General features: G+C 37.8%; 8 protein-coding genes across 18 annotated transcripts; 5 read left to right on the top strand and 3 right to left on the bottom strand.

The window, feature by feature from the left end:
• Window positions 1-11916: 11916 nt before the first annotated feature.
• LOC111608948 lies at window positions 11917-18117 on the top strand. Its single transcript, XM_023335635.1, has 4 exons — window positions 11917-12211; window positions 12304-12397; window positions 15337-15742; window positions 15870-18117. Exons 1-4 carry the CDS (start codon window positions 12013-12015, stop codon window positions 16884-16886), a joined length of 1716 nt encoding a protein of 571 aa, XP_023191403.1. The 5' UTR covers window positions 11917-12012; the 3' UTR covers window positions 16887-18117.
• Window positions 18118-19847: 1730 nt separating this feature from the next.
• porcn (porcupine O-acyltransferase) lies at window positions 19848-33673 on the top strand. 4 transcript variants are annotated; one of them, XM_023341472.1, is made up of 16 exons: window positions 19848-19989; window positions 21701-21843; window positions 22787-22979; window positions 23772-23815; window positions 23884-24065; window positions 25411-25541; window positions 25628-25648; window positions 25839-25853; window positions 25948-26073; window positions 26812-26912; window positions 27705-27781; window positions 27858-27921; window positions 28088-28173; window positions 29075-29185; window positions 31035-31180; window positions 32883-33673. In XM_023341472.1, exons 2-15 carry the CDS (start codon window positions 21708-21710, stop codon window positions 31134-31136), a joined length of 1389 nt encoding a protein of 462 aa, XP_023197240.1. In that variant the 5' UTR covers window positions 19848-19989; window positions 21701-21707; the 3' UTR covers window positions 31137-31180; window positions 32883-33673. The 4 variants fall into 4 exon arrangements, with proteins under 4 accessions (XP_023197240.1, XP_023197244.1, XP_023197228.1 ...); XM_023341476.1 differs by lacking the exon at window positions 32883-33673 and having other exon boundaries at window positions 29078-29185; window positions 31035-32068; XM_023341460.1 differs by lacking the exon at window positions 32883-33673 and having other exon boundaries at window positions 31035-32068.
• A 5869-nt stretch (window positions 33674-39542) lies between these two features.
• On the top strand, window positions 39543-49041 carry wdr13 (WD repeat domain 13). The gene is made up of 10 exons (XM_005810680.2): window positions 39543-39626; window positions 41100-41187; window positions 41285-41516; window positions 42920-43029; window positions 44009-44139; window positions 44226-44533; window positions 45574-45754; window positions 45885-46026; window positions 46415-46533; window positions 48344-49041. Exons 2-10 carry the CDS (start codon window positions 41147-41149, stop codon window positions 48526-48528), a joined length of 1449 nt encoding a protein of 482 aa, XP_005810737.1. The 5' UTR covers window positions 39543-39626; window positions 41100-41146; the 3' UTR covers window positions 48529-49041.
• Window positions 49042-55635: 6594 nt separating this feature from the next.
• Window positions 55636-61110, bottom strand: gpr173 (G protein-coupled receptor 173). 2 transcript variants are annotated; one of them, XM_023342966.1, is made up of 2 exons: window positions 59741-61110; window positions 55636-58777 (listed from the first exon to the last, which is right to left on the bottom strand). In XM_023342966.1, the coding sequence occupies exon 2, from the start codon at window positions 58606-58608 to the stop codon at window positions 57394-57396; it is 1215 nt and encodes a 404-aa protein (XP_023198734.1). In that variant the 5' UTR covers window positions 58609-58777; window positions 59741-61110; the 3' UTR covers window positions 55636-57393. The 2 variants fall into 2 exon arrangements, with proteins under 2 accessions (XP_023198734.1, XP_023199256.1); XM_023343488.1 differs by lacking the exon at window positions 59741-61110 and adding an exon at window positions 59583-59698.
• A 5126-nt stretch (window positions 61111-66236) lies between these two features.
• On the bottom strand, window positions 66237-79464 carry ppp1r3f (protein phosphatase 1 regulatory subunit 3F). 2 transcript variants are annotated; one of them, XM_023331421.1, is made up of 5 exons: window positions 77985-79464; window positions 72932-72966; window positions 70114-70196; window positions 69889-69915; window positions 67410-67497 (listed from the first exon to the last, which is right to left on the bottom strand). In XM_023331421.1, the coding sequence occupies exons 1-4, from the start codon at window positions 78869-78871 to the stop codon at window positions 69889-69891; spliced, it is 1032 nt and encodes a 343-aa protein (XP_023187189.1). In that variant the 5' UTR covers window positions 78872-79464; the 3' UTR covers window positions 67410-67497. The 2 variants fall into 2 exon arrangements, with proteins under 2 accessions (XP_023187181.1, XP_023187189.1); XM_023331413.1 differs by lacking the exon at window positions 69889-69915 and having other exon boundaries at window positions 66237-67497.
• Window positions 79465-79682: 218 nt separating this feature from the next.
• Window positions 79683-87752, top strand: LOC102228074 (testis-specific Y-encoded-like protein 1). 2 transcript variants are annotated; one of them, XM_023331434.1, is made up of 8 exons: window positions 79683-81279; window positions 81610-81687; window positions 81774-81885; window positions 82093-82247; window positions 82368-82444; window positions 82652-82851; window positions 85955-86005; window positions 86115-87752. In XM_023331434.1, the coding sequence occupies exons 1-8, from the start codon at window positions 80323-80325 to the stop codon at window positions 86153-86155; spliced, it is 1671 nt and encodes a 556-aa protein (XP_023187202.1). In that variant the 5' UTR covers window positions 79683-80322; the 3' UTR covers window positions 86156-87752. The 2 variants fall into 2 exon arrangements, with proteins under 2 accessions (XP_023187202.1, XP_005810739.1); XM_005810682.2 differs by having other exon boundaries at window positions 79690-81279; window positions 82649-82851.
• Window positions 87753-100024: 12272 nt separating this feature from the next.
• Window positions 100025-121400, top strand: LOC102228325 (semaphorin-3F-like). Of its 4 annotated transcripts, none has more exons than XM_023338552.1 (19): window positions 100025-100518; window positions 102530-102623; window positions 102711-102847; window positions 111731-111891; window positions 111998-112060; window positions 112152-112271; window positions 112452-112545; window positions 113241-113360; window positions 113475-113620; window positions 114797-114911; window positions 115002-115071; window positions 115218-115362; window positions 116588-116810; window positions 116893-116981; window positions 117059-117100; window positions 117604-117761; window positions 118826-118893; window positions 118976-119103; window positions 120195-121400. In XM_023338552.1, the coding sequence occupies exons 3-19, from the start codon at window positions 102736-102738 to the stop codon at window positions 120567-120569; spliced, it is 2229 nt and encodes a 742-aa protein (XP_023194320.1). In that variant the 5' UTR covers window positions 100025-100518; window positions 102530-102623; window positions 102711-102735; the 3' UTR covers window positions 120570-121400. The 4 variants fall into 4 exon arrangements, with proteins under 4 accessions (XP_023194320.1, XP_023194300.1, XP_023194314.1 ...); XM_023338532.1 differs by having other exon boundaries at window positions 102525-102623; XM_023338546.1 differs by having other exon boundaries at window positions 102507-102623.
• A 1352-nt stretch (window positions 121401-122752) lies between these two features.
• was (Wiskott-Aldrich syndrome) lies at window positions 122753-129999 on the bottom strand. 2 transcript variants are annotated; one of them, XM_005810684.3, is made up of 11 exons: window positions 129728-129999; window positions 128910-129050; window positions 128183-128269; window positions 127988-128084; window positions 127659-127688; window positions 127532-127561; window positions 126054-126252; window positions 125776-125951; window positions 123881-124443; window positions 123060-123171; window positions 122753-122971 (listed from the first exon to the last, which is right to left on the bottom strand). In XM_005810684.3, exons 1-11 carry the CDS (start codon window positions 129824-129826, stop codon window positions 122913-122915), a joined length of 1593 nt encoding a protein of 530 aa, XP_005810741.1. In that variant the 5' UTR covers window positions 129827-129999; the 3' UTR covers window positions 122753-122912. The 2 variants fall into 2 exon arrangements, with proteins under 2 accessions (XP_005810741.1, XP_023193727.1); XM_023337959.1 differs by having other exon boundaries at window positions 126054-126249.
• Window positions 130000-130589: the final 590 nt, after the last annotated feature.

Raw genomic sequence — 130589 nt, 5'->3', positions numbered from 1 at the left:
ATTACTGCAATCATAAAATTATTATTCTACAGAGGACATAGGAGGATTTGTTCAAGGTTTAGTTTCTTATTTTTAACAATTGTAGTGATTTACAAAGGTTCTGGCATTTACTGAGCTCTTTACTGTGAATTATTATAGAAGAATAAAAGTAATGCGTTTTGAGCATCAGGTGCCTCTGGTTTACATTCAAAGTCTACGTGGAGGCACGTTAAGGGCCGTTGCAGTGCATTTCGAGCGTCTAAAGTGGAGTGATTTGAACCGTTTGGAGCGTTTGACGCATCAAGAGCGTCAAACACGTCCAACGGAAAACAACGGGTAGAGGTGAGGTGTCCTCGACGCGCCTCCGCATAGACTTCAATGTAAATCAAACACGCGAAACGCTAGATGTACAGCAAAATGTCAGGCGTCTGCATTCAGTCATCGAACTAGAAGTGTCATACGTGTTTGGTGTGAACGCAACATTACTGCTACAGCCATCTGGGAGAGATTTATTTGCATCTGCAAATGAGTTCGACAAAAACAACACATCTACAAAATATCCAAAATCTCTCAGTTTTTGCTGGACACATCACTTTTTATAGGATTTCATCTCTGTTGGTGTTTTTGAACATTTCTACCAATGGCATTGCTTTCCTTCATTTGCGCAGTCATCCTGGCACAATTCATACTGTGCGTTTATCACATATTACGGGAATCGAAAACATCTGGCTCCATCTCAAGGAGGTTGACTGACACTTAGTTAAGTTGTTTCCTTATCTGACCAAACAGAAACTCCCTTCTGACTCCAGCCGGCTTTCCCTAAGCACTAAAGGATTGTTTCCCAGTCAACCTGTATCTGTGCCATAACTTTTTCCTTGCACAACAGTATTACAAAAACATTTCTCTCTGACATTATCAATATGTAGCATTTGGATATCGGCTAGAAAAAGGCTTACAACTTTTGTCTATTGTTGTCCTGGCGTATCTCTGTAGTTAAGTTGTGATACATTAAGATGCAGAAGAACAGACTGAGCACTTCTTTTTGCTCAATATTTTAAATATTTCTGCTGTCTTTCATCGTTTGTTTTTTCCCATAGAAAGTACCATCTCTGTTTGTCTGTCGTCAGCTTCCAGCCAGTCGCAGCAGATGGTCGCTCATCCATAAGTCTGGCTCTTCTGGAGGTTTTTTCCTGGAGAAAGAGAAACGTTTCCCTCCGCTTTGCTCGCCCAGGTTGACAGACTCCCTCACCATTCCTGGTGTTGTTTTATAACTGAATAGAATTTAATTTTGTTTTGAAAACTAGATTGCACACATCTTTAAATTAGCTTATGTTTAGGTTTGAGGCATGTGCTGGTAATATTTAGGTGCAGGATAATGAACCTGGAGCCTAATCTAGGGTTATTATTACTCTTTATGTAAAAGCAAGTTTAGATGGCCATTTTATGACACATCAAGATCATCATGTTTTCTTGTCTTTTCCATTTTAAAGATTGATTATAGAAACATAAATATTTGTTTCACTACATTTGTAGTTTTAGGGATAAAATGAACTTGTTATTTACTTCCATGAGACAAATTAAAATAATGTTTCACTGGTTTTGGTTTCACTTTTAGGGGTTAAAATAGGCATTTTCATGCTTTTAACTCCCTGAATAAATTTATTTAAAGTTTGAACTGCATTTTTGCATATATTACATCAATATTTGCTACAAAAGCCTGATATACTTAATGCTTTTTACACATCTTTGTCAGAGTGCAGCCAATGGTGGCACACACCTTATAATCGCCGTCTATGGAGAGTCTCTTTTTTCCGAAATCTGAAATCGAAAGTCTTCCAAAAAGACACAAATCAACGTTCTTTCATGGTCGTCTCAGACCTAACTCCCACAGAAAACCTGTAGGATGACCCAGAACCCAGCATGATCCAGAACCAGGAGTAATCAAATATGAAACCTGAAGGTCAAAGATCCATTTATCGTAAACAATCAACCCACAAGCTGGAAACTCTCATATTTAAAGTTTATTTTCACTTTTAGCAATAAATATGTAAAAAAAAAACCAAAAAAACTAATGGTATTTTAAACTATATATAAACAAGAATCTCCTGCAAAAAATATAAACAAATGAAGGGGTTTAAAAATGGTTTAAAAGTCCAGAAGGTCACAGAAGAACCCAAATGTGTAACACACCTGCAATAAATAACACAAAGTGAATAGAAACAGAAGCCTTTCATCGTGGTTGTGTTGCCTGAAATTCATGTGTTTATATATATACATGGCGACTAAATCAAGATTATTAATGAATATATGTGACAAACTGAGGAGTGTAGCTGCTGCACAGCAATAATAGGAAGTGTGTTTTTCTGTTTGTGAAAGTGATAAGCGTGAAGCAGACACACTTAAGAGATGTAGAGCAGAATTGAGTCTGCCAGTCACAAACAGGAGGACAATCTTGAGGGGCATGTAAGCCCTCTTAAACAAATTAATGGCTTTTGGTGGTGATCAGCGCGATGGCAGCTGATTCCCTGATGCCAGCCCATCAAATCCTCACTCATCCATGCTATTCCCAGTTCTCCAAGGCTCTTTGCTGCTCTGTCTCTTCAGACAAAGGAGGAGATGTAAATGTAGAGGAGAGACTGAGGAGGGAAAGAATTAAAACAATGTCTTTCTGTTGTTGCCACTTTAAAAATGCATTGAATCTTTTCCTCAATAGGATCCAGCAGCTTGAATATATTTGCCATGAAACAGAAGGAACAAAATGTAACTGGAAAGCTGGAAGTGGATTGAGAGAAAGTTTGGCACAGGCACAGAGGATGTGAAGTAGCCTTAATTAATTCAGCTTAAGAGTCTGTAATGCTTGAATGACTTCCTGTTCCAGCCGCTGCTTCTGCCTGGATCACAGATGAACTCACATTTAATAACAGGGCGGAAACTTATCTCATCAGCTCAGGAGAAACGACGGGATTGTCACGGTCTTTTGGTTTTCTACATTTATATATTTACATTACCTCTGATTTAACAGTGCAGGATTTTATCACATTATAGAGAGAAACATCATGCTTTTATTAGGGGTAGACCAACACAAAGTGGGGCATCAGTGTGAAGTGGAAGGAAAATGACACATTGTTTTTACTTTCTTACAGAAAAAGTGGGAATAGTGTGGTTTGCATTTCACTTTCGGTCTTTTGCCTTTTGTATGTAGACATTCTAATATTAACATATTTCCCAATAAATTATTCCTTTGTAGCACTTGCTGTGATGTATTATGCTTCCTTTAACAGGTTACGATAAAGAACGTTGTGGCAGCTGTCCCGACTGTCACACGCAGACACTGTTGGTAATGGTTTTTTGTTTTCCCTTAACTTTATATATTGATTAGTGAGTAGTTTAGATTTTTATCTTTAAATTTGTTTTCATTAGTCTGACTGTTTAGTTAACTATTTGTTGTGCACCCATTTAGTTAACTTTATGTGTCCGTTCTTTGTATATTTTGTTAAATATAACAAATTAATTTCTTTCTTTTGAGTTACCAGTTTCCTCTGGACCTGTTCATGAAAATCATACAGATGAGCTCCAGCTGATCGGTGTCCATATATGGGTGTCAAACTTCCTCAGCGGGCCGTTCCATTTGTTCACCAGGGGAGGGGGAAATTTGGTCTTTAGTTTAATTTGACCATTTATTTAATGTTAATTCTTTTGGAAAGTTAGTTAAATTCTGATATTTATTTCATTTATAGATTTAGTAATATTCTGACCAATATTTGTTAGGTTTTTGTGTGTTTAATTACCCCCTAGTGTGTGTTAATGGTCTGATCAGCCACTATTTAAGTTCCCCTCATGTCTTGTTTGTTAGGTCAGTTTGTGCTTGAGTTTGTTCTGTTACCACTTGAGTTGTTCTTTGTTATGTTGACCTCAGTTTGGGCCCAATTTATCATTTTTGGATTCTTTTTTTAAATAAATTAAGATTATATTTTGAATTTTCTCCAACGTCTCTCTGGTTTATGCAAAACCTTCACAAACGTGTTCATTAATTTTTTTTGCACAAAATGATTCTTAGATAAACAGATTTCAGTCTGGTCACTTCTGCCTATTTTGAGCTGCTTCAGGGCGTCTTGTCACTTTCAATCCAAATAAGCTGCTGCTGGCCACGCCCCCAAATCAATGTTTACACTCACATGAAAATTATTGATAACAGATGAGAAATTCTAAAACTACATCTTTGAAAAGCAGAAGTGGAGCCTCCTGCAAAACCAGTAAAATTCAGAAAGTGGTTTTTAAATAGTAAGTCAACAAACAAACAAAAAACAGTTAACTTTTCTAGTAACCACTGTAGTGACCTGTATGTAGTAAAACCAGCTGACCAAATGTACTAGAGATCTGCTTGGGTTGCTAGGTAGCGGCGCAGTGTGACTTAATAATTGGGAGATTTTTGAAACGTCTCATTTTCCAGACACCAAAAACATGAACGTATTGCTAAAATAAAATGTCTGGATATTTTTTTAAGTGATTGGGTTGTTTGTAAAAGCAGTTGAGATTCAAATGGAAATATAAAAATGTAAAAAATGTGGATTTTGCATAATAGATCCCATTTAAGAGTCGCTGTCCTCCCTTAAGACCAGTAAGGGTTAATGGTTTCTGGAAGAAAACCATTAACAGGTTTTCTTTCAGGATTACTTTTCATTTAGCTCCACCCAAATTAAATACCTTCTAAGCACAACTGGATTTTATTCAGGAGTATCAGAATAAAATGGTCTAAACACATATGCAATCCACACTTTTCAGATTTTTTGTAGCCCTGCTGGCTGTATAATAAACCGTAGCTGGAGCATTTTCTATTGTTCCACTCCCCCTCACTCCTTTAGCATCATTAATTCACCCAGTCAATAAAGATTGTATGATTCACCCAGAAATGTATTCAACAGCCCACATCCCTCACCTGTTTGCCCCTGGGGACACTGGAGCATGGACACATTCAGTCCATGATGCATTATTAAGAGAAAACACATAAAATCCAATTAATTCCACTTTATCCCTCCATCTCTCCCCCTTAGCAAGCCTCCATCCCCAGAGGATCTCACCTAATGTGATCCCCAATGCCCATCTACTTCTAAATGTGAGCTTTTACAGCCACAAGCTGGGGCATTTTTTCTTTTATAAAAGAGCTGAGCTTTTATTTACCAGATTAATGAAATAAATGTAGCTTCTTCTTGAAATTGCAGGAGCTGCAGGGAGCGTGAGCAGAGTTTCTGCGTGCACACATGAAGGTTTTCACAAACCGTGCTGCTTCTTCTTCTTCTCCTGTCAGCACAGGCGTATAATAAACAACATCTTTCCCACCCAGGTGTTTTCAGACATCTGCGAGCTGTGACTCCTCTCCTCCCACACACTCCCACTGTTTCGCTGCAGGCAAAGCCGAATCAATACGTCATTAGCCAGTCTCTCTGCTCGCCCCGTGGTCTACATCCCTCTCCACTCTTACTCCATTCTACCTCGCAGTTCACACTATTTCACGCTGCTTTTCCCCTCCCTTCACCGCTCCTCTCATCGTCCGCCGACCCCCTCTTTTTCACTCTCCAGCCTTGCTTCTGGCCTATTGTGTGTTTCTGTGCAATGCTGATGTGGAAGGGAGAGGGAGGAAAGAGGGATAAGGATGATAGAAGGGGGTTAAAGGTGTAAGAGAGGGATTTGAGCCAGAAGTATGAAGGAGGGGGAGGCGGTTGAGGGCGAGATGTGAGGGTGAAATGATTGTTGTAGTGGCTGGATTCCTGAAGGAGTGAGTGGTGGCAGGAACGACAGCCCCATTACTTCCTGGTAGCAGTGGCAGCTCCTTGGGGCTGCTGGGTAAACAGAGAGGCTGTAAAGGTGTCAACACGGCCAGGTAGCGACATCACTCACGGGGAGCAGTCAAACGAGTTAATGAGCATCGGCGAGTCAGGCCGGCCGCAGGCCAGCTACAATAATATCGAATGTGTTAATAATGGAGGGCTGAAGGAAACATAAGCCAGTAAATAAAGAATTTAAGAATATATATGCATGCGTTAATGTCAATAAAACTGGAAATGAATGCAATTATTTCCATAAAAGGCTCAATGATTGCCTTCAATTTGAAACAAAATGATAAATGTGGAAATCATGAATTTAAATTTGCATTCGTCAAATGTATAAAAACACCAAATCCTACCAAGTATTTTTGGTCTAGTTTCTAGTTCAAATATATTAGTGCACATGAAATAAGACAAATTAACTTAAAACTAAATTTCATCAAGAATTAGGAGGCTTGTTTTAAGTAAATAATTCCTTCATATTGATGAAAAAGAACTTGTTCTGTTGGCAGATAAATTAACTGATAACATGGAAAAAATGTCTTATCAGTGAAATAAACTAGATCTTTTTCATCAATATTAATAAGTTATTTACTTAAAACAAGACTCCTATTAATTGCTAAAAAATTTAACTGAAAGTTAGTTTATCTTATTTCAAGTTTACTAAGATATTTGCACTAGAAACTAGACCAAAATTACTTGGTAAGATTTTGTTTTTGCAGTGAATGCCATTTAGGAAGCATAAATCGAGCCTTCACAACCCCTAAGACTTCTTCTGCTCTCTGTAGTTCACCAGTTAATATTTAATATTTAGTCTCACATTGAAGCATTGAGCTAGTCTCTCAAAAATATGTAGGTTTTTCTCACGTTTAAAGCTGTCGTTGTGTAATTTTGTTTCATGAAAGCCGTGTGAAGCTGCAGTCCTTTGTCAGCGTTACGAATCAAGAAAGTACTTACTGACAACATGAAAGGCTTCAGAAAATAACAATATGCCACAGTTTAAAGACATTTAACAACGTTTTACAGCCTGGAAAGAGTAACGAAGATATTTTTAAGGCGTTTCAATTAGTTCACACTGGTGAACCTTTCAGGGGGTGATCTTCCAAAATTACTCCAGGAGTGCTTCACAAACTCACCCAGAAGAACCAAAAACAGATAAAAACCTTCAGGCTTCTCCTGCTTCAGTTAAAGTCCGAGTTCGTGATTCAATAATAAGGAAGATGTTGTGTAAAAATGACATCGAGGAGAGTTTTAAGGCCAAAATCACAGCTGACTAAAAGTAACACATTCACCAAAGAATGGATCAATAATCCCAGAGATTTATAATCTATGCCAACATCATTCACACATCCTTTTTTACTGTTGTATCCATGAAGTTCTGGTCCAGTTTGTTGGCTGTCCAGGCAGTTTCTCTAACCTTTAGTCTCTTCTTTTTCCATTACCAAACTTTTCTCAAAATGACCAATTGCCACCAAAATAATCTTCCTCCTGACATCTGAGAATAACTTGAATTACTTGTCCTTCCTGTTCTCTTGCATCTATCCAGAAATAACCTAAATTGTCACTATGACTCATCAAATTCACTTAAATTGGTTGTTTCAACTTAACAGTTTCTGTCCTTTGTTGTGCTACAGCGAAGAAAATACTGAAATGATTGACCTGAAAGCATAATAAAGAAAGAAATCAATATTAAACATTCAGATGTTTATGATTGACACATTTAAATTATTTGAGATAGATTTATTCATCTTTGTGTGCTGATTTTTTAAATCTATTTGAAGTTATAAAAAAGAATTCATCGTTATCTATTAATTGAATTGTGTCTCCAAAAACAATTTGTTGAAGCCCTATGAAGTCTTACATCTTAATCTCTTCATCTTTTCTATTTTCTTTCCTCTATATTCATCCGTTCACAACCCGCCCCACCCATTTAGATATAAATGTAAATGTTTACTTCAGATTCCTCTTTCTCTGTCTTCAGAGAGGGGAGGACTGAAGGAGAAAGTGATTAAAACACGGATGCTGTGCAGCGATTTGAAACCAGTTCAGAGACGCACCTCAGCCACAACGGGAACGGAAAACAGAAAAAGAAATGTGAGTGAAATAAAAACAATGCATGAGGACCACTGTTAAATTCAGACTTCTTTCTCAATCACCTCCTGATTGGTGCATCTCTGAGGCTCCAAGAGGAATAATGAAACATGTGAGGCTGCAGCAGGTCTCCAAAAACAAGAAGGGAACCAGGTTTTAGCTACGGTGCCATGCTTGCTGCATAGAGAGGCGTTGGCAACACCAGGGAGGGTGCAGATGGAGGAGTCACCTTGAGGCAGAAGAGGGGAAGGCGGAGGAACGGCGCGTAATGCCAATATATTAGTTTTCAGGTCATGATCCTGCAGATACACTGAGCAACACTCTAACTGATCAGCATTTTCAAATGGAAAAAAACTTAGTTTGTGGCAAAATTTCATGAAATGAAGTGGTATTATTAAAGAAATCAACCAAAAAGGAAAAGAAATGGAAAGAACAATCACCTGCTGCTTCCGTTTATGGTTGAACATAAACCATAAATGTTTTTAAATTTGAGCCAGAAGACATTTGTTTTCTTCCAGCGCAACTGGAAATTAAATCACATTGATTGTATTGATTTGCCTCTTTGTCACAGATTTATGCTTCATGATATGTCGTGTTTCATAACAAATGGAGAAGCAGCTTTCAGCTTCTATGCACCGCAAATCTGGAACGAACTTCCAGAAAACTACAAAACAGCCGAAACACTGAGTTACTTTAAATCAAAGCTAAAAACCCTCATGTTTTGCATTGACTTTGACTCATAATAAGTGCAACATTAATCAATATATTTGATGTATTGATGATTTTGATTATTGCATTTGACAAAATGCAAAGTTTCTTACTGATTTCACAATTAATGACTGTTTGTTGTTTGTATGTTTTCATGATGTAAAGCACTTTGAACTGTTGTGCTGCTGAAATGTTCTACATAAAAAAACATGATTGATTGATTGAACAAGTTAAACAGATTTTAAACTATCTTTATGCTAATGCTGGGTTGGATTTTTTAAAAAGAGCATCAAAGAAAAAGAAACCAGATTTAAATGTAATTTCATTTCTTTTAAATGTTGACAACTATAATTTTATTTCCACTTCCAAATTATGCACTATAAAATCTCAATACAACTGTGAAAATGTTTGTTTTAGTCTCTCAAGTGCTGAATAAGTTGGTATGTGAACATTTTTACACGGTGCTGTGACATGGGGGATAATGTTTGTTTGAAGGAAAATTCAAAATTGGTTTAAAAGAAAAAAAGAAAACAAAAAAAAGTTTAAAAATTCTTTTTAAAAATTGTTTTATCATGGTTTAAAATCCATAAAATTGATTTGGACATTGTTTCCAATTATTTAACCACAGTGACATCTGCTGGTGAAATACAGCCACTGATTTAAAGTAAACCTGTTAAATTCTTCATTATATTTTCCATATAGTTAAACAAAGAAACATCCTGTGGGGCAGTAAATGTGAAAGTATTATTACTCATTAATGACACAAAAACGTAATATTTTACCAAAACTTTAAAGGTTAAATATTTCTCTGATATCACGAGTTTAAAGGTGGATTCTTCATTCATTTTGTTAAATTAAAAAGCGTCCAACCTCAAACAGTTGTTTTAGAGATATGCAACACCAGACTCGTGATTCCCCAGCCATGGTTCGGTTTAACCTTAATTCATAAAAGCATGAATAAAGATGACAGTTCTTGTAACTGCATAACCTTGTGCCCATTTTAATTATTTCTGTAAAACTAGCCTGAACTTGTCTAATTAAGAGAAACGATCCCTCAGTTCTGTCAGCGTACCCCTGAGAGCATCGCTAATTTTATTCTTCACACTCTGTTCTATTAAAAGCATTTTTAATGAAGAAAGTGAGCAGGCAGAGAACAAGGCAGGAAATCATAACAATGAATGACTACATGTCTGTGCACACATAATAAAACAAGAAGCTTTAACGCTTCAAACCACGGCTGGTTCTTCAATCTGAGGAAATCTGGAGCTGGAGGCTTGCTCAACATGTTAACCTCTTTAAAAAATTTAAAAATCTCAATGTACAGCTTTTAAACATAATAAATTAAAAGAAAATGGAAATGCACAATGATTTTGAATGGTAATTCTTAACAGCTGTAAAGTCAGGCTGAATGTGTGAGGATGACGCAAAGGAAAAGTGAGGCATTTAGTCTGACATAAATCAACAGTTTGTGCATAAGGCTAGAGTAAATTAAACAAATAAAGTAGTCAGGCTCTTTGCAGGGCGGGAATGTGTAATTTATAGATCAAAAGTGTAAAAAAGAATTTTGCAAGTATACCTCATTAATAGAAAAGCACTCAATTTGCAAATTTTCTTGAACTCAAATTAATTAAGAATATATATATATATATATATATATATATATATATATATATATATATACAGTACAGACCAAAAGTTTGGACACACCTTTTAATTCAATGAGTTTCCTTTATTTTCATGACTATTGACATTGTAGATTCACACTGAAGGCATCAAAACTATGAATAACATGTGGAAATATGCACTAAACAAAAAAGTGTAAAACAACTGAAAATACCCCTTATATTCTAGTTTCTTCAAAGTAGCAACCTTTTGCTGTGATTACTGCTTTGCACACACTCTGCATTTTCTTGATGAGCTTCAAGAGGTCGTCACCTGAAATGGTTTTCACTTCATAGGTCAACCTGCCCTGTCAGGTTAATAAGTGGGATTTCTTGCCTTATAAATAGTCATGAAAATAAAGAAAACCCATTTTAATTAGAAGGGTACTGTATATATATATATATATACATATATATACATACATCCTCAGCAAACTGAGTAGGATTTGGGTCACTGTTTCTGTGAAAACCTTTGCAGTATTTAGCCCAATGTAATACATTACCTGAAAGCAAATTTATTTCCAAATTTTATATAAAATTAAAGAGAAAGTAGAAAATAATAGTACTTTAATACTTTACATCAAATTTTCCATTTCCATTGTAATAATTTTATATTAAGCAAAAACGAAAAGGATCTGTTCTTGCAAGCCACAAAACAAGAACATTAATCCAGTTTTTCAATTTAAAAAGAGAGCAAAAAAAAGCTGGAGAATAAATTTTGTGAAGAAATTGAAAATGTTTCGGTTAAATCTGTAACCACAACCAGCAGGGGGCCTCATTGAACTGTGTTTTAACATTATTAATATGATTTAATATTGTACAAATTAGTACAAAATTCTCTTTCAATGAATGATTAAACGTAGGTGGGACAATAAAACAAGATATTTATTGTATAATAGTAAGACATGATTTTCCATTTTGTTTACTCATACTGAACGTTTCAGTGATCTAAAACTCAGTTTTTCCTTTTCCAACGTCAACATTTCACAAATGAGTCTGAACAAAAAAATGAAATAAAGTGTTGTTTACCATTCATTTCAACTTGGCTCTCACCATGAAGAATGGTCTAGTACATGTAACTTTTAGAAGAAAAAATTCAGTGCACTTTAGATTGTAAAAATCTTCCTATTTCAAGTGATGGACAAAAATATTTTAAACATGGTATAAAAGATCAACGAACAGTCGATCGGTTTGGTCGTAATGCTGCGTTCCAGCTGTTTCCGGAACTGGGAAATTCCGATTTCTCAATCTGAAAAATTACTGGTAGGCCCTCTTACTTCCCACTGGGAAAGTGGGAGCAACTCTGACTACCTCCAGTTAGGATGTATACTCACATTAATATTAATAAGATGTGGTGGAAATGTTTATTTTACAAGACACATGTTAAAGTGCGTCAAATATCAATGTTATATAGCGCCTGAAACACTAAACTAACAAATTAAAAGTGAGGTTTGTTTATGGAAGATATAGTTTAAAATTATGTTTGGCGACGCCATGTTGAAGTCCAGGCTTCTTAACAGCTAGAATGCTGTCACCAAAGTCAGGACGTCAAACCCAGCTCAGAGTTCCAACTTCCGAGGTAACTAAACGCAGCATTGAACCCCTGGATGTCTATCCAACCGCTCTGTGTGACGTCATCAGAGGGATGCGCGCGCTTCTTAGCAACGGAAGCTGTGTGTTTGGCTTCTGCCGTTGACTTCCCCAACACACCTCCATGCTAACGCTGGCTACGGCTTTCTTTCAGCGCAATAATGCCGAATTGTTGCGTGACCGGCTGTCAGAACCGCTATTACCCCGGTTCCACCATAAGGTTCTACAGAGTTCCCAGCGGGAACCGGCAGTTCCAGGTCCAGAGGAGGCGTTTATGGATGGAGGCGATCCAACAAGCCAACGGGAGCCGCAGTGAAATCCGTGCAGACGCTCGCATTTGTGGCGTTCATTTCATCTCAGGTAGCGTAAGGAGCTGCTTAGCAGTGAGCAGAAAGTATTTAATAATATGGGTTTGCTCAATATTCTCTTCTTGGACTTCTTTTTGTTCCCAGGAGAGGCTTCCACGGACCCAGACAGGCCTAATTTTGTCCCCACGTTGTTTACATGCAGTAAACTACGCCAGGGTCCAACTAGAAGGGCAAAATGGTAACATATATTGACTATTATTTTTAATTAGATTAAAGTATCCAGTCTAAATACTAAATGCATTGCTACATTTTGGCTGGGACCTACATTTAGACAAAATACTAATTCTAAAGACCAGCATAAAGTGCTTAAACACTGCAGTATTCCAGTTATTGCCGTATTTTGCTGTTAACTTAAATATGATGGTGTTTTCCAATTTGGATACATTGAAAGGCATTATCATAACAAAATTGGGCATACATTAGGAATTATATTTGAAAACACAATGTTTGTACCCCCATTTGACTTAACTAAATGTTTTTACCCCATCCATTCCTACAACAAACATTCATATCACCGTACCAGCAATAATTGTGTAAAACAGTTAAGAGCTCAGATGAAGCCAAATTAACTTGGTGTAAAGAAGAGTAGCAAAGTGCAGCGCAAAATTATATTTACAATATATTACAAAATCCTGCAATGGTGAAATTATTGGGAAATATTGTGATAACTACATAAGTTGTGGTGTATTTCGTTTTTCTTTCCTCTCTTTTTCATCTGTGCTTACACAATTAATAAGTTAACGTGGAAAAAGCAAGTTCATAATACTTGGATTATATTAGTTAACAATTATTGAACTCCAATCAGTTCTTTGCCATCTGACAAATGAACACATTGATATGATGATCTATTTTGTTGCTCTATTAAGATACAATTGGAGATCTTTTCTGTTTTTTATACATATATATTTATGTACATGTACTTATTTATGAAAGAATATTGATTACATATTCTTAATATGCTGAGTCACACCAAGACTTCATCAAAATGTTTATGCTTCCTTTTGATTTTATTTTTGCTTTGGCTTCACATTCAGACTCCACACATAGGAACATAAAAACATTTTGTGAGCATAAGATGTTTTAATATAAAAAAAATCCTACATTTCCCATAATTTACAGAAAAGAATTGAACTGCTTTAAATATTGAATATATTAATATTGATTATGTTTCGCTCCAGTAATTGCTTAATTTGTCATGCATTATTTTCCTAAGAAATGTGTTTTCATTGATCTTTTCAAGCTAAGCCCGTCAATTTGAATCTTTCCATGTGGTTTATTCGCCTCAGTAATCATCGTTCAGTGAAACCTGCTAATCATCAGGTTTATTTGAAGCAGAATTTCATAATAAATTGAAGGAAATGTAAGTAACAAGTGTGCTTAAGTGCCACCCCTGTGTTTATTTGAGCATACTTCATGTTAAAAAACTGGAGCACTTCTCATTAAATGATCTACCAAACAGGGTTACACGTCGTGTATACTTGTTAATAAAAAACATCAGTGTGTGTGCTATTGATTTGAGATTTAAACTGACAGAAGAGCAAATAAATGGTTTATAACTGCAAGTCTAATCATGTTTCGCGCAGATGATGCGTATAATTAAGACCAGCACAGACACTTTGCTGGTTTCCAGCCATGCAGCTCTGTGTGCAGCAGACTGTGATGCCTTGTGCAGTCTGACAGCTTTCTGTCAGAACTAGCCGACTTCTGTCTGTGGGCATCAGTTCCCCTTCTCTGCAGATGAGCCTGTTTCAGTTCAGCGCAATTTGTTCCTTCGACAACTATCGACAGAAACAGCCCAGAGGAATTGTGTTTTTGGAGATACTAGCACAGTCTGGTCTAAGCTCATTTACCATGTGCACTTGATTAGTTAATGGCATCTGCTAACAGATGATGTTGTGAATAGGTAGAAGTTGTTTAATTTCACCTGTCTGTGGTCATAATGTTACGCCTGATTGGTGCACAGGTAAGCCCCATAATATTTATAAGTTTACTAAAAAGAAAGATATCCTTCTAAGCACTATAAAAACATTTAAAGGAAGTATCCTTTTTTTATTTTTACGTTTTAGTAGAGATGCGCGATATATCGGCACCAACATGGGTATCAGTGGATATTAGTCATTTTTTAACATATTGGTGTCAGGCCAATATTTCCATTTTTATCTGTTTCTGGTGTTTTTTCCCAAAGGTATTAAAACGGTAGTGAAGTATATGATATCAGAAAATATCGGTTATTGGCCATAACAGCAATATTAATATCTGATATTGATATTGCCTCAAATGTTCATATTTTATTACAATTTTTGTATCTGATTAAAAAAGGCATGAGGTTACTTATGTCCTTTTACCCTGCATTATAAATACTGACCAGATTTTTGCATGTTTCCACTGGTTGGAAGGCATCCCTGCCATCACCCTAATCTTTATCTCGCTCCACAAATCTTCAATCACGTTTAATTCAGAACTCTGGCTAGAAAAATCCACTCCAACTTACATGTTGGTAAAAAAAAATTAACTAAACAAAAATATGTCAAGGGTATAATTAATTTTGGGCTTAATTGTTTGTGTTTCTCAGTCAGGATTGGTGAGAAACTAACCCTGAGCTTAACTTTTAACTTTAACAACTTTAAAAATGTTTAAAGTTGACAGAAAATTTGAAAATATCACAAGGTAATTATGTATTATTGGAAGAAATTATTACCAATACCTAAACACCAGCTATAAAGTCTTAAAAAACCCTAACATGAAACAATGAAAATAAATACTGATATTTTTTTTGCACTTTGATTCAGTTTCATCCTCATTAAAGTGTACAAAATGTTTTTATCCTTTATCCGTGACTTGTTGTTAGCATGTGGCCTCCCTATGTATTCACACACTACGTTGCCTTTGTGACACAAACTGTTTCGTCAAAGAGATTCTTTAATCCGTCTTTGCTATCACTATTACTGATGTGTTAAAAACGTAGAATAAATTAACAATTCATAGCCTGGAGGGGACGCAAATACAGCGAGGTGGCCCTCCAGGCTTATAATACACTCTAAATCTAAAATTACAAGATTTAAAAGCATTGAATGTCATACTATGCCACATTACTAGATCTTTTTTTTGTTCTCAAAGGACTTCTTCTGCCTGTCGAAGAAGTCAAAGACAGAAAGCGAATGTGGAGACCAAAGACATATCAGCAAGGGGAGACGATAAAGAGAATGAAGACACGACTACTGTGAGAGACGATGAAGAGACCGAAGACACAACTACTGTGAGAGACGATGAAGATGCTAAAGACACGACTAATCTAACAGACGAAGATGCTAAAGACATGACTACTGTGAGAGACGATGAAGAGACTGAAGACATGACTACTTTGACAGAAAATGAAGACATAACTACCCTGAGAGACGATGAAGAGACAGAAAAACCACCAACCCAACCTGCAGCTGAGTCTTTAATGGACCACCAGTCCTCTGCTTTGATTGAAACTGCAGATGAATTTTTACTGGAAATGCAAACTTTGCCAATGTCAAAGGTAGCAGTCACCACCTCTTTGTTGTACTTTCATACACTTGTAGACTTGTAACTTTGCTCTTTTTTTATTTAATATGGTTTATTTTTTTAGTACACTAGTAATATATTCTGGATTTTTTGCCAAATAGGAGGAAGAAACAGAAGATGAGAAGATCCATGATAAAGACCCAGAAGTGACCGAATGTGAAGCTGAACCTGAAACGATGGAGACAGAAAACAAATCCAGCCCAAGTCCATCACCACAGAAACCACCAGGAAAAAAAATAGATAAAATGAATCCTGTTGTGCTCCTAAAGCCTTTAGTTTTACCACAAGGTGCTTATCACGTTGACCTGAGCGCCTGTACCACGGTGTCGTCCAAAGAGCAGCGTGAAGACACGAGTCAGGGAGGATTAACGGAGTCGAGCGCCAGCAGGGATCAGCCGTCCTTTCCTTGTAACCTGTGCGATCGAACCTTCACTACAAGCCACTACCTGAAGCGCCACAAACTGCTTCACGTTCGAGACGTGAGGAAGTGCCTCAGGTGTGGCGCGCTCTTCTGCCGCCGCCACAACCACGTTTTGTTCCAGACGCGGACCGAGCCTCTACCCGAGTCTGAGGAGAGTTCCTCCAGCAGCGAGGACGAACCTCTGGACGCAGAGCGGGAGAAAACAAGCAAAGTAACAGGAAAGGCTGACCACGCTTTGAGCGTTGAGACTGACACACCTGCAGACAGTCCTTCTCCCAGTAACACACCGTTACTGAAGACTTCCAACCAGACGGATGTCGGAAAACCTCTCCTGGTGTCGGTGAAACCTGCTGCTGTTCCCTCTCCACCCTCTCCGATCACCAGGTTCCCCAGCAACCCAGGAACCGTGTTTCAGATTAAACCGCTCCTGTCGGACATCTCTCCCGCTTTGATACGACCAAATCTTCCTCAACAACCCCAACTCCCACCTTCCCTGAAGATCTTTTCCACTCAGCACCTCACCTCGGCCTTGCTCGATGTTCAGAGAAACTACGAATACATTTTAAGCAAGCCTAAAAAAGTCGAGGTGAAAGTCAAGGAGGAACCAGGAGAGCCGGTTCAAATTTGCCCAGTTAAGGAGCCAGTAAAGCAGGTCAAATTGGAGAAAATCGCTTATGACCTGGAGATGGTAATTTGACTTAAAGCTGCTAACCTGACTTCAGTCAAACTCACTTGAGATAAAATGTGTCGCCTATAGAACAGTGTGCAACAGTCTAATCCAGATTTTATTGTAAATCTCTACGTAAGACAATATCTTCTCTTCTCAAACATGGCTCCCACACTAACCCTAACCCAAGGCCTTTGATGACATCACATAAGGTAACCAATCAGAGTAAACATCCTAAATATTCAGATATTTTCAGTCAAATTCCACTGTTGATGTGGCAGCATGTCTCAGAAATGGAGGAAACATTGATGCTAAGCTTTCATGAAAAGCTTTTTTTACTCTTATTTTTCATAATCTGGAATCATGGAATTTTTCTCCTAAATCATAAACTTAAACCATTTTCAATATAAATGTAAGTCAAATGCTTCTCATAGTCATTCATCCAGATTAAATCTTATTAATTTCAGCTGATCAGACAGATTTCGGTGCCTCTCATGATGTCATCAAGACAAACAACAGAATTATGAGGTATTTTTTGCTTTCTAAAACAGTATTTTTTGTGAAATAATACAGCGGAAATCCATGTCATTACCAAATCATGTTTTTATTTTAGATATAAGTGTGTTAGAAAAATAGGAGGGAAAACCTACTCACTCCCAGGTAATCATGATTGATTTGTCTACTGTAACTAAAGTGTAAAACTGCGACCAATTTTCACTATTATTTATTAGAGGACTGCTGCTCTAATAATTATATTTTTCATGTTTTTGGGTGTTGGATTAATCAAATACAATTTTTAGCTATTGATCTATATGACGTTATATCACTACTGTTGGATTTTAAATGACACCTTTACATGTAATTATTAAGTCGGCATTCAGGCTGCAGCTTATTTTATATTTTTTGGTTTTTTGTATCCAATCTTTTTTTGCACAGAACTAGCATTAGCAGTGTTTCACATTCCGCATTATTTTTCTTTTCATTTCAGTTCTCTTATCTACCTCAGCCAGCTCTAAAAGCAAATAAAACTTATTTTGTATTACAGATGAATGCTGCTTTTGGACACAATGTATGTATGTTTAAATACTCCAGTATTTCTGATATAAAAGTATTAGATTTTTGTGTAGTGCTGTGTGCAAACTAAAGAAAAGTGGCAACACTGATTCCTGATTTTCTTCCCAGAAAATGCCTGTCAGATTGTAAGATATGAACTAGTTTTGCAGCTGCTTTGTTTACTGAATAAACAAAGATTTGTGTCACATTTGTTGTCTCTTACTAGTTTTGCACTGTGTAGATTTTACTTTCACCTCGGGTCATTTTCTTGGCATTAATGTTTTCCATAGACGTCCCCAGATCTTTTTAAGCTGTGAAACAAATATGGATTTTTGTAAATGACCTGTAAGCTTTTTGTTTTTCATTCCTGATTTAATTTTTCTAGACTTGAGAGAAGCTAAAATCATGGAAAGTTGCTGTCTGATTTCCTTTTTACTTGGACACAAAACGCCAGACATGTTTCCGTTAGAACATAGTTTGTACCTTTTTAAAAGTTCAGTACATGCTTGATATTCTTGGCTTTGAGTTCTGTTTTTCTACTGCATGAATAGTTTAAAATTATGAGGTTAATAAATATTATAATAGTGATTATGTTGATAAATGCAGTTCTTTGAGGGCATGTTATTAGATAAATCAGAATTTGATCAACTTTATAGGAACACTTTTGATTTTTACTGTGGTAAAAACTTTATTGTGATGACATTTTTTACATATCACTGAAAATGAAAAATGTATTAACCAGCTGAAGAAGAGATGCTCCAAACTATGAATTTCACACAGTGTTTTTCTTCATTTGCAAACTTTTGGTTATAAATTTAAATGTAAAGGAGTTTGGAAATGAGACCAAGATCCAAGTAGTGTAAATAGTTTACACTACATTGAAAATTTATTTAGAACTTTTCATCGTTTCTATTACATTATAGCTTCAATGTTTAGCTTTTTTATATTTGGGAGGTCAGAAATTTCCCAGGTTTTTCCTTGAAAATTTCTGAGTTTGTTCTAGTAAATTTACAACTTTTGAAATTCAGAGCTTTCCGAGTTTTTTCTCTGATCTTAATTTTAAAAATTTCAGAGTCTGTTCTAACACATTTTTGTCTTTTGGACGTCAGAATTTATTTTTTCCTTGACAATTTCTGAGGCTAATCTCAAACTTTCTGAGTCATTTCTTTTTCTTTTAGCAAACTTTCCACTTTTAGAATTCAGAAATTTCTATGTTATACTCATAAAAATTTCTGAGTTTGTTCTAGCAATTCTTTTAATCTTTTTAACCTTTTTAAGTCAGAAATGTTTTTTTCCTTGCAAAATTCTGAGGTTAATCTAACAATTTGTGAGTATTATTTTTAGTAAATTTAAAATTTTTAAAACTCAAAAATATCTAAGTGTTTTTCTTTAAAATTTCTGAGATTAATATACATTTTCTAAATATTTTTTCCTCAAAGGTTTTCCAGGGTAATCTCAAAATTTTGGAGTATTTTTCTTTTAGCAAATTTTCAACTTTTGAAACTCAGAAATTAACACGTTTTTTTCTAGAAAATTTCTAAGCTTAATCTTAAAAAAACAAAAGAAAAACAATCTGGCTTTGTTATAACAAATTATTGACTCTTGAAGGTCAGAAATTAAATTGTTTTTGTCAAAATAAATTCTGAAATCGTTGTCGAATTTTCTGATTTCTTTTGGCAAAAATGTACTCCTCTTTATTTGTTTTTCTGTCTACAGTGGCCCTAATACATTTAAAGAAACAAAAGCATTTATTAACTATCTCAAAAACCCAGAGGGCCTTTCTGAGTCCATCTGCAAGCTGTACACGTCCCATTGGTTCGGATGCGCCGGTCACAATGGCCGACGCCTCTGACTGGATGCTTTACGCGTCAGTTCGACGCACTCAGAGCTCTGATTGGTTGGCACATGTTCTCGCGTGCCTTCATACACGATAAACCAGTGGTGCTGATGCGGTGACAATGGGAGATATGCACCATCTGAACTGAGGGTCCGGCAGCGGCTGCACGCAGGCTTGACGGACAGCAGAGAAAACATCCGGATAAAGACACACGGAGGAACCTCCTGGTTCTGCCCGGAGAGGGTGAGTCTTACCCCGGAAACCAAGCTGGCATTCCCGAGCCGTCCAGTAAGCTGTGTTTGAGGCTGGGGAGCGAGTCTCAGGTACGACATCCTGGAAATCCTGCTGGCTGTAGCAGCTTCAGGGCGTTTAAGACGTATTTTCTTCATGGCACGCCGCACAACGCACATTGAATCAGCCGCGCTGTTTATTAATGCAGCTGTGAGTCAACTCATCCCTTTGCTGGACTGCATTGCGGAGAGCAAGCCTTGCAGAACAGCACCTAATAATCATTCACATTCGGTTAACACACTGATCTCAAGACCCGATTTCACCTCATCGGTTTGCAGCTTTCACGTGTTTTCCATACTTTGATAATCAGATGAGGACGAGCAAAACAGTTGCACCTGAAATTTCATCTGTTCCAGATTTTTCTGCAGCTGCTGCATGAATTATCACACGTTTGGTTCGATTTGAGTGGGATGTGTTGACACTGAACACAATAAGCAGATACAGCGTGACTCGGATGCACACAGTTCGCAATCGGTTAATCAAACTTTAATTGTAGAGCACTTTTCAAACAAACCAGTGTGACGCAAAGTTGTTTGCACAGATTGGAAAACAGTCATAATAGTGCGAAGCACTTGAATGCATGAATGAATTAATCAAACTATTTTAGAAGATGAGGAATTGAAATACAATGTGTGACACAGGGTGGCATGCTAGAGGGGGCGCCAAAATTATGATGGAATAATTATTAGTTGTCGGCATTTTCTGTATTTGACAGTTTACTAAGTATTTTTGGTTTAGTTTCTTGTGAAATAATTACCTTGGAACACTTAAATTAAGACAAAACTAACTTACAAGTAACTTTTCAGTGTAATGTAGGAGCTTGGTTTAAGTCAATAATTCTAAATATTGATGTAAAGTACTAGCTATAAGTGAAATAATCTGCCAATGGACATTTTCCCAATTTAACTTGCAAAACGGGAAAAACGTCTCGTTCCAAATAGTCTTTTCTCATCTGTATTAATGAATGATTGACTTAAAAGGGTAAGGTTCTCTTTCTTGCTGAAAAGTTATTTGTAAATTAGTTTTCTCTTATTTCAAGTTTACTAACATATGTGCAATAGAAATTCAACCAGAAATATTTGGTAAGATTTGTGTTTTCAGATTGTATTTGCAGTTTCTACCTTACTACCTTAGACAAATCTAATAATAATAATATTTATTTATTTAGCCAGGTTTGTCCCATCAACATGTCTTTTACAAGAAAGATCTGGCCAACATAGTAGAAGAAAATGACTCAAGTAAAACAATTGCACTTCTGCAACTTGAATGTAATGGGATCAGTTTTGCTTTTAAATACATTCAGAGATATGAATGGCCTGCTGTGTCTGCATACATTTAAGCTCTGGTTGCAACCGTGATGTAGTCGGAGAGGAAAAACTAAAAGCTTTATTCCTTCTTTCTGTTCCGACGCATTTTGTTTTAAACTTGTGAATATGTTTTAATTTGTTTTACTTTTGCGGAAACAGGTTGCTGTGTGCATGGCGCACATACAGAGGTGACCATGTTACTTTTAAGAGACAGTAATGAGTATGATGAAACTGCATGATGACTATAGTCTTAGAAAGTGAGGAAACGCAACAAATAAACAGTTTAACTTTTACAGCATAACCCCTTCTAGTTGCTCCATAAACCAAGGTTGTTTGGCTTCCATCTGCATCCCCAGTCCAGAGATGGGAGTGTTCAGCCGGCAGAAGTTTTTCCAGGAGCTCACTCATGGCTGCCTGCTGCCTACAGCTCAGCAGGGCCTGGAGCAAGTATGGCAGCTGCTGGTTATCTGCCTGCTGTGTCGCCTGCTCTGGATGTTAGGTGAGCGCTTTGGCTACGTTCACACTGCAGCCCGAAGTGACCCAACTCCGATTTTTATTGATTGATTGATTTATTGATTGATGTATGTGCCTTAATGCGACCTGTACCTGATCTTTTCATGACAGTCTGCTTGGATATCCGATACGTATTCGATCTTTCCTTCTTCTTCTTTTGTGTTTCATTGGCGGACGGCAACCAATATCCGATCCTTTCAAATATGACCTGATTTAAGGTCTTAGATTCAGGAATCCTAACGGTCAGGTCGCCTGAACGTCATTGATACTCGACCAACGTCACTATTCTGCGCCCTTATACGCGAAAGCGGGAATTAAAACAACAACCATGGAGGACTATAATGAGGATTAAATTGTTAATATGCTGGCTCTGGTTGGACAACAACTTAAAAATCGTAAGCTATGCTCCACCGTTAGCATCCATGTTTACTTCCGCAATCACGGAGCACTTCTTCTTCTTTTCTATTATGGCGGATCGCAAGCAACTTTAAGGTGCATACCGCCACCTACTGTACACGAGTGTGTAGCAACACTACTTTACATCTGTTACATTTTGTTTTTTAATGTTGTATTCTGAAGATAAATAAATAATGCTTTCCTTAATCTGTAAATATCCACTATGTTTCCTTCATCTCCCAATATTCCTTTCACTGAGCACTTCTTCTTCTTCTTCTTCTTCTTCTTCTTCTTCTTCTTTTTTATGGCGGTTGGCAAAACACCGAGCACGCTCTCTATGTTTGACGTTATTGCGTCCTCTACTGCGCATGCAGGGCACTTTCAGGTTGTTTGCAGTTCACAAAAAAAATCGATTTGACAAAAAAATCGGAATTGGGTCACTTCAGGCTACAATGTAAACGTCAGTCATTTTGGTGCTGTTTACCTTTTTAAGTTGCTATCTTGTAAATCGGTTTTAAAACTTACTTTGTCAGGTCTCCCTTCCTTCGTGAAGCACCTGTGCACGGTGGCGGGAGGTTTCTACACGCTGTACTTGTTCTTTGAGCTCCACATGATCTGGGTCGTCCTTCTCAGCCTGCTTTGCTACCTCTTTCTCTTCCTGTGCCGCCATTCGACCATCCGAGGAACCTTTCTTTCTATAACGGTTCTCATCTACCTGCTTCTTGGGTAAAAATGTCGTTTTCAGATACCTGAAATATTTGTTTTTCACATAAAGTGGCATTTGATGGGACTTCACAGAAGTTACACTGCCACGCAAACAAATATTTTAGTAAACTTGAAATACGGCAAAACAAACAAACTTTTCAGCAAGATATAGGAGCATGGTTTAAGCAAATAGCTCTATAATATTGATTAAAAGTACTAGTTCCATTGGTAGATAATTTCACTTATAAGGAGACATTTTTCCCATGTTATAAGTGGAATAATCTGCCAATGGAACTATTACTTTTTCATGAATATTTAAGACTCAGAGTAGAGCCGCTGCTCCTTGACGTTGGGTGGGTTGAGGTGGGTTGGGTATCTGGTCAGGATGCCTCCTGGACGCCTCCCTGGTGAGGTGTTCCTGGCACGTCCCACCGGGAGGAGGCCCCGGGGAAGACCCAGGACACGCTGGAGGGACGATGTCTCTCGGCTGGCCTGGGAACGCCTTGGGATTCCCCTGGAGGAGCTGGAACAAGTGGCTGGGGAGAGGGAAGTCTGGGCCTCCCTTCTTCCCCCGTGACCCGACCCTGGATAAGAGGAAGAAAATGGATGGATGAATATTTAAGAATTATTGATTTAAAACAACCACCTATGTCTTTGTGAAATGTCACTTATTAATTACTTTTGTCTTATTTCAAGTGAACTAAGATATTTGCACTAGAAATGAGACCAAAATACTTAGTATTTGGTAAGATTTTGTGTTTTCACAATGTGGAGAAACTTTAAAATCTTAGTATTTTTATCTATCTTGATCAGGGAGCTGCACATGATGGATACCACCAACTGGCACAAAATGAGAGGTAATGCAGAGTCTGTTTATCTTGCTAACGAGCGAAAATATTACAGTAGTAATTTGTAATCTGTGTAGGTTCACAGATGGTAGTTGCCATGAAAGCTATCTCCTTGGCTTTTGATCTGGACAGAGGTGTTGTGACTAATGTTCCCTCACCCATCGAGTTCATGGGCTACATTTACTTTGTGGGCACCGTCATCTTTGGGCCCTGGATCAGCTTCAACAGCTACAAAGAAGCTCTAGAAGGGCGTAAGTTGGTAAGTTTGAGGCAGTAAACCTTAAGTGTTGGAAAATATTTAGAGATTTTCACACACAGTTAGCTTACCAAAGGATTGTGCTTAAAAATAATAATGGATAAGTAGCTTAAGATTGAAAAGAAAAGCAGAAGATACCAGTGGTAAAGGGAACAATGCCAGGATTACTTATGAGATTGGAGCAATTCATGTCTGGTGGAATATTTTTCAGTTTCTAGGTGTGAGTTTCTGAAATTTTGTTTTTAGACACTTTTATAATACACAAAGGTGGGTAGAGTGCTCAATAAATTGTACTCAAGTAAGAGTAGCATTACTTCAATGTATTTTTATTCAAGTAAAAGTTAAAAGTAACCATCCAAGAAATTATTCAAGGAAGAGTAAAAAAGTATTTGGTAAAAATTCTACTGAAGTACTGAGTAACTGATCAACTTATCAATCATTTTATGTTTAAAAGCTACATCATCAGACGGATCAAAATATAAAGTTAAGTGGAAATTTTGTATTTTAAGAACAAAAATGACAATAATTTATAAATAATAACAAAATCAAACAAAATACTTTTTTCCAAATCTGCTGCTTTCAATTAAAAAAAACTTATGAAACGTTAACAAAAACTGCAGGTGTGTCTGGTGAATTTTTGATTAAAACATGTTGGTTTTTCATTCAGTGGGTAGAAAATCCAGAATTTTTACTCAAGTAAGAGTAGAGACACTTCATAATAAAATTACCCAAGCAAAAGTAAAAAGTATAGTGTAGTAAAATACTAATAAAAGTAAATGTTTTTCAAAATAGTTACTCAAGTAAATGTAATTGAGTAAATGTAACTAGTTACATGTAACAACTCTGACAACACATAGCATGGCACCAGCACACAGATCCTGTGTTTTCCTGACCTGTGGCTGCACTGCGCCCCATGCTGACTAACTGCATTTGCAACACGTAAAATAAAATAAAATAATTATTTATGTTGGGCTGAAAGAAAACAGAGATTAGAGTCCAGACTTTTAGGATCTAAATAACTCAAAATGTCCCTGTATTGACTTGTTTTTTGTTTTGTCAGTCACATTTACCAAAACAGCAACTCCCTTTTTATTAGGATGAATAAAGACAACAATAAGTGTGTTAAGAGAATAAATGTTTTTATTTCAGGTTGAATATATTAAGATGTTTTGTTAGAAATACCTAGTAGAGAAATACTCTGCCAAATTTCAAAATTAAAAGACACTTTCTGTTGGTCTAATGGAAAAAAAATCACAATAGAAAAGGCTAAATTTGTGATTTTTTTTGTTTTTAGCCTTGACAAAATGTACCAAGTTAAAGTCAGCTTTAACTTGTTTCTTCTTCCCAGAGTTTAGGATGGATTTTAAAAGTGTCTCTTAGCTGGGTGAAGGGTCAGATCTGCCTTGTCGTTTCCAACTGTGTGGCTCCCTACCTCTTTCCCTACTTCATCCCCGTCTATGGAGACAAACTCCTACGAAGGCGAGTGACGCACAGAGCTACGTTTAAATGAGTTGTAGCCTACGTTTTCTATGAGTTAATGCTAGTGTCGCCTGTTGTGTTTACAGCAAAAAGAGGAGGAAGATCAGGTGAGTAATGGTGTAAAGCTCTCCTGGTCAGTCTCATCATTGTAGATGATTTAGTTGCATGGTTGTTCTGTTAACCTGTTGTTACCATCCTTCATGTGCACCAGGGTCTCCCATTTTCCATTTCATCACCTAGAATCATCGCAACAAAAGACAATGTAATGTTGTTTTCTGTTTCCTCATGCTCTCCCAGAGGCTCGCTGGCAAAGTATGTTGTTTATTCCTGTTGCATAGTCAGTAAAGTTGGACTTTAACTGTGATCGGATCATAACAACCATCTATATGTTCCTGGTTTGCGTTAGGTGGCTGCTGGCATATGAGAACACAATGTCTTTCCACTTCAGCAATTACTTTGTCGGCTACCTGAGCGAAACTACTGCAACTCTCGCGGGGGCGGGCTTTACGGAGGAGAAAGAGAACCTCAAATGGTGAGAAATCATTCACCTCCCTTAAATTTGACCTGTTATTTGTGCGTAGGTTAGGTTAGGATAGGTATATGGGCTTTACAGTACATGTTCATTACATTTGTTCCAGAAAATCATTAATGGGTAATAAGATTTTAGTCTGCTCAGTTCTGCCTATTTTAAGCTGTTTTAGGGCGTCTAGTCACTTTAAATCCATAGAAGTTGCTGCTGGCCACGACCCCCCAACTCTACGTTTACATCACATGTGAAAGTGACTGAAGACAGATGTGCAATTATTCAACCGTACATCTTTGAAAAGCATTAGTAGAGCCTCCTGGACAACCAACAAGAATGCACCAAGTGGTTTATGGATAGTAAGTCAACAACAAAATATTTGTCTTTTCCAGCAGCCATTGTACAGCAGAGGTAAAACCAGCTGGTCAAATGTGCTGGAACTCCACTTGAGTTGCTTGGTAACGGGGCTGAGCTTGGCTGGGGTTGCTAGGTAACGAGGCAGTGCCCAAAGATTGTGACTTGAGGATTTTGAAGCAATTAATTTTCCAGAAACCAAAAAATATCAACTTATTGCCAAAAAATGTCGAGCAGTTGGGTTGTTTTTAAAAGCAGTAGAGAACCAAATGGATAGAAAATGTGCAAAATGTGAATTTTGCATAATTGTTTCCATTTAAGAGAAGAAAAAAGCATCCATCTGTTTTATTTAATTCCTGTCAAACTCCAGCGGGTTTCCGTTTTGCGTTGCAGGGATCTGAGCGTGTCCAAGCCGCTCCGTGTGGAGTTTCCCCGCTCCATGGTGGAGGTGGCGACGTCATGGAACGTGCCCATGTCCCGCTTTCTGCACACATGTGAGTGGCTGTCAGCAGCGACTGCTGGACTGATTCACGTTAATATGAGGTCACCTACGCAGTCATGAAATGTTCAGCATTTTAAAGGTCTCAATAACTATGGAAATAGAAAAGAATATGGGAATTTCACTTATATCTATATTTTGTTCTTTCTTTCTTTTGTCCCTTCTTAAGTTTGTTTTTTTGTCCTTTGTTCTTTCTTTTTTTCTTTCTGTCTATTATCCTTTTTCTTTTATCCCTTCTTCTGTTTATTTTGTTTGTTTGCTCTTTCTTTCATTCTTTATTTCTTCCTTTTTTATTTTTGTTCCTTATTCTTCCTTACATTCTTTTTTCTTTTTTCCTTGTTTCCTTTGTTGTCTTTTCTTTTTTCCTTTCCGTTGTCTTTTTAGTTTTTTCTTTAACCTTTTGTCTTTTTTGTCATCTTTTCTTTTGTCATTTCTCTTGTTCGTTCTTTTATCTTTTAGTTCTTTCTTTCTGTCTCTTTTTCTTCCTTCCTTTTGTCTTTTTTATTACTTTTTCTTTCTTTCACCCTTCCTTTCTTTCTTTTTGCCTTGCTATCTTTTGTTCTTTTGTTGGTTTGTTCATCCGTCCTTACTTTCATCCTTTTCTTCTTTTGTCCTTTTGTCTCTTTTCTTTTTTGTAGAGTATGTTTTTTTTTTTTTGTTTTCTTTTTCAGGCTTCATATTCATATCCTGCCTCCATAATGTTTTTTTAGATGTTTAGATTTAATATTGGACCACATGAACTTAAACTCTGGATATTTGGGTTTGGTGTCTCGTGTTCTTCTCTCAGATGTTTTCAAGAGTGCCGTCAAATTTGGGACGTTCACTGCCATCATGGTGACGTACATCGCCAGCGCGCTCTTACATGTGAGTTTATATAACTTTATCTTATTTCAAACGTCTTTGTATCAACAAGATTGTTGAAGTTTTTTGTATATTTCAGGGTTTAAGTTTCCATCTGGGTGCAGTTCTGATATCTCTGGGGTTCATTACGTACGTGGAGCACGGTAAGAGCCGAACTAATGGTTCGTCTTCTCCACATGAAAACATTTTCATTTAGAGGAAGTATTTAACTGCTTCCGTTCAACATACTGCTTGTCATTTTCCTCCATGTCTGAAGAGAGTCTGTCATTCGTTTATTTTTCCTAAGGCATTGACTCTGTTTTATTTCAGTTTTTCGGAAGAGGCTTGCCGCCATATTTAACGCTTGCGTGCTTTCGAGGAAATGTCAGCCAAGCTGCAGTCACCAAAACAAAAAGGTAATGAGTTTGCAATGCGGCGTTATGTGTTCGTATTTTTAGTTGCTTTTCAACTAAAGGAAAATAAACTAATTAAAAATATAACTAGAGAACAAACTCACATCTCAGCTCCCCAAAGTCAACCAAAAAAAAAACAAACTCAGATGCCCATATTCATCACCGAAGCAAAACATCTTCGTAAGAGGCACCATCAGTTTGGTAAAACCTCAGAGTTTGAAAAATAGGAAAGAAAACATTAACATTTTTTGTAAAACCTTTGTGTAGATCCTCGTAAAGTGCATTTAATTTTCTGAAGCTTTAAATTTTACTTGTTAAATTGTCTGTTTTAGCTACATTTTCAATTCCCATTTAAACCGTAATTATGCTGAACCAAAGAAGATTACAAGTTTCAAACGTCAGGTTTTTGTTTTAACCGAACATCAAATGAATTTGTTGCCGTTTTTTAGATCTGCTTTTCTCTGCACTATATTCAGAAATGTAACAATGAAATCGCTCGTTTGTTGTTGCTGCATTGATTGTCGAGCAACACTTAACAATACCAGACTATCACTTTAGGAAACATGAGATCTTACACTCGATGTGTGACTAAAGAAGCATGAATATCATATTGTAATGCCTACATGGAGTGAAAATACAGTAATCTGTTGCTATTCTTGAATATTTCAGTAATTTACTGAAATGTTTCCCAGCAAAAACATTCTTAAAGATAACATTATTTAGTTTGGAAATAAATATTTATTTCAAGAAGCTGCCATATATGTGCTGCATTTCTTTCTGTAATTACATTCCTTAGCTTATGCATAAGTTATGTTATTATGGGTCACATACTTTAAAATAACACATCCAGTCAAGGCTGCATGAGATCCAGAGTCGCCTACCATAATGCTTTCTCTGTTTGCAGAAGCTGTGGGTGTATATGATTAACATAGCATTTTCTGCTTTGGCAATACTTCACTTGACATATCTGGGCTCTGTGTTCAACTCCAGCGTGGACTACATGGAGGAGGATGAGGTGAGATGAGAGGCTGCTGCGCCACTGAGGAAATGCACATTTTGCTGCAGTAAAGCAGCATCTGAAAGGAAACAGAGAAAGTTGTGTTTAATAAACAGCTAAACAGACACTGCTGCACTGCAGGTGATGTGAATCTGTGATTTAATCTTTTTTGTGTTTTCCTCTAAAACTGTCAGAAGTGGGCAGAGCACCCACAAATTGTACTCAAGCAAGAGTAGCACTACCTCAACAAATTTTTACTCAAGTAAAAGTAGAAAGAAGACATCCAGGAAATGGCTCAAGTAAGAGTAAAAAGGTATTTGATAAAAAAGTCTTACTCAAGTACTGAGCAACTGATCAAATTAATAATTTAATATTTAGAAATTACATCATCAGATGGATCAAAATGTAAAGTTGAGTTGAATTTTTTGGTATTTTAAGGACAAAAATGACAATAATTTTAAAAATAAATAATAAAATCAGGCAAAAAAAAGTTTCTTTCAATATAAACTGCAGGTGTGTGTCTGCATCTGGTGAACTTTGGTTAAAATATGTTTGTTTTTCATTCAGTGGGTAGAAAATCTAGAAATGTTGCTCAAGAAAGTAGCGATACTTCATAATAAAATTACTCAAGTAAAAGTAAAACGTACTTTGACTTTAAGATCGGGAGCCCATTCGCTTTATTTCTTCTTCTGTGGTATTGTTAAATTGTATGCACCTTTTATCTTGTCCTGAGGAAGAGAGGTGGGTGTCGTTTATATACATATTTTTTTATCTAAATACATCCAGTTTATATTTATTAGGCTGGTTTTTGTTATTGTGTAAGACTCGTGTTTCGAAATAAAACATTTTCAAAACATTTAACATGTTCATAACTCCAATTTTCACTCTTACAATTGTAATATATAAATCCATTCCTATAAGTGAATATCTAAGTGAACTAACAATTGTAAAGTAGCAGGAATTAATTTTAGTTTTGTGTAGTTGTTTTCTTTTTGAGAAACCATCCATTCGTCACAGCCCAATTTTAAATTAAACCAGCCAAATGCAGAAAGGGTCCGGTTACACAATCCGACATTTGTAGTGGACCCTGTGTGTGAAATTAGCCTAACTTTGATTTGATTTTTGCGGAAATCACACACCAACATCAGTGAAAACCTTTCACGCTGCTTCTCCTTTTGGAGAAGGACGGTGACAGATGTGAGTCGGCGTGCGCATCTTTTTAAAGATCTTTGGTGGCTCTATTTATATAGCTCTGTGACAAGAGAACACAATATTTGTAAAGTATTTATAGTGGAATGCTACGTAGCTTTAAGCTGCGTTCACACTGCAGCCTTAAGTGACCCAATTCCGATTTTTTTCTTCTATGACTGTATTTTTCGGCTGCTTGGATATCCAATAAATATCAGATCTTTTCACATGTAACCTGAATCTTAACGGTCGGGTCGCCTCCAGAACGTCATTGATACTCGACAAACGTCACTACTCTGCGCCCTGATGCTCGCAAGCGGGAAGAAAAACAACAACATGGCGGACGATAATGAGGATTAAGTTGTTAATATGCTGCTCCAGTCAGACAACAGTTTTAAAATCGTAAGCTATGCTACGCTGTTAGCATTCATGTTTACTTCCGCAAACACTGAGCACTTCTTCTTTTTCTTCTTCTTTTTTATGACGCTCTCTGTGTTATTGCGCCCTCTACTGCGCATGCGGGACACTTTCGGGTTGTTTACAGTACACGCTGGAGATAACAGACAAGTCGAGCACGCCAAAAACAATCCGATTTCACAAAAAAATCGGAATTGGGTCACGTCAGGCTGCAGTGTGAACCCACTCTATGACGCGTGATTGATGTCATCGCCTCCTGCAGGACGAGATCACCCACCACACCGTCCAGAAGTGGTCTGAGCTGAGCTGGACGAGCCACTGGGCCACGTTCGGGTGCTGGATCCTATACCGCCTCATTCTCTAACAACTAGTGACCGAGAAGAAGAGGGAAGCAATAACGAGAAGCAGGTTTTCCCACTTTTCTGTACTGTGACTTCATCCTGCATCAGACTTGCAGTTTTCAGGTTGTGCTGTATGTGGGTCGGGGAATGCTATTCTAACCTTCTGGTTTTGATATCTGTGAAAAGAAAGAGACAGACCGCAGCGCCTTTTTTCTCTCTCCCTTTTGTCTGTTTCATATTCTTTTTTTTTTATCTGAGGCTCAGTCATCATGGCCTCCTGTTGTGGCAGCGTTTACCACTGTCTCACTGTGACTCACAATCAATGTCCCCCAGTGGCGACAGCCCACTATGTCAGCTGTTTCCTGGTCATGCAAAGCCTCGTAAAACTTTTCACATTTAGTAGTTTTTAGTGGGATTTTATGCCTTATCCCAAGATAAAGAAGGGCAAAATTGTAAAGTGGAAGAAAAATTTGGGATGTAATTTCAGCTGCAAGTCATTTTGGTTTGCGTCAAATTAAGTTTTTGTTTGTTCTTATTTGCAAAACAGCTTGGACTTTAACTAGGACATTCTAGAATATTTGTATGATTTGATCCAAGGTGTTCATCTAGTTGTTTAATATCCTAGAAAATGCTTACATTTCAGTTATGGTTTGGAAAATGTTAGATATCCAAACCGCACAGTTTTCTAATGCAGTGAAATCTAATGTTTGATTAAAAGCCTAAATTTGGCTAGTTTAACCATTATTTACAGCTAAAACTAGATATTTTATGCACCTAACAAAAATACATGTTTTTTTCAAACTGACTTAAGTGAAATCAGAATAAACTTATCTTGTTTAGAGAATTACCCAAATTATTTCTGGTTGCTAAGTAGCAGAAAGCTTAGCAAGAACATTTTTAGAGATTTAATTTTTTTTAATTTTCTTTATATATGGTGTTTTAAGCATTTAATTTGAGCAGAAAATTTACCATAACATGATTTGTTTGGATTGTTCCAGTGTAATGAATATTTTTTTATTACTAATTGCTCAATGTCTAAAAATAAAAACTGGCTTACATTTTAAATATTAAATAAAATTATTGAAATTTGTGGACTTCATTTTTTTGTTAAGTTAGTGTTTTATTCTTGGACCTGTCAGGTGTATGAGCTTAATCTGAGGGGAGACATTGCAAAACATAAAATGTAGTTATATTTTAGTTTATATTGTTTATTGTAATAAAGTAAAGTAGGAATAAATTATATAATAATATTTTTTTGTTGTTGTTTATTTGTGGTGTTTTTATATCCAAAGTTTGGTGCTGGGAAAGTTTAAAAACTTACCTGGAAAATCATTGAAAAGGATTAGCTCTACATATTTTCCCATTAATTCTGACCGCTGCATCCCCACAGCATGCTACTGCCACCACCACCATGTTTCATAATGCTGATTACTCATTAATGTTTTATAACAAACGTCTAAATCATTCACAGAACTGTATTTAAATTGCGTAAACAGAACGGTTTACAACATAAAGAGTAAACAAAATAAACTTGTTTTTGGGTCTTTGTTAAATATTTTCCTTCCACTTCATAATTAGAATCTCAGTAAAATACATTTAAGCTTTTGGTTGTAATGTGACAAATGTGAGACGTTTCAAGGCGCTGCACTGGTGACGTTCCCTAGTCTTCTTGTCCTCAACAAATCTAATTAAATGTCCAGAATCAATAATGCAGTTTCCTGTGTCTCTGTGATTTTTATTTTTATTTTTTATTCTTGTTTTTCTCCCAGCCAGCCTGCATCGTGGCTGCTTGTTTGCGGTTCTGTCAGGGAGCCTAATCAAAACCCACAGAATTGAATTTTTTATGAACCCTGGTAGGCAGGTGGAGCATGGCTAAAGGAGACAGCCGGAGACTCTGGCTGCTGTAACCAGTCGATTGTGTGGAACTGCTTCCAATTTAAAATACAAGAACCCAGGAAAACCAGCGCACGTCTCTTTCTCCTCCTAGGAACCAACAAAGACTTTATTTACTGAATTCAACAAGCACATGTTATGACTAGGCTGCATTTTTACCACTAACTAATCCTCCTTTTGTGATTTTTAGATATATTAACGGTTTTAGATGATTCAATCAGATTTTTTTACTAGTGTAGTATCCTGATGGTGTTTTTTTTTTGGTCTGACTTGAATTATGTCCTGAAACATTTGATTTTGATTTTTCCCCCCTATTCTTTCTACAATGTAACTTAATCAGGGTATTTGAGATGTATTAACAGAAATTCTCTTTAAGCTTTGTGTAAACTAAAATAAAATGATTCGTTATTCTATACCAAGCATTTCTCTTACCTCCAGGTTTTTACTTAATAGGTGCTTTTAATGATTTACCACCTGATGAACGAGTATGAGTGTGTGCATCAGAAAATTAAGATTTGGTGTTAGATATGAGCTTTTGTTGATGTGCCAAGTTTCTGCTGTAGTGCCACTCAGTATAATAACCACTGTACATACCTTATACTTGTGTTTTGTCCCTAAATATGTAAAACGCAACGGCATACCTGTGATATTTTTATAAAATTTTACATGAAACGTCAAGATGCAGTCCTTGTTTTGATTTAGTGAATCTCAATAAAGTAGAATCTCATTGAAAAATTATTTAATTTTGATACTACAATTCAAAATGGATTTAAAAATAGATTGTTAAAATACAAAGTATACATTTAATTTGGATTCTTCTGAAAATTTATTTTCAAAAAGTATAAGATAAGACTAAGGAATAATTTTATAACACTGATGTGGACGTTGATCCAGCTGGAAAATTAAATCAGCATATCGATGAAGCTTCTCAGCAAAACATTTCATTCTAAATATCTGCTCTGATTTTGGTCTTGATAAAAACATGAAAAAGCAAAACCAGCGGGTGACGTAATGGCACTACAAATGTTTACCTACAGAAACATCACACTGTTAGAAATATTTCATTCCTTTATTAATTTAATTTTTAAAAATGTCCTCGCCGTCGTTCTTATTCCTTTAAATTGATCTGAAAAGAGGATTTTGAACCACGGAGCAGCAATTTGATGATGTTTGTGATTATTGCGGCTTAAAATGACTGATTTAGCGGCATCTTTTTCAAAAAGTAGCGGTTTTTGAGCTTTATTTTTGCAATTGTAAAAGTAAAGCTTACAAAAAAAATTTACTTTGTCATTATTATTCCGGGCATTAGCTAACAAGGGATATAAAATTGGTAACAACGTTAGTAACCTTGCTAACAACCGTAAGTCGTAAAACAGGAAGTTAAATAAAAACGAGCGAAGGGGATTGGTCAACATTCAGCCGAGTCGCAGTGATTGGTCAGAAAATAAATGGCGAAAACGTTAAAGTGATTGGTCAGGTTTTCGGAACACTTATAAGAAAGTTGATTTGACCAGATACTATTAAGAGTAATAAATACAATAGTGTGATAGTATTAAATTAAAACTATCTTATTTACTTCACTTGTATTCTTTTTATTTACAATGTGGTGCTGGAAAAATGTAAAACTTACCTTGAAAATGCTTGAAAAGTGCTTGATTTTTACCTTGGGAAAAGTTTACAAACCCCGTTTAAATGTAGAACATTTTTTTCGAAATATAGTTCATTCATTGAAATTATATTTGCAATTTCGTCTTACTCTGTATTACTGCTCTAATAATCCTTTTTTGCGTTTGCATACCTCAGTTAACGATTAATCGATGACTAAATTAGCCAATGATTATTGATTTGATTTGTCACGATTAATCCAATGAATCTTTTCAGCTCGAATTTTAGTTTACCTTGTCCCTGCTGTACAATGTAGAATGCTAAGACCAGATATTATTAATAACATAATACATTAGATGTTATTATAATAAATTATGACATATAATAGTGAATTGAAACAGTCTTCTTTACTTGTATTGTTTTTGTTTCCAATGTGTGGTGCTGGAAAAGTTTGAAAACTTACAATGAAAATGCTTGAAAGTGCTTAAATTTTACTTTGGGAAAAGTTTACGAACTCAATTTAAATATATTTTTTCAATAAAAATGTATAATGTATGCTAATGTATGTAATTAGTATACATTATACCAGGGCTATCATGACTATTAATTTTAACCTTAGAGGAGTTATGGAAAAAAATAATAATTTATTCAAATTATATATACAGTTTTGACTTAATTAAAACTCTAATTGTGTTTTGTCCCTAAATATGTAAAACGCATACAGTAACATAATTACTGCTTAATAATGTTAATTTTAAGTTTGTTACTTGAAGTAGCAATTAATCAATTATTAAATTAGCTGATGATTATTTCAACAGTCAATTAATCTGATTAATTGTCTCAGCCATACAATAAAGGTATCGTTTTGATTACATTTACTAAGATGGTACATCACAATATCAGCCGTGTGTAATAAATATTCTTTATTTGAAATAGTATTTACAAAAAAAACGGATGAACTGTTTGCATAAAGGAGGGATTAGTCTGGTCCAGTCTGTTTCTTCACATCCAGTGAGGAAGAGTTTGGGTTAGACAGGCTGAGAGGAGCAGATGGTGATGGATGGAAATCAGTTCTGCCTTGTGCCTCTCTGTGGGGAAAAGCAGATGTTGTATTGAAAGGCTGCACAGCGGCTTGAGAAGGGAAGGTTCGCTCAGCCCCGTCTCCCCTGAGGATCCCCGTGTTTACGACGACAGGACCCCAGCAGCGTCTCCAGAGCCATCTTCACAAACGCCTGGAAGTTATTGCTTCTCTCCCTTCGGCTGTCCTGCGAGGGGACAAAACGGAGACAGATACCTTCACTGGGAACACAGCAGGCTTTACTACTTCCTGTACTACAAAGTTGTTTACATCATCGTCTGGATTTTGGTAAATGCTTACCTCCTTGCTTCTTGTTATCATCTCCTTTCTGATCACCTTTTTTCGGCTGTTCTTTAGGACTTTGAGGTTGCTGTAAAATTAAAACTCAAGTAAATATCATTAAAATATTAAAATATCTTTATTTTGAATGTTGCTCAGGGCCGGTCAGAGCCTTTTTGGGGCCCTAAGCAGCTTTTTTGGTGGCCCTCCATCCCCCATACCAACATGTAAACACCAGAGGATTTATCATGATTTAGCACACCTACTATCATCAGCACCATTTGTAATTAGCATGCATTGTACCAGGGATGTTATGACTATTGATTTTAACCTTACAGGAGTAACAAAATAAAAGTAAAATTGGGTTTTGAAATACAGAGTGGTATTTAAGTGTACAATTTTATTTCAACTATTTGAAACACTAAATTTAATATCTTATGTTTCCCCAACAGTGGCAGCAGCCATCAACAGAAAGAGATTAATCATTATTATCTATAAAAACAAAATAGAAATAGTTTTTCATCTGTGATAGCAGTTAGCTTGCAATTTTCAAGCTATATATATATGCTGTATATATATATATATATATATATATATATATATATATATATATATATATATATATATATATATATATATATATATTTGTGCTCTTGGTGGCCCCTTCGTGGCGTGGAGGGCCCTAAGGAGTTGCTTAGCTCGCGTTACCTTGGGCCGGCCCTGAGGCTGCTTCTCCAAACACATAGAAGCAGCATTCAGCTTCTATGCACCTCAAATCTGGAACAAACTTCCAGAAAACGGCAAAACAGCTGAAACACTGAGTTCTTTTAAATCAAGACTAAAAACCTAGTTGTTAGGAGTTGATTTTTAAGCATAATAAATGGAACATTTACCAACATATTTGATGTGTATGGATGATTTTAACAATGGCATTTGACAAAGTAAAATGTCTGTTATTGGTTTATTTTGAGTTTATGATGTTATTTTATATTTTCAGCATTTAATAAATGGGAAAAAATAATTACTGGGAAACATTCAAAAGTTTTTTTTGTAAAGGAAGGAATTTATAATTTAAGGGAACAATGTGAATTAAAAAAATTAAAAATTCATAATTACAAGGAAAAGCAGATTTGGCTGAAAATCTAGAAATGTCCAAACATAAAATAGTTTAAAACATAATTTAAGAAAATGGTCATCACTGCGTATCACAATGTGAGAAATAATAATAAATATCAATGTTATTGTTTCCATTTAATGAAGCTGTCAAATATTACTGCTTTATGGAACATTTATTTAAAAAAGAACTTGCTAAAAATGATACTTGCTCATAATGGCATGTAATCAATGCACTGTACTATTTATAGATGTATAAAAAATACTAAAACAGCATAAAAATTAAGTTATTATATACAGTAATTTATTGGATGATACTTTAGATGTAAGATGGGTGGGTTTAAAAATAAGTTCATACTTCTGCACACTCCTTTGAAAGTGTAAATATGCTTTACCGCTGTTCTTTTGTTTTAGTATAAAACTTTATTATTTTATTACACTTCATTCAAATAGAGACAAACTCAAACTGCCATGTTGCTGAAATGAGCTGTAAGGACTTGCCATTTATTGTATCGTTTATCATTTATCACAATAAATTCCAGGTAATGATGTTTGAAAAACCCTAAAATTCTCTGTTTTGTCAGGATTGATAGTTTTACCATTTTCTCCACTGTTTGATCAATAAATGCCAATAAATTAAAAAACATTACCAACCATGTGCAGGTTAGAAATAAAATGAACACTTCTTTATGTGACTAGTGTAATAAAGGAGGAAGTTATGAATGGGAATGTTTTTCAAGAGCATTGTTTGTGTTTGTGGGGCTATAATTGCTGTGACACATACAGTTCCCTTAAGAAGATTTAATAAATAGTTTTAATTGTCACTTTTATCGTTATCACAAAAGTACTGCGAAATATCACAATAAATCTTTAAGTTCATATTGCCCACCCCTGTGTGCTATACAGTTAAATTGATTAATTGAAATATAAAAGTGAGTATTTACCTTGGTAGCTGACTTCTTGTCCGACTTATTACCTGGATGTGGTTAAATTACAAGATGTGATTAAAAATGTACAATACAGCTATCGTTTATTTAATTTTAGCTTTGATTTAGTGTTCAAATAATAGCAAATAAAAAAAATGATTTTACAAAATTATTGAGGTCCATGTTGCTCACCTTTCGTTCCTGGCATGTTGGCTGTTCTCCAGAGTCTTTTGTGTTTTTTATTTGGAGGGGAAACGCACTGCTTAATGTGCTGCCCGAGTCGACCATTTATGGGCCGTGCTGGTGAATGGCTCCGTCACTGGGGCCCCTTCGAGAAACAGCAGCGAGAACAAGCAAAGAGCGCGGTCAGCTGAGCAGCATGTCCCCCGGCTCTGCGGGCCTTTGCTGAGCCAGGCGAAACCTTCTAATATCGCCATTGTGAACTTACTGGAACTGGGCGCCCACCCATTGTTTGAGGCAAGTAAGGATTCCCATTGTGTTAAATTATATGGTTTTATTCCACTGAACTGAATCAAGAATGGTCTCACATCATATAAAAATACTTCTAATGTTGTCAGAATTGTATTGAATTGTATTGTATATGAAGTTTTGTTGGCATAGAGTATCCAAACATTGAAAGATTAGCACTACTTTAACATATTTTACTCAAGAAAAAGTAAAAAGGAGCTGTCCAAAACATTAAGAGTAAAAAGTATTTGGTAAAATACTTGTCTTTTAAGTAGTACTGATGAAAGCACCAAAGATGACATAATCAGATACTCCAAAATACAAACGTATGTGGAAACCTTTGGTATTTTAAATATCAAAATGAATGTTATATAAATTACTTAACAAAACAATAATAATGATTGTATTGTAATTATTAAATAACATAATTACAAAACAAAACATTAGGAAAAAGAAAAAAGCACATTGATGTAATTTAGCTACATACAGGACAAAAGTGGTTTGATTTGATTGATAAAATAAAGATATTACAGGCCACATAAAAACTTGTGACTGGTTGGAGGGCTTTGAGTTTGACACAAAAATCAATTAATCGCATAATAAATTAAAAATGAGCTCAATGATTTCCCTTCATTAATAGTTTTTGAAGGGAAATTTTGTTTACAGAGACATCATAATCCATTTTATTTATGGTTGTGTGTTTGGTATTTATTAAAATTTTATTTATGTTTTGGGCTGTTCATTTTGGATAATTAAAATATCATCCAGTTAAGTTGTCTATACAAAATTAAAGCTTATTGATTTCTGAAAGGGTGAAGGAAGGTTATGCAATGTATTACTAAAAAATCGTCTCAAAACAACAGTTTTGTCGTTTGTCTCAATAATTACTGCGACAATTTATCGTCCAGCACAGACATTTAACTGTGACAGGCCTGCATTTCCAGTAAATAATTTAAACTAGCCATATTGTTTAAAGAACCCTCGCAGAAACTTCCTTTTCCCAGACTCAAATTAAACTGTGTCAGTGAATCTCGGTGGAAAGAATAATTTATATTAAAGATTCAGGAGATTCCGCATCAGCCTGAGTGGTTTTGGTCACGCGGGTCACGTGACTTGACAGGAACAGAAGCGATGGAGAAAAGCTAAGGAAGGTGAGCCGTTTCTAAACATATTTCACCATCTATCTTTGGAATATCACGACGGTATGACACTTATCTGTTGCGTAGCATTTCTACGTGATACAGTCTTCAGATCGGCGTCAAATACTTACAAATAAATCAGTTTTTTTTTCCGCCGGAGCAGTGGTAAAGTTGTACTAGCTTCCTTGCTAGTTGCTAACTGATGCTAGTTAGCTTCGCTGCTGCCAAAATGCTCTTCTGTTGTTGCTATTGCTGGAAAAATATCCAGGAAAGACGCTTTTCCTGACTTTATATGGTATTTTAAATGACGCTTTTCTTGTTATATTCGCATGTCAAAGGGAGATACTGAAACATGCAGCGATGGCATCATTTTTTCTTTGCTTCTGCATCATCACCTGATTCAACCGACAGTTGCTGTTATTTTTTATCTGAAGAGTTTTATGTCAAAATAATTAATTTTTATGTGAGTTAAATAATTAGCATTTTTGCAGCTGACATTCTGAGTTTATTTAATTTTACCTTTTCGTTTTTGAATTTATTTTATGCACCTCAATTTACATTGCAACCTGTGAGAAGATGGAGCTCACAAAAAAAAACTTAATTAAAAATATTTTAGTAGTTACAGTAAATGTAAGTTGCCTAACATGAAAATGTTTTTATTCATTCAAGAAGTTAATGTTAAAACAGCTACAAAGGTTCTGCCTCGGAATAAAGATACCAATTTTAAATTATTGTTCAAATTAAACATTTTATTTAAATTCTAAAATTAATGTTTAAATTCTTTCTGATAGAAAAACATATCTTGAGATATCAAAATTAGTTGACATTTGGCAAACAGATAGTTGAAATACATCTGCTTAATATTTTAAAGTCTATTTGTTATCTGGTAAATCAGATACGGTTATGTTTTACCAACACTTCCATCTATGTCAATGATGGAAAAAAGATGGTTCTCTGAGTTTATCTATTGTATCAACAGAAATTCTTGATATTTTTTACCCATAATACCATATAAATCTGTTTTTGAAGCAAAGCAGGTTAATTTACATAACTTCATAATCCTGGAGAAAATAATTCAAAGTGCTTTTTACAAATTAAATGAACAGATGTAAAAAAAAAAAAACTACTTTTGCTGTCCTATTATTGATGAAAATAATCAACAGATCAGTCCTACGCTGTATTGATGTACAAGTATTTTTTAGATGCATCTTTTGCTACAAATAATCAAGTGTTTGCTAAATTAATGCTAAATTATTGCTCTTTAGGCAATAAAAAGCTTGTGTTATTATTTAAAAAATAAAACATTAGAAATATATTTGAAATAAATGTACTTCTAATATTTGTTTAGATTAAGCTTCAGTGGTGAAATAAAAAATTTAAAATGCGTTAAAAAAAATCTTTTTTTAACGCATTTAGTTGTCGGAATAATCAATTATTAAAACAATAACTGGCTTTAGCCCTGAAATGTGAGCTTTTGTTTCCCAGGACTCTGCCCCGGCAGCGGCTTCCTCTCTACCCAGAGTGATTGTGGAATGGCAGCAGTTTGGCAGCAGGTTTTGGCAGTGGACGCAAGGTAAGACACAGCCACGCACCTGACGACCAGGAAGTGAATGAGTCATTTTTTTTAGTTACGATTATCTGCGCCCGTGTCGCCTCTTTTCCCTTTGCAGGTATAATGCTTACCGCACGCCTACCTTCCCACAGTTCCGAACTCAGTACATCCGCCGACGCAGCCAGCTGCTCAGAGACAACGCCAAGTGTGGCTTTGAGCCAGGGCTGCGCAGGCAGTACCTGAAGCTGCGCAGTCAGCTGTTGGCCCTGCGCTACGGGCCGCTGTCTGAGCAGAGCAGCTTCAGGGCCAGCAGCGTGCGTAGCTCCCGTACCACGCTGGACCGCATGGAGGTCAGACTCAATGAAACGGGACAGTAGGGAAGAGAGAATAGGGAGAAATGTGGTTGGAGATGGGATTTAAAACACACAAGTCAAAGCCATGCAGCAAATTGGTTGCTGTGCATTAAGCTGAGCAGCTTGGTTGAAATGGCTGGTGCTAATAAGAAGATGTAGTTTTATTTTGATCATATTTGAGGGCTGGGTGATATGCATTAGAAATAAAATCAACATTTTGTTGGTTTTTTCACACCAGATCTGATTTTATCTTTTAAAAAATAAATTGCAAATGACAGAAAATATTTTCAAAAAGTGACTTTTTTGTTTCTGGTGTCCCTTCTGTAAGTTGTACAATGGAATATGAGGGCCAGGCTACAATTATTTTTGTATATTTACAAGAATATAATCATAATATTAGCATAATTGAGACTATTTTACCAGAAGAACGTCTTAAAATTTCTGTAGTTAACATGATTAGATATGGCCACTTAAGTCCGTGTGGAGTTTAAAATAAACTCAGTTGTTTGCACAATTGTTTCAGACCTTATTACTGATAATAATTTAATGTGTTACAAGATGAAGCATTTCCTTTTCTGTGAACCAAAGTATATAACTTCAGAAGATGCTCAAAGTTCCTCATTTCGGTTTTTTGTTAGTTTTTGTGTTGTAGTTCTCATAAAATTACTACTTTATTCTCCTAATATTAGGAGTTTATTCTTGTATTTCTATGACGTTTTTCTTGTAATATCAAAGTTTCCCTCAGTGTATCATAAGCCTGGCGGGCCACCAAGCTTTACTTGTGCCCCCACCAGGCTTAGCATTGTTTATTTATTTTATTTATACGATTGTCTTTTTTAAAGACTTTATAGTTGGTGTGTAGGTATTAATCTTCCAAAAACATGTAACTATCAAGTGATATTTTCAAATTTTCTGTCAACTATAAACATGTTTTACCTCAGAAACATGGCGGGCAGCTGGATGACTCCCCAAGCACCCCGAGAAACTGACTTAGCAGGTTTCTTTGGGAAACCTTGAGTATTATGACTTTATTCTCATAATTAAAATATACATATTAGCCTGTCCCTAATATTTCACTATAAAGTTGACCTAAATTAAAGTCCAAATAAATAGAATCTGTGAAGAACGCTTGTCAAACAAGATGGCGGCCGTGGGCGTTCTGACATCATAACCAAGGAGTGCTTTAGTGAAAGAAAAACAAGGTTTTCCACAAGTTAACTCTTAAAAATATAAAGTTGCTTTATTGCCCAGCCCTGCCATATATTAAATATATGTGTTTATTTGTAAATATATTATTTATAAACAGCTGATTTATGGTTATTTGAATAACTTTTTCCAGTCTTTACGTTAACTCATCCCTTTGAGATTCTCTCTCTGCTTATGTTCTGTTTGGTCTGCAGGACTTTGAGGAGGACCCCCGCGCTCAGGGGGCCCGTGGTCACCGCCGGTCCGTCAGCCGAGGCTCCTACCAGCTGCAGGCCCAGATGAACAGAGCCGTCTACGATGAAAGGCAAGAAGAACAGCGACTACCTGTTCCTGGTGTCAGTGCAGGGATGCAACGAACGATTATCTATTGATTATTCTCACAATTAAACCGTCACATTCTGTAGATTTTCCATTTAACTAGTTAAGCCTTTTCTTTACAATATTAGAAATACATAAACAGATTATTTTAATTTATATTTTTGAATAACAAAAAAAACATTTTATTATCCAAAATGTCACAATGTAGCAATCCTTTGGAGAATTTGGATTGATAAAGATATCAAAATCCCACTTGAGGAGTTTTGGGTAAAACATATTTACAGATAAAGATGCTTTTATGTTAAAAATGAAATGTACATATATTTTTTGTACAGTTTTGGCTTAATTATTGCTTTGAATATGGCTGGATTTTTTTTCCGGCAAATGGCCTTTCCTTTAAGGAATCAATTACTAAATTTGTTGATTATTTTAATAACTTGTTCATAACAATTAGAATTAGTCTAATCTGTCTGAGTAAATTCCTACCCAAAAAACAAACATCTTTTCATTAATTTTAGAATTTCTTTTTCCTTTTTTTAAAAAGAAAATTTCTGAGTTTGAAAAGTAGAAAATTTGCAGCAACAACAACAAAAAAACTAAGAAATTTTTTGATTAATCTCAGAAGCTTTTGAGAAAAATGTCTTGGAAATTTCCAAGTTAGAAAAGTAGAAAATTGTTCATGGGGAAAAAAAGAAATACATTTCCACCAAAAAGTCAAAATTGTTTAACTTTCCAAACTTGGAAATTTCCAAAAATGTAAAATTGTACAAGATTCTCAAAAATTTCTGGGATTAATTTCAAATATTCTGAAATTTTTCTAGCAAATTTTTGACTTGAATTTTCAGGTTTTATTGGCAGAGATTTACTCTTTTTTTTTTTTTTTTTTTTCCCCCATCTATAATGTCAATAATACCACGTCATACGTTTACACACCATTTTTAATTTTTTATATGGTTTTGCCCCAGGCCCCCGGGCAGCTTGGTGCCCACCTCGGTGGCAGAGGCAAGCCGTGCCATGGCAGGAGACACAACCCTGAGTGAAAACTACGCCTTTGCTGGCATGCACCACATATTTGACCAACACGTTGACTCTGCTGGTACGTAAATCGACCTCTAGGCTAAATCGTTCATACAAACATAATTTTCACTTAGTTTTTTCTATTTTTTTCCTGCTTTATCAAAGTCCCACGTTTGCAGTTTGCGAATGACGACAAGCACCTCCTGGCCTGCTGCTCGTTGGACGGCACCCTGTCCATCATGGCGCTGTCGCCGCCTCCTCCGAGAGTGAAGCTGACCCTGAAGGGTCACGGCGGCCCCGTCACGGACTTCGCCTGGTCTCTAAGCAACGACATCATCGTGTCGACGTCGCTGGACGGGACGCTGCGAATCTGGAACACGGAGGACGGTCGGTGCATTCGGGAAGTCAGAGACCCGGAGTCGAGCGAGTTGCTCTGCTGCACCTTCCAGCCGATGAACAACAACCTCACTGTGGTGAGTTCCTCTGTCCTGTGGCTGAAATTTCTGAAATAAAATGCATCTTATCTGAAGGTTGTCCAATAAACAGGTTTGCTACGACTTGTACGCATCTGTAGTGGAGTAAGTTCCCCTTAGGTCAGAGGGTGTACAAACTTTTTGCAAGGGGGCAGCAACTGTGAAGTTAAAAGTAAGTCACAGTGGGCCATAAAAATTTAAATTTATTTCTTTTATTATTTTTAAAAAATGCAGAAAACAATTTTACATATGCAATATTTAAAAATGTAATAATTTTAAAATAATTTTAGATGTATTCTATAAGAAAAAGGATTAGGGCCACCGAAAATGTTTTTATTTATTTTTATCTATCTATCGTGTAGATAGAAGAATTCTGACTTTAATCTCAAAATTCTGAGAAAGGAATCTCAGATTCTGAAATTCAGGAATCTCAGAAATTCTGAGATTAAACCAGAATCTAAGACAAAAAGTCAGAATTCTGAGATTAAAGTCAGAATTCGGTTTTTTTCCAGTGGCCCTAATCCTTTTCTGTAATTCTAGGCTGCAAGAACCCCGTCTTTTTCTATTTATTGCCCTCTTATTTAGGCAAACAAGCAAATGTTACTGGATGTTTTTGGTACTATCAAGTTAAAATTAAAGCAAACATTTAGAAAAGATGAATAGTTTGTGTTGTTAGGTTTTCCATTTTAATTTACTAATTATTTGCACTAGAAACCAAAACACTTGGTCAGATTTTGTGTTCATGACCATGTCATCAAATTTAAAAAAAAAAATATTTTTTTATATTTCTGTCTCATACCAATCACAATACAGTGACAGTTTCAACAAATATGTAAAGTAATATTTTTTTTATAAAAGTAACATATTGCAGCTTTAATCCAGATTAATCGCAGCGCTGCTTGATTAATCTGATTAAACACTAGCTGAAACATTTCTATGTTTCTAGTCGCAGTAGATCTCGTGTAGATCACTTCTGAGTGTTGGTGTCTGCGCTCCCCACCGTCCTGATGAAGGTGTTCTCGCTCGGTGTCGTGTTCCAGGTGGGAAACAGCAAGCACCACCTGCAGGTGGTGAACATCTCCACTGGGAAGAAGGTGAAGGGGGGCTCCAGTAAGCTGACAGGCCGCGTGCTGTCGCTCTCCTTTGATGCTCCGGGGAGGATCCTGTGGGCTGGCGACGACCGCGGCAGCATCTTCTCTTTCCTCTTCGACATGGCAACAGGTACAGGCGCATCATTTCCATCTGACTGAGGCCCGAGTGTCCGCATTACAAATTCTAATCAGCTTTTCCCAGAATAATGAGCAGCAGCTCCTGGTGTGTCTCCGTCCGTCTCCCTCCTCTGTCCCTCCAGGGAAGCTGACCAAAGCCAAGCGGCTGGTGGTGAGCGAGGGCAGCTCCATCTGCAGCATCGCCGCTCGCTCCTGGATCAGCCGCGAGGCCAGAGACCCGTCCCTGCTGGTCAACGCCTGCGTCAACAAGCTGCTGCTCTACAGGTGAGCTTCATTTATTAGCAGCTTGTTTACTCACTGCTGTTCCTGAAAACTCTAAACAGGGTTCGGACGGCGAGTCAAACGTTTAAAAATGCTTCCACTTCAAGCAGGTGTCTTCAGAGTTTTGGAAACTGTTTCATTTCTGTGTAAAGAAATTAAACATTTTCTTTATTTGGTCATAAAGTGCAATATAATGTTTGGCTAAAAGCTTAAATTTAAATGTTTGGTTTTGGGAGGTTTACTTTTTTTTTTTTTAAGTATTGTTTTTATTTCCAAAGTCTGGTCCTGGAAAAGCTTGAAAACTTTCCTTGAAAAATGCCTGATTTTTCACTTTTCAAAGCTATAAATACACAGCTGTTTCTCATTCATTGAAACCGTTTCCTAATTTCAGGGTTGTGGACAACGAAGGAACGCTGCAGCTGAAGAGAAGCTTCCCCATCCAGCACGGATCGCAGCACGTCCACAGCATTTTCTGCCCCCTCATGTCTTTCAGACAAGGGGCCTGTGTGGGTAAGGAGTCCTGCAGCTCCCACTCTGGTGGGCTTTGTGCTCCTGCTGGGGTCTCTTAGCAAACCTGCTGCGATATCTGAATGAAAAATGAGACCAAACTGCACAGCGAGCTGCAGGCCGTCCAGTGCAGAGAAGGAAAAAAAGACACAGACATGAAATCAAAAATAGCACCAGGCTGCTTTCGGATTGAAAGGAAATATCTGGAATTAGAAAATTACAGCAACAAGGCGGCCTGTTTTTCTGCAGCACGTTGCAAACATGCTTCCAGCATCCCCACGTTTCACTTTTATCTCCTGTTTTTATTTCACAACAAGCCGCGCCGGTGTCTGGATCACACTTGGGTTTCCCAATTACCAGAAAAGTTAAAAATATCTGAACTTAAATAGAGAAAAATGATCGTTTCTGTCAGAGACGATGGTCTGAGCGAGTACCTGGTGCTTTTTACACTCATTTGACTGTTTTAAATGCCATCCTTTCAAAGATGGCAGTTATTGCTTTTTAAGTATGAAATTAGTAGTTTTAACACTTAATTCTGTTGAGAAGTTTAAATTCAGTTGTCAGATGAATGTCACAAATTTTAATTTGAATGTTGCTTGTTGAAAAGTAGAGTTTTCAATAATCCAAGAACTTCACAGACAGACTTAAATAATCTCTGATAATATTTAGTCAAATCCAATAAAAAAAATCTAATTAAAAAATATTTAGTCAGATTTCTCCTTGCAAGTTGCACTGTGACGCTTTGTGGAGCCATAAACGAGCTTCGGGGATAATTGTAGGTGGTTGTTTGACAAGTTTTCTTGGCACAATTTCTCTTGGGTTTTCAGAAATGTTGGGTATAGTTGAGGTCAGTACTTTACAGCAAGAAAACGACAAAACAAAAATGGCTTCCATGGGGGAGTTCTGATCATTTATCGTATCGTTTGCCATTTATTGTGGTAAAAGTCGTCATGATAAATTCCAATTAATGATGTTTAAAACCCCACAAAACTGTCATTTATCGATAAGTATCAGTGGATTTGAAAATATGATTAAGTGAATGAATGAATGTGTGATGCAAATCACACTTCTTTATGTGACTGGTGTTTTTAAAGAGCAGTATTTGTGTTTGTGGCGCTACGATGCCGTGCAGTTATCGTTCCTTTTATTGTTATCACAATAATAATACCACAAAATGTCCTGATAAAACCTGGAGTCTGTGTCACCCACCCCTCGTTCTGAGACAAAAACACAAAATCTCAACTCAAACTTGCTAAAAACATCTAGATTTAAACAAGATTTATTTTCTGTCGTTTTCACTACAAGGAAAAATCATGGAGGAGAAAACATAATCTGTTTTATACTCTCTTGCACTGAATGTGGCCAGTTGAGTGTTTTCTACATTCATCAAAGCTGCAGTAACTTTTATATAAAATGTTTTTAAAAAAAAAAATTGTTAAACATGTCGTAAATGTAATTTAATATCAGACAGATAATCTATATAAAAATCTATGTAAAGTTTATTAATCTTCGAGAACATGTTCTTGCATTATTGCAACATTTTATTACTTGAAAATTGTATCAAAGCAACAATATTATTGTTTATCACAATAATTTCTGGGACAATTTATTATCCAGCAAAATTTGTTACTATGACAGGCCTAGCTGTCACTCAACCTCATGTACTTGCTGCTAAATGAGCTAATGGCGGAGAAACAACTTACCGTTACAGGAAAACCATTTATTTACCGTCATCGGTGCTAACTAGCATGATCTGTACTGTCATCCCAATGTTAACCTTCTTCTTCTGTCTTTAACTCTCTTTGCGTCTCAGTGACCGGCAGCGAGGACGGTTGCGTCTACTTCTTCGACGTCGAACGCAACACCAAGGCCATCGTCAACAAGCTGCAGGGTCACGGCGGCCCGGTGCTGGACGCGAGCTTCAACTGCGACGAGAGTCTGCTGGCGTCCGCCGACTCCACCGGCATGGTCATCGTCTGGAGGAGAGAGCAGAAATGAAAACCCGAACAAGCTTCCATCCACTACATATGAACATGTATGAATAAAGACCGGCCTGCTGCTCTTTACCGTCCAATCCCACCGTGTAGGTCTTCACTGGAATGTATCAAACATCTAAAGTAGTGAAACTAAAGTGCAATCAGATAGAGCCTCTACCTGCGTGGGCGGGAAGAGTCCGTCCTCCTGCAGCTGGAACCGACTTCACCACCATGCATGCGTCATGGCTCACCTCCAGCCAACGTGAAGAGGACGCGGTGTAATCTTACTGGAAAAAGCAACACTTTATATCACACTGATGTTCCCTCCGGCGTAGCTCCCTCACTATTTATGTAACTGTTATTCAAGCAGTGTAATCAAGTGTTGTTTGCTCTCAGTCGCCTGTTTGCCTTTAAGACCCTGTGCATGAAACAAGCAGGTCGTTTATCACTAAATGTTGCCGTGTTTATCAGTGTGTTTGTTCGTGTGTGTGTGGTGATTCAGATAATTTATTTAACATTATTTATTTAACATTAACACAATGGCTGCATTGTGATTTATTTGTGTCAAATGTTTTAAATAATTTGAAATATCGGAGGAGGGTGCAAATATTTGTTGAGATCAGCAGGGGTGTCCAAACGTTTTGTCATGTGGGATAAAATCAAGTCAAAAAAATTATAGAATAAAAATGTAAAATCAAGCAAATAAAGTTGCCTTTTGTTTTAGATTTTTTTAAATTTAGATCCAAAATAATTTTGCATATTTTCTTTATTAAATTACGTGTTTTTCAAATAATTTTAAAAAGACGAGAATAAATTAGTTGGACTAATTTATTCTCTATTTTGAGTCACTTTCCTTCCAAATTCTTGGTAGGATTAAATAAAAAACTAAACGTTCTTAATCTAAAAATTTAAAAATATGAATACTTCCTATAATTTTTAACATTTATCATTGTAAGACATTTATATTAATTATTTTACCCTGATCAAAAATAAAAACTTTAATAAACAAACTGCAACTCATTCGTGAGCTGCAGTTTGGGGCCACAAAAAAAATCAGTCAACGGGCCACAAATGGCCCCTGGGCCACCCTTTGGACACCCCTGATTTAAACAAACTGGATTTCCTTCAACAGACTTCACTTCTAAGCATAATCTGGAAATGTTATGTAACATTGGAATTGAATCTATTCCAGAAATGTAAAGGGACAGTAATTATATATATATACTTATATATATATACAGATATACAGTATATATATATATATATATATATATATATATATATATATATAATGTACCTTTTAATTTTAAAATAAAATTTAAAAACATGTATTTTATGAAATAAAATAAAAATTATACAACATTTTTATAAAATAAAAGTGCTGTATAATTTGAAACTTAACTTAAAAGAGACTTTGCAATTTAACGCCTTGAAATTGGACCTCTGTCTCTTTAAGAAGCTCCTGTTCTTCCCGAGACACTGCGTCATTAAGCCCTTAAAGGGGCAGTATCATGCATTTTCCATAATATGGAAAACACATAATACGGAATGTTGATTTATAAAAATAAATCAACAGTTATTTGATTTTATAGCAAAATCAAGTAACTGTTACCTTCAGTAGCTATAAAAATGTAAATATCAGACATGACTTTAAAATAATTTCACTTCACCAATTTAAAGCCTTGAAATTGGGCCACTGTCTCTTTAAGAAGCTCCTACTCTTTCCTCTATCAAACGTTAACACTTTTACCAGCGTTTACCTTGCTGCATTTCCATTAGAAATCTTTGTCACTGTTATGCTAATGTAAAAAAAGACACAATTTTGTAATTGTGGTGTTTCCATTAATTAATTAAATTGATATCACAAGTGAGTAAGCTTGTTCATGCGATGAGTCATTAAAACTAATGGCAGCGATGGATGAAAACATTACATTAGATATGTTTATAATTCAGCCTTCAGAGGAGACGTCGGCATTTTTACTCAGGCGTTGGAGCGAGAATCCTCTTATATTTAGGAGCGATACGTATGTGGCGTTTTCGGAAAGTTGTAGTTTACGATTTTACAGAAGAGTTATGGATTCCACACGTTCAAATTACACTTTTTATGAACTCTGTGAAGCTGTGAGAGATCTGATGGAACCAGCTGCACATTCTCTGAAAAAACAAACAAACCATAATTTTTTAACAGTATTATTCTCAATCTGTATTTGAAGTTTATTTGGAATAGGTCTGAAACTAATTGTTTTATTATTTTAGCAATTAATGATTTTGATGATGAATTGGATAGAGTATTAGCCTTTGCTAGCAAGGGTATACTCTCTTGCTAATAAAGTTTTCTCTATTAGCAATGTTACTCTTGTTAGCAAGGCTAGTACACTCTTGCTAGCTAGCACAGGTATATTAGCAGCTATATTAGCAGAAGCTATTGGGTCTGGTTCCTGCAGTGGAAAGGGAGGGAGGAGAAAAACTAGACAGCTAGCTAAAAAGAAAAGCTAACTAAGAAAAAACGCAAGCTAGCTAACTAGCTTAGAAGCTCTTTTCTTTTTTGCGTTGATCATGATTAAATGCTAGATTATCGCTAGGTGGCGGGCTCACGTTTCGTCTAAATCATTGGATCATTTCTGTAACCCATATGATGCTGATCCTTCTGCGCAGTAACAGCTTGGTAATTTTTGTTTCTTTTGTCCATTTCTGATGTGATCCAGGTCTTAAAACGTTTTAAATTTGAATTGGTGAAACCCTGAATATGTTGTGCTACTAAATAAATCAAATTATTTCTGTGAATATAATGTTTTAGCACCACAATATTTTCTGAAGAGAGTAGGAAATCATAGAGATGGGGCAAAAAGAATGTCTCATTATTTGTTTGTGATCCAATACTTTAGGTCTCCTGAAGTCATAAAAGTGATGCATTGGTGTTGCATTGCCAGAATAATGCATTATTGATACTCCAGAGGTTATACTTGTATTTCAGTATCCACACTGTTTTCAGGAGAAAAGAAAATCAGATTTAAAAATTAATTTTACAAGCATGGAAACTGTAACCTTCACTGATTTTATTATTATTTAATACTCTGCATGTTAATGTTTCTGCACCCATGTTACCAGCAGTCATGGTCAAATTCATTTTTAAAAAATTTTACGATGAAACTGACTTGACTTTCTAGAATAATACCAGCTAAAGATGAAAGTTTCAGGTTGTCAGAGTTCACAGTTATTTGAAGATTTCAAAACAGCAGGAAAACTTATACAAGGTCAACAGAAAAACTCCTTTTTAAATATACAGCAGGTGTGTTTTCCCTAATGAGTAAGGTGGCCTTTTTGTTGTGATGGGGAAGAGGGAAGCAGACTAAAAATAAGCAGTCAGAGATGAGGAGGCAGACGCCATGCAACCTGTCAAACCTGGAATATTTTGAGGATTCTGCTCACAATGGAAACATCTCTGACATGCACAGCCTCAGAGCTCCAAGGCAGACAATAGAAATTAGCTTGCATTCATTTTTGAAATATAAGCTAATTATTTTTTAGTGTAATTATACAATCATCCACTGTCTGGATTTCAATCAGACTCTAATTAGGACAAAAGCATATTCCTCCATCATATCCATTTTATCTTAACGTAACATAATTATTCAGCGCAGCTTCTTACATAAGGTTTGTTTTATGGATGCTTTTACCTGAAGTGCAACTGGCATTCAGCATCATGTAGCTTTTTTTTGTTGTTGCATCAGACATGGTTTTATACCTGAAATGATGTGTTTTTACCAATGAAAACATTTATAAGGTACGCAAAGGAAAACTAATTTTGGATGGACATCTTTTTACAGTCAGAGTTTTGAATCTGTGTGAGATGTATGAGTCTAGAGAGAAAATATAATGTTTAGTTTTCACCCTTTTGTCTCTATTTGTGCTGTTTTAGAGACTATAAACCAGAATTTGTAGACAAACGTCTTGGGGGCATTTTCCAAAAATCAGTTAGTTGTCAGCTAATCCATATGATCATGTTTCAAATATAATTAATATTAAGATTCCAATTAAAAAAGAACAATTTTGAGCTTAACACTTCTTATTTATGCTTTAAAACCTGAAACTTCACATTGTTTTTATTGGATTAATTAATGTCCTACTGTTGCTTCTAAAGACATGCAGTGAAGATATAAAAGGGTTTTTTTGCAACAGCAGGTTGAAACAAGTTAGTCTGACTTTATTGCTTTAAAACTTTATGAACTTGTCTTATTGTACTATTCTATATTCCTCCTGTAATCCAGCAAAAACATCACAATCTCACAGTCTTTGTTATTGCCTAAAAGAAGATGTTGTGTTTATGTTTTGGCAAGTTATAAGCAGATCAATAGTCATGTTTGCATATTTGAACACATATTTAAAACTTACAGTGCCTTATAAAAGTATTTTAAAATAATTTAAGTGTGCTTTATTAGAAATATGTGACAGATTAACTCATGATAAATGAATTATGGTTTTAACTTTTTTTTTTTTTTTACTGATAAACTAAACATTTATGACATCCATTTTTACTTAACCCCCTCTGATTCCCCTATGTAAATTCAGGAGGAACCAATAGTTCCAGAAAACACATAATTAGCAAAAAGACTTTGTAATTTAACAATAAATGATTCTGTTCTGTTAAAAAATATCAGTGAACAAAAACAATCAAAGTTTGTAGTAAAGTTGTTAAACCATCTAAAAGAGAAACAACTGCAAACCTAGAGAAGTATAAATCATAAAATCAGAAATCATGGTAACCTGTAGAGATCAATACAAAATCAATAATACAAGTTTAGATATCAAAACTGAATTGTTTGGTTTACATGAACCCAAAAATTATATTCAAGTAAAAGTAGCAGTACTTCAACATGTTTTTACTCAAATAAAAGTAAAAAGTAGCCGTCCAAAAAATTACTAAACAAGTATTTGGTAAAAACTTGACTGTAGTACTGAGTAACTGATCAAATTATCAATAATTTAATATTTAAAATTACATCCTCAGATGGACCAACATATAAAGCTGTGTGGAAATTTTTGTATTTTAAGGACTAGAATGTAAATAATTCATACAAGTAACATGATTAATTACAAAATAAAAAAAATTAGACAAAAGATTTTTTTCAAATTAGTTTCTTTCAATAAAAAACTAACAGAAACTGCAGGTGTGAGTCTGAATGAAAACAACCTTCCTTCAGCGAGGTTACTCAGTCGAGTAGGGATATTTTATAATAAAGCTACTCAAGAAAAAGTAAAAAGTACAGTGTAGTAAAAAAATACTCCTAAAGGTAATTTTTTCCCAATAAGTTTCTCAAGTAAATATAACTAGTTAACTATATATATAACTAATATAACTATTTACTGGTCCCAAAACATCTGAATCAGCCTTTTCCCCACCTGATAGCGATCTGGAGAGATAATTTAACTATTTGATTCAACACATGAAGATGCTTCTGAGAGGGGAAAATGCAGACCACTGGTTTAAATCCATGTGTTAAAATGGCCTAGTCAAAGTTCTGGTGTAAATCGTAAGAGGAATCTTGTGGCCATAAATGACAAATAATGTTTGCAGACACTTCAGAGCTATTTTGAAAAGAAGTTGGTAGAAACATGCCTGCTATCATTGCAGCAAATTGTTATTCCTTAAAGCTGCAGTACGACACTTTTATAAAAAATATATACATTTTATATTTATATAGTTTGTTTTTTTTACATATTTGTTGAAACTGTTGCTATGTTGTGACCGTAGGAGTCAAATAATCTATGAAAAAATCAAGCTCGTCTTCCTTCTCCCTATGTGGCGCTGCTCAACCCAGCACAGCCTGTCATGAATGCTAATTCTAGTTAGCATCCAGTGACAAAAGATACCGCTACAAGAGATCTATCCTGCCAATAGCCATCACTGTCAACAATAACTTTTTGAAAAATGTAATTAATGAGTTACAACATTTAATTTCCCTTTGGGATCAATAAAGTATTTTTGAATCTGAATAAATGGTTAGTTGTTCCTCCACCATTAGCACATTGACTGGCGCTAAGACCCTACCCCTGGCTCTGATTGGTTGCTTTTCGTCAAGAGCTATGCATTTGTTCAGGCTGCACAGATTGGGTAGAGATGAATCTTTTCACAGATTATGTGTCTCATAACAAACTGTCATGACAGTAACATATTTTTTCATAAAAGCTACATACTGCACCTTTAAAGTATTGACATTGGATAACTACTTTTTACATATTTTATTAACTGTAAAAACAATTCAAACCATATGTCATTTTCACCTCATTGTCTATCACATAAAATCCCAGTGAAACATGTCATAGTTTATGGTTTCCACATGACTAAGAAAGTGTTCACACTGCTGCCAGAAGTGACCCAATTCTGATTTTTATTTTTTGTTTGTTCGTTTTTTGCCTCAACGCGACCTGAATCTGATCTTTTCATATCTGGATTTTTTTCTAATGCGACCCAGGCTACTGGGATATCCGATAGTATCTGAACGGGCAGGCCGACCTGAACGTCACTGATACTCGACCAACGTCACTATTCTGCGCCCTAAATATGAGCAAGCGGGAAGAATAACGACAACAATGGCGGACGATAATGAGGGTTAAATTATTAACTGCGGTCGGACAACAACTTTAAAATCGTAAGCTATGCTCCATCATTAGCATCCATGTTTACTTCCGCAAACACCGAGCGTTCCTTCTTCTTCTTCTTCTTTTTATGGCGGTTAGCAAAACACTGAGCGCGCTCTCTATTTGTGACGTTATTGCGCCCTCTACTGCGCATGCGGGACACTTGGAGGCCGTTCGTAGTTCACACCGGAGTCACATATATTTGGAAGTGTGAACGACCACGGCTAAAAAAATAAAAAAATAAATCAAATTCGACAAAAAATTGTAATTGGGTCACTTCATGCTGCAGTGTGAATGCAGCCTAAATGTGAAAATGTTCAAGGGATGTGAGCAGTTATGTAATTTTCTGTACTGGAAATAAATGACAGGTAATTTTAAATCAGACATTAAGTGTTAGTTAGAGCTAATGTCAAAACATTTCTACAAAGGATGTAATTTGCGTCACCGAGTCGTCACGTCTCGGTCCAGGCAGGTCATGACTCAGAATGCATCAAAAGTAGAGTCTTTATTGATGAGTGGGCCAAAAGAACCACCTCAGTTAAACTTTACAGTTACAGAATATCATCTCGCAAAAGAGTGCCAGATGTAAAAATTATGGACCTCACTTTGCCTTTTCCGCATCAACATCTGTACAAGTTGTAATACCCGGTCTGGAACCTATGAAATGCAGTGGAATGCATGCTAGAACAGCAGGCTGTGCAAGTGTCCACATTTAAAAGATCGACTGCACATTAATATCTCTATGCCTAACGCACTGAAGGTCAGACATTTGCATTACATGAATCTTAATTTGGAGAAACAATTCAGTGCAGACTGAGCCGGGATCCACACAACAGCCTGATTTCGCTTTGATTTTTCAAACACACCATGATCCAGACACTCAAATCATGACATTTATGTTGAAATATAGGAGGGCCTGGTAACATTCGAGTTTCCTTCATGGCGCGTCTTCTTTTGCGTTGTATTCTGGTGAAAGCATACAGTAACAGTACAGTACTTTAAAACATTCCCAAGACCATCATTTGCTAATAAATATACATTTGCTATTTTTTTTAAACTGATGTAATATACGTACATCGTTCAAGTCATTAAATCCTATGCCCTGTTTGTAATATACAAGTGCCCCTTTTTTAATCTTATCCCCCGATATTTCACATTTTTAGCACATTAGCATAAAAAAAAAATCAAACCACATTTTCAGTTGCAGAAATTCATTTAAAGGATAAATTTCCATAGGATGGCAGCTGAATTTTGCAGGACTTAGACAACAAAGTGTGGCTGCCTTCATTTTGACTCAGTATTACTGAAACCTATTGTATCAACATTTCTCCTGTCAATCTCGTTCTGCCTTTCTCTCCCTTTTTGCTCACACACACATCCCCTCACACACACACACACACACACACACACACACACACACACACACACACACACACACACACACACACGCACACACACACACACAAATGCTATAGAAAAACACACAAGCAGGAATGTACATTCCTGTACAGTCTATACAATAAGAAATCAAGTCATATTTCAAAATAGTGTCATCTGCTTTAACATGTATTGTTTACAAATAAAGCAAAACAGGCAATTTTTTTTTTCATTATATGATACAAAGAAACCTGACACGCCCTAAGTCCAAAAAAATCAAGCATGTTTGGGGGGCTTCTGCGTTCACAACAGCTATTTAAATGTATCCAAGGGTATCGGGTCCGCTTAATATTCTGCAGTCTTCTTTGAATTACATGAAAAGGCGTCCAGAGGGGTCTGTCGCTCCATTCAGACCCCTTTGAGTTCTTTGATGTGTTTCAGAGTTAGCATCACTCTGATCAACACTTTCTATTCACAGTCCACGGCACATTTCTTCAAGGGGCGTTTTTATCCGTTTAGGGCCTTATGTGACACAAACTGGTTCTCTGCGCCTTGTCCGTCTGAAATAAGGCAACGTTATTTTGAAAATGGCATCTGTCACACCTAATTGGAGTGGTGATTGTTGTGATCTTTCCAAGCTATCGTTCATACATCAGAAGTACACATCGCCAAAAGTGTTGCCAGGGGTTTCCTAGCGCCCCTGTTCGGACCGTTTTCACCTCACGGGACATTCTTCAAAACAATCCTGAATTTGGTAGCAAAACCTTGATCTTGTTGTGCAAAACAACAAATCAGACACCAACACTTAAGAGGAAGTGCACTAAATCCCCTCTGCTCTCTCTAAATCTGAAACCTGGACCCTAATTTCCTCTCACATGATGCAGTAGGCCTCATCCTGGGGTAGATGTTGTTTAGTCCTCCAGTAGGTGGGGAGGTGGGCTCGCAGCACTTTCCTCAGGTCCTCATTGAGCAGGAGACAGAAGATGGGGTTGACGCCGGCCTGGGCAAAGCTCATCCACACCGTGATGGAGAGGTACCTGTGAGGGATGGTGCAGGACTGGACGAACACCCTCCAGAAGCAGGCCACGATGTATGGCGCCCAGAGGACGAGGAAAAGCAGGGTGATGGTGTAGAACATCCTGCCCAGCCTGCGCTCTGACCGGACCTCCTCCATCCCAAGCAGCCGCCGGTGCTGATTGTGTAAATTCTGCCTGATGCCCAACAGAGTCGGGGGCATGGGGCCGCGACCGAACCCCGCGATCCAGTTGGCTGCAGCTTGGCCTGTCGCTCCGGGACCGTGAAAGGTCCAGTTCTGGCTGATAGCCGGCACCAGTTGGACCGGTTTCATCTTACGGTGCCTGTACTCAAAGAGCAGGAGCTTGGCGTAGAATCCGTGAGTGGCCAGGACGACCACAGCCAGCATCAGCATGAAGCCAAGGGTGTCGTTGTTCTTCAGGTGACGGTGTTCAAAAATGCACTGGTCTTCATCACGGATGAACTCGTAAGTTCCCACGTTGAAGACGGGAGGGAACGCCATGGCGACGGCCAAGGTCCACACCATGCAGATGATGGCGGCGCAGGTCCAGATGGTCATACGTTTGGCGTAGAAGCGGTGGTGGGCGATTGCGAGGTACCGAGTGACAGCCACACAAAACAGCATGAAGGCAGCGTGAAAGCAAAACAGAACAGACATGAAAGCCACAACTTTGCAACTCAATTTGCTGTAAGGCCAGTCCGAGCTGTTGTGGACGGAAACCAGCACAAAGGGGAAGCAAGCGGCGGAGCGGACCGCATCGGCCAGGCACAGGTCCAGGAGAAAGAAGTAGGGGGCCTTGTGGAGTGTCCTGTCTCGCAGCACCAGCATGGACACCAAGAGGTTGCCCACGAGGCTGACACAGATGATCAGCCCCAAGAAGACCAGCTTAAAGTAGGCAGACACATCTGTGGCAGAGAGACCCCCACTGCTGCCATCACTGCTGCCATCACTGCTGCTGCTACTGCTGCCACCTTTGCCCGGTCCGCTCTGGGAAGCCAGCACAGCCAGTAAACTGCCAGGGCCATCGATGGCGAAGCTCTGGTTCGACATTCTATCACCTTCTGAGAGAGCCTGCCTGATCCGGGCCCTTGAGAAAACAGCTATTATCCTCCTGCCGCCGCCGTCGTCGTCGTCTCCCCTTGGTCTCTACAAGGAGAGGCCGAGCGGATCTTTCCTACACGACAGAATCATCTCTCTTCTTTGTCCACGGCTTCAGCGCCTGAGAACAGAGACACACATTTCCGAGGTTTAAACTAAAAGGAAAACAAGATGTCTGACCTGCGTGTTGGTGAACTCAGTGGATACAAAACACACAAGTGTCGTGTTGGACGACACGGCTCTAAAATCTCTGCCTTCCTGTTTCCCTAACGCTGGGATCAGATCAGCAGCTCTACAGCATGCCAGCTCCTTGGCTCTCTCAGTAATTACCTAGCCCGTTGCTAAGATACTACAGCTCACATACTTTGTGCAAGTGTGGGTGTTTGAGTGAATGCATGGGGGTGTACAGGGATGGAGGGCGGGTGGAAACGATGGGGTGGGGGGGTGGAGCAGACACAGCATAACCAACCCTGGACATGTCCAACAAACAGAGATGTTGTAAATGAGCAAAAGGACATTTTATGCTTTCCCCTGCGCTCCGCCGTTTGTGTGCAGAGGAGCAGAATCTGTAGCATTCGTGGCAGAGAGCAAATATGGGGATGTAGCAGCAGAGCAGGAGCAGCCATTTGGGTTTTTTTCTTTGACTCTGCGTCTGTGTGAAGTGTGCTACCTCACTCAACAGGAGGCGATAAAGTGATAGTGATAAAACAATGACAATTAAACAAGCCAAATCTGAACCAATTTGACCATTTTATATATTTATATATCCATATATTTATATCTACATATAAAAATATTATGGGCGGAGATGATAACAATGCACAGGGACACTGGTTTGGGTGGGCCTTGTCAATGTAGGCCACGAACATCACATTTATTCCCTCCAGCTCTATCTTTAAACAAAATTTGAAAGCAAATAATTTCACCTGATTAAATGGCTGCCAGTCCAGCTAGGCCTGAAACACAGGGTGGAGTGAAAAACAGATGAACAGGTGTCAAAATCACCTCTGCTGGGTGTTTTTTCTCCTCCTTTTTTTTATATGTGCATGTTTGAAACGGAGAACAGACATGAATGATAACCTACCTTTCATTCCCTCATTGTATTTTTGTCTTCTCTTAAAAAGCACGCACCAAAAAAATACAAAAAAGATCCCAGTCGCTTTGTTTCACTGCTCGTCAAATCGAGAGAAAGACACATAATAAAGCTTCATGCCTCTTGATGTGCTCAACAACACCTGTTATGCATAAATCCATCCAAAAGAGCGACATGGAATAAACATGAGACGCTGTCGAAAACCAATAGTAATAATCAACAGCTGATCGAGCAATCCAGAATGAGGGGGATGTGTTTAAAATAGTAATAATAATAATAAAAAATCCACCGCCACCCTTTTACAGGGGCAGAGAGGGAGGGAGGAGATGGAGGGATGTGTTCAATTGAATATCATCCGAGAAAACAGATTTTATGTTGCATCACGTCGATGGGATGGCATCTGTATTTCTCTGATCATATATTTCCAATTGATGTCAGAATCTCGACGCTTAGAATAACCCACCCACCATCGCTGGGGAGGGGGAAAAAATCGCGGATCCCCTAAATAAAACGTCTTGGTGTGCACAATGGCTAGTGGCAGCAGGACAATTAGTCCACCCAGACAACAGCCTCGATACGCCTCGGTTTCCCATCTTTCGGTCAAAAAAAAAAGAAGAATTAAAATAAACAAAACAAAAAGCGATGCATCTGCCCCTGAATTGTCGGTATGTAGTCTTTGTTTAGCTGCCGGAGCGAAGGTGGGCTACATCTTACTGGTCCACAATAAAAGCCTCCATGACAGATGGAATATATGAGGAAAAAGCGAAGCCCAAAAAAAATCCAGCCGAGGTATATTTATATATAAATATATTTAAAAACAACGCGAGGACTGAACCTCGAAGACGCTGCGCTTCGACGTCACCTTTAGGATTTCATCAAATAACGTAAAAAAAAAAAAAAAAAAAAGCGGAGGAAAACAGCGCGGCCAGGATCAGGCGAATTATTCCTGAATAATCCCAATTATGGCTGCTAGCGAGGAGCCAGCTCGCACATTCGCGGAAAGCGTCGGTTTTATTCGGAGGGAGAGAGAGAGAGAAGGAGAGAGGAGGAGAGGAGGAAGAGGAGAGGAGGAGGAGGGAGAGACAGGAGGAGGAGGCGGACCTGCTGTGCGGTGTTGGGGGCCACGACTTAAAAAGCCTCTCAGGGATCCGGGGAGGTTGAGGCTGTTTTCTACCGCATGGACACAGAGAGGAGCTCCAGCTCTCCTCCTCCAACACGAACCGGGCCGGATGGACGCGCCGCACAGGCCGTCAATAACACGGCATGTAGTGGGAACATGGAGGAGGAGCGGCACGTTCAGCCAGACATGTCTGAGATTTATGAGATTAAAGTTTCTAGAAAAAATAGAACATTTATGAGATTAACATCAAAACGTTTCTAGAAAAAATAGAAAATTTCTGAATTTGAAAAGTTGAAAAATTGCTATAAAAAATCAGAAAGCTTTAGATCAATCTCTGAAGTTTTCTAGAATAAAAGCTTCAAAAGTTGAACATTTTACTAGGAACAAATTCCAAAATTAAAAAAAAAAAACAAAAAAAACCTGGAAATTTCCCAGTTGGCAAAATAAAACAAATACTAGAAAAACTCAGAAATTTTCTAGAAAAAAAATCTTGCAAATTTCTCAGCTTGTAATGTTGAAAATGTTCTAGAAAAATCTCTTATATTTTCTAGAAAAAGAACCATGGAAATTTCCAAGTGTGAAAAGACAACAATTTACTAGAAAAAAAAAAAATCTAAAATGATCTAGGAAGATGTTTGGAAATTTCTGAGCTTCAAAAGTGAAATGTCTCTGAAAAGTCTCTGAAATTTTCTAGAAAGAAAAGCATGGAAATTTCCAAGTGTGAAATGTCAAAAAATAGCTTTAAAAAAAATCTAAATATTTGAGATTAATCAAAGACATTTTCTAGAAAAAACACTGAAATTTCTAAATGTGGAAAGTAGAAAATTTTCTAAAAAAAAAAAAAAAAAAAACTGAAATTTTTTGCTTTATCTCAGAAATCTTCTGGAAAATAAAACGTGAAAATTTATGATTTTGATCATTAAAAAATTTACTAGAAAAAAATCAGAAAGTTTTAGAATAATCTCAGAAATTTTCTAGAAAGAATTAGGAAATTTCTGAGTTTGAAAAGTCAAAAGTTTGCTAGAAAAAAATCTGAAAGTTTTTTCTCAAAATTTCTGAGTTTAATGCCATAAATGAAGTTCTCCTTTCTTCCCAACCTTAATATGCCGTTGAGGTAGAAAAAGACTCTGGTGAAGAAAAAAGTGGACAAGGTTCCCATTTAGGAAACTATGATTCCAGGTATGTTTTTGATGAGGGAAAACATTATAACATGAAATAAAGCTGAAAAAAGTAGATTTTGTTTTATTTAGTTGCTTAATTGTTTTATTGATGTTTGTATTGAATATCTGTGAACTGGACTGATTAGATTTTTCTAGGACTCTTCTCGTCCTTTTCTTGAAATAAACCTTTTTATTTTTGTGACGTTTAATGCGACAGACCTGCCCAGAATGCTACATAATTATATAATTCTTTACTGTTATTAGGTTCGTTTTATTCATTGCCTTCGTCAAGGTCAGCTGATTTCTCTAATTCCCAGACTTTAAGAAAAAAATATTTTATTGCCTCAAAACTAAACTCTTGCTGTAATCTTTATTTCTGGTCTGTTGGTGGTTCAGATTGCAGCAGCTTTATGCACACATTGCTGCATATGCTTGTTTTATAAAGAGTTTTAATGTCTTACTTTTCATTTTTCAGTCAGTAAATGGTTAACACAGTTTTATCTCTCAGGTCATCTGACTTTGTTCACTCCTTGAGGAAGAAAGTAGGACGTTTCTTCGATCTGCTCTCTACTTCTAGTCTGCAAATGTTTGAAGAGTTTAATGCATGTTGGACTCAAAATTGTTTAAAAATAAATAAAAATAATAAAACATGAAAGAAAAAGCATGCAATAACCTGTGTTTTGTATAAGTGATTTCCTTAGAAACTTGTTTTGAGACACCAAACGACGGCATTACGTCTTTATAAAAACGTTTGTATAGATCATTTTTATGTGAAAGGCCAACACAAAAGTGGCAAACAATTGTAGAAAGAAAATTACACATAATTCAAAACATCCTGTCATGATTGTTATTGTCAATAATGAAATAAACCAACTCTGACACTTGAAAATAAAGAAGAAAAACAGATTTAACTGAGTTAATCAGGCCAAACATCTAAAAATAACAATGTTGTGTGGAAGTGTTACTTAGATTTCAGTTGTCTAGATTCACTGTTACTGTATTCACTGTTCATAAAGTTCATCTGAAGTCAATTTAAATTCTGCTTAAACTTTTACTACTTTTCCAAAAATAATCTCTTCTGATTTTTCTGCAAAAGTCCAAAAAAAGTGGACTAGTAAATAATTTTATTTAAAACCAAACGCATAAACACTAGTGTAATCCAAAGAATAGTACAGAACAGATTAAATTAGCTGTAATTCGGAACAAACTAACTCTGCCACACTTGAAAATAAAGAGGAAAAACAGATTTAACTGTGAATTAGTCATGCCAAACATCAAAAAATAATAATTTTGTGTCAAAATGTAACATAGATTTCAATTATCTAGATTGTTTTTATTTAAATTATTTATTGAGCATATACTGTTGATATCTTTCTGTAGCTGAAGCAGCAATTTAAATGCTGCACTTCTTTTTGAAAATGAATCTTCTGATTTTTCTGTGAAAGTCTGAAAAAGTGAAGATAGTTCATAATTTTATTTAAAGGCCAAACACACACACACACACACACACACACACACGCCAATAATCCAAAGAATGGATTAAATTAGCATCATTAACTGACTGAAACACAAACAACAAAATAAACAAGAGGACAATTAAAGCCCTTTAGCATCAGTTGTTTTTTTTTATCATCTGAAGCCGTCCATGACATTTCAGATTATAATCCTGGTTTGTTTTTCAGCCTTCATATCCGTCTCTCAGCTTACAAAGCCTGAGGCGCTGCAGGATACTGCGACTTCAATGCAATGTGTGACCTTTGGCTTTCTTCTGCAGCTCATGTTGCAGTTTGTGTTCAGGAAACGCAGCGCGCTCTGCAGACGCTGGCGTTATTTTAAAAGTGACTCCGGTCTATTCCGCTCTGCACAACAATGCCACGTCTCTGCATTAAGCTAAACAAACATATTTTGGAAAACACATGAAGACAATCAGGTCAGACAAGAGGGGATTGGATCAGGTTTAATTTTGGGACGTTGCAAAAACGTTCACCACTTCAAACATTTGACTTTGTGCTTAAATTCATTTGTGAGGTTCACAAAACAGAGTTGTACAGTTTGGTGCAACAACATCGAGAGTTTACTGGCATGAATCAACTGGAATTCCCATCATCGATATCACTTCTAATTCCGATATTTTCCGTAAGCTGACATTATTTACTAGTGACTGAGGCAAAGTCATTTTCATGCACTTTGAAAACAAAACTATTTCAAGATTTCGTGCCACACTGAAAATGTAATACTCCACAACTTAAAATAAAAAAGTACGCGTCGCCAACGACATGTGGACCATTTTAAAACGTAACTTTCTGGCAGCTGGTTGCTGCCATCTTGATATTCTGGATGCATTAGAGACCATATTTAGAAAAGACGGAGGAGTGTCGTTATCCCTCGTTTGAGTCACTGCCAGGTGTAAAGCTTTGTCTGCATAAGCACTCAGAAGAGTTCTCCCATGAGATTAAAATGTAAAAATATATTCTCAATTTATTGCACCATTACACCCAAAGGCTTCAGCATTCGCTCAACCTTTAAGTGTGTCAAAAAAGTTCAGGTAAAGAGACAAACTAGCACCAGTTAGAGGCAAATCACAAGCTTTTATAGTTATGCTGGATGCTGGGTCCATTAGTTTTAGCAGCTAGCATGCTGTGATGCACATTGAGTGGCTAGTTCTTGTTACATTTACCTCAGACGTCAGAGGTTTGATCTAAATATCACCCAACTTGACCTTGTTGCAGTTGGAAAACCAGTCAAGCTAAATAAAATTAGCGATGGAAGACAATAATGTATTTCTCATTCAAAACATGAAACTGGATGTTCAATAACAGACATTGTGTGAGATACAAAACAATTTATCACAGCAGCAGTTTCTGAACACATGGCAGCCATTTTGGATTCCTAACTGGGGAGCAAAAAGTTGCCGGCTAACGCAAAAATTAGCTGTGGTGCATAGTCACACCTCTTTGGAAAACATTTGGCAAAATATCTGCTAAAAATAAAGTGAATTATGTGAGATTTCCATATTTGCTTGATTAGCTGTTTTGGTCAGAGACTAAATATTGTTAGCATAAAAAGGTAACAATCCTGCATTTTTCTTGCCTTTTCTGACAAAATAAACAGTCTTACTAAGATCAACTTTTAATGTAATTCTGAAACGCATGAGGACGTTAGGGGAAGAAATAATAATAATAACACTTTAGAAGGTGCTGTTTTTTTAAGAGTGAATGTTCTCTACAAAACAAAGATGTTTTATAGATAAAACAGAAATCAATTAAAGACTTTAAGGCACTTTCTCACTGGCGTCACTTTTAATTTTACTGGCTATATTCATCTTTTAATACCTGAACCTGTGCTACACACAATGATTGCAATAAAAAGTGCATCTTAACACTAACTAAACAATATCACATGATACACTATTAATATTTTCACACAACAAGAAAAGATAATTCATCGATTGTCTACAGAAAACAATTGTGCTTTCCTTTTGCTATTCTGCTACATACATGGCGTAAGCCTGCAAAAGTCTTCATTCCCCATTAGATTTTCCATATTTTGGTTAAATTAAAGTGACAAACTTCAACATATTTTGATCTAAATAAAGTAGTTCATAAAATCATGCATCGTTTTATTATTTTCAAACGAGAATCTGAAAATGAATCTAAGCAAAACAGATGAAACTCAGATTTGAAGGAAATCTCAGTTTTTGAGTCTTGCAACAAATCCGTAAGTGGATTTAGCTAAGACATGAATTTGCTCTGATCATTTGATCTCTGGCTCTATGTTCAGGTGGAAGGTCAACTCTGCCCTGATCTGAAGTATTTCACAGCTTCCTGCAGATTTCCTCACGTTATTTAGCTTCATCCGTCTCCTCTTTAGCTCTGACTAGCTCCTCTGCATCTCTGCATGAATCCACTTTACCGTAATCCACTACTTTGTGTTGATCCATCACATAAAATCCCAAAGAAATAGTTTGAAGTTTGCACTGTAGTTGTAGCACACACTGCAAAAACATTCAATCTCACACTAGAAATAAGAAAAACCAAGTAACTTTTTAGCTAGAAATTTGGGTCAATAATTCCTTAATATTGATGAAAACGTTTTAGCTTGTATAACATGTAAAAGTTTTGTTATAAATGAAATAATTTGCAGGATTATTTACCTAAAATAAGCTCTTATATCCTGATTGTAAGTTAGTTTTGTCTCATTTCAAGTGTACTAAAATAGAAACTAGATCAGAAATATTTGGTAAGATTTTGTGTTTTTGCAACGTAACAAAATGTGAAACAGCTGAACGGGGATAAACACTTTTATGAGCCTCTGTATGTCTGAATTTTGCACCAAATCTAGAGACGTGAGCGTTATTGAACTCATTGGCTTCTTTTTGGAATCATTAAAAGGCACTTCGCTTGACAGCAGATCAGACTGAACCTTTGGAGCAAATCCAGAAGAACCAGAAGCAGCCGAAGTGCATCACTAGTGTAGCGGAAAACTTTAAATGTGTCCGTTTGATTTCCTTTACTCAGCTCAAGCATGCAGACGAGTTTCTAAATAAAGTGTAAGAAACAGGCTCAAATAGATGTTTGGTATCATTGTACCCCTATACGGGCCTGTTTCTCTTCTGATTTTCTTTTGTTCTTCATCTCATACTTGTGCGTGTGTGTGTATAAATAACTGTGTGAAACACTTACATCGGGTTTCTGCTTCTCTGACCAGAGTCTTTGAACGCTTCAAATAAAGATATAAAGACAAAGATGGCTCCTTCTCCGGTTTATTGAGCAGCTTCTCTACCCTCTACTAACGAGTTTCCACCACACCAGAGAGAGGGAAACACCCAGCAAGAAGATGTACGGCTTTAGATCGATGCTGTAGTCTTCGTCTTCAGACATCAGGCTTAGTGGATCGTCAAATGAGGCAGAGTGAGGAGCGGCGTCTTGGCTCGGCTCAGCGGCGTTCGCTGAGGGTCTACCTTCATCCTCCTCTTCCAAAGATGCACGAGTCTCAGCTGCAGGTCTTCTGTCTGCCTGACGTTCTGCAGATTTTGTGGACATTTCTAAAAGCCTTTCTTGTTGGCTGAATTGTACAAGGACTTCTTCCATCAGACTGGAACAGGAGACACACTCAGCAGCCATGCGCTTGTCTCCTGCTGCTGACAGAGGACAGAAGCGAGGAAGAGTTTCCACTCTGTCAGCCTGAGACTCGTCTGATCTCTGTTCGGGTTCTTGAGATGAAGGACGTGAGGGAGACGGCGACGCAGCGGGACGGCTGTGCACAGACTGCTCTGGTGTTTCTTTCTCGCGCACCCGGTGGAGTAAATGCGAAGGCTGAGACTTATCTGGTTTGAGTGCAAAGGCAGAATTGGACTGAAGGTCGGGTTTGGAGGATGCTGAAGGTGCAGCGGGTGTGGACGGTGTGGCGCCGGTAGATAGTGGCCTGTGGTGAGATGTGGCGGAGGGACCGGACTGGTGAACGGGTTTCTGTTAAAGTAAACGAAAAAAAACAATGAAAGCTCACAGCAGAGAAATGATTTCAAATCAACAGAAAAGCATTTTAAAACACACCAATGCTTTTCATAAACTTCATGCTGACAGTGTGACGGTGAAGACGTAAAGACATAAAAAGTGCAGGTGAGAAAAGGTCGGTTCTCCAAATCGTAAATAGTAGGACCTCTTGTTAAAATGAATTAAAAATCAATCCATTTTATAAAAATATAAACATTAGTTTTATGTTTGCCTTTCATTTATTAAAAAACTGAACAGATCAAAATACAACCTCTAGAAAGACGTTTATGATCATTTTTACGTACAGAGATATAAAAAAACATCCAATGACAGATTGTTTTTAACAACACCGAAAGTTATAAAAATAAACGTTTAAATTGAATGAGAGAAATTTTTAAAATATTTTTGTTACATTTTAAGGAAACATCACATCATTTGCTCCACTTATAGTAACTATTATTATACAACTCAGACACCAGAACGACACATGGGCGTAAACCAAATACAGCATTAATGTAAACTACATTTGTTTTAGTGTTTAAATATATTTTTGGGATAAAACTGGCAATTATTATACGATTATTTTCTTCTTTCTGCTGCCTTTCATTTTATTGATATGTACAGTATATTTTTTCTATTGTATATAATTGTTATGTTTCTAATGAAATAAATACATTTCATAACTAACTAACTAACTAAATTTTTTATAGACAATGACTAAAAAGTAAAAAGAAAAACTTTAAATCACCAGTTGTCAGGCAGGTATGAAATGTCTTGGCTGGTAAAAATTACGACATGGTTGATATACGACTAAAACTCCAAAGTTACAACATTGCAAACCTGTAATTTTACCCAGAACACAGAAAAACACAACAAAAATGTATTTGTTATTGTTGTGATTTGTAGCAAACAAAGCAATAGTAGGGAAACACGAAATCGGTATCTGTGTCACAAACAGTTTACAAATAATCCCAATTTCTCGTCACCAAAACATCAATTTGATGATGAAGCAGTCTTGAATCTTGACGGGTCTAAAGCAACTAAAGTTGGATGGTATCGGGCCGTAAAAGACAGAAAATGTCGAACAGATTAGAACACAGGTGTCAAACTCCAGTCCTCGAGGGCCGCAGTCCTGCAGTTTTTAGATGTGCCACAGCTACAAAACACTGAAATTAAATGTCTTAATTACCTCCTCCTTGTGTAGATCAGTTCTCCCAGCCTTTCTAATGACCTAATTATTCTATTCAGGTGTGGTGCAGCAGAGGCACATCTAAAAGTTGCAGGACAGCGGCCCTCGAGGACTGGAGTTTGACACCCCTGGATTAGAAGGTTGTTAAGGAGAAAAATAAACCACAAAGGTCAGAAGTGTGAAATGTTTTAAAGTCTAAAAACAATTTCCATTTCCAACTCAAATTTCTGTAAATTAAGATTCTATGATTCATAAATACTCCCAACTATTCAGGGTTCAGGTTGACTTGAAGTCACTTTATAGTAACAACCACTGCTAAATCAATTAAACAGTCGCAAAAAACAAAACAATAAGAAAAAAGATCCTCCAGTTATGGCTGGACAATAAATCAATAACAATATATATCGTGATAGACACTCTTAAAATATCAACAGATAATACATATGACAGAATATTCAATAATTTTATTGAACTCTGATCCAGGACCGCACAGCATTCTGGGAGATGTAGGCAGAGGAAGGACTAGCTGCTCAACCTCTAGCAGCTAGCTAAGCAAAGTTGGTGGCATGAACTAACTCACTCACTCTTTGGTTACCTAGCAACTCACTCATTCTTTGGTTACCTAGCAATTACCTGCTGAGTAACTGGCCCAGCGGCCGTTACCAGTTGCCTCTTAACTGATTAAAACTACAGAAGTTAAAACTGTGGATAAAATGGAAAAAGGTCGCACCACCAGTTAAGTAGTATTTTAGATATTTAAAACAAACACAAAACTAATCAATATTTATTGATATAGACTGATATTAAACGCTTATACAGTGGTACATTTTTTCAACCATATTGTCCAGCCCCACCTTCAGGACAACCAAAAAACCTAGCATCAAGTCGTGATATAATGCAGAAAGCATGCATGTGGATACTGAGTGAAGTAACAAACACAATGGACGCAATCAGATCCGTTCTTTAAACAAGGTGACATAAAGTTTATTGTTAGTTTATTTCTGAAAAAAATGCCTTACTCTATAATCTCAGTTTTAAGTTTTTTAGTTCCGTCTATGGTCATTATTCTGCAAAGACACAGACATATTGCAAACGCCAAAAACCCCAAAGAGCATGCAACATGAAACGAATAGAAAACAATAGAAGACGTGCTGCAGGCGTGAGAAGTGAGACATTACCTAAGTTGTCGCTGACGCTTCAATGAGCTGTGAACAATATAAACAACCAAACCAGAGATGATATGTTTCTTAAAGTTGAACTGAAATGTTTTAGATCCATGATTCTAACTAATAAAGTGAATGGCTTTATCTTACTACTTGTAAAGTTTGAATTTGTAATCTACTGCATGATCCGTTGTACTTTTGCGTTGAGTTAATTTCTTCTTCTCTTCCTTTTATCCTTACCTCCACATCGATCTCAGGATGAATGATGACTGGACACGCAGCTGATGGCCTGACTAGTTCTGCTGTTAAACTCTCTGGTTCCTCTGTTGATGTGAAACAGAAGAAATAAACTCAAAGATTAGAGATGAAAACAGGAAAAAACAATACCAGGGTTTAGACAGGACTCCCAGAGTTGAACTTGCTACTTTTTACTACCTTTTTTACTACCTCTACAATATTTTTACTACCAACAGAAAATCAAGGAAATTTCGCGCCGATTTTCTCAATTTTGGGAGAGCGATGATCGGTCGATATTTACGTGAAGCCAATCTCATTCTCTGATCTTTTCTACTTCAGCAAAGATCTAAAAATCAGCCACTTTCCTCTCCTGCTCTGCAGTGAGAGGTTTGACTGATAGACCGGTCCACCAGGTCATATCTGCAAGCTTGTAGTTTTCAATAGTGACCCCACTGTTACCAACTCAGAGACTTTCTTTCTATATTTAGCGACATTTCAATAAAAAAAATGGCACTAGCTAAAACTGAAATCGGCAGGTCAAACTTTTTATAGATTGATAATCTATGATCTGCGAGAAAGCTGCAATCGGTGCACTGACTCATGTAAGATGACGGCTCATGTAAACTTTATCCTACTTACTGTGACTTTATCTTGACCAAAACATTACATGTTAAAAACAGAAAGCACTATTTTTAGTGCTTGTCCTAAATCCATAACACTTAGGATATATATATATATTTTTTTTAAAGAATATCAGTAAAATGCTATGGCATTCCAATTTCACAAGCTGATGTTTTATTCTCAATAGAATATTAATTTGCTACTAATTGTCAACACTAGGACAACTCAATAACAAGGTTCAAGGTTTTTATATTTTACAGGTCATTAAAAAGTTTAAATAAACAAATGTCCATGTGAAATTCAGTGTTTCGGTGACCAACACACCAACTCTGTCAGATCATTGTTACAATTAGAGCAGCTGTTTAAATTAGCTAATCAACCACCGCTGTGTTCAGATGATCATTTTATAATCCCAAAAAAAACATCAAGCCTGAAAACATGAAACTGTTAAGGACTAGATGTGTTGCCCTTTGTGTGGGAAACGTTTACGGTTCAGGCTTTTTGCTTCCGAAGCAGGAAGCACAACAAGCCCCATAGCTTAACAGTAGAGCAGCTCTGGTGTCAGAGTTTGAATTCAGCTGGCTGTTCAGGTTCAAAGTTGTTGTGCTACCATTTTCTTTAAGGTTTCCGTGTTATTTCGTTTTATTACTTTTGCATGCTTCTTGTTAAGAGCTCAAATAGGACGGTGTTTACAGCAGTTTGTACAGACACATCAGTTGCTCGGCTGTCTGGCTCTGGTCTGCTCTCTCCTTCCCATAAATTCGCTCTTTCAGGCTGAATACAGAAGTGATTCCATGGAAATAACACAGAAACGGCTCCTTTATTTACCATCCGTCTCCCCCCGGTAGTTTTAGGCTGCAGAAGTTGATCCGGAGTGAAGTGAAGGCTGCAAACTTTGCTGTGCGGCGTTAGCTTTAATTGGTAGCAACGAATATTTACAAGCCACCGTCTTCTTAATTCAGGATCGTTTGGAAATCCGTGAAAACTTAAAAGCCCATTATATTAGGAAGACAGCAATGTTCACGGTATTGCTTTATTTGCGTCTGAAATACGACTTTGTCTTTTCTAGCTGTCATGGTAACTCAAAGCGGAAACAAGAAAGCCGCATTTCGCTCATACGGATGTGACGTCAGCGCCGTACGTGCAAAAAGCCCATGGCAGTGAAATTTTCACTTGTGACTATGTTCACACTGCAATCTGTTGTTAGTGGTGCAGTTGGTGTTATTTAACTTACTGTAGCTGCTGCGGTGTTCAGAGCAGCTCAGCTCTGAGCTTTAGGCCCTGTTTACATGACAATGATCCAACGAAAATGGATTTTTTGTTCCATTTCTAACACATTTACATGAAGACATTCTAATTACAATCTTTGGCCCTGTTTACACGACAACAACCTCTGGTGAAAATGGAAGAGTTTTGCTGCCTGTCTGCAGCTCCCGTCCATCGCTGGTAAAACTTTTAGCTCGTAGCTGAGCTTGAGTTTGAAGTTACATCGCTTCGTCTGGCACCAAAAAACAAAACGGGATCTGCTCCATGGTGGAGCCTCAACCCGCTCAGGAATCCGCTGCTGATGAATGGTGGATGCTCCGGTCGGTGTGATTTGATCACCGTCCCATTCCAGGTTAAATTTAGATTTTTTTCCTGCATACTTTACAAAACGCCTTTCGGTCATTCCTAGTCTTTGAATCTCGGATCACCGAGCTAGAGTTGTGAAAACTTAGATTTTCCCATGGCGAAGCGGAAAATGACTAGCTGGTCTCAACACGTTAGGCAGTTCCAACACAACGCATGAGCACAGCAGCTTGGTGTCTATCAGTGACAGCTCAGGTCCTGCCAGTACGGTAATTATAATTTTTTATACAGATTTTAGTAAAACAAACTTAAAACAATAAGTGAGCATCAATGAAAAATTTTAAATATTTTGAAGGGATGATGAAAAATTGACTACTTTTTACTACCTTTAGTTACTTCTTACCTTTTACTGGCCTTAATTTGAGCTAATTTAATTTGCTACCTTTTACTACCATACGGAAACCCTGAATGCTATAAAAACATCAAATGAAGAAAAGCATGTGAGAATAATACAAAGTTATATATAACATAGCATAAATCACTGTCAACATTTATGTAGCAACATATTTTAAAAATTTCTTCAATAAATAAGATGATGAAGCAACAATTTGTGTGGATGTTTATTCAGTACCTTCTCCTTCCTCCTGATCTTCCTCTGATGTCAGGCTGCAAGAAAAGAAAGCACATAATGAGCAATTTTTTAAAATTTTCTCAGTTGTGGTGAAAATGAATAATGATAAAATAAAACATACATACAAAACGCATAAAACCCTATAAATTTTGAGGACGATTAACTTTCCTATTACTGTGGTTGCATAATAGATTAAACTTCCTACAGATTAAATTTTGCTAAGTAAACATTAGAATATATTTTTAAATATGACTGATTATGAACCTCTAACCAACCTCTTGATGATAAATGTTATATATTTGAGTCATAAAGCCGCATTTCTCTACAGAAGAATAGGCAAATTTGAGATATAATCTGATATAATCCAGGCCACATATGGTAAAAATCAGCATGAATGTTAGCCAATATGTCTCAAAATACGTGCTGTTTAGTGGAACACAAAATGTTTTAAATATTTGTAAGGGGGTTTTTGAGAAACACCTGCTGGTTGTTAAATGCCAGAAATGAATGTATGGAGAGCAGTCGCTGACGGAGCTAAATAAAAACAAACACTTTGAAACAGGAATGTTGTCCACGGGTTTTCAAACGACGGGGCGACGCCACGTTGCCAAGAGCCCGAGCTAAGCATGCCAAAAACTGAAGACGTGTGACACGCATGTGACAAGAGCTGCAGGAGCTTCTTGTGTTTTATTCCATGGTCTGCCTTCTATGATTTAAAAACATGATCCATACAATATATGACCAAGATTTATGTGAAACTATGATTTATGCAATTCAATAAATCATTTCAATACTTTTAAACTGATTTAATTACAGAATCAAACTTATTGTTGAAGATTTCTGACTTTTAGAATAATGTAATTTGAGTTTTACCGGCTTGGTTACAAAGTTTAACGTTGCATTTCCAGAGTATGTCCGAGTTAAGACGAATGTCTGGTCTGTCCCTTGAACCTGAGCATGACATTGAAGGAAAAAATAGCTTGCTGAAGCCATGAGGGCAGGTGTGTGTGAATTTGATTTATATCACATTTATATATATCTGTTAGCTAAGTTTGAATGTTTCATTCTTTTACGCAAGAGAAATAATAATCAGACAAATTCAGGATTACCTAAATATTTTAGATAATTTCATAAATTATGCATTCATCAATTATCTTAATCTGTATTGGATAAGCCATCAGAAACTATCGCCAAGCAGCTGCAGAAGTGAAAATGTACATGATGGCTATCAGTTTATGAACTGTTTGATCCTCTTTATGTGTCGCTAAGACGATGAGGGACCTTTACCACAGCAAGATCTACCATCTATCATGATGTTACAATAAATAAGAGGATTATTTGGCTTTGATAGACTGCAGCCTCTTAATTACATGTGGGGCAATTCCTTTGAAATTGCTCAACTCCCTTATGAGTCATAGAAAAGGTCAGAGTTAAATTTTAGTGTGAGGGGAAACGCCAGGACTGAAAACGACACCTGCCCTTTTCCTATTTTCATCGCGTCACACACCACGCGGGCCACTGGCATTCAGCGCAGGGTGTGAGCTTTCCGAAAAATCTCTTCCCGGGCAAGTGGAAAAAACTGAAACAGAAATAAGAAATTCAAAGAAACATGCCTTTCGTGTTGTCTGAATATACGTCACAATTTGGATTCGGGTTCCTCCGTGGCAAAGCGTCGATTACTGAGGTGAATGCTCGTTTTAGCCAGAAAGGCTCAAAGGGTATTAGTAAGGAGATACTGCTCTGTAGCTGCTGCCCCTGTGTCTGTGTTGCAGGGATCGCTCTATCTAGGAGCTAATACTGACCTGTAACGTTTCCTTGAACAGGTTGGGATAGAGCCAACACATTCATTACATTACAGATAATGGTCAGTTCTGCCTATTTTCAGCTGTTTTGGGGCGGCTTGTCACTTTAAATCCAAATAAGCTGCCTGTAGCCACGCCCTCCTCAACTCAACATTTACAATGGCATGTAAATGTAACTATGCAATCAAAGATCTTTGAAAAGCAGAAGTAGAGCCTTTTACACAACCAACAAGAATGCAGCAAGTAGTTTCTGAATGGTAAGTCAACAACAAAACACTTGTCTTTTCTAGGAGCCATTGTACAGCACCAAACGTACTATAGCTCCACTTGGGTTGCTAGGTAACAATGCCCATCAATTGTGATTCAACAATTGAGATGTTTTGGAAATGGCTCGTTTTCCAGACATGAAAAAGACATTAAATTGTTGCTAAAAAAATTATTTAAAAAAGCTGGATGTTTTTTAAGCACTTGGGTTGTTTTTAGAAGCAAATGGAAGAATAAAAACATGCAAAATGTGAAGTTTGCAGCATAGGTCCCCTTTAAAAAATTTTCAATTCGGTTTTTCAAAGGTTTTAAACAGAGACACAGTAACTTTTACTTGTGAAGATGAAGGAAAAAATCCCATTGTTTTTAAAGAACCTAAAAAATATATTATCTATTTGTATTCAGAAATAACCCACCTTAATAAAATCCAATGCAAACATCTGTCATCAAAAGTCACCTAGTAGATAAACAGAGTTCACAGTGTGTATTTTAATTTTAGCATAGATACAAACATGCATGTGCTGGAATGGCCTATTCAAAGTTCAGAACAAAATCTACTTGAGGATCTTTGGCAACACTTGAAAACTGCTGCTAGCAGATGCTTCTCATTCACACTGACAATATTCACATTTAAAAATACTTTACTAATCCCAAAGGGAAACTAAATCTGGGCTGTTTTGTAAAGCAGAATGGGGGAAATGTATTTAAGCCTCTAAATTTAGCATAATCCTAAAGACTTGCAGCTGTCTTTAGGATCAAATACTGATTCTGGGCGGCTTAATAACAAAAGTCCACTTTTGAGATTTTTCTTAGTTAAAAAAGTTTAAAAACTATATTTCTCTATTCTTCAACTGCACAAATGTCCTCTACACTGTGTTGGCCTAATCAGACACATGTCAATAAAATATTTTTAAGTTTTGGTTTGTTGCTGGTAGAATATGGAAAATGTTAAAAGGTTAAATACTTTTGGAAGGCATCGAGTTCCTAAATATAGCTATTTTCTGAAATCAGCTCAGTTGTCCTGTTGGCATCAATGACAAAAAAAAGTGGACGGCGGACAAAAGGCTCTTAAGCCGATTTAAGTTTGACCAACAGTGAACTCTGAACTGTTCAATTCACGGATATCTGAAGCAAAGCCTAGATCAAATCATCAGGGGTCTTCCATTTGTACTTCAATTTTAACAGAAAAAAAAGTGTTTTATTTATTGAGAATGACAACAGTATTAAGTAAACATTGAAAGATTTACTTTATTTATTTATATATATTAAAATGTAAGATTTAAGAAGAATTATCAGGTTTATTTTATAGAGTGCAACTGATGATCTAAATGGTTTGATTGTTGTGTTTATATAGTTACAATTTGATTCTACAAGTTTAATATTTTATTTGTGTTTGAGTTTGGTTTGTTCATGTTTCAGCGAATAATAACCAGCTATTGATTATTGCTTTTAAGCTCAGACAGTTAAATATGTCCTCCTCTCTCATATTCCAACAAATATGTGTTGAATGCTGTTATTGGTGATGTTCTTAAGAGGAAGCAGACTCTGCTCAAGGCCCCATACAACATACAGCCCTGGTGTAATACTGAGTTCCAGTTTTACCTGGAACTGGGAAAATCCAACTTCCCAGTCAGGAAAATCAACTGGGAAACTGGGAGCAACTCTGACTACCCCCACTTACAACTTGTGAGGTGGACTTCTCGTTTCAATATGACCGCTCTTTGCACCAATAGTAGTAAGATGTGGTGGAAAAATGTTTATTTTACTAGACACACATGGCAATGTGAGTCAATATGATTGCCAGGGCCGACCCAAACCTTTGCGGGGCCCAATGCAGATTTTTATTTGGGGCTCCCCCATACCAACAGATCAACACCAGATGCTTCATTATCCCTAGGCTAGTTTAAATTTGTAACATACCTATTATTAGCATCATTTGTGATTACCTTACATCGTACCGGTTTTAATAAGGCTATTTATTTTAACCTAACAGGAGTAGCAAACTTTTAAATATATTGGATTTTGAAATGCAAAGTGATATTTAAGTGTGTCACATTATTTTAACTATGTGAAAGTAACATCTGCAGATAAACACAGAATTTACAGCAAACAAGTTGTTTCACATCTTATATTTACCTAACACTAGGAAGAGATTAACCTATTATTTGTGCACCACCTATGTTTTTTATATGATTTTTTAAGGTTTTATTGGCTCTAGTGGCCTTTATCTGATAGTTAATTGACAGGAAAGTTGGTAATGAGAGACGGGGCAAGACCTGCGACGGCCGCGTCAAGGACTAAGGCCTCCATACATGGGTTGTGCTTAACCCCTGCGCCACCACAGCACACCCCGTGTACCAACCATGTTAACTGTGTTAAACTATTGTTTTTTCATGATTGTTTTGTTTAATCATACTTTTTGCTGACATATTGGTGTCACCGTAATGAAACTCTGACGTCTTAACTACAAAACTGTCATCTCGTGTCTGATGTCAAACCCAGTTCTGAGTTCCCACTAACTAACTGGAACACAACATTTAAGCTGCAGTATGTAACTTTTAGGAGGGTCTTAGCGCTGTCAATCACCCTCTGTGTGGTGATGCTCATTCTCCCCTCTTGCTTCCACCTTTGCTCTCTGCTACACAGCGGCTAGCAGAGTCTGTTGTGAATGCTTAGGCTAAACAGTTTTCCTGTAATGGTAAGTTGTTTCTCCACCATTAACACATGAGAGTATATGAGGTTGATTGACAGCACTAAGACCCTCCTCCTGGCTGTGATTGGTTGTTTTTGCTTAGGAGTGGTGCATTTCTTCAGATGGCAAAAGCAGCTCAGGGAGGAGGTGGAGGAGATTGATCTTTTCATGGATTATCTTTGTCATAACGACATGGTGACAGTTTTAACCAATATACTAAAAAAAAACATATATTTTATAAAGTCACACACTGCAGCTTTAAAACTGATTACTTTCAGGCACATAAAACAGCTACCTGTAGACTTTCGGACTCTTCAGGATGCTTCTTTTTTGTGCCATATCAGTGCTGGTCTGGGCTGTATCATCTTCATAGGACAAAAGCAGCGTCACAGCGTAATTCCTGGAAAAGTTATTGGCCCAGTAATCACCAACCGAGGTTTCATAGCGCACGACAAACTCAATGCGTGAGCCGTGCGTGGTGTACGGTGGTGCAAAAGACAGCTTAAAGGAGAACTGATCAGTGTTGTCGACGTTAGATCCAAACACGTACTCTGCAGGGTGATCAAAGTAAGTGCCCCAGCTGTCCATGGTTGATCTGATGTACACCGCTTTGTGGAAGGAGATGTTCAGGACTCGAATTACTCCACTGAATGCAAGCGGCTCGTCCTCTAATGGGGATATCCGTTCAACTTCCACTTTGTTGGAGCGCACAGCCTGTAGCAGGACGCCGCCGCTGGGAACGTGGAACTCCGGGTGCACTCGATAGGTCGGCTCCCGCTCTGCTTTGCGGTATTTCGCCTCCTCCTCCTGCCACTTTGCGGTGTCTTCCTCGTCCGAGTCGAAGGCTGCGAATTCGCGCACATCCACCAGATCTCCACCTGTTGTGTCGGCGAACGAGACCCGCTTTCCTGCAGAGAGCGCCTGGTGGATCCGCATGTACTCGGCTGTCTCGTCGAAGATGGACGCGCCCCGCTTTCTGGGCACCGGGGAACACCTGGGGATGAACCGGACATCATCGGTGTCATCATCGTCCTCATCATCCTCCTCATCGTCGTTTTTCTCAGCGGCGTCCGTGCGTGAATGACCCTCCGCCTCTCCGGCCGACTTGCTGGTTTTAATCGTTTTGAAAAGGCCCTCTTGGCTTGGTATGGTTAAGAAAGACATATCTGCAGAAGAGTGCATATGTCGCCTTCAAATTACACACTTGCAAGTACTCATGGTTTGAGGAGTGTGGATCCAGCGTATCTGCGTTACGCACGGAGAAGCCCCTCCGTCTTGACAACGCGTGTGACGTTAAATGTCACCCGTGAAAAACCTGGCTTTCCAGTCCTTGTGACAGACTATCCCCTGGCTAAGATGCCTTTATGCGGCGCTGCTTGGCAGCTCTTCTGAAAGCAGCAGCCTCTAATATTAGTGCTGGTTCCTTTGACGTGACCCAAATGTGTGTTTTTTTTAAACTGGTGTAATCCTACTGCACCCAATGCTTCTACTCAGTCCGGGCTGACTGAACGCCCTCTAATGGAGACAGTGGGTAAAGAAACCACTCTTGACACATTTACTCAGTTCAGCCTTTGAATGAACTGATGAATAAATAAAACAATAAACTAAATAATAAAAACTAAAAAAATAAAATAAAAAAAAAACTCTACGGAGATATATAAAAAAGTGCGAATATTAAATAGGAAATATCTCAGGCTTTCATGATTTGTTTTGTTAGGATTTGTGCAATTTGATTTATCAGCATTTTGGTGTTAACATTCGCCTTTTGCACTGATCAAAAACTAAATAATAATAATAATAATAATAATAATAATAATAATAATAATAATAATTAATAACTAAGCAAAATTCAATAAAATCTACCTGACAAAAATGAATTTGATTTTATATAACTGAGAATAGATTATACCTGTTCCTCTTTCAAAGCATTAATATAAATTTTATATTGAAAACTCATATTAAAAACTGAAAACAATTTAAATGCATTGTTCAACGTCACTCTAACCAACCCAGAAATAAAAAAAATGACTTTAAAGCTGTTTAAATGTTATATATGGAAGAACTGAATTTCAATATTTGGACGTCGTGTCCTTTTTGCGCAGTTAGCTCCACCTCAGCTAGAACGCCATGTAAACACACCCTTGCTGATGATTGGCTGAGACGTTTTAGCGCGGCGTGGCGTAGCCAATCAGAGGATTGTTTTTCTCTGGCGTCGTTTCACGGGTAGTAAGCTAACGGATAATGCAAATCTAAACTTATCTAGAGAACGCGGGTAGTTTTTGGAAGGGTGCATTGTGTTGGTAGGTTTGAATGACTAAATAAAGTACTTCTTCTTGGGATTATATTGGCGGAGATGCTGTGGTGTCTTCAAGGCGAGGATTCAATAATTGGGTAACGTAAGCTAACGAAGTTAGCTGCAGCTTGCCCATTTTAACGTTCCGCGCGAGGCCGCGGAGAGTTACGAGAGCTGCTTCCTGATCTGTGGTTACCAAGAATGTAGTTTAAAACTACTAAATATATCGTAACGTTGCGCTAATTGTAGAAGTTGTTGCGCCAACTGTGTAATCGACCGCACTTATCTTAAAGAGCCTGTTGGCCTCCTAGCCTGTTAGCACGTTCGCTAGCCTGCTAACATGAGTGAAGTGACTGACTACAAACAGTCCGGTGACCCTGCATCGAGGAAACGGAGCTCATCACTCTACGAGGACGAAGACAATGCAATTCCTCATAAGTCCGCTAAAGTAAGTGACGACGCAAATGGAATTGGACAAACTTCAAAAAGTTGCGAAAACAGTGAAGTTGGAAGTAAAGAAGAAACTCACAGGAAGCCAAAAGATACTGTTGCTGAAGAAACTTCTGTGCGGACAGATAAGGCTTCGGATCGTACAGATAGCACCAGCGAGCAGCCCGTCAACAGCTCCAGCACTGACGGTGACCATGCCGACATCACCGAGAAACCGCAGTCCTCAGAGGCCTCGGCACCCACCGATTCAAAAGAGGAAACCCAGAAAACAGCTGAATCAATGCAGCATCCATCAACTCCTGTGGACCAGTCCGACTCCGCAGCCATAGCAGCTGCTGAAGCACTGGCCAGTCTCACTGGCGGAGACGGAGAGGAAAGCCAAGAGACTCCGTGTTCATCTGCAAAAGTGAGACCAGTGAAACATGGAAGTAAAAACAAGCAGCGGCCAGGCCAGCAGCCTTCAAAAGTTGGCTCAAAAACACAGGCAGCTGCAGACAGCTCCACATCAGCACGGAGTACCGACAGAGAAGATAAAGATGATGCTGCCGAAGCAGACGAAGGGGATGAATCCGTCTCGGGATCGTCCTCCACACCCAGCTCCTCTTTCCCATCTGACAATGAGGACAATGATGATGGGGAGTGTGCGATTGTGTCGGTCAAAATGGCCCCAGAGATGAGGCAGTCTGTTGCTCTACTGGCACAAGTGCAGATGAGACTTGAGGCTCTAGAGAAGAAGAGCGTCAGACTCCATCAACGGCTGGAGCTGAAGATTAATCGCCAGAGACGCCCGCATCTTGATCAGAGAAGCTCCATCACAAAAACCATCCCAGGGTTTTGGGTAACGGCTGTATCCTTTAAATCAAAATCATCCCATCTACTGAGTGCACCAATTTATCAGTGCCGATTTTGGGAGACCGGGATCAACCGATGCTTGTATGTGGAGCTGATTGTGTCCCCCAATCTTTATCTACCTTAGCAAAGGTCTAAAAATCACCCACTGTAACTTAGCGACTTTCCTGCTATATTTAGCAACTTTTCAGACAAGAATAATAGGCTCTTTTTAAAAACAAAAATCAGCGATTAGACAGAAAACTGCAATCGGTGCACTCCTACTTCCATCTTGTCTGCTGCATGTTTTCTTTCTTTTGTTGTTTTTATCTTAACATCAACTCCTCAGCTGCTGAACCATCCTCACCTCTCTGCTCACATAGATGAGACCGATGAAGACGCTCTTAGTTACATGACTGATCTTGAAGTAGGTTTGGTTGGCCCATATTTTAAATAATTTTGACAAATCTCACTTTAGTAAATGCAAAGCAGAATAATTTGTGCCATTCTCAGGTCGAATCTTTCAAAAACACCAAACTCGGCTACAGGATTCGCTTCCACTTCCGACGGAACCCATATTTCCAGAATAACATCATTATGAAGGAATTGCACCTTGGCATGGGAGGTAAAAGCTGTTTCCTTGTAAACTGAAACAAAAGTGATGATATTCTGGAAGCGTGCTATAAAAGAGGATGATTTAAAGTTATTTTGTGTAACTGAGTTTGTTTCCAGGGAATGTTTACAAGTCACATCCAAATCTGTCTGCTCCACAGTTTAACCACATTTTCAGTGTGACTGCGGTGGTACATGTTTGTTTTTCTGATGCGCTCAGGGTCACCCATGTCATTCTCCAACCCCATCCTCTGGCACCGCGGACACAATCTGACCGCTAACAGCGAGCCCAGGAAGTCATGCCGCGGCGTTTACGAGACGTTTTTCAGCTGGTTCAGTGACCACAGCAACCCAGTGCAAGACGATGTAGCACAGGTACAGATCACTGCTAGCTCAAGTTAGCAGTTAAGTTGCCATAAAGTTGATATTTGTGCCTGGTGATGGTGACAGAGCCACCTGTTTTCAGGTGATTTTATTTTATTATTTTCTGTTCAGATACTGAAGGACGACCTCTACAGAGATCCACTGAGATACTACCTCACTCCTCTCTGGGAACCGAGGGAGAATGGCAGGTGAACCAGACAGATCCACACACAGGATTATATTCTGATGGAGGAACAAACTGCAAGTTTAGAAAGAAAAAAAAATCTGAAACGCTGTTTCCTTAAATTACAATTTACTGTCAAATGAGATGTTTTCTTGTTTTCATTTTGGTGTTTGTCCAGAATAACTATCGTTTGTTGCTTGCATGACCGTCTCTATGCTTGTTTCTCCAGTAGCGCCACAGAGGCCAGAGCGGCTGGAAACGGAAACGGAGATGATTGCGTGGTAATTTCTGACTCGGACGACGAGCCGGGGGAGGACACTGGTGATGCCGATCGAGGCCGCAGCAGGGAGGACGAGGAGGATGACGATGATGAAGAAGAAGAAGGTGTAGAAGAAGAAGAGGAGGAAGAAGACGGCAGGCGAGCGAGTCCAGGTCGGTGCAGAAACAGAACTGTTTAATAACCGAAGTGTCCAGGTAGTTTGAGTTTTTGTTGTAACCTTTGTTTTTAAATGTGAGGCAAGGTTTATTGGACTTTTATAACGTTCAAAAAATGTATAATCCTTAGACTATTTCAGATTTTTTTGTGTTACAAACAAAAATGTCAGTTTATTTTATGGTGATTGACCACAAAGAGTGGAGATAAATGATGGCTTTAAAGATTATTTACAAATAAAAATAAAATAAATGCATTTTTATTTGTCTCCCCATTACTTTGACTTCAATATGATCCAGGGCAACCAATTATATTAAAATTCACACAAGTAGTAGATAAAGATGGATGAAAATGGATGAAAATTCTTCTGATGGAGTCGGAGCAGGATCTTCTTAAAGAGGCAAATGTAATTTCAAGGTGTCAAATTGCAAAGTCAAATTTATTTTAGTCATGTCTGAGGTATACAGTATTTTTATAACAACATAGTTACTAGATTGTGCCATTTTATAGCACAATGTGCCTGGAAAATACAATACTGCTCCTTTTAAAGAACGTTAGAGAGCAAACAGCATCCTGAAGAGCGAGGAATTGTAAACATGTTGGAGATAAAGATAGTCAAAGCAGGTTTGGATGATAAAACGGTATCCTAAGATTTGAATGTCTCACAGAGCTCCTTTTAATCCATCATGTGAAGATGAAACAGGGTGACACAACCGCAAACCGACCCAGACACGGCTGTCCATCTAACCTGACAGGCCAGGCAAGGTGACCATTAATCAGAGAAGCCCCCAAGACGCCGAACGATACGGCTTCACAAACCATCACAACACTCTTCTCTGTACTGTAATCGTCAGTATTCAGTTTTAACTCTCTGGTTTTTGATCAATACAAATGGAAAGAACAAAATAAGATCAACATTATTAATGGCTAATAACATTTCTTTTTTCAAAAACACCCATAAACTAAACACAAATTCCAGCAAACACTGTAAGACATCAATTAATACTGAACAAATATCAATTTATACTTCCTTAATATTAATGTATAAAACTCACTTGCTGGTTAAAAAGTAGTGGCTCCATGCACCGCCTGATGTTCCACATAGATTATGTGTCTTATTGAATTTTTAAAGCTCATTTTTATTATTTATTATGGCCATTTTGTGCTCAAGTTAAATATTGTAATTGTTTTACTTCTTCACTATGCAGCACCATGATGTGGGAATGCATTTCTTCAGCAGGGACAGCGAATCTGGTCAGAGTTGATGGGGAAAATGGATGACAAAACCTTTTAAAAGCTGCAAAATTATTAATATTAGGGTGAATGTTGATATTCCAGCTGCTGTGAAATGTTTTGTCCAAATCTCAACAATCTGTTGTTAGATGTGAAAGTTGACATTTGCAGATTCTATCCATCCAATCTCAAGGTTTCCCCCAGAAACCTTGTCTGGTGGTTGGTGCGCTAGGGCAGCCATTCATCCAGGGGCCCATCATGTTTTTGAGTTAAAAAACGTGAAATTTGAAAATATCACTTGATAATTACGTGTTATTGAAAGATTAGTACCCACACACCAACTATTAAGTCTTATAAAATGCAAACATGTTAAAAAGACTTGAATAAATAAGCAATGCTTAGCCTGGTGGGCTCACAAGTAAAGCCTGGTGGCCCGCCAGTCTTGTAATACACTGGGGGAAACCCTCCAATCTGACTGATCTTAAACTAGAAGAATGTCCAAAAATTCCAGTTTCAATTTGTGCAAGACCTTGAGATGCAAGTTATCGATTTAGTTGATTGAGCTTATAGATATAGTAAACATTAATTAATATTTTTCTTAAAAACCTGAGTTTTCTCTCATGTCAAGAGCGTTGGCTCTTTCTACAACTTGAAGCATTACATTTTTCAGATGTTGAATAAAAAAAAAACATAATAATTTATTTATATATTTTGTTTTGTTTTCACACTTTATTCAACTCAGGCATATTTATACAAGAGCCGCTAAGGTTGCTGAATTGAAACATGAAAAGTAAGGGTGCACCGATTTATCGGCGCCGATTTCCTTAATTTTGGGAGATCCATGATTGGCTGATATTTACACGTGAAGCCGATCTTAACCACCTCAGAAAAGATCAAAAAGTCTCCTGTTCTGCAGTGAGAGATGTTTGGCCACCAGGTCATGTCTGCATGTTTGTAGTTAACAATCGTCATTCCTCTGTTGCCAACTTTGCAACTTTCTTGCTATATTTAGCAACATTGGCAGGCCAGGCTTTTTTTAGATCGGTAATCAGCAATCGACCAGAAAACTGCAACGGGTGCACCCCTAATAAAAGTATAAAATATGTGAAGTGCATGAAAGAGATGTTCATGCACTGTTTGTGTAGAAGAATGGAGACATTATTAATGCCACTTGGTGTCAAAGAAGTGAACAGAAACTGATATACAGCTCCGAGGCCACTTAAAATGATCAGTTTCTCTGATTTTACTCTTTATAGGTATATGTCTGAGTAAAAATGAACATTGTTCTTTTATTCTATGACAACATAGAATAGACAACATTATACTACTGACAACATGTCTCTGAAATTCCAAACAAAAATTTAGTATTTATTAGCAGAAAATGAAAAATGGTGAAAATAAAAAAGGATTTGTGCTTTCAGACCTCAAAAAATGTAAGAAAAATAAGTTCATATTCATTTAGAAACTACAATACTAATGTTTTAACTCAGGAAGAGTTCAGAAATCAATATTTGGTGGAATAACCAGGAGGTTTTCAATGGGGTTCAGTGCAGTGGACTCTTCATTTTTCCAGAGCTGTTTTTTTCTGCTGTCAGAGAGGTCTACTATCTGTAGTGAGAACGATACTTTGTCCTGTTAATTGTATACATGCTCAGCGAGGCCGTTCAAAAACATGGAGCTTTAGTCGCAAAGAAAGTCGTTTCTACAAAGTGATAAATCAGAGTGTTAGTTTGTATAATTTTTCTTCCACTCCAGTTCTACACCACTTCACGACGTCTAAAAATACATTAAAGTTAAAGTTAGCGATGTGAGGAAATGTGCGAGGCTCTTTCAATGCACTGAACGGACAACAAAATGTGTCTTCCTCAGATGAGAGCCAGGAGGAGGAAGAGGAGGGTAGTGGAGAAATTGTGATCGATGGTAAGACATCACCGTTTTTCAAGTTCTCTGTTCAAAACAGGAGTTGAGGAACAGAATAAGATTCCATTTCATCGTCTGGGATTATTTCTGTGTTGTTTTAATCCTGCAGGCTCTGACGACAGCGATCAGGAGGAAGAGGAGGAGGCCTAAGAGGAAAAAGTGAAGATAAACGGATGCACACCAGTCAACCGCAGCGTTAAAACCACCTGCTGGTGTTCTTTAGGTCCTCTAAAGACCTAAAGAACTTTAGAGTCTGTGCCTCCAAACCAGTCCTGGGTCATCAGGACGCGGACGCAGGATCTCTGGGAAGTCATCTGACTGACTTCAGCGCTCTGGTTTTTATATTGTGGCTGCTGCGTTGTGTGTGTTTGAGCAAGCCGCCGTAGGGACCAGAAACTGGGAATATGAAGAGGAGACGCAGTGCAAACATTGAATCGTTCTTCCTGGTGTCATTTTTATGCACAAAATATCAGTCTTTTTTTTATTTACCTAAAATAGACAGATGCTTTTAAATCAGGGTAAACTGTAACAGTAAAGCCAAGGCAGCATGTCTCTTCTCTCTATTTATAGTCATTACTGTGTAACTCTTTCCTTTTATATCTGCGCACATTTTCAGGTTCACTATCCCCACTCCAAAAGTTCAAAAAGATAGTTTCTATGAACCGTTTATAACACCCGACTCGCATGTAGTTAGATTTAGCCGATTCGTCACTTAATACTGAAATCATCAGAGGCATTAATATTGATCTTTTCAAGCTGTTTTTTAACTTGACGCATGACGAAGCGAATATGTCATGAGCTCAATTTGATATAATGATCGTACATTTCAGATGCACTGAGTACAGAACCAAAATGTCTTCTCAGGGATGATCATGGTGGTCGTTTTGTTGAAATAACTTGGCTAATTTTAAATCATTTATGCTTATATTTACTGTTGATTGTGTATAAAGAAATGTGGACTCTACTGTCGTATATAGGAACAATAATTATTTTGATAGACTACCAGTGTGTTTTTTGTTTTCCTCTGCCTGTGCCGTCACGTCACATCCACACCTGTAAACTATCTCTGATGTTCGATAATCCTCACATAATTTAAGCTGTGTTTCTGTGGATTCCCAGGTTTATGTAAGGCGCCCAAACAATGCGTAGGAACTTTGAGCTTTCTTTAGACTTAAATACAATTTGAATAACCGATGTAAACATCCAAAGTTTGTCTTTTAAGATTACATTTCTAAAAAAAAAAAAAAAAAAAAAACGTTGGTATTTATGGGTCTCCTTTTACACATTTGTGTTATGGCATGCCAGTTAGCAAAAGTTGTAAGACGAGATCAATAGCACACTGCTGTGTAGAGGAATATTGCTGTGTGGTATAAACTTCAAATTCACCGCAACTTGTAATGCAGTGCACTGTAAAAAAACAAACAAAAAAACCCCAAACAAAAAATAGCATTTGTATTCGCTTGATTTTCTTAGCAACAAACCTGTAAATACTACTTCAGCAAGGTTTTTTGAATAAGATTCATGTTTTAATTCGTGGATAGTTATCAAATAATCTGGATTTTGTTTTTGATTGTTTTCTCAGACATTTATATTTTGTGTGCTGTGATTTCTTTTTTTATCGTTGTTTTTTAGAACGGTGTAGTTTATTTCTACTTTTTGTCTTTTTGGTTGATCTTGTTTGCTTTAAAGATAAATGTCCACCTTTTGACTTGGATCTAATAAATAAAATGCTGTTTGACTTTGCTGATCGTGAGTTTTACATTTGAGCTGTTTTGAAAAAGTATTCATCCAAACAGAAATATGGAGTATTTTAGAGAAATTTTATGCCAAATTCCAACATTGAGTAGTAGGTAACAGTGAAGTGGAGGGAAAATGAGCAGTTTTTCATGTTTGTAGAATCACCTTTTCTCCAGTTACATTCTTTTGGGGGTTTCTAGAAACTTGATTTTTTTTTTTTTTGTTCATTCTTCTTTGCACAATAGCTTAAGCGGCGTCATATTGGATGGACTACACCCATTTAAAAATTAAATTTGAACTTTAAGAGGGTTCAAAAAGCCAGACAGATGTTGGAGTTGGGGATTTCATCCTTGCCCGTTACGATTGATGGAAGAAATGGTTTGAAATTCCTCCTTCGCTTACATTTCCTCTGGGATTTGGGGTTGTGGTTTAGTTATTTTAGCTTTTCAGAAGCTAATCAGTTGTAAAAACTATTTCTTGTCATGGTTTCGCATCTTAATGACTGTCCAGATACAAAACCAGAAGAAATAGTTGCCCAAATATGCAAAAGAAACAAATGAACAAGAGTAAAATTAAAATAAAATCAGAACTGATGTAATATGCTAACACCATAAATGATGAAATTGTCAAAAAAAATTTTTGCAGTTTCTAGCAGGTTTTCTTCCAGGGTTGCCCTTCTTAACTTTAACCAGTTTCTCATTCCCCGCCATGATGCTGCCTCCACCATGTTTCATTGTGTAGATCCAGATTCAAGGTGGTAGGAAGTGCTAGATTTCTTCCACATTGTTTTTGCATGCAAGCTAAAGATGTAAATGCTAATCTCATCTGATAGGAACAACTGTTTTCCACATATTTTGCTGTGTATGGCAAACTGAAAACGTACTGAGGTGCAATTTTTTTTTTTTTCTCCATTCAGGGTCTCCCACAGTGTATTATAAGCCTGGCGGGCCTCCAGGCTTTACTTGTGCCCCCACCAGACCAAGCATTGTTAATTTATTCCAGTTTTTTAAATTATTTCCTCTTTTTAAGACTTTATAGTTGGTGTTTAGGTATTAATCTTTCAGTCTTCCAATAACGCACAGCTATCAAGTGATATTTTCAAATTTCCTGCCGACTTTAAACATTTTATAACTCACTCGGCTGGACGACTGCCCTAGTGCGCGTAGCACCTGGCTTAGCAAGTTTTCTTTCTTTGTTATTGAATCGTGTTGTCCACTGATGACAGAGAGCTAAAGTTGGGGAGGCAGAAAAGAAAACTCGAGGGCAGAAAATGAAATTTAAAAAGCTTTCCTAAGTGGCTGACAGATAGCAGGTATGTTGTTCCAATCTATCAAGAGGAGGATTGTAAATATTCAGGTTAGCTTAAATTACTAGTAAAACAACAGGTCAGGTCATTGTTGTCCTGTAACTGTGTGCTGTAGTTTCAACTATATAGAGGTGCAATAATGTGTCAGTACACAGTGTAATAACATAACATAATTTTCTGATTTTTATTTGTAGAAATAAAAATCAATAATGTTATTTTTGTTTGGTGTATCACATAGAATCCAAATAAAGTTAATCAATATTTATGGCTGTAAAGTGACAAAATGTGAGAAAGTTATTTTAATGTGAATTTGAGATATACAACAAAATTACATTTCCATATTTTATGTGCCGAGCTCTTTAGCATGTTTTACCTCAAATCACCACAAGGCGGCAGTGTTAAATTAAACTTAAGTTTCTATTGCTGGACATAATAGAAGAAGGTTTGGCAATTCATTGAAGATTCAAAGCAGTGTTTAAGCTTTCAGGTGTCAATAAAAAGACAGGGCTAACTGTAATAAAATGATTAATACTGATGTATGGATGTGACTTATAGAAACTTTGAGATGGATTTAGCTGTAATGCTTTTATTTCAGAGAAAACAAAACGACTCCTGCAGCTGCTTCTTCATGTTTTCCATCTTTGATATGACAGCGGTTGTGTGATCCTGCTAACAGCGTGAATGCAGCGCTGCAAGTAGCCCCGGGAAAGGCATTTTTGGACAGGCCCTGACAAAGGAGCAGCAGCTCTGTTGCAACAGTACACTTAAACCCTTGATTCCACTTTTAATGCACAGCTATAAATATTCCACTCGCAAAAACCTGTCCTGGTGTGGACCCAGCAGCACCCAGAGCATGCAATCTGGATTAGGCCTACACTATTAATACTGATGATGAAACCCATGGACTCCCCATGAAGTGGGCCCATGCTAAACAGTGTTTGTCTCCTCTTACAAGCGGTTTAATCCAGCCCACCTAAAAGCCCAACGTGTTTTCTTAGATATAAATTAATAATAGGGTTGGTTTCTACAATATTGATTGTGACAAACTAAGTACAGATTGCTGGGACAGCAGAGCTTTCTTCAGGCTGTTTTGTGGTCTGGGGGTTGTTTGTAAAGCCTTTTGTTATGTGCGGGGCGGCAAAATCCTAAATGGATTCCTCTGTGTACACTACACTCCCCTGATCTGAGCTCGTATTTGTACTGTACACAAATCTTCTTGCCGCTTCATGTTCTCATGTTTTCAGTAGTTTTTCCAAGTCTCAGACCCTTTTAGAGGGAGTGAAAAATGAAAGGGTTGCACACAAAAGCTAATTCTTCATCTGCAAGATTGATGATTAGGAGGGTATTCTCTCCTGGAAAGACTGCAAGAAAAAAAACCTGCAGCTTCTCTTTGAGTCTCATCTATTGTAGATAATCTCAGAGGCTGAGGTGGGGCCCCTGAATACCAACAATCTGTGTGTGAGTGTGTGTGTGTTTGCACACGTGCACATGCTTTATGCTCCTTCATAAAGAAACAGCCCGTATCCTTCTATGCATGCAGTAGTATTTTGCAGGAGGTTGTGTGCGCCACTTACCGACTGGCAAGTTTTTTTTCCAACGCTGCTTTTCCGCGAAAGTGCGATTCTCCCCCCGTCATCGGATCAAGAAGTCGGGAGCTGCAGAGAGGGGAAAAGCAGCCAAGAGTGAGAAAAGAGGACAGAGCGGGAATGATTGAGGGAAACGGATGAGTGCGTTGATAAGAGGAGCTGCCCGGGCCCTGACAGATACACACAGCAGATGGATGACTCTTATCAGGAAGATCACAGAGAGCACGCTCACGCCTAGGCCCAGTTACAGAGAGCCATGATCACACCAGACAGACGAATGGGCCTAACCCCCAGCAATCAGAGTGCATACTGTAGACCCCTGTACAACAACACACACACACGCACACCCACCCCTACACACACACACACACACACAGTTGACAGAATGAACAGATTGCGGCGCCTGCGATACCTTAGCGTCTTTGACATTGAAATTCACCTGCAGTCTGGTGTCTGAAGGATGGGTGTGATGAGAGCAAGGGTGCGAGTAAAGATAAGAGAATTCAATTTAAATTCAAACAGCAGGAAAGATGCATGTGTGTTTGGGCTTCTGTGTCAGGATGCACACCGTCGCTGTGCTTCCATCGGCCACATAGTTGAACAATACGGCATTTTGAAAAGACATTTGCTTAATGGAAATGCAGCAATTTCTAAAAAAAACTCTTATTTTTCAATAAAAAAAAGTTTTATGGCAGGATGAGGTGTTTGGTTTATTTTGAAAAGCTGAAATGGAAATACTTTTTCCTCTTCACACGAGTCACATGATCAACAACCGGATGTTACCACTGGCACAAACTACTATCAAGAACTACAGGAAGTAGTGCGGCATGATTTTTAGCAAACTTATTCTGATCTTAATTGTGTTTTATATTTTATTTTCTGCAGGTATATTATTAATAATATTTTTTATATTATTTCTAGAATTGCACCACTGAGGGTGACAGCACGTTGGAGTAACTCTGTACTTTCACTGAAATTATTTCTCTTTTTCAAACATTCATTCCTGCCTTTTTGGAGGAAGATTGCTTTTTTTGGATAACTGTTCCTTCTTGTTCTATATATTGATTTTATTTAATGTCCCTTTGGGATTAATAAAGTATTTTTTGAATTCCATGGAAACACAGCAATTACAAAATTCAGTTTTTTCAACATTAGTGTAATATTACCAAAGTTTTGTGCACATTTGTGTTGAGTTTCAAAGTAAGAGACTACCCACTTTTTCAGCATTTAACTTTTTTTTTTTTTTTTTTTACAAATTCTCTTAGGACTGTCTGGATTGAGTGGAAAAGCAGGAGTCATAGGATGTATTAGAAAAAATGGGTTTTTATTTTAACCCAAAAGGTTACACTTACAAAAAAAAATCTATTCTTGCTCATAAAAGAGGACAAAGAAACAGGATTGAATTCAGCTAAAAATGTGAACAAACTAATTAGCTGACAGCACAAATGAAATATAATTGACTTAAAGATATAACACACGAGGGGATGTATAATACAATCATTAACTACAACAAACAACACAGTACAGATAAGTTTGTTAATAAACTAAACAGTAAAGAATGAAATCAAATGTTTTTAACTTTAAATACATAAGCTTCAGCAAAAACTGTTGGTGCAATCCAATCAACACCATGTATTTAAGTGTGCTAATCCCAGTTAAAGCTGGCAAAAGAAACAAAACTTAATCTTAAGCACAAAGATGAACAATGAGATTCTAAAAATACATCAGTAAGCTAAATGTGAACACTTACAATGTATTTAAAGCAACCAATAAACATTTTATGGGAAACTAAATGCTTGTTGTGTTTAAATGAGGTGCATAAGAGAGATACCAGCCATGGTTTTGGCCATCACAAGTATTTTTTTTTTTTTAAAGATGGAGTCTTGCATTTAAAAAAAAAACAAACACCACTTTGGACTGTTATTACACTGCAGCAGCACTTAACTATTAACCGGCTGTCACCGTGGCATCTTGAGAGGGTGCTGACAGATTTACCTGTTAAGACACATCGTTTTTACTCTCACTCATCCTCGCCATCTTCTTCTCAAGTACAGTAACTCTGCACCCTCCAAGAACAAAAACACACCCCGCTGTTATTTTGCAAGAGAACTTCTTCAACAGCTGTTTGTTCTCCTTGCTGAGTTTTATTGCCGAGGGAGAGTGCCAGTCCTGTCTTCAAGGCAGATGGCGGCTGGCTGGCCCCGCCGGACACGTGGCGCGTTGGACTGCTGCAGACGCTCTTCCATCGCCTGGAAGCTGCAGCCATCCTGTGCCTGCACACTGTTCTGAGTCGGAAAGCCCACTTGCAATTCAGCGCGAGGTGAACAGGCTGTGACTGGAATGTGTGCCACGTATGCGCCCTTCATGTCAACAATGTTTTCCATAGTTACTCCTCTTTGATAATCAGCGATGTGTGAATTTCATGGATGACAGGCAGCACCTGTTCCTTTCCTTACACGTTAATGTTTACATTTTTTCGCAGCTGTAGGGTGATGATTATTATGCTGTGGAGCTGCAATCATAAGAAATGTCTCTTTATTTTTCTGTACTATGTGCAGTGACTTGCAAGAGTTTACATTCTGACACCCTGCAACCTCTATAAACATTTGTTTTATTGAGATTTAATCATGACAGAGCAACGCAAAGATGTTAATTTTTGTTTCTCAAATATCTCTAAATAAAATTTAAAACATTAATCTGTAGGTAATTTAATAACCTCAATACAGGTGGCCTGTTAACTCTTATTTAACTATTATTTTACCAGGAAGTCCCTTGAGATAAAATCTCTTTTTCGAGGGCCAAGAGGCACACTAATGTACGATATGCAAAACAATAATAAAAAGGTATAGAAAATCAAAACATCATAAAATAGACTTAAGTACAAACTAAACATAAGAATGAGATTTCATAAAATTATTTAAAAGAGGCTTAAGAGTAGCAGCCACAATGTTTTTAAAAGAGTTTCATATGGGAACACTGCAAAAACACAAAATCTTACCAAGTATTTTTGGTCAAGTTTCTACTGCACATATCTTAACATAGATTTTCCCCAAGTGTATTATAAGCCTGGAGGGCCACCAGGCTTTACTTGTGCTCCCACCAGGTTAAGCATTTATTTAGGTTTTTATTTTAAGTTTTTTGCATTTTTAAGACTTTATTGTTGAAGTTCAAATGTTAACAATCCAAACTTCCAATAACACATAATTATCAAGTGATATTTTCAAGTTTCCTGTCAACCTTAAACATTTTTTAACTCAAAAACACGGTGGGCCGCTGGATGAATGACTGCCAGAGCGCCCCTACCACCGGGCTTAGCAAGTTTTCTGGGGAAAACCTTATAGTACCATTGATATAAGACCAAACTAGCTTACAAGTGAATTATAAGTGATATAGGTGCTTATTTTAAGTCAATAATATTGATAAAAAAAGTACTTGTTCAACTGGCCGATTAATTCACTTATACCTAATGGGGAAAAATGTCTTGTTATAAGTGAAATAATCTGCCAGTGGAACTAGTATTTTTTTAATAAATATTAAGGAATTATTTACTTAAAACAGTTTCCCACAGCTTTCTGAAGTTGGTTTTCTCTTATTTCAAGTATACTAAGATAACCAAGAATACTTGGTAATATTTTGTATTTGCTAAAATCCCAGTAAAATACATAGAAGCTTGCGGTTACTTTTCAAAATGTGGAAAATTTCATGTATGAATACTTTTGCAAGGTGTTGTATATAATTTACTCTGAGGGCCATGGTTTCCCAAGCCAGGGCATGCCTCTAGGTTGCAGGCATGTTCAGACACTCTTCAGTTCATCAATATACCACAGGCGAGATCAGCAGGAGGACAGATAATAGGTTGTTTTTCCTCCAGGGTACAAATACTATGTCTCTGAAATTGTAGTGATTGATGTGTCTGTGGAAATACGATTTATCTGGAGCTTCTGGTTGGCCTGAGGTTATAAATGTCCATCTCAAGTAGGCATGGGGATCTTCTGAACTGATCTTTTGGCTGACCAGAAAAAAACAGATATTGTTGTTTTCAAATCCACACTGTTTGTTTCAATGCTGCTAGCGAGACCTGGCTTCTCTTACTCTCACATCTTCAACAAAATATAGTGCCTTACTAGAGTATCTATGTCATTCAAATATACCTAGATGCTAATTTTGTTTTGCCCATTTATCTCAGATTTGATGGAGAGCATTTGCTGACTGCTAAAGAAAACAATCCCCACAGCATGAAGCTGCCACTGCCTTGTTTCACAGATGGAATGGTGTGTTCTCATCTGACCAGAGCACCTGTACCCCGCTTGGACTTGACTTGGAAACTGGATTTCTTGTGTTGTATCTTGCTTTTAGTAACTGTTTTCGTCTTGACATTTTTTAAATGAACACCAGATTTGTGGAAGGCACAACCAGTAGTAGCTCTGTCAGATTTTTTCCATCTGAGTCATGCATCTCTATGGCCCAGTCTTAGCTGCTTTTCTGATGAATGCTGTGCTGACCAGTCAGTTTCGGTGGATGGCTGTACTCATTCTGTGTTCAGATTTTGCAATGAGTGAAAAGTTTGAAGCTTGGGGTATTATTTTATAATGTAATTGTGCCTTAAAAGGAACGTATTATGAAAATAAATAACATTTATGATGTTTTTGTACTTCCATTTGGGCTTCCTACTTCCTCTAAAAACAACCCAAACGCTTTTTGTCAATAAGTTTGTGTTTTTTGGTGTATTGAAAATTACATGTTTCGAAAACATCTCAAATCTAACGTTACAAAACCTGCAGGCACTCCCCCTCACCTAGCAACCGCAGCAAAGCCCCGACCCGTTACCTAGCAACCGAAGCAGAGCTCCAGCGTATTTGGTTAGCTAGTCGGCCCGCTGTACGATAGCTGCTGAAAAAGATACATGTTTTGTTGTTGACTTACCATTCAGAAGCCGCTTGCTTCATTTTTGTTGGTTGTACATGAAACGATTCCTCTCCATACATATATAACTGCGCTTCAGCCATTTTCACGTTTGAGAGTAACCGTTGAGTTGGGGGCGTGGCCAGCAGCAGCTTATTTGGATTTAAAGAGACAGGAGGCCCTAAAACAGTTCGTTCTCCATAACTTTCTTTTGGACTTGTCTGTTGTGTTCCTTGGGATTCATAATGCTGTTTGTTATTTAACAAATGTCTGAGGATGTCACAGAACAGATTACATTACACTGGTGGACTCTTTTGGCTGATTAAGTCACTTCTGCAGGCAAATGGTTGCACTTTAGGCAGTGAATACTGCATGTCTCTTACTTTCAAGATTTTTATTTGCTAATTTTTTGTAAAATAATGTAGGATTTTTCCTTCTACTTCAATTTTATGCACTATCTCTTGTTGGTTTTGTTTAAAATACTCTATTTTTTCCTTCTTTTTTTTTTTAATTAACAGAAAATTAAGACGCATTAAAAACAAAAATATGGAATCAGGGCTGGCCCAAGCCTTTTTGGGGCCCTAAGCAGATTTTAATTTGGGGCCCTCCATACCAACAGGTTAATATTGATGAAGAAGTACTAATTCCACTGAAAGTTAAATAAAATAATAATAGGTTAATCTCTTCCTGATGTTGGCTGCTGTTAGGATAATATAAAATATTAAACTTGTTAACTTGTTTGATGTAAATTTGCATTTTGTCCGCTGATGTTACTTTGAAATAGTTAAAATAATGTGGCACACTTAAATATCATTCTCTGCATTTCAAAATCTAATTATTTTATTTGGTTTGCTCCTTCTGTAAGGTTAAAATCAATAGCCTTATTAACACAGGTACAATGTAAGCTAATTATAAATGATGCTAGCATTAGGTAAGTTGTACAGAGCAGTCTGGGAATGATGAAGCATCTGGTGTTAAATAATTATTGGCTTAAAACAAGAACCTATATCTTGCTGAAAAGATACTTGGAAGTTTTTATTTGTCTTATTTCAAGTGTACTTATATTTGAACTAGAAAATAGACCAATAATACTTTGTAACATTTTGTGTTTTTTCAGTATTTGTATTTTGCTGTACTTTATACTGGCTTTGTTTTACAGTTTATCACATCAAATCAAAAAAACATTAAAGTTTGTGTTTGTAACGTAATGACATGTGAGCCAGTTTATAAAGGATGGGATCCTGTTATACACTCCAGTGGTGTGTGCGTGGCGGTGTGATAAGGATAGCTGATGATGCAGGTACCGATGACGTCAGCCGGCGCCTATAAAGCGCTGGGAGCTGGTCAGTGTCCTGGTGTCCGTGTCCAAAGTTTAGAGCACACGGAAACTTAAACTCTGCACACAGTCGTGACTCACTTCCTGTGCTGGAAACAGAGGGATGCCTCCTGCAGGGCGGGAGACAAAGACTCCCCTCCTGGTCACACTTTGACGCACAGCTGCTGGCAGATCATCTGGCTCACACCCAGGTTTAAACATGGCATTCACGCTTCGCCGGTGTCAAAGTCGTTTAAACTTAAGCAGGATCATTAAAAGATAAGCAAATAACCAAAAGCTTTGTGAGCCCTGCCGCCGTCGGCACTCCTCGCTGAACTTTATACACTCAAACACCACAACTTCCCGTGTGTTTGTTTAACTGGACTGTCTTCCAGGGCGCTCTGGCTCAGAATACACTCCCAGTTTGCTTTTTTTGTCTTCAGTGCCCCCATCATGCGTCACAGCCCTCCACAAAGATGAGAGGTGCTCAGAAGCAGCTTCAGTTTCAAGCTCGAGGCGCTGTTAACAGGATGGGTGTCTTTTACACCCAGCTGCCCCCCACCTCCTGTTTTGGTTGCTTTGTCACTGTTGTCATGAGTGCTTGTGCCAGCCAGGGAGGAATCCCGGGAATCTTTTTGGGCTGACCCAGCTCTCTTGTGGCGCTGAAAAGCGATGGTGACACAGTCCTAGTAGTAGGCCCCACTCCTCCAGCTTTAATAGTAAATTTCTGCTACTGCTGATGCGTTAAGAATAGCCTGTGACTCTCACAGTGCTAGCGGGGGGAAAAAAAAAACATTTGTGTAAAAAAGTGTGAATTCCCATCACAAAGTGCAGCTGAATTATTCAGCCAGGAGGAAAGTACTGGAGCAGCGTGTTAGACTTTGGCCTCAGGTATAAACTGACTTTCCGTCTGCTCAGAAACTCAAATACCCATGGGGCATGTTGATCAAATAAGATATTCAAAGCTTTAACTTTAGATTTAAAGTGAGTTTCTGCTGCTGGTGTCTGAGCTGAGAAAGCCTTTGATGTGCATTGTAACTGGTTGTAAATAGATCAGTAGGTAATAGTCTTTTTATATGGCTGCTTGTAAACTCTCCTCCCCTCCCACCACGCATCACTGTCTTTATGGAGGCTGACAAACAGATTTAAAATGAGCAAAACAAAAAGAAATTTGAAATTTGGGACCAGAAGCATTTTTTGTTTTGTATACATTTTTGTCCTTCATATGAAGTTCGCAGAAGAAACATATTCAACAATCACATTATATGCTGCTAACTTCCTCTAAATCCTCTAAAACACGTGTCAAACTCAAGGCCCGTGGGCCAAATCCGACCCGCCATAGCTTTTTATGTGGCCCTCTAGATTCTAAACTAAAGATTGAATGTTCTTAAATATCAATCAAATCTATGCAGTTTTTATCTGTTTACTGCCAAATTATATCAATTAATCCCTCCTGTTTCTTGCGAATTATCGTGGAAATTCACGCAAAAATCAAAAACTCCCTGCACTTTTTTGCACTAATACATAATTGAGAGTTTATTGCAAATTTTTCTCAAAAATTATCAAAACATTTTCTACTTGTGCTGAACAGCTGCCTCGCCTTTAATTGATATCAGATTATAGTCCATGATCTTTGCAGCTGGTAATAAAAAGTAGCATTTACCATCATAAATAAGAGCAAATATCGCAAATATTTCCAAATTAGCAGGACAAACACTTTGAAAAATCACAGAAAGTATTACAAAATCCTGGAGGAACTGAAATAATGTTTATTAACATTATTTAATTTTATAAATGTATTAATGTTTAAACAGTTTGTGAGCAGGTTTTATCAATACATTCTGGCACAATCGGCCCTTTAAGAGCATTCATGATCTTGATTCGGCCCAAAACAAAAATGAGTTTGACATCCCTGATCTAAAATATCTCTGATTGGACTACAAGCTGATTAATTTAACTTAATTTATTTGATAAGGACAGAAACATTATTCAACATTTCTACAATTTATGTCAATATAAACATGCAGGAATTAACACAATAACTAATTTTCATCCTTATCCTGGGACAAGTGCGCAGAAAAAAACAAAACAATTCGCTGTACAAATCACAGGACAGAACATTAAAAATAGTAAAAGAAATAACATCAGCAAAAGAAAAAAATTACACAAAAGATAACTAACTAACAGACAGAAACAGTTATATAAAAACACAATAGACGACCCTCCGCTAACAGAGGAAGATGAGTAAATAACAGGTTTCCTTTCAACCAGTGATTGAGTTTCTTTTTTCAAAAAAATCAGGTTTTAGTGTTTCCCATATATTCTGGTTTCTGTTATATGAACGTGTCTCTGACAGATTACAACTTTATGCTGTTTTCAATTTGAATGATAAATTCAATGTTTGATAATTAAGATCAAATTGGAAAGTGTCTCTGAATCTGTCTGTATGACTGGATTAAACTGAATTAACTTTTCTTTCACTTGTTCTTGATGTAAAATAAACTGTAATGAATCATGAAGATTGATTGTTTGTGTGGAATGAGATGTAAAACAATTGACATGTTTTGAAAAAAATCATAATTTATGTTTCATAGTTTAAAGCTCTCAAAGCTGAAGTACATAACTTTCTTTTAAAAAATATGTTTTTAACATATTTGTTAAAGCTGTCACCATGTGATGACAGTATGAGACAGATAATCTGTGAAAAGCTCCTCCAATCAGACCCAGGAGGAGCGTCTTAGCGCTGTCAATAAATCTCATGAACATGCTGCTAAATGTGAAAATAGCAGAGAAACATTGGTGGCCATGCTAACTAGCCCTAGCATTAATGGCAGCTTCAGGGAGAAGATGTATTGTAGCAGAAAGAAAGGGGTGGAGAAAAGGTGCCGCACACAGGCTTGATTGACAGCACTAAGACCCTCCTCTTGAGTCTGATTGGTTGTTTCTATTTATCTCATATAATGTCACAACATAGTGACAGTTTCAAAGAATATGTAGGAAAAAAATCATAAAAGTTGCAGCTTCGACCATGACAACACTTGAAAAGTGCCCGCTATTAAATTTCAGCTTGGAGCCTCATGCAGGCAGGCATGGGTGGGCTGTGCTCCGCCAGCACCGACAGGGTTAATCACACCCATATGGTGCGCTGAGAGGTTTGGTCCAATGCTGCTGTGGGCCAACAGGAGAGGGAAGGCTGGGTGGGGGCAGAACAGAAGGGAGAGGACAGCGGGGCAGATCACTCTCCCGACACCTGCACCTGGTCACTTTGGTTCCCATTCAGTCACCAGTTCCAGTCCGCTTCTCCGATCCGTGGACCAACATCTTGATCACATCACCGATGGTTTAATGGGCAGAAACTTTTGGAGATTGTGGGACAAGCGTTCAGGGATCTGATGCCATTTTCTCTTTCTTTTCTTTTTATTGTTACGCAGAGGAATGCCTTTGGATAAAAGCGACTGATTCGGCATTGTTGTGTTTTTTTTTTCTCCCACGGAACTATCAGACCTTTCGGATTGTTTTATTCCTGTGCAAGTCTGCTGCTGTAAGACATTGTTTTTTTTTGGTTTTGTTTCTTTTTCCTTTACCAGTTCGGTCTCCAAAGGCGCAAAACGCGCGGAATGCCGCGGTAACATCTCGCAAGTTGTGGCTGTTTTCGCAGAAATCAAAGGTAAGGACATTTAACTTAACCCCGGTTTAACTTTTAACTCGCGTTTGGTTACTCTGTAGCGCAGTCTCTGGTCCTTTAGAAAGCCGGAGTGCGCGTATTTGTCCCGGTTCCTATTTCTGGATGTTGAGTTCACAGGTAAGTGCGCACTCCTCCGCTTATGAAAGAAGCTGAAAGAAATCCTGTAATTATTTAAAGGGAAGCCATATATTATTACAGCAGAACTTCAGTCTGTCCTGAGGCTCCCACCCAGCACAGAAACCCAACAGAACCGCTGTGTAAATATACCACGAAGTCAGTCCAGCACACAGTGGTGACATTTATAAATATAGGGAAATGACAAAGAAAATAGAGCGTAAATTTACACCAAAGTGGTGTAAATTGTACCAAACTGTAGACACATGCTTGGTATTCTATTATCTGATAATTTTTTATTATGACTCATTAAAATAATTTCTCAATCTGTTATCTTATCTATGTGACTATGCAGGTGCAACCCCATAAATCAGAATGTCTTTAAAAAGTTCATTCATTTCATTATTTCAGTTAATAGCTAATTCACCATGTAGGTTTATTACACTTAACGTTGTACATTTCACATTTTTATTTCAGTCAACTTTGATTGAGTAAACGTAAAACAAAAAAGTGACAACCTTTTCAGACAATTTGATTTAAATGTTACATGAGACTGGTAAAAACAAATTTAAGGAAGTGTTGCATGCATTCTTTTTAGTAGAAAGTTTAGTGGAAGGAAAAAGTTTACTAGAAAACATGCACAAACAACAAGGAAAGCTACTAGCCTCACTGCCAAAGTAGTACTAGCACCGGGTTTAACGATTATAACATCATAGATCCCCCATGGGAGACACCAAACCCAATAATAAAACTGAGCTAACAACGGCTATTAAAGCTACCAGAGCAGCTCAGCAGAGATCTCCAACACAATATGCCTCATTGATGCCTTAGTCTTGCCAAATTATCCCCTTTCAGTAGGCCAACAGTTCTTTAAAAATGCTCTTGTATATCCTGTGTTGCATCTAACTCAGCCATAATTAAATTAACAGGAATAAATCTCGCTCTGCACTCAACCAATCCATGTAATGTACGAGTTCCACATTTTAAACTGAATAACCGAGCTCATTCTGTGATGTCCTAATTGATTGTGAAGCACTAGCGCTTCATTTGCTGCGGCTGTGAAACATCTGATGGAGGGAATCGGCATCAGATTCGCGCCGCGATGCCAGGAAGGTTGTTTAAGGTGCTGCCAGCGAGGCCTCTGTTTCTGATTTTCCATCGTGTTCCAGTCGTTTCAGTTTCGACAGAATGTTCAAAACGCCTTTCTCGGGAACATGTTTTCCAGATTACGAGTTGCTGCCAAATCTTTTGTGAAATCACGCTATTTAAAAAAAATAAAAATCTTTTTCTTTTCCAACACCTCCTAATTTCCAGGCGACTGTGGATCTCATGAGGTTGGAGAAGAAGCCCAGGGGATGGGTTATAGACCCAAGCAAAGCACACCTTAAGGGAGACCATTTAATGGATGTTATGGACTCAGCTTTTAGTATTCATAATTTATATGGGATCCTCTCCAGCAAAGTGCAAATGCATAATGAATGTCTTGAGTTACGGTCTAACAGTTGGACTAAGTTTCACAACACGCCGTAGCTGTCAGGGATTGTTTCAGCCGGGGTTACCTGCTCCTTTGAACTGTCATGTCCTCCACTCATCAGCTTCTGAGAGCGCTTTGTTGAAAGAAAGAGTGAGGGAGAGCCAGAGGGGAATCATTGATTGGCGTGTTCATTGTCTTCTCTGCGCAGGTAAAACGTGAGTGAAATACGTGCTGAACTAAGTGCTGTTTGTAGAAGAATTTGTCCGAGATGAAGGCTTGGTGATTTTAATCTCGCGTAATTGCCAGACTTCTTGGCCTGGCGAGCTCCGTTTTGCAGTCCTAACACATACCTCACTACATTTACACTCTAAATAAATAATAGGGCTGTCATATTTTCCAGAGCAGGTGTGAAGATTTGGACGTTATTCTCTGCTGCCTAACTACGCGTCTCGTCTGAGGAGGCTGCAGGCCAGGCGTCTGATCAGAGACATCAGAGAGAGTCCGTCCTTCCCTCTTTTTTTTCTGTCTCCCATTTCTCATGGGGCACTCTATAATAACGCTCATTCCTCTTTCTTCTTTTGTCCAGATTTAGATCTCTGTGGGCTACCTGCATGACTGTTACCATGACAGCATCTGGAGCCCAGCTCCTCCTGTTGGCCCTGTGTGTTTACAGAGTCTGGGGCCTGCAGCAGTCTGCGCCGCGGGTTCGCCTCTCCTTCAAAGGTGAGCTCATACATATGAAGTAAACTCCTCTGCCTGCGGGTTTTTTTTTTTTTTTTATTATAACAGCTTATTTGTTTGGTTCTTGTCCGGTTAAATCCCTGGTAGACTCGCAAACTTGTTCACACCAGAGGTTTTGCTTCCGTTTTATGAATATGTAAAGAGCGTACTTCCTGCCGCATGTCAAACAGCGGAGCGCTGAAAACAAAAGGTGGATGTTACGTGTGGCTGGTTACACGTTGTGCCCTTCGCCAGCGTTTCTCCCCACACCCTGAAATGCTCACGCACTGTGATGTGACCTGTCAGGCTCTTCTTTGTTGTGATGTCGGGTTATAAGAGGAAAACGCCTGAAACTTGATCCCAGGAGTGAAATGTATACTTTAAAGGGGACGTATTGTAAAAAAATTCACATTTTGTGCATTTTTGTTCTTCCATTTTGCTTCAGAAAAATCACACAGACGTTTTTTGGCAATAAGTTCATGTTTTTTTGGTGTTTGGAAAACACGCCATTTCAAAAACCTCATGGTTATTAACTCCCATGTAATGAGAGCTGCGCCGTTACCTAGCAACCCCAGTCAAGCCTATTCTGTTACCTAGCAACCCAAGAGGAACTCCAGGACATTTGGTCAGCTGGTTTTACTGCTATATGCACTGTACAATGGCTGCTGGAAAAGACAAGCGTTTTGTTGTTGACTACCATCCACAAACCACTTTCTGCCTTGTTGATTGTGCAGGATCCTCTACTAATGCTTTTCAAACATGTACAGTTATATAATTGCATCAGCCTTTTTTATGTTTAAGTGTAAACATTGAGTTTGGGGGTGTGACCAGGAGCAGCTTATTGGGATTTAAAGGGACAAGACGCCCTAATTCAACTCAAAATAGGCAGAACTGAGCAAACTAAAATATCATTATCTGAGAATGATTTCGTGTAAACCTGCTTTGTGTAGCCCATAGACCTATCCTAACCTGTTCAAGGAAGGATAATAGGTCACCTTTAAGATGTTAAAGACCTGACTTCTAGGTTTAAAGCTGAGATGGGGAGAATCTGGTTTTTTGAAGCCTTTTTTCTGTGCAGGTATTTGGGATTTTCCCCTTGTTCTCGGCTCACCTGCGCTCATTAACTCTGATGGCAGAGACTTTTCCTCACAAATATGAGAACGACACCTTTGATCAAAACAATGCCAGATGATTACTGTTATTTCTGCCTCCCTGTCATGGTGTCACATCAAGTTGCGGGAATGGCTCCACGTGTAAGAACACATGCCCGACGCCGCATGGACGTGAAAATGAGAGGTGTGGATCAGATTTATAACATTCTTGAGTGCTTTGATGTGCAGCTGATTCAGGAGGCTTTGGTTTCAAAATAAGGTCTAGACAGCGTCTTATCTTGTAGTAGTGCATTGATTCAGTGATAAAAATGCATGATTTACATTTTAAAAAGCAATCTGAGGCAGATTAGGGGTAATCATGAGATCTATGGTTGACAGAAACACTGGCGGTGTACGTGCAAAGCTGCTGTGCATTCTTCTGATTTTGTAACACTGACAACAGCTGTCCACATGCTGCGGATAGCTGCAGAGACAGATCCATCCTAGTCCTGAGAGAGTAATGGCCATGCTTTTTTATGTGACCTTTCACACTAATTCCTCTCCCGGTAAATAGCTTAGCAGGGTGTTTTTGGAGCTTGGTGCGCACACTAGTTGATGGATCAATCGTACAAGTTTGGTCTTGAATTTGCTCCTTCTCAGACTCATGTAAACTCCAAAACTGAAGTGTTAAAGCAACGCAATTTGGGTCGTATTTTTCTAACCAAACTCTGGGACGTAAGACAACATCAATGTGCTTTGATTCAACACCACAGGGAGTTTGACCCAGAATATTGGGTTTGAGGTTCAACCCCAATATTCTGGGTCATAATGCAAGGTTTCCCCCAGAAAACTTGTTAAGTCTGGTGGTTGGGTGCTAGGCCAGTCATTCATCCAGCGGCTCGTCGTGTTTTTGAGTTCAAAAATGTTTAAAGTTGACAGGAAAACTGAAAATATCACTTAATAATTATGTGTCATTGAAAGATACACCAACTATAAAGTCTTAAAAATTGGCAACATTTAAAAAAAATTTATTAATGAAACAATGCTTAGCCTGGTGGGGCACAAGTAAAGCCTGGTAGCCCGCCAGGTTTATAATACACTAAGGGAAACCTTGTAATTTATACTAACATAGGTAAAGGGTAGTAAGAGAATCTCATTGTTTAATAACCAGGCCTGTTGCAATAGGCAATAAACCAATGAATCGCATGATAAATTAAAACAAGCTGAATAATTTCCATTTGAATTTTTTTTTCCTTTTTTCTTTCTCTTTCTGAATAACAAAAGTCTTCGGTCTGGTGCTTTGTTCTCTTCTAGTCGTTTTTTTTTTGTTTTTTTTTGAAGAACAGTTTTGTTTACAGTGACTTTATAATTAATTTTACTCATTTTGCCTGTTGTTTTGTTTATTTATTTTGGATATTTAAAATGTCTTGCAGTTCCAGTATTAAATGTTAATTCGAATTTAACGTTTATTGAACTTTTAGGATGTGTTCTTGCTTTATTATGCCATTACTATTATGTTAGTTGAAAATAGTCAATATTAATGTGTACTGTAATAATTTCTGGGACAATTTATTGTCCAGCAAAATGTGTTATTGTGACAGGAATAGTGATAAACCACCATGGATCCATAGTACAATGGATCCCAGCCTATTCGCTGTTTCATTATTTACAAATTCTCCCACTCACAAGTTTTTCTGTGCAACATAACTCCAAATTTTTGGAGGTCTATTGTACATATAACAAAATTTAAAACAGACAGGATTCAATTATCCCAAATACTGGCTTTGTAAACTATAACATTTGATTCAAGTCAAAATATAGGATTAACTCCTGCATTAATTTAGTTTTATAGTGATTTTTGTGCAGAACATCACACCTCTCTGCTGTGCAGCTGTGCACACCTCCAATTATCTCTATAATTGGATTTTTTATAGAGGAAAATTCAATTATAAATACTTTATTTTTCTCCAGGGATATCAAATAAATTTGTGCTAAAATACAGAATGATGTAGTCAAGACAAACAGATGGTGCTCAGTGTGCAGAAAGAAAAAGTGTTTTGTAACTTCCAAATTTTACTCAGACAGTTTAGCTTGAAGGCTGGTTGTGAATCAGTGTTCTACCTTTTCTACTTTTACAAAAATCTATAATTTTACCTAGAATTAATAAAATTCAATTCAAGTGCATCTTTCTGTCCTTTGCCATCAGCAGAAGTGTCAGGTGTGGTGTAGGTTTGGTGTAATTTACTATATGCTGTTTTAAATTAATTGAATTGTTTTAGTCGGTTTCATTTGGACAATCTGTTTTTTAATGAAAGATAACAAAGGTGTTTATTTTCTTGTAAGACTGTGAAAATTGGAAGTGAGATTTAGAAAATCCATCTGTCTCTCAAAATATCTGTGCACATTTTGAGGTCAACAAACCCAAATACTCATCACAATGTTAGCAAGAGACATATCCTTTAAGCCTTTTAGTTGCTGCTTTCAAACATAAAATGTCTTAAAGATTTACAGACTAATAAAAAAAGATTTATATTTGTTTTTTAAAAACGTTGAATGTTCAGCTTGTTGCTGAGCATGTAAAGAAAAAAAGACAATTCAGTTATGTTTGCATCTTAAGTAACATTTTTTTATTTTGTTTTTATGTTTGCCCACCAGTACTTTAGCACAGTGATTTCAGCCTGACTGGCAAAAAGTTATAACACCATTGGCTCAAAAAAGTAATCAACACATTTTACTTGGAATCTATTTTGACTTTGTGACTCATTAGTTGGTCAAAATGTTGAAGGTTGCGCTAGCTAATTAGCAAGAAAAATGCTAATTATTTGGACAGTGGATCAGAAGGTACTCATGCTGTAGTGGGTTTGAACTGCGTCCGTTTCAGTCACTTTGCGATTGTGTGTTTGGGCAGGACACTTCAGCTGCTTTGCCTGCTGCTGGTGGCCATTGGGCAGCTGTGGCCACCGTTAGTGTGTGAATATGTCTATTAATCACTGATTGTTGTGTGGAATGGTTTAGAATCCTTTGACTTATACTATACAAGTACCCATTCACCACAACTCAACCCACTGACATTAATTTTATTACTCAGCATAATTAACCTTGTGATGAAGGAGTGTTCAGTCCAGTCATCAGCATACGTTGTCAGATCGCCATTAGCGTCGCACAAACTATATAAGCTGTCATTTAGTCAGTCACGTGACACCATGACGTAGAAGTTAGATCTTCTGACTTAGCCGTTAACCAGTGAGACCATCATCACGGACCGGGCTGTGGTTTGTAGGTGACTGCAGCTAGGCCCTGCTTTGAATACAAATAGAAATCTAGCCATCTAGTTATCATTAGAAACTATTTATTGACTTATTTTGTATCGTATGCTGAACTCCTCCAGCAGTTTGTTGACCAGCTCCTCCAAATGTCGCGGACGTCTTAAAGCACATGCGCACGCATGCGTACTCACTGCACGTATGCTACTCTGACAGAACAGGGAGCCGTTACGAGCGGGAACGTAGTCTCACGGTAAAGTTCGTGTCGACATGCAAGCACGAACGCACACAAAGATGTCCTGAAGAGACAACTTACTTTTTGATTTCAGCTCAAACTGGCGCGGCTCGTCGCGGCTGCCTCAGTTGTCATATCCATCCTAGCTTGTAATTTTCGGTGTCATTTTCCCGGTTCAAATGTTCAAATGGGGCGATACAGAGGGAATCACATGATGGCATAATAATATCGTCAGAACGTATTGTGTATTTTTGGTCACAGATAATTCATTTAAATTTTCTCAGTGTTATGATTATTTTATTTTGCACACCTTGTTAGGAGTTTACTTGAATTAGAAGCAATTATTTAGTGGGTTTTTTTCTTGTCTGAGAAAAAAACCCAACAACTTATTACAGTTCATGAAACCTCTTTACCATTTTTCTATTTCAACTGCTGGAAGAGGATAAGCTAAATCTGATCAGGTTTCCGTACAAAAGTGGGATCTTTTAAAGAATGATCTGGTCTCTTACTTTAGTGAAATTTCTGGATGTTCTACTTCAGTGAATGAAGAACACATTTGTTTTTAACTGAAATTCAACACACGCTTGCAGTTTTAGTTAAAGTCTCTGAAGTTTTATATGGAAAGAAACTGATTTTGAAAAATGATGATTTGGCCTGATTCTTTTGCTATTTCGTAATTATGTTATTTACATAAATAATTTTGTTCTTAAAAATACCAAAATTTCCACATTATTTTATATTTTGGCCTGCCTGATTCTGTTACTTTTAAATATAAAATATTGATAATTTGGTCAGTTGGGTTTCCTTTTTACCAAATGCTTTTTACTCTTGAGTCATTTCTTGGATGGTTAGTTGAGTAAAAATATCTTAAAGTAGTGCTACTCTTACTTGAGTGCAATTTTCGGATAGTCTACCCACCTTTGACAATTTTGTTGATGGGATTTGACAAAATCTAATGTTTATTGCTTGTTTCATAATTGGCATTAAGTTTTTATGATGTATAGCACTTTGAACTTCCTTGTTGCTTAAATGTGCTATACAAATAAACTTGCCTTGACTTGACGTCTCTTACTTAACACATTGAGTCACAACTTTTGACCCAATATTTACTTGGTCTGTCCTACATTTGGGTTGAGAAATGACCCTGCAGATCCTGTGTCTGCACTGAGCTCTCACACTCAGCCACTTGTTAAAGGTTTTAGATCGACTCTCAGGTTTTAGTCATAAAGCAGCACTCTGCGGACCCTTCCCCCTAGAACAGAACAAAACCCAGAGAGGTTAGGATTTAGTCCCCAACTGTTTTCTGCTACTCCCAGGATTTATTGTTCATTGTTTGTGACAGCAAGCCCCTTTGTTCCTTGAGGCGCCTGTGGAGGAGGTTTCGGGGCATGTGACTCTTCAGAGCGATCGTGCCGGACTGAGTGACATTCTGAGGCCACATGTGGTCTGCAGAGGACAAGGACTTCATGTTGATTTTCAGGAAGTTGGGTCAATTAAGGAGATTTCAAAGGAATTAACTGAAGCTTGTTTGATTTGTTGGTTCAGCGTTGCTAGAAAGCAGAACGTGAAAGCTGTGTAACTTGAGCCGTGTTTTAGACTCTCATACCCTCACTGTGCTGTCACCAGGCAGTTCATACAGAAGATGGGTCTGGGACTAAGTGGTTCTGGTCATTATAGTGACTCAGTGACAATACGCTGTAACCTGAGAGTTCATAGTGGGCCCCATACTGGACTTCCCAGAATGTCCTTCCCAGTGTTTCCCCTATCGATGTCAGAATGTTGTCAGACGATAAGTGTTTGCTGAATGTTTACCAGATGATGGCAGGACATTGTTTGCTATTTTTGGCGAACAGAGACGAGTACAGGGGTGCGGCGTTGCTGCATTTAGCCCGTTCGGTGAATCCACCATGACCGTGTTGGAGCTCAGCCATTGGGACTTGTTATCCTGTGGGAACAGAGCCGGACTCTGAGACTCCGTCCCTCTTCGACCGGAGATCCGACTGCGAGGCTTATTTTAGTGGCACCTCCACTGCATCCTGTTAACGCGGGCCTCAAAAGGAAGATGGCAGGCCCTTTGATGTAAATAAAGATTGTGCTTCCTCTTGAGTCCCTGTAAGCCTGCTTCTGAGGGTCTCAGAGAACATTTGTCATTGTTTAAGCCTGTTGTCTTTAACATGCCTCCATCATGTCGCAGGGAGCACATATGGTGGCCAATATTTCAGACATGCCACAAATGTGTGTGTGGGTGTGTGTTGGGGTGCTTTCCATGTCTTTAATCTGATGCAATGAATTAGTGAATTGTTAAAGGGAACTTATTCTGCTTTCTTTTAAACAAGTTAGGTCAGTTTTATGGTCTATACAAAACATGTTTGTTGCATTTTTGGCACAAAATCATTCTCAGAGGATGAGATTTTACCTGATCAATTCTGCCTATTTTGAACTGCTTTCTGAAAGAGCTGTTTTAGGGTCCTATCACGTTTATGCAAATTATTTGTTGCTGGCCACACCCCCAGCAGCTAACGTCAAAGCACGTGTCCTTTCCAACAGCCATTGTGCCAACTATAATTAAAACTGAGCAGAAGAAAGTTTTTTAAAAGTATCTGAAAACCCTGTTAGAAGCAATTTACCTATAGCTGAATTGTTTAATTATTGTATATAATATGAAATTATCAACATTTTGTATAAACTGTAATACATTTCCATTGCTGTTTATATTATATGTGAGTGATTTCTATTGCATAATGTGTGTTTTAATAATGGACCACAGGACGAGTAGCTGGGTCCTATTATGTACTGCTTTCAGAATGAGCCGTGTTAGGGTTCTGCCACCTTTATGCAAATAAGCTGTTGCTGGCCACTTGTCTCTGCCAACAGCCATTGTACCAACTATGATTAAATAATTAAAGCTAAACAGAAGAAAGTTTTTAAAAAGTACCTGAAAAGCATTTTAGGAGAAGTGTGCTTGTAACTGGATTGTTTAATTGATCAACATTTTGTATAAACTAATTAATTTTAATTGCTGATTTGAATGATTTCTACTGCATGACGTGCGTTTTAATGATGGATCCCAAGAAGAGTAGCTTGTAAATAAACAAACAACATAGCAATAAAACCAGTTGACCAGCTCCACTCTGGTTGCTAGGTGAGGAGCTGGGATCAGTTGGGGTTGCTAGGCAACGAGGCAGTGCTCACAGGTTGTAATTTAGGATATTTTTATTTAGCACTCACCTGTTTGTAGAATCAGTAGAGACCCAAATGGAAGCACAAAAACGCGCAAAAAATGAAGTTTTGCATAAGAGACTCCCTTTAAAAACGCTGCATGAGTCAATTGCTCTTGTAATAGTTTCATTGGATCAGTTGGGGTTGCTAGGCAACGAGGTCAGTTGGGATTGCTAGACAACGAGGCAGTGCTCGCAGATTGTGACTTAGGATTTTGAAACAACAAATTTTCCAGACACCAAAACATATTAACTTGTGGCCAGAAAATGGTTGATTTTTTTGTTTATTTAGCACTCAATTCTTTCTAGAACCAGTAGAGACCCAAATGGAAGCACAAAAACTCGCAACAAAATGAAGTTTTGCATAACAGTCTCCCTCTAAAAGCTTTGCATGAGACTGGGCAACGAGGTCAGTTGGGGTTGCTAGACAACGAGGCAGTGCTCGCAGATTGTGACTTAGGATTTTGAAACGACTAATTTTCCAGACACAAAAACATATGCACTTATTTCCAAAAAATGGTTGTTGTTGTTTTTTCTTTTTTTACCTAGCACTCAATTATTTCTAGAACCAGTAGAGATCCAAATGGAGGCACAAAAACGTGCAAAAAAATGAAGTCTTTATAATAGTCTCCCTTTAAAAGTTCAATCAAAGCTTTTAGGAGAACAAAAAAAGAGAAACACTTTCCACTGCTGCGAGTCTTAACAGATTACGCTCTGCTGAACACAGACCTGATCTTAAGAATTAGCTGTGAGTTCGACTGACCATGTTTCCTAATGGAGCCACATGGCTTTTCCTCCAGTGCATGCACTGCTTTAAACCCAATCAGACACCAGAGCACATAAAATATTGAGATCTTAAAAGCGAATATGCTTTTTCAAAACGCTCAATGTGGAGTCATATTTAATAAGTGACACATATTTCCCCCCCCAAAAAAACTTGAGTGTGTTGTTTCAGGGACTATAAGTTCATCCAAGTTGGTAATGAAAATATGTTAACGGCATAAGGGGAATAGCAGGAGTGCTCTGCCTCCAGCCGAAGTGCTTTTTTTTTAAACATTACTGTAACATTTTCCACACAGAACTCATGGACACAAAAGCAGCGCGACCCTTCAGTTTTTCCTTCAACACCAGCGACTACAGAATCCTCCTCATGGATCAGGACCAGGGCCGCCTCTACCTGGGCAGTCGGGAGTACCTGGTTGCTCTGGACATGCACAACGTCAACAAAGAACCGCTTATAGTGCGTTCAAGCTCTCTTCTTAAATCCACTCTGCTATTTGGCATGTGGTCCTAAATCTCTGAGTAGTGCAGTGATCCTAATGTCTGGTGTTTTTTCTCTAATGCAGATCCACTGGCCAGCCTCTGCAAAGAGAAAGGGAGAATGCCAGATGACAGGAAAGGGCAGACAGGTGGGACCTTGTGCTTATATAAAAATTAATCCTTCTTTCCAGATGCTGCAGCAGTGATAGAATTCCATTTATCTTACTCCTCTTTGTCCAGGGTGAATGTGCCAACTTTGTGAGGTTGATTGAGCCGTGGAACCGCACCCACCTCTACACCTGCGGCACAGGGGCGTACCAACCCATCTGCACATTCATCAACCGAGGCTGGAGGGCAGAGGTGAACACGGCATTTACAGATCCCCAAGTGGGATTTACAGCAAAACGCCCCAAGCAGCGCAGACCTGGAGAGCTTTGTCCTGCTAAATATTTCAGGACGGCAAACTGGGACACTGATTTGTTTATGATTTTCCTTATGCTCTATTTTTATGCACACTCTCTCTCTGATCTGCCTCTGCAGGACTACCTGTTTAGACTGGTGTCTGGTTATATGGATTCAGGGAAGGGAAAATGTTCCTACGATCCTAAGCAGGAGAATGTTGCCGTTTTGATCAGTAAGAAAAATGCCTGACTAAGGCTATGTTCACACTGCAGCCTGACGTGACCCAATTACGATTTTTTTGTCAATTTTTTTTGCCGTGGCCGTTCACACTTCCAAACACACCCTGTATGTGATCTCCAGTGTGAACTGCAAACGACCTGAAAGTATCCCGCATGCGCAGTAGAGGGCGCAACTACGTCACGTAGAGAGCGTGCTCCGTGTTTTGCCAACCGCCATAAAAAAAAGAAGAAGAAGAAGAAGAAGAAGTGCTCTGTGTTTGCGGAAGTAAACATGGAGGCTAACAGTGGAGCATAGCTTACGATGTTAAAGTTGTTGTCCGACCGCAGCAGCACATTAACAACTTAATCCTCATTATAATCCGCCATGGTTGTTGTTTTACCTCCCGCTTGGGCGTATCAGGGCGCAGAGTAGTGACGTTTGTCGAGCATCAGTGACGTTCAGCTCGGATGGATGCCACCTGGCCGTTAGGTCACATTTGAATCGGATACGAATCGGATATCCAAGCGGCCTGGGTCGCATTTGAAAAAAATCCGAGCTGTGTTGTTCGGATTGTCATGAAAAGGTCAGATACAGGTCGCATTACGTTAAAAAAAAAAATCGGAATTGGGTCACTTCCGGCTGCATTAGACGCAGAAAAAAACGCACCCAAGCTGGTCAGTAAATGGTGGAATCTTTGTGTGTTCACAGACGGAAACTTGTACGCAGGTGTACATATTGACTTTATGAGCACAGACGCTGCTTTATTTAGGACCATGGGAGGGAGGACAGCAATCAGGACGGAGCAGTATGATTCCAGGTGGCTCAACGGTGAGTAAGTGTGGGTGTGAAGAAGTAAAACGCCAATGATTACACGTTCTAGATCCTCTCATTTCATTTTGACAACCACTCGTTTCAATCCTCTTTCTGCTTTTTATCCTCCAGAGCCGGTGTTTATCCAGATCCAGCAGATCCCTGACAGTGCAGAAAAGAATGATGACAAGCTTTACTTCTTTTTCCGGGAGAAGAGTCTAGACACCAGTGGTGGGGCGAGCCCCACGGTTTTAGCCCGGGTGGGGAGAGTGTGTCTGGTAAGCAGAACCACGCTACTAACCAAATCACTCCATGAACATTTTCACATCTTTTCATGCTACAACCACAAACCTCTGGGTATTTTATTGGATGGAGGGACATACAGTAATGCATAAATGTGATGTAGAGGTTTCCAATGTCTCTTTAATAATAACGATCTAAAAAGTCACTTAATGAGCAAATAGAGTGTGAATATTAAAGTAATGATCAAAACAGTCCACCTCTACCAACAGAGTTATGTTAAATAGCTGTTCCTCCAAGATTTTGCGATTGTTTTAGTGTTTGTTTTGCAATCAAAATTGGAGATATTGTGGTGCCAAATTAGAAAGGAATTTTTATGATATTTGCTCTAATGTATGATGTTAAATGTGACTTTTTATTACTCGCCGTATCAATTGAGGACTATAACTTAACCTCAAGTAAGGCTGAGGCAGCAGTCACTTATACTCAATGTCTTTGATCAATTTTGATCCAATTTGCAGTAAAATCACAAAAAATTTGAAGATTAGTTGATTTTGTGTGAATTTCCTGGTTTGTGAAAAACTGGAAGAACATATTGATGTAATTTGGAGTCTAGAGGGCAAAATGAAGAGCTATGGGCCTTGAGTTTGATGCATGTGATTTAAAATGTGAACTTAAAGGGGAACTAATATGCAAAATTAACATTTTGCATATTATTGTACTTCTATTTGGGTCTCGCCTGCTTTTAAAAACAGTCCAAGCATTTAAATCAACCACCTAACCATTTTGTGGCAATATGTTGATGTTTTTTTGGTGTCGTTTCAAAACGTCTTGATTGTTGAATCTGTATGCTCTGTACAATGGCTGCTGGAAAAGACAAGCAGCCAATAAAACAATAAAGCGTTTCATTGTTGGTTGTGCAGGAGGCTCCACTTGAGCTTTCCAAACATGCAGTGTTGTATAATTGCGTATCTGTTTGAAGCTATTTTCACATGCCAGTGTAAACATTGAGTTGGGGGGCGTGGCCAGCAGCAGCTTCTTGGGATTTAAAGTGACAAGACACCATAAGGAGCAGACTAAAATCTCATTGTCTAAGAATGATTTTGTACAAAAAATGTAATGAACATGTTTTGTAAAGCCTGCAGACCTGTTCTAACCTACTCAAGGAAGCATACTAGGTCACCTTTAGCCATGTCTTCATATTTATCTTGCAGAATGATGAAGGTGGACAGAAATCCCTGGTGAACCGCTGGACGACATTCCTGAAGGCGCGTCTTGTCTGCTCGGTTATAGGAGACGACGGAGTCGAGACGTCGTTTGATGAACTACGTAAAGCCCTGAGAAAATTGTCTCCCATTTTGTGTTAGCTGCATCTGCTTGACTATGATCTTAATGAAATGCATGTCATTGTTTTTCCAGGAGACGTGTTCATTCAACCAACACAGGATGAAAGAAACCCCATGGTGTACGCTCTGTTCACCACAGCCGGGTGAGTCATTTTCTGGAATCCAGGTTCACAAATTCAAAGTAATTTCTTTATTTTATCAACACATTTTTGTGGCTAATTTATTTTCTAATTTCATGGGTTGGGTTTGGCACCTTTATTTAAGTATTTGCTGTTTGTTTTTGCTTAAGCTCTGTATTTAAGGGCTCAGCAGTTTGCGTATACTCAATGGCTGATGTCCGCAACGTCTTCAATGGACCGTTTGCCCACAAGCACGGCCACAACTACCAGTGGACAGAATACACTGGGAAGATTCCCTATCCACGGCCTGGAACAGTAAGTTTCACTCTCATTGTCTTCACAGAGAAATATGACAAGAAAGAGCAAAAATAATTCAGTTTCTATGCACCACAAATTTGGAACAAACTTCCAGATAATTGCAAAAAAGCCAAAATATTGAGTGCTTCTAAATCTAGTCTAAAACCCCACCGGTTTAGAGTTGCGCTTGAAACATAATTAATGACATATTAATCAATAACTTGATGTGTGTTCTATGACTTTGTGTTTTTATGATGTAAAGCACTTTGAAATGCCTTAAATTTGCTATACACATAAACTTGATTGATTGATTGATTGATCGATCGATAAGGTGGGATACTTAGAAAACACTAACACACTATTTGTAAAATGTAGATTATTAAAATTCATTGACAGTAAAACTATTGACAGTTTTAATTCTTTACAAACCCAAAATATTTACCAAAAACCATTCAAAATTTGTCTAAGGAGGAAATTTATCAGTTAAGGGAGGAGTTAAACTTTCTGAATTTAAAAAAAGAAAATTCAGAAGTAAAATGTTTGTGTATCAATAAGTGGAGTTAAATTTGAGCATTGTCCAATCATAAAACTGTCCAAATGGATTTACTAACATTACAAATGGCTGGATTTACTATATCAGGGTTTCCCCCAGTGTATTATAAACCTGGCCAGGCTAAGCATTGCTTATTTATTTAAGTATTTTTTGAAATGTTTGCATTTTCCAAAACTTTATAGTTGGTGTTCAGGTGTTAATCGTCCAGTCTTTTAATAACACATAATTATGAAGTGATATTTTCAAATTTCTTGTCAACTTTAAGCTTTTTTTTAACTCAAAAACACAACGTGCCGCTGGATGAATGACTGCCGAGCGCCCCGACCACCAGGCTTAGCAAGTTTTCTGAGGGAAACCTTGTATGTTATATTATTAGTCAATTATTGATGTTGGTGTTGTTTTGGACCCTACCTTTGTTCTATCATCCACTGTAATTAAAATTAAATAGATACTAGACCCATGGGTTAACTATTAAATACAAGTTATGTAAATGTATTATGTATATGTAATAAATGTAATATGATGCAGGTGGTTAAGGAGGAGAAGTATTGATAAGTTTGTTCTTCCATCCACTCTCTTGAATATTTAAGATAAAAGTTTTGTAATTATGTTTCATGCTGTAAGTATTTTTGTACATATTCAACATGACAGTGGTGTAATCAAATCCTTTTTCCTCCCTATTGCATCCAGTGTCCAGGAGGAACCTTCACTCCAGGCATCCAGTCGTCCAAGAACTTCTCTGATGAAGCTGTGAATTTCATCCGCTCACATCCCCTCATGTTTCATTCAGTGTATCCTATCCATCGCCGCCCCCTGGTGGTGAAAACCGGGGTGGACTACCGGTACACGGCCCTTGTGGTCGACCAGGTGGACGCAGTGGATGGGCGCTATGAGGTCCTATTTTTAGGCACAGGTGAAATAGCAGCAGGACAGATGGTTGTAATACATTTTCATTGAGAAATGTTAATAATCAACAATATTAATGTTACTTTTAGACCGAGGCACAGTGCAAAAAGTCATCGTTTTGCCCAAAGACCCAACAACCATGGAGGAACTGACTCTAGAAGAGGTTGAGGTTTTTCGGGTATGTCTCCGTTTGCCTGTGTTCATTCAATCACAATAACCATAGAAGTTTAAGTATTTTTCTTCATTAAATTACAGACCAGAGTTCCTGTTAAAACAATGAAGATTTCTTCAAAAAGAGTAAGCTTTTTTTATTCTTCATACTGGAGACACTGCAGGTTCTCAAAAAAGTATTCGTACCGCTTGAACTTTCCAGATGTTGTTACAATCTTTGAAAACACCCTTCTCTTGGTAACACATGGTGGTGGCAGCATGAGGCTGTGGGAATTCTTCAGAGGCAGAAAATCTAGTTAGAGTTAATGAAAAGTAACTAAATGAAGAACTATCCTGGAAGAAAACCAGTATGGGGCTTTAATAAACTGGAGCAGAGGTTTTCTTTCCATCAAGATAACAACCGTAACATGAAATCAGAGCTATTAAATAAGGTTTTTTAAACTAAACACATTCGTGAGTTTGGCCCTTGTTCCAATCACATACATTGATGTTTGCAGTTGAGATGTGTCAAAAATCTTTGCTCTAGATATTAAAATGTTCAGAAGGTACGAATACTTTCTCTACTACCTTTGTTTACATGCATCTACTGCCTCTTTGAGTTGAGCCCGTTTTTGTTTGTGTTGCTACAGCAACAGCTGTACGTGTCATCGGACGCGGGGCTGACGCAGGTGTCGCTGCACCGCTGCGGCGTGTACGGCAGGGCCTGCTCTGACTGCTGCCTGGCCCGTGACCCCTACTGCGCTTGGGATGGAGAGAGCTGCTCTGCCTTCACCCCTTCTACCAAAAGGTTTACATCACCTCATATTATCACTGTGCACTTATGTTGGGTTTACTGAAGCACACCTGACAGTGTGAGAGACTCGGTTCAATTGGGGAGCAAAGTCACGACATTTGTTACATTTTCAGCTGGTGCGATTCACTTTCACACGGCACCGGGTCGAACGAACCAAGCTCTTTAAAAAACCTGTTCCCCACTTCAAAAACACCAAATCTTACCAAGTATCTACTTCCTAGAGCAAATATCTTAGTACACTTGAAATAAGACAAACTAACTTACAAGTAATTTTTTGGAAAGATAGAGAGGCTGGTTTTCAGTAAATAATACTTAATATTAATAAAAATATAGTTGTTCCATTGGCAGATAAATTAACTTATAACATGAGAAAAATACCTTGTTATAAATTAAATAATCTGGCAATGGAACAAGTGCTTTTTCATCAATAATAAGGAATTATTTACTTTAAACAAGTGTCTAGTTCTTGCTAAAAAAAAAAATTAGCTGCAAGTTTGTTTTGTCTTATTTCAAGTTTACTAAGATAGTTGCACTAGGAACTAGACCAGAAGTACTTGGTAAGATTTGGTGTTTTGTAGTGCCCCACCCCCCACATCCTCTCCTCGCCTGTGGTGGCGCCACACCAAGAACCACTGAAAGGAACAAGACAAAAAGCTCAGAAGAAGACAAGAGTTGAACTTCTTTCTTGACAAAATGTAAAGAAAATGGAGTGGCGTTGGATTTTAGCGGTTTCGCTTTTTTGTTTTTGTATAAGACGAGCTATTTCTCCCACTGGCGCTAGACTCCCAGCTTGTGTTTTAGTTGTATTTACCCAGAATCCCCTGCGCTATAGTCCACTTCCTGCTTTTGGAGCAGCCTCCGGTCCACTTGGCGTTCATATATACTTGGAGTTCACTTCGAACGAACCGATATTTAGGTTTGTAGGTGGACCAGAGTTAACTTTTTTGATATGAATCAGAGTTTGATTACAACACTTCCCCAAACAAACTAGAGTTTGATTAAAGTGGACTAAAAAGGACTGGTGTGAATGAATCCTTTAACTCTAATACTTGTTGTAGGAGGAGCAGAAGACAGGATGTAAAGCACGGTGATCCACTAAGACAGTGCAGGGGCTTTAATGCCAAAGGTAAGATGGAGGTTTTAATTGTCAAATATAATAAATATGTTGTTTTTATTTTAAGCTATTTTTTTTCTGTCTACGTGTGCAGTGGAGAAACGTCTGAGAGAGACGGTGCAGTTTGGGGTGGAGGGCAGCAGTACTTTCTTGGAGTGTCAGCCTCGCTCCCCTCAGGCCACAGTCAAGTGGCTTTACCAGAGGGAGGGAAAGAGGAAAGTGGTGAGGAAGTAAAATTTATTCATTGCAAGTTTAATAAGAAAAGACAAATCAAAAAATAGTGGTTTAAGTTTGGCTGAAGTCACAATTCAGTAATTCCAGTCTGAACCTCCTACCTTGTGTTCTGGAATAAAACCGTTAACCAATGTTGACTAGAATAACCACTGTTTCCCAAAAATAATGGTTAAAAAATTTACTACTTTATACTGTACAAATTGTACTTATTCCAACCACTTACTGTTGTGAGAGAGAAAAAAGTCCTCAAGCTACAGATTTTAGCATCCCAGTTCAGTTTTGCTGCAGCGCTTTTCTGTTAATTTGGGTTTCATGTGACGCACAAAAATTGCTAATGGTTGTCAAAGAATTAAAAAACAAAAGAAACAATTTTGAAGTTTGACATGCAAACCCAGTTTTTTGTAATACGACCTGTATCTAATCTTTCCATGACAGTCTGAATAAGAAGAAGTTTGATTTATTTTATTTTATTTTTTTTTTTTTTGCCGAATGCGACCCAGGCTGCTTGGGTATCCGATCTTTTCAAATGTGACCTGAATCTTAACGGTCAGGTCGCGTTGAACGGAACGTCATTGATACTCGACAAACGTCACTACTCTGCTTACTGATACGCGAAAGCGGGAAGTAAAACAACAGCCATGGCGGACGATAATGAGGATTAAGTTGTTAATTTGCTGGCTGCGGTTGGACAACAACTTTAAAATCGTAAGATATGCTACACCGTTAGCGTCTATTCTTACGGCAAACAATGAGCACTTCTTCTTGTTCTTCTTTTTTATGGTGGTTGGCAAAACACTGAGCACGCTCACTGCGCCCTCTACTGCGCATCCGGGACACTTTCAGGTCGATTGCCATTCACAATGGAGATCACATACAGGTCGAAAGTGTGAACGACCACACCAAAAATAATCAAATTTGACAAAAAATTGGAACTGTGTCACTTCAGGTTACATTGTGAACGTAGCATAAATGTGTTGAGTACTTTCTTATGCTGCTGGTGCTTTGTTGCATCAATTGTTAGTTCTGTAGTTATTAGAAGGATAGAAATCTAAACTTGTTGCTCATTCTTTAACCTGTAGCTGAATCGTGTTGGAGGAGTTCTGAAAACCAACCAGGGAATCCTCCTGAAGTCTCTCAACCAATCAGACGCGGGGCTCTACCACTGCCTCGCCACCGAGAACAACTTCAAGCACACCATGGCCCGCGTGGCTTTGCGCATCCTGGATCGGGACATCGTTTTGGCACTAACTGCTCAGGACGAGGACGAAGAGCCAAAAACCCGCCAAGCAGGGGCGTACCCTCAGTCTCTCGTCTCCTCCACACCTTTCCCACCTGAGATCAGACTGATTAACCAGTACTGCCAGTCTTACTGGGACCAAGTCAACCCCAAACAGCAGCAGCGGAAGCGCACTAACCGCAGGCACACAGAAAGTCAGGACCAAGGTCTTGGTTAGGCGACGGGATGGTCCAACACCGGTCTGTTTGGACTTTATGCTGGACGTTTTAGTTCGACACACGTGTGGGTGTCACTTCCACTCATTTCGGGGGGGGGGGATGACGCCATTGTTTTATCATTAAAGTGTTGTTAGTTTTGCAAGTTTGAACCCAGTAAATCCATATTAAATATAGTTTACACTACTGATGACCACATTCTAAATGATGCCATAGTTACCAAACAGCAGCTTTATTACAGTGTATAATAATGTTACTGTTGTTAAAAAAAAATAAAAGAACTGTTCAGTGGAACAAAGCACACATTTCACACAAACTTGGTTTTCTTTGCAAAAAAAAAAAAAAGGCTGAATGCAATAATGCAAATGATAAGCCTATAGTTACACAGGTATGCTTTCCTTTAAGTATCTCCAAACAGAAGTGTAATATATTAATTGTGAATATAATATTAACGGTCATGACCTGTTGTTTCGGTTTCCCTGTATTGTATGATGCTATCATGTTGATATATATGCATATTTTTGCATGCATACTGTCGTTCGTTGTACATTTCACGGTTGCTCCCTTGTGGTGTTCTGATGTTGGTGAGTTGTAATGTTAAGCTAATTCCATTGGATGTTGATATTTACTGCCCTCCCATTACTGTCCTGTGCTTTGGTGACCTGCAGTATGTGAGTAGTGAAGTTCTGTGTAGCGTACAGTGTTCTTCTTCCAGTTATGCACTTTGTTGTTGGTGGCATTCATGGGAAATCGGGATCTTTGCACAGATGTATGACGAGAATTTTTTTTTTTTTTCAATGTACAGTATGCGATAAAAATGGGAGCGAACCTGGCTTGATGTAGTATTGCTTGTTATTCTGTCATCCTACACTGTATCTAGAAATTTTGTCAGCAAGGAGACAAAATACCAATATACGGAAATGGATTAGGGCCACTGGAAAAAAAAAAGAGTGTAGACTTTAATTTCAGAATTCTGACTTTAATCTCAAAATTCTCAGAATTCTGACTTTCTTAAAATTCTGACTTTAATCTCAGAATTCTGAGAATTGAGAAAAAAGTCAGAATTCAGACTTTAATTTCAGAATTCTTATTTAAACTGAATTCTGAGTTTAAAAAGTCACAATTCTGACTTCTCAAAATTCTGACTTAGATCTCAGAATAATTTCACAATTCTGACTTCAACTTTCCTCTCCGAATTCTGAGAATTGAGAAAAAAAATCAGAATTCAGACTTTAATTTCAGAATCCTTATTTTAAACTCAGAGTTCTGAGTTTAAAAAGTCACAATTCTGACTTCAACTTTCATCTCTGAATTCTGAGAATTGAGGAAAAAAAAGTCAGAATTTTGAGAAAAAGAATTCTCAATTTCACTCAAAATTCAACATTTTTACTTGTTTTTTACAGATATGAACATTGCTGCATATTTACATTTGTGTTGATGGATGAGAAACGGTTTATTTGCCATGAAAGCATCTAGTGATTGTTTTGAAGTCTTGGTGAGATGTCAGACATTGTTAACAAAGATAAATTGTCCCAGTAATTATTGCGATAAACGATAATATTGTTCTGAGGGAATTTTCAAGTTATATTTTCATAATGACATAATAATGCAAGTTTGCCTTTTCTTAAACTTTAATTTTATAAAGAACTCTTAATGCTGAAACTGGGAGATATTTTAAATATCCAAAATAAATCAAAGCCAAAAATAATACATAAAAAGAGACAAAAACACAACAAAGACCGTAAATAAAATGGGTTATGATGTATCTACAAACAAAAATTCACCGGTAAATGTTAATGTTTTCTCATGTCCGTTTCCTGACTTTCAAGGATAAACACAAAGGCTTACTTAAAGGGGATGCTCTCATGTCTTTCCCCTTTTGAAGAGTGACTAACACAAATGGGTCCCTGTGTAACCTCATATGCAAACCCCAGGGAGACAAACTTGTTAGAAGTTCCCAGACCTTATGAGCAACTCTCCACTCATTTTTTACATAAATTCTTCAGGAATTCTGATTATTTTGTTAAAACAATTTATTACCTTTAGATTTAGGTTTTTATTTTGCCTCCATAAATGAATGTGACCACATTCAAGGTCGGGTTTTCTACAGAAGATAATCAGGAGGAGGATCTGCATCCATCACTAATAATTTCTTCACATAATTTTAAGTAAGAAACGTTCAGCCTTTTTAATGAACCGTTTGTCTTTATTAACTCCAGCACAAATGCAAAGACAATTTTCCCATAAATACGAGTCGTTTTCCAGTTTGAAACGTCACATGTAACAGTTATTGAGCTTAAAACTAATATCTAATAAATTCAGAATCCGCAGCCGCCGGTGTTTTATCAGTCGTCCCATTCGTCGTCATCATCATCGTCATATCCTGTATCTTCTTCACTTTCATCTGCAGGAGTGAACAAACACACACATGAAGGGGTCTGTTCTGTTTCTGTTTGGGCTCAGTTTTCTTAAAAATGTTTACCGATGCTTACCGGAAGAGTGGATGACTTTACTCCTCTTCTGCATGACCATCATGAGGGCCCCAACGATGCCCTCTCCTCCGTCTGGCGTTGAAGGCGGCGGTGGCTCAGAGCTTTCTGTTACCTGCAAAAAGAAACACACATTAAACCGGTTTTATTATGCAAAATTCATATTTTTGCACATTTTTATATTTCCATTTGGGTTCCAATAGCTTCTAACACTTCTAAAACAGGCTAAGCACTAACTAAAAAAAACATCCAGTTATTGTTTTGGTCATTTTTGGTGTCTGGAAAATGACACAGGAAAACTCCCAGATTATTAAGTTACAAGTAATGGGAACTGTGCTGTTGCCTAGCAACACCAGCAAAGCCCAGCCTAGTTACCTAGCAACCCCGGTGGAACTCCAGCGCATTTGGTCAGCTGATTTAACCGCTGTATGCGCTTTGCAATGGCTGCTGGAAAAGATAAGTGTTTTGTTGTTGAATTACTACTCAGAAACCACTCGCTGCATTCTTTTTGATTGCACAGAAGGCTCCACTTCTGCTTTTCAAACATGTACAGTTGTATAATTGTCCATCGTTTGCAACCATTTTGACGTGTGAGTGTAAACGTTGAGTTGGGGGGCGTGGCCAGCAAATTATTTGGATTTAAAGTGACATAAAAACATCTGATCCTGAAAGGAGCAGAGCACTGAGCAGACTAAAATCTCGTTATCTATGAATGATTTTATGCAAAACCTGTTCAAGGAAGCATAGTCAGTCACCTTCATGTTTGTTTATGGATGGAAATTTAATTCAAAGTGTAAAAATATGAGGAAGGGTTTATTTTTTACTTTTCTGAGACTCTTTCCAAGTCGGATCTGATCGAGCAGGGCGCCTCTGCCCTCTCCTCCTCCAGAGGAGGAGGATGAAGGAGCAGGTGGTGGAGGCGCGCCACCGATCTTTGGAGGAGGAGGGAAATCTGAAGGAGCAGAAGCTTGAGAAGGCGGAGGTGGAGGAGGAGGAGGAGGAGGAGGTGGCGCTCCTCCCCCGCCACCCCTGCTGGGTGCAGAGGGGACAGGAGGTGGAGGGACACCCATAGAGCGAGGCTGGCTGGATGGCGGCGGAGGAGGTGGCATGCTGTGGGAGCCCCGTGAAGATGGAGGAGGTGGAGGGCATGAAGAGTGGGCTGGTGGAGGCGGTGGAGGTGGGCCTCCTCTGCTTGTTGGAGGAGGAGGTGGCAGGCCGCCGCGGGATGGAGGCGGTTGAGGGGGAGGAGCTCCACGCTGCGCCTGGCCTGGGATGGGAGGCAGGGGGCCAGAGCGACCTCGGGAGGGAGGAGGAGCTGGGGGCCCGGGGCCCGGCACAGGAGGCAGGGGCCCCTGTCGGCTGGAAGGAGGAGGTGGAGGAACATCACCTGTGACGTAAACCGAAGGTTAGAAATGAACCCGGTTAAAAATGCAGGATGTAACTTTAATTAAAAAAATACAACTCTGGGAAAAATTAAGAGATCACTTAAAATGATCAGTTTCTCTGATTTAACTTTTTATAGGTAAATATAAATGTTTATTCTATGAACTACATACATGTCTCTGAAATTCAAGGCAAAAATTTGGTATTTATTTGCAGAAAATGAGAAATGGTCAAAATAAGAAAAAAGATGCAGTGCTGTCAGACCTCAAATAATGCAAATAAAACAAGTTCAAATTCATTTAGAAACAACAATACTGTTATAATAATGTTTTCACTCAGAAATCAATATTTGGAGGACAAACCAGGAGGTTTTCAGTCGGGTTCAGTGCAGTGGGCTCTTAGTTTTTACCAGAGCTGAATGTTTTTACATATTTATTAAAACTTCTCCTAGAAACTACCAATCAGAACCAGAAGGAGGGACTTAACGCTGTCAATCATTCATATGAATGGCTTAGCACCACAATACATTAAAGATCTGCTGTTGTCATAGCAACCGTCCAGACCTCTCAGGTCTTCTGGTTCTGGTTCTGCTCTGCATCCCCAGAAGCAAACATGGAGAAGCAGCATTCAGCTTCTATGCACCACAAATCAGGAACATCTGGAAAACTGCAAAGCAGCCGAAACACTGAGTTCCTTTAGATCTAGACTAAAAACTCACCTGCACAGAGTTGATTTTGAAACATAATAAACAAAAAATTAATCAAAATTTAGATTTTTAACAACAAGACTTAGCAAAATGTAAAGATTCAATTGTTGACTGTGTGTTTTATGATTTTGTATTTTTGTGTTTTTATTATTTTAAGCACTTTGAAATGCCTTGTTGCTGAAATGTGCCATACAAATAAACACTAATTGATTGATTGATTGATCTGCTCACACCCCCCTGGTCCTCTTCACTCTCTGCTACAACTTCTTCCCGACTGTAGCTTCTGCCATGAATGCTAAGGCTAATTAGCATAGCAGTGACAGTGGATAAACGTTTTTTCTGTAACAGTAAGTTGTTTCTCTGCCATTAGCACATTTAGCAGCGCATACACGGGCATGAGTGACAGCGCTAAGGCCTTCCTCCTGGCTCTGATTGGTTGTTTTTGACAGGAACGTTCATTTATGTCGATTTAGAGGATCTTTTCACAGATTATCTGTCACAGTATAGTGACAGTTTTAATAAATATGTTAAAAAATTATTTATTTTTTTTTTATAAAAGTTACTGTAGCTTTAGTTTCAGCCTTTGGGAAGCAGAGGATTAATTACAAAGGTGGAAATAAAAAGTCTGACCTCGGTTCACCTCCCTTTTCACGGCCTCCATGCCTCCTGACTGCTCTATGACGTTATAGATCAACTGGGACGTCTGTTCATCCTTCAGGTCAGACATGGAAATGCCCGCCTGAGATAACAGCTTCGACAGATCCGGGTCCAGGTTGTTGGGGTCCCATCCTACATGCGTTACATGCCTGTCAGAAAAAGAAAAAAAAGAACAAGCAGAGTCCATCTGTGAATGCCAGAATAAATTAATTTGAGACATCTGGTTGCGTTTTAGGAGCTCAAATCCTTACTTAAATCCACTTGGTGCTCCTATGTCCGCCTTGGAGATCTTCACGCCTTTTTTCTTGTCCTTTTTGCTCTTTTTTCCTTTGATGGAGACGGCTGAGGGAATGGCAGGGGAAGGCATGGAGCGGTAGCGCGAAGACTGGATGTCCGGGTTCTGGATGTCCACTGTGGCCATGTGGAAAGATGCAGGGCTGGGAGACGCTGCTTTAGGGAGAAATAAAAGCTTTAACATTAACACATATGGACAGAGTAACAAAAATTATATGTGACAGTGGCACTACTTTAAAATATCGTTACTCAAGTAAAAGTAAAACGTATCTGTCTAAGAAGAGGAACTGAAGAGTACTGAGTAACTGATCAAAACATCAATTGATTAATATTTTTAAAAAATAACACAATCAGACACAACAGGATATAAATTATGTGAAAATGTTGTTGTTTTAAAGACCAAAATGAAAATAATTAATTTAAATAATTACAAAATCAGGTAAAAGATTTTTTCCCCCCCGAAATCTTTCAATATAAAACTTATAAAAGTTTAACAAAAAACTGCATGTGTGTGTGTCTAAAATTTTGGTTAAAAGATTTGTGTTTATCAATCATTAGGTAGATAATCCAGAAATTTTACTCAAGTAATAGTAGAAACACTTCATAATAAAATTACTTGATTAAAAGTAAAGAATACAGCATTGTAAAAATACTCCTAAAAGTATTTTTTCCTCAAAACTAATTAAGTAAATATAACTAGCATACTACCCAACTCTGGGTCTTAATAATAAAAACAAAAATTATGATAAAATATTTCAGATGCAGCCATACTATCTACTAAATAACCTGTAAAACAATAAAAACTGAACTGATATATTCTAATAGAAATGTTTCGGACATATTATTAAAATTTTATTGTTTGCAAGGCGACTCGCAAACCTGACTAAGTAAACTCAGCAAATGGCCCAAATATTCTAATAAAATATTATAATATGCTACAGAAACATAATGAAAGTTTCCAACTTTTAAGTAAAATAAACAAAAATCTAGTAAAATTATATTTAATCATTCTGACATTCGAGAAAATATGATTTGGCTCAGCGAGCAAACGAAGCAAATGTTCGGACGACGTTCAGCAAACGTTGTCTGAACGTTCAGACAGAACGTTCACTCCATAATATAATTTTTCTTCTTTTGTTTTTTTACTGTCATTTAATTTAATTTAATTTAATTTCTTTAAAACGTTTATAGCTGTTATTATTTTTATTCTTTTTTTAACCAATTTTTTCTTTTTTCTTCTTATTTAAAGCGAATACTTCTGAATGTACTTTGTACGTCTTCCTGACGTTTTTATAAATGTTGCTTTACGAAACTACCAAAACGAAGTTAGGCGCTACAAAGTTATAAAAGTCTCTGGGTTATCAAAACACACAAAAACTTTAGTGTTGTTTTAGTAATAAGGCGAGGAGAGCTATGAATCATGGGAGATACACACCAGGTGGAACAGGGGGGAGGGAACTTCTGTCTGCATCGATATGGAAAGAGAAAACACGTAACATGTTTGTGATGCATGTTTCAAATAAAGTTTTAGTATTAAACATCCGGTCCAGGGTTTATCTTACCATTCTTCGGTGGGGGGCGCTGTTTCTTCTCTGTCGATTGTAAACAAGCCACCATTTTGGATCACAGCATCAAGGATGTCACAACAGCGCCGTGAATGCACAGAATTAAATAAAAAAAAAAAAAAGAAACGCAGAAATAAATGAATAAACAAGTAAAATAAATCTGTACTATCTGTATGATGATGTAACACCAACAAAATGTTGATTTCACACATTAAAAAAAAACCTAATTCCTAAAGAGGACAACTTGAGCTTAAATGTTTATTTTTTTTCTAAGAGTAAGAAATGTTTTTGCCCCTCTGTGCAGTGAGGAAGTTGTTCATGCTGACCTTGTCGGTTGTGTCTTTGGTTGATTTTCTCCATGATGGTGCTTTGGAAGGCGTCCGCTTCCTGTTGGTCCGTAAAGTTCAGCCCAACCTGACAGTCCTACGAATGCACATCGAATCAAACACATTATGAAGAAATTTGGAAGTTGTAGAGAAACCTTTGACTTATAAATGCAGAATGTGCAGGGAATGTCTTACATCTGCAGCAAAAGTATGAAAGTACGGCAGCGGCGTCGAGTAAACAAGCTGGTTGTAGAGCTCTTGCTCCCAAATTTGCCTACCAGCCTGAGGGGAAAAGATTTTAATCATCTGTCAGGTAAGCTAGGTAATTTTAATTATAAAGCACATTTTCAGCAGCAAGGCATTTCAAAGTGCTTTACGTGAATTAGAAGAAAACACAGACAAAACCAAAAGAAAGACAAAAATGTAAAAGTATAAAACTACATATACTGTAGGTTCCTCATGTTTAAGAATAAGAATAATTAGTTCATAAGTTATAAACCAGTAGCGGTTTATTTGGATTCTTGTTCTGATAAAACTAAATGTTGGTTCCAGTTGTTCTGGGTTTAGTTCTAAATTTATTCAGTATAAAGCTAAATGTTGGTTCTCCATGCCTGGTTCTTGTCCTGGGTTAAGTAGATGGTACTGTTTAAGTTTGTTCTAGATGTGTAAACTAACAGGAGTTTCTCTTGGTCTCATTAAAAGTATAAAGCTACATACTGGTTTAATGTTTAGTTTATAGAAGTAATAAATTAAACAGTTTTCTGTTTTAAATGTTGGTCTAAAGTAAAAAAGTACTCCACAGTTTGTAAAAGTAATGAACTTTAGTAATTTGTGTGAACTATTTGTGACTTTTCAAAAGGAGAACTTAGTGGAAAACACCTAAAGATGAGCGTGATTTGCTGGTTTTTGGTTGTTGTCTGACCTTCAGGTCGAACATGCGTATGAAGTAGGAGCGCTGAGGGTTGTCTTTGACAAAGCAGAGCACTCCAGTGTGCTGCAGACTCCACATGGCTGGGCTGTGAGGCAGAGCCATGAACAACTGGGCCACTGCTGTGGCCATCGACTACACACACACACACACACCCACACACACACAGAGAGAGAGAGAGAGACGTTGGACACAGTTTAGAGCTGATATGACTTGTTAAGGCATTTTATTGCAGTTCAAATGTAAATTTGCAGTTTGGCGACGATGATTAACTTCCTCCTCTGCTTTCATTTGCTCTGATAAGTTTTTCTTCTGTTTTCTCTGTCGCACCTGCTGTTTTCAAGCTTTGCAGGTTTTTAAATCCAACAGAGAAACTCTGAGCAAATCTTTACTTTAGTGGATTAAAAAGAATGAAGAACAGACTAACTTCTGCTCTGCTGCGAGACTAAACACAGTCATGAAATCTAATTTTGACAGAGGAGGAAGAATCGATTCAGCCACCATTTCCTGTTACAGCTACCCACTTTCTTGATGACCCAATGTAAGAAAACGTGTATTTACATCCTTTACTAAAAAAATCATTGCAAAAATAAACGCCCGATGTCTTTTTTTTTCAGAAACTAATAGCTAAAAGTCAAAAAACTGAACTTACAAGAAACAGATTCAAATATGTAACCGTTAATTTAGCGATTCACATCAGGATATGACTTTAGCTACTTCAAAAAGAAGAGAATGAGACTGAGTAAAGCCTTGGATCAGAAATGAGAGTAAATTATGAAGCTTATCCGCCTCCCTGTCAGTTGTGAACTTACAGCACACCTTCTGCCCAGGAGCTCCTCCAGCTTCTCATTCTCCTGTTGGCTCAGCAGGGAGCTCGGGATGCTCTCCGGTTTATTTTTCCCACGGCTCATTTTCCTTCTCACAAATGCTCCGGTTTATTTGAAATTAATATCTCCTGCATTTGCTAGAAATAAATAAAAACAACAAACAAAAACGTCCTCACAATGCACTGCCAGAAAGGAAGTTTCTCTTCTCTGTTCTGTGCACACATCAGCTCAAAGCAGGAAACGGACAACCACACTTCTCTAACCCCCACTTTTCTTCTCTCGCTCAGAGTCGATGCGCAAATCAACTTGTTACTTCCATTTTTAGAGAGTGAGAGAGAGAGAGAGAGGCAGGCGGTGTGTGTGTGTGTGTGTGTGCTCTTCTGCTGCCAGTGCCTTCATTTTACAGCCATGCAAACAAAAACTTTTTATCTCAAACAGTTGAACATAGAGTGCATAAAAAGGGAAGTTTTTTTTTCACTGACAATAAATTAAACTAAACTTTTCCAGTTTTTAGAGAGATTTTTTTTTTTTAGCTTTTAACAAAGTGGAAAGTTTGCACACATTTCCTTAAATATTTGTAAAGCTATCTTTCAATAAACTGCATGATTTGGAGTGAATTATTTTTTGGTATTCTTCAAGAAGCTTTTCACTACTGCTTGCTGCAGCTTTGGCCGATTCCCTCTGACAGAACTCATGTAACTGAGTCGGATTTGTTCAAACTCGTTTAAACTTTGCCTGCAAACTTTCAGAACTTTGTTCTAGTCAAATGATTAACCTTGTTGCCCTTTAGGATACTTTGTAGTAAATTCAGCTGTAGGCTTGGGCTCATTGACAATTTGAAAAACCC

The sequence above is a fragment of the Xiphophorus maculatus genome, chromosome 1 (assembly GCF_002775205.1).
Source record: "Xiphophorus maculatus strain JP 163 A chromosome 1, X_maculatus-5.0-male, whole genome shotgun sequence".
NCBI lineage: Eukaryota > Metazoa > Chordata > Actinopteri > Cyprinodontiformes > Poeciliidae > Xiphophorus > Xiphophorus maculatus.
The sequence above is the reverse complement of the archived record's forward strand: the minus strand, read 5'-3'. Positions and strand labels throughout refer to the sequence as shown.

Bases quoted from the DNA above. Each gene is read 5' to 3' on its own strand.
- porcn (XM_023341472.1), top strand. From the start codon at position 21,708: ATGGGAGTGTTCAGCCGGCAGAAGTTTTTCCAGGAGCTCACTCATGGC. The intron at 23,816-23,883 runs GTAATGCAGAGT...TAATCTGTGTAG, and splicing joins CAACTGGCACAAAATGAGAG to GTTCACAGATGGTAGTTGCC. The intron at 26,913-27,704 runs GTGAGTGGCTGT...TTCTTCTCTCAG, and splicing joins GTCCCGCTTTCTGCACACAT to ATGTTTTCAAGAGTGCCGTC.
- ppp1r3f (XM_023331413.1), bottom strand. From the start codon at position 78,871: ATGCACTCTTCTGCAGATATGTCTTTCTTAACCATACCAAGCCAAGAG. The intron at 70,197-72,931 runs GTACTGAATAAA...TCACATCAACAG, and splicing joins AGATCAGGAGGAAGGAGAAG to AGGAACCAGAGAGTTTAACA. The intron at 67,498-70,113 runs GTAAGGATAAAA...TTACTTTAACAG, and splicing joins ATCCTGAGATCGATGTGGAG to AAACCCGTTCACCAGTCCGG.
- gpr173 (XM_023342966.1), bottom strand. From the start codon at position 58,608: ATGTCGAACCAGAGCTTCGCCATCGATGGCCCTGGCAGTTTACTGGCT.
- wdr13 (XM_005810680.2), top strand. From the start codon at position 41,147: ATGGCAGCAGTTTGGCAGCAGGTTTTGGCAGTGGACGCAAG. The intron at 41,188-41,284 runs GTAAGACACAGC...TTCCCTTTGCAG, and splicing joins GTTTTGGCAGTGGACGCAAG to GTATAATGCTTACCGCACGC. The intron at 46,534-48,343 runs GTAAGGAGTCCT...TTTGCGTCTCAG, and splicing joins CAGACAAGGGGCCTGTGTGG to TGACCGGCAGCGAGGACGGT.
- LOC102228074 (XM_005810682.2), top strand. From the start codon at position 80,323: ATGAGTGAAGTGACTGACTACAAACAGTCCGGTGACCCTGCATCGAGG. The intron at 81,280-81,609 runs GTATCCTTTAAA...TCAACTCCTCAG, and splicing joins CAGGGTTTTGGGTAACGGCT to CTGCTGAACCATCCTCACCT. The intron at 82,445-82,648 runs GTGAACCAGACA...TTGTTTCTCCAG, and splicing joins GAACCGAGGGAGAATGGCAG to TAGCGCCACAGAGGCCAGAG.
- was (XM_005810684.3), bottom strand. From the start codon at position 129,826: ATGAGCCGTGGGAAAAATAAACCGGAGAGCATCCCGAGCTCCCTGCTG. The intron at 127,562-127,658 runs GTAAGATAAACC...ATATCGATGCAG, and splicing joins GCGCCCCCCACCGAAGAATG to ACAGAAGTTCCCTCCCCCCT. The intron at 124,444-125,775 runs GTCAGACTTTTT...TTTACGTCACAG, and splicing joins GAAAAGGGAGGTGAACCGAG to GTGATGTTCCTCCACCTCCT.
- LOC111608948 (XM_023335635.1), top strand. From the start codon at position 12,013: ATGCCGAATTGTTGCGTGACCGGCTGTCAGAACCGCTATTACCCCGGT. The intron at 12,212-12,303 runs GTAGCGTAAGGA...TTTTGTTCCCAG, and splicing joins TGGCGTTCATTTCATCTCAG to GAGAGGCTTCCACGGACCCA. The intron at 12,398-15,336 runs GTAACATATATT...TTGTTCTCAAAG, and splicing joins CCAACTAGAAGGGCAAAATG to GACTTCTTCTGCCTGTCGAA.
- LOC102228325 (XM_005810683.3), top strand. From the start codon at position 102,736: ATGACTGTTACCATGACAGCATCTGGAGCCCAGCTCCTCCTGTTGGCC. The intron at 113,621-114,796 runs GTAAGCAGAACC...TTTATCTTGCAG, and splicing joins GGGTGGGGAGAGTGTGTCTG to AATGATGAAGGTGGACAGAA. The intron at 117,101-117,603 runs GTAAGCTTTTTT...GTGTTGCTACAG, and splicing joins TGAAGATTTCTTCAAAAAGA to CAACAGCTGTACGTGTCATC.